This window comes from Engystomops pustulosus, chromosome 3 (assembly GCF_040894005.1).
Source record: "Engystomops pustulosus chromosome 3, aEngPut4.maternal, whole genome shotgun sequence".
Classification (NCBI taxonomy): domain Eukaryota; kingdom Metazoa; phylum Chordata; class Amphibia; order Anura; family Leptodactylidae; genus Engystomops; species Engystomops pustulosus.
Genome location: NC_092413.1, coordinates 137536447 through 137671187, shown reverse-complemented (window position 1 = coordinate 137671187; position 134741 = coordinate 137536447). Strand labels below are relative to the sequence as shown.

The 134741-nt window shown below is 41.6% G+C and overlaps 1 protein-coding gene across 1 annotated transcript; it reads left to right on the top strand.

Moving 5' to 3' along the window:
• The first annotated feature begins 21024 nt into the window (after positions 1-21024).
• TINAG (tubulointerstitial nephritis antigen) lies at positions 21025-96923 on the top strand. Its single transcript, XM_072142266.1, has 11 exons — positions 21025-21423; positions 24125-24188; positions 35635-35724; positions 44496-44610; positions 73905-74028; positions 75959-76109; positions 79025-79208; positions 82938-82983; positions 91478-91592; positions 95171-95204; positions 95683-96923. The coding sequence occupies exons 1-11, from the start codon at positions 21051-21053 to the stop codon at positions 95803-95805; spliced, it is 1419 nt and encodes a 472-aa protein (XP_071998367.1). The 5' UTR covers positions 21025-21050; the 3' UTR covers positions 95806-96923.
• Positions 96924-134741: the final 37818 nt, after the last annotated feature.

Below are 134741 nucleotides of genomic sequence, written 5' to 3'. Positions count from 1 at the left end.
GCCCACGAGGTGGAATTCAACACTGACCATGTTATCCAGAGTTTACCAGCAGCGCCGAGCGATTGTAGACTGCCAGATGTCAACTTCCACCAGAACTGGTAATCATGTCAGTCAGCTTCCTCAAGTCTACAATGAGGAGTGGACGTGGATGTCTGATATCTGTCAGGTGCTGAGTAACTTTTAGGAGTCAACACAGATGGTCAGTGGCGATGCCGCCATCATCAGCCTCACCATCCCGCTGCTTGGCCTGTTGAAAAACTCTCTGGTCAGCATGAAGTCGGAAGCTTTGCGCTCCTCACAAAAGACGGGGGAAGAAGATTCCCTTGTTGATAGCCAAAGCACCCTTAGGTCTGTTTCTCAGCGCATATCGGAGGAGGTGGAGGTGGAGGAGGATGAGGAGGAAGAGGAGGAAGAGGAGGAGAATGTTGGCGAGACACAAGAGGGGACCATTATTGAGTCCTTCACTGTTGAGCGTGTATGGGCAGAAGAAGAGGAGTTGGAGGAGTTGGAGGAGGAGGAAATGGACAGTCAGGCCAGTGAGGGGAGTGAATTCTTACGCGTTGGTACTCTGGCGCATATGGCAGATTTCATGCTAGGCTGCCTATCCCGTGACCCTCGCGTTCAAAGAATTTATTCCAGCACCGATTACTGGGTGTTCACTCTCCTGGACCCACGGTACAAGCAAAATCTTTCCACTCTCATCCCTGGAGAGGAAAGGAGTGTGAGAATGCATGAATACCAGCAGGCCCTGGTGCACAAGCTGAAATAGTATTTCCCTTCTGACAGCGCTAGCGGCAGAGTGCGTAGTTCTGCGGGACAAGTAGCGAGGGAGAGTAGGCGAGCAGGCAGCTTGTCCAGCACTGGCAAGGGTACGCTTTACAAGGCTTTTGCCAGCTTTATGTCACCCCAGCAAGACACTGTCACCTGTCCCCAGTCTCGGCAGAGTAGGGCTGATCTTTACAGAAAGATGGTGAGGGAGTACGTAGCTGACCATACCATCGTCCTAAATGATCACACAGCTCCCTACAACTTCTCGGTTTCAAAGCTGGACATGTGGCACGAACTGGCGCTGTACGCCTTGGAGGTTCTTGCCTGCCCTGCCGCTAGCGTCTTGTCCGAGCGGGTTTTCAGTGCAGCTGGTGGCATCATCACCGATAAGCGTACACGCCTGTCGACTGACAGCGCTAACAGGCTGACGCTTATCAAGATGAATAAAGCCTGGATTTCTCCTAATTTCCAATCTCCAACAGGTGAAGGAAGCTCAACCTGAATAATTTATCCACTCCTCCTCCTCCTCATTTTCCTCCTTCTCCTCCTCTTTGTACAGTAAAGCAGAGGAAACTGGCTATTTTTTGACAGGGCCCACTGGCTCTAGCTATAGTACTTTATGCATTTCATTTTTCTGGAGGGCCACCGACCCGGTCCTCTGTTTTAAACAATTTTTGGGAGTGCCACATACAGGCACTCAATCTATTCAATTTTTCTGGAGGGCCACCTACCTGCTCTTCTGGTTTGAAAACTTTTTTGGACTGCCACATACAGGCACTCAATCTATTCCATTTTTCTGGAGGGCCACCTACCTGCTCCTCTGGTTTGAAAACTTTTTTGGACTGCCACATACAGGCACTCAATCTATTCCATTTTTCTGGAGGGCCACCTACCTGCTCCTCTGGTTTGAAAACTTTTTTGGACTGCCACATACAGGCACTCAATCTATTCCATTTTTCTGGAGGGCCACCTACCTGCTCCTCTGGTTTGAAAACTTTTTTGGACTGCCACATACAGGCACTCAATCTATTCCATTTTTGTGGAGGGCCCCTACCTGCTCCTCTGGTTTGAAAACTTTTTTGGACTGCCACATACAGGCACTCAATCTATTCCATTTTTCTGGAGGGCCACCTACCTGCTCCTCTGGTTTGAAAACTTTTTTGGACTGCCACATACAGGCACTCAATCTATTCCATTTTTCTGGAGGGCCACCTACCTGCTCCTCTGGTTTGAAAACTTTTTTGGACTGCCACATACAGGCACTCAATCTATTCCATTTTTCTGGAGGGCCACCTACCTGCTCCTCTGGTTTGAAAACTTTTTTGGACTGCCACATACAGGCACTATTCAAATTGAATTGTCTCCATAGCAGCCTCCACACGTTGCCTCCATTGCTACCTCCAAAAGTCGTCCATATAGCTGCCTCCATACATCGTCCCTTTATCAAACGAGGTGTGTCAGGCCGAAATTTGGGTTGTTTTCATGGATTCCACATCAAAGTTGTTAACTTTGTCGCCACCCTGCTGTGTTATCCACAAAATACACTGGCAAACTTTTAACATTTACGGATATTATTTCAGCGCTTCTTGCGCATCTGTTTACATTCCCCTCACCCGCCATATCCTAAACTTATAAGAACGCTACTACACTTGATCTTATACAAAAGGTTCTTAGAAGTGCTGTTTGGGGAGTAGCCTAGAGACAGGGGCTTGGATTGGTGAAAGCTCGCCTGGCAGCGGAGCGCCAGCTCCATGCCAAGAACCAACTAACATAGTTTTAACTGCAGCACCTTTAATCTACTACTAGTTCACTGCCTCCATACATGGCCGCCTTATCAAACGTGCTGTGTCAGGCAGAATTTTGGGTTGTTTTCATGGCTTCCACAACAAACTTGTTAACTTTGTCGCCACCCTGCTGTGTAATCCTCAAAATATACTGGCAAACTTTTACCATTTACGGATATTATTTCAGCGCTTCTTGCGCAGATGTTTACATTCCCCTCACCCGCCATATCCCAAACTTATAAGAACGCTACTACACTTGATCTTATACAAAAGGTTCTTAGAAGTGCTGTTTGGGGAGTAGCCTAGAGACAGGGGCTTGGATTGGCGAAAGCTCGCCTGGCAGCGGAGCGCCAGCTCCATGCCAAGATCCAACTAACATAGTTTTAACTGCAGCACCTTTAATCTACTACTAGTTCACTGCCTCCATACATGGTCCCCTTATCAAGCGAGCTGTGTCTGGCAGAATTTTGGGTTGTTTTCATGGCTTCCACATCAAACTTGTTAACTTTGTCGCCACCCTGCTGTGTAATCCACAAAATATACTGGCAAACTTTTATCATGTACCGATATTATTTGAGCGCTTCTTGCTCACCTCCTTTGGTTCCTCTCTGTCACCCATTGGTTTGAAGCCTGAGTCCATTTAGGGTATGTCGCCATGCCACTCTCTAGCCTGCCGCTGCTGCCGCTGCCTCTGCATGCCGTCCCCTATAGTGTCAGGGTCAATTATTGGATGTTTTAGATGCTATCTAGCTTCATTCTGTCACTCTGTCATGGCCATGCTGTTGCCCATAATTTTGGCATAATGGTGCATTTAAGCAGCCTCAGAGGCATCCATGCATGCTGCCCCTGCAGTTTCCTGTCCATTTCCGTGGTGTTTCCATGCTTTTCTGAGGTTCCTAGGTGTTTGGCCAAGCTTCCCTGTGCAGAGCCTTGGTCCCATTGAAAAATGCTCGAGTCTCCCATTGACTTCAATGGGGCTCGTTACTCGAAACGAGCACTCGAGCATCGGGAAAAGTTCGTCTCGAATAACGAGTACCCGAGCATTTTAGTGCTCGCTCATCTCTAATTACAGGGCATCACACCGCAGATCGATCTGTGGCTGGCACCGCTGAACCTGAAACCAGGCATGGTTGTGTGTGACAACGGCCGTAACCTGGTGGTGGCTCTGCAACTCAGCAGACTGACACATGTGCCATGTCTGGCCCATGTGTTAAATCTCATAGTTCAGCAGTTCCTCAAGACATACACCAATCTGTCTGATTTGCTCACGAAGGTGTGCCACATCTGTGCACATTTCAGAAAGTCGACCACAAATGCTGCCACTCTCAGGGCAGCGCATCGCTGCCTCCAACTACCCGCTCACCGACAGTTGTGCGAAGTGCCCACGAGATGGAATTCCACATTAACCATGTTATCCAGAGTTTACCAGCAGCGCAGAGCGAATGTAGACTGCCAGATGTCAACTTACACCAGAACTGCTAGTCATGTCAGTCAGCTTCCTCAAGTCTACAATGAGGAGTGGACGTGGATGTCTGATATCTGCCAGGTGCTAAGTAACTTTGAGGAGTCAACACAGATGGTCAGTGGCGATGCTGCCATCATCAGCCTCACCATCCCGCTGCTTGGCCTGTTGAAAAACTCTCTGGTCAGCATGAAGTCGAAAGCGTTGCGCTCGTCACAAGAGATGGGAGAAGAAGATTCCCTTGCTGATAGCCAGAGCACCCTCCGGTCTGTTTCTCAGCGCATATCTGAGGAGGTGGAGGAGGATGAGGAGGAAGAGGAGGAGAATGTCGGAGAGACAGAAGAGGGGACCACTGCTCAGTCCTTATTAACTGTTCTGCGTGTATGGGCAGAAGAAGAGGAGTTGGAGGATGAGGAGGAATTGGAGAGTCAGGCCAGTGAGGGGAGTGAATTCTTGCGTGTTGGGACTCTGGCACATATGGCAGATTTCATGCTAGGCTGCCTATCCCGTGACCTTCACGTTTTTCCGGCACCGATTACTGGGTATTCACTCTCCTGGACCCACGGTACAAGCAACATTTTTCCACTCTCATCCCTGTAGAGGAAAGGAGTGTGTGAGTGCATGAATATCAGCAGGCCCTGTTGCACAAGCTGAAACAGTCTTTTCCATCTGACACCGCTAGCGGCAGAGGGCATACTTCTGCGGGACAAGTAGCGAGGGAGAGTAGGCGAGCAGGCAGCTTTTCCAGCACTGGCACTTTACAAGGCCTTTGCCAGTTTTATGTCACCCCAGCAAGACACTGTCACCTGTCCCCAGTCTCGGCAGAGTAGGGCTGATCTTTACAGAAAGATGGTGAGGGAGTACGTAGCTGACCATACCATCGTTCTAAATGATCACACAGCTCCCTACAACTACTGGGTTACAAAGCTGGACATCTGGCCCGAACTGGCGCTGTACGCCTTGGAGGTTCTTGCCTGCCCTGCCGCTAGCGTGTTGTCAGAGCAGGTTTTCAGTGCAGCTGGTGGCATTATCACCGATAAGCGTACAGCGATAAGACTGACAGCGCTGACAGGCTGACGCTTATCAAGATGAATCAAGCATGGATTTCTCATGATTTCCATTCTCCGCCAGGTGAAAGCAGCTCAACCTGAATAATTTTCATGTATGCACTCCTCCTCATTCTCCTCCTCTTTGTACACTAAATCAGAGGCAACTGGCTATTTTTTTGCCAGGGCCAATTGGCTCTAGCTATAGTACTGTATATATTACATTTTTATGGAGGGCAACATTCGCGGTCCTCTGTATTGTAAATGTTTTGGGAGTGCCACATACAAGTACTCTATGTATTTAATTTTTCTGGAGGGCCACCTATCCGGTCCTCTGTTTTAAAAATTTTTTTCGACTGCCACATCCAGGCACTATCCAAATGTAATTGTCTCCATAGCAGCCTCCACACGTCGTCTTTATAGCTGCCTCCACACGTCATCTTTATAGCTGCCTCCACACATTGGGGGTCATTTACTAAGGCCCGATTTACGTTTTTGCGACGGGTTAACAGAATTTTTGCGTTTTGCAACGATTTTCCCTGTATTGCCCCGGGATTTCGGCATACGTGATCGGATTGTGGCCCATCGGTGCCGGAATTCACCCATCGGAATCGAGGGGCGTGGCCGTACGAAAACCCAACAGATTCAGAGAAACCGCCGCATTAAAAAAAAAAAAGTGTCGCTGAACACGCGCTTACCTTCACCCAGCAATGGATTGTGAACTCCGACGTTCCTCGTCGGACTTCAGCGCAGCAGCGACACCAGGTGGACGTCGGAGGAACTGCCTTAGTGAATCGACGGAAAACCCGAATCCACCGCAGAGAACGCGCCGCTGGATCGCGACTGGACCGGGTAAGTAATTCTGCCCAATTGTCTCCATTGCTGCCTCCACACGTCTCCATTGCTGCCTCCACACATCGTCTCCAGAGCAGCCTCCAAAAGTCGTTTTCATAGCTGCCTCCACACGTCGTCCCCTTAGCAAATGAGCTGTGTTAGGCTACATTTTCGGGTGTTTAACCGGCTGTGATTTTCTGGCGTTTTATATGGGTCACTCATTTTCACAATGCATGCAAAGCTGTATGACTGAGTGCGTGTCCCCCCCACATGCCTCCACACATCGTCTCCATAGCAGCCTCCACACATCGTCTCCATAGCTACCTCCACAAGTTGTCTCCATAGCAGCCTCCACATGTCATCTCCATAGCTGCCTCCACACGTTGTTTCCATAGCTGCCACCACACGTTGTCTCCATAGCAGCCTCCATATGTCGTCCCCTTAGCAAACAAGCTGTGTCAGGATCATTTTTCGGGTGTTTCACCAGATACGTTATGGAACTTGGTCACTCTGTCACTGCCATGCTGTGTTATTGACTTAATATACCATCAACCTTTTGTTCACATAGGAAATCATTTCAGCGCTTCTTGCTCACCTCCTTTGGTTCCTCTCTGCCGCCATATCCAGGCCAAATACTGATACGTACAGTGCTACACGTTATCCTCGCCAAAAGGAATTTCTTGGTTTGAAGCCATTTGGGGTATGTCGCCATGCCACTCTCTAGCCTGCTGCTGCTGACGCTGCCTCCGCATGCCGTCCCCTATAGTGTAAGGGTAAATTATTGGGTGTTTTAGATGCTATCTCTCCTCACACAGTCACTCTGTCATCGCCATGCTGTTGCCCATAATTTTGGCATAATGATGCGATTAGGCAGCCTCCGAGGCATCCATGCATGCTGCCCCTGCTGTTTCCTGTCCATTCCTGTGGTGTTTCCATCATTTTCTGAGGTTTCCAGGTTTTTGGCCACATTCGCTGTGCAGAGCCTTGGTCCCCTTGAAAAATGCTCGAGTCTCCCATTGACTTCAATGGGGTTCGTTATTCGAAACGAGCACTCGAGCATCGGAAAAAGTTTGACTCGAATAATGAGCACTCGAGCATTTTAGTGCTCGCTCATCTCTAATTATGACATACACTCACCGGCCACTTTATTAGGTACACCATACAACGGGTTGGACCCCCTTTTGCCTTCAGAACTGCCTCAATTCTTCATGGCATAGATTCAACAAGGTGCTGGAAGCATTCCCCAGAGATTTTGGTCCATATTGACATGATGGCATCACACAGTTGCCACAGATTTGTCGGCTGCACATCCATGATGCGAATCTCCCGTTCCACCACATCCCAAAGATGCTCTATTGGATTGAGATTTGGTGACTGTGGAGGCCATTTGAGTACAGTGAACTCATTGTCATGTTCAAGAAACCAGTATGAGATGATTCCAGCTTTATGACATGGCGCATTATCCTGCTGAAAGTAGCCATCAGATGTTGGGTACATTGTGGTCATAAAGGGATGGACATGGTCAGCAACAATACTCAGGTAGGCTGTGGCATTGCAACGATGCTCAATTGGTACCAAGGTGCCCAAAGAGTGCCAAGAAAATATTCCCCACACCATGACACCACCACCACCAGCCTGAACCGTTGATACAAGGCAGGATGGATCCATGCTTCATGTTGTTGACGCCAAATTCTGACCCTACCATCCGAATGTCGCAGCAGAAATCGAGACTCATCAGACCAGGCAACGTTTTTCCAATCTTCTACTGTCCAATTTCGATGAGCTTGTGCAAATTGTAGCCTCAGTTTTCTGTTCTTAGCTGAAAGGAGTGGCACCCGGTGTGGTCTTCTGCTGCCGTAGCCCATCTGCCTCAATGTTTGACATACTGTGCGTTCAGAGATGCTCTTCTGCCTACCTTGGTTGTAACGGGTGGCGATTTGAGTCACTGTTGCCTTTTATCAGCTTGAACCAGTCTGCCCATTCTCCTCTGACCTCTGGCATCAACAAGGCATTTCCGCCCACAGACTGACGCTCACTGGATGTTTTTTCTTTTTCGGAGTAAACCCTAGAGATGGTTTTGCATGAAAATCCAAGTAGAAAAGCAGTTTCTGAAATACTCAGACCAGCCCTTCTGGCACCAACAACCATGCCACGTTCAAAGGCACTCAAATCACCTTTCTACCCCATACTGATGCTCGGTTTGAACTGCAGGAGATTGTCTTGACCATGTCTACAAGCCTAAATGCACTTAGTTCCCACCATGTGATTGGCTGATTAGAAATTAAGTGTTAACGAGCAGTTGGACAGGTGTTCTTAATAAAGTGGCCGGTGAGTGTATATTTGCACCATAATATGTTAAGGATCTATGATGAGGGATCACAAACTGAGCCCTCTTCATACATGCTGGGTGTTGGTTAAATTATTGGCCGGGTGTTGGCAGAAGACAAATGCCAGCAGCACATAGGCACCGCCATCTTGAGTTGATTTGTCGCTCAGGGAGCGACAATACGTTCTCATGAAAGCCAGGAGTCTGCATGAGACTCTAAGACCTTTCACTTGGCAGGACCTATAACAGTGTGACCTAGGCATAATAAATGTCTGTATGCTGGCATATAAAAATTTAATAGAATCAGACTAGGGCAAAACTAATCGGTATCTTTGTGATCATATTGACCCAAAGTATAAAGTTGAGGTGTAATTTGGAGCACACAGTGAAAGCCGTAAAAACTGTGTCCACAAGAATATGTGTTTTTTTTTTCTACTATTTCATCGCATTTGGAATTTTGCATTCTTGAATAGTAGCCTGTGGTCAAATGAAGGACTCAAGGGCTTCTTGTGCTACCTATCTATTCTAAAACAAATAACAAATATAAAGTTTATAAAAATTTTATAAAATTCTAATAAAACTAGAAAAAAATTCAGATTTGTGTTTTCTTTTTTATTTATACTTCACAGAAAGGTTTAAAAAAAGTTCACCAATAGGATATTTGAAACCCAAAATAGCGACAAAAATAAAAAAAGTTTTATAGCTTGTAGAAGGCATTGATGAAAAAAATAAAAAAATGGCCTGGGCATTAACATGTAAAACGGGTACTCATGGGTTAGTGGTAAATTGATATTACTCCTTATGTTGTTGACTGATAAGAATATGGGGATTTTTCATTTCTAGACATTGCACCACTCCTTCTGTTCTATTCTGGTTCAATAATGTTGCCATATTTGTAGGTCGTTATTAAGAACCTTGGGTGTTTGAAATTGAATTCTTCATATAATAACAACTACAGCAGGTTGGCAGCTGTCCAGAAATGATTAATTAACAAAAATGCAATTAGTTTTTGTACAGTCAACAGTTTGTTGATAACAAGGAAGACACTTCTTTCTTTTAAAGACATGCTATTTTTCTAATCTCACACAACTGTATCTTACTGTATTGTATTCTAGATATGATTATTTTTAAATGGCACAAAGCATGTGCAAAAAGAAAATAAAAGGCATTCACGGCGAGGAGAGCAATTATTAATCCATTTGTGCCAGAATCCTGGGTTAATTGGAGGGAATTTAATAACCTACTTTGGGAAGACATCTGACATTGTTGACATGAAAAAACTGTCTAAAATACCTTGTGACACACAGCATAGTTCTGTATAAATATGGATGATACAGTACAGAAGCTCTGGATGTTGCAATCTCTGTTGAGCCCCCTCCCCCTATTTCCAGTGAAGAGCAGTTTCTAGGCTATTTGTTTAACAGAGTAGGTTAACACAAAATTCTTACTATATTAAAACTCTACAAAACCTGCAGTAAAACATCATAATACACACCTCAGCTGCTGCAGATCCTCTTAATACATACATTATCTGCTGCAGAACTTCCTACTACACACCAAAGCTACTTTAACCCCTTATCACCGACACTAGTTTTCAGCTCAATGACCAGACTCGATTTTTCAAATCTGACATGTCTCACGATAATTGGTTATAACTTCGGAACGCTTTAACATATCCGGGTGATTTTGAGAATGTTTTCTCGTGACACATTGTACTTCATGTTAGTTATAAAATTTAAGTGATACTTTTGCGATTCGTTCTGAAAAAAAGTGAAAATTTGGCAAAAGTTTGTAAAAATTCTTCATTTTCCAAGTTTGAAATGTTCTGCTTTCCAGACAGGAAGTAAAACTACCCAAAAAGCTTGATAAATTCCATTTACGGAATGTCTGCTTTATGTTGGGATGATATTTTATGCATCCTCTCACTTTTCTAGGATGAGGTGCAGAACTTTAGGTGCCATTTTTCTCATTTTCATGAAAATCCCCAAAACTCACATTTTGAGGGACAACTCAGCTTCCAAGTGACTTTGAAAGGCCTAAATAATAGTAATAATAGTGTTTTTAACTGTGTGTTTCTTTGATGGCCGATTTAATAAAGCTATATTGGAATTTTGAAGTAGTTATGTTCAGTTACTGAGGCATCCTATATACTCCTATTGGTATTGCTTGCTAAATAATAGTAAAACCCCATAAATTACCCCACTATAGAAACTTCACCCCTCAACGTATGTAAAACAACTTCTATTAAGTCCATTAACCCTTTAAGTGTTTCACATGGGTTAAAACAATATGGACCTGCGATTTAGAAACTATGGAATTTTTTTGGAAAATACATTCATTTAGGCCAAACTGACAGTTTCAGAATAAATTAAATGATGAAACGCACTGCAACGTTTGATGCCCAATTCCTCCAGAGTGTACTGATACCTCATATGTGGTGGTAACCTGCTGTATGGGCACATGGCCGAGTATAGAATGAATTGAGGCGCCATTCACAGCAGATTTGTATTGTCACATTGTACTACCTATACATTTTTATTTTTTTTGGTAATGCCAACATATGAGGGCTTATTTTTTACGGAATGAGATACAATGTATAGATAATTCATTTAGGGGGTCTATAGCTTATTCATGAGATTTTATTAACTATTTCAAGGGGGACACAAACAAAATCATCAATTTTTATTTTGGAGTTTTAGCATTTTTTTCCCCCGCTCACCGTAATGTAAAAATAATATTTTATCTTTATTCTCTGGTTCACTACAATTGCGGTGATACCTCATTTATATAGTTTTTCTTATCTTTGCTCAATTTTCCTGAGCAAAACCAATATTGGAGAATATCACATTGTTTTTACTATTGACAACTTTTTATTGCCATAACTTCTGTATTTTTATGTTGTCAGACCTGGTTGAGGGCTTATTTTTTGCGAAAAGAGTTGTTCTTTTCAGTCGTATCATATTAGGGAACGTACCTTTTTTTGATCACTTTTTAGAACATTTTTTGTGATGGTGTTTGATGAAAAATTGTATATTACGGGAAGTTTTTTGTAGTTTTTTTTTTCATCGTTCACCGAGCGGGTTCAATATTGATTTAGATTTATTGTACAGATTAATACGGACGCGGTGATACCAAATATGTACATTTTTCGTGTGTTTTTGTGTTTTATATACTGTATTTGCATTATATGTGTAACTGGGGAGATTATGGGACTTTATTTTATTTATTTATTTAATTATTATTATAAAATGATTTAATCTTTTTTTTTTTTTACTTTCACATATTTTCCACATTTTGGCTTGAATAAGCGATCATCCGATCACTTATTCAAGCCTCTACACTGCAATACACTTGTATTGCAGTGTAAAGTGTAAGTAACTGAGCATGCCGGCAGGACCCGGCGAGAAGAGGAGCCGACAGCCTCGGGTCACTCGTCGGACCCGGGGCAGCGGCAGGAGGGATCGGATCCCCCGGTAAGCACACCTGGGGGGTTCGATCCACGGGGGACACACTTGCACGCCGCGGTCATGCTTGACCGCGGTGTGTAAGGGGTTAAACACCCGGGATCGGAGTTTTTCCGATCCCGGGTGTTAGTGCCGGGTCTGGGAAAGGCAGGACCCGGCGAGAAGAGGAGCCGACAGCCTCGGGTCACTCGTCGGGACCCGGGGAAGCGGCAGGAGGGATCAGATCCCCCGGTAAGCACACCGGGGGGGGGGCGATCCACGGGGGACACACTTGCACGCCGCGGTCATGCTTGACCGCGGCGTGTAAGGGGTTAAACACCCGGGATCGTAGTTTTTCCGATCCCGGGTGTTAGTGCCGGGTCTGGGCTGTGACACAAGCACTATACTGACCCGATGTCCCGAAATCTTCTTCTGACGCGGCGCCGTAGAAAGGCGTCGCGTCAGAAGAAGTACCCTTAATGACCGACGTAGAATCCCGATAGGGCGGTCATTAAGGGGTTAAAACATCACAACACAAACAACAGCTGTTGCAGAACCTCATAATACTCCTCTCTGCTACAAAATAAAAAACAGTCAGTATTTGATGTGACCACAATTTTTCAGAAACATTGCAACACATCTCCTTGACATGGACTGCATTCACACAAGGTGCTTGAATTACCCTTTTAAAAGTAATTTAAAGGTTGTTTGTAGGAGCTTTGCCCAATCATAGCATCATAGTTTATAATGTTGACAAAAAGATGCAGGTAGATTGCGTCCAACCTGTAAGATTAAACAAATGGTTTTTTCCCATAAGACATGATATTTTTGTCCCCAAGTGTCAGGGTTAGAGATGGGCGAATTTGTTAAAATTCATTTCGTCCCGATTCGCCAAATTTTTCGAAAAAATTTGATTAGACCCGAATCGAATCAAAACGAATCACGTTGAGGACCCCTTGAGAAAGACCAGGCGGGTTGAAACGCGCGTTGGGGGCTAGAGGCACGCCAGGTAGTATGTCCAATTACTATATCTCATGCAATGTTTAACTTTGCAACCACTAAGCAAGGCACGATGCTGCATTATGGGGTTTAATTACAGGCCGATATAGGCGATATGTTCCTAATGGTATATATGTTGCATTGCAGTTTGTTACTGTTTACATTGGTTGGTTACACTTCCTGTTAATATAATATTGTGTATGGACAGTATACTTGGTGTGCTTCATGTTTTACGTCTCTCCTGAGATGCCATTTTTTATGACATTTTAATGAACTTTGTATTCAATAAAAATTATCTTCTATTATCACATTTGGCATGTCGCATCCTCTTTTTCTGTTAGTTTAATGCTGTGTTTTAGTATGACATGCACATGACAGCCGCGGCTCTTAGAATCTCTTCACTCTTCAGTTCCAGTGCAGAGTTGGTAGTGGCGCGTGACGGCGTGATGTGAGTTTGCACGTCACTGCCGCTTCCTCGCTGACGCTCCCCCCCCCCTTCCCGGAAGCTGGAGTGCGGAATGCACGCGGGCTTGAACTGGGCACTATGCCGAGGGGTGCATGTAAGGCTGTGGTCCCCGGACGGGAAAGAGTCGGCAGACGCAGCGGTCGCCGTCAACAAAAAACTGTAACTCCAGCGTGGGGGTGGACTAACTCCCCCTTAGACGGGTTCCTCTGGTGAGAGAGGAGGATAAGGGCAAGGGGCGAGATGGCGGCAGCTGGTTCCCCGTCCGGAACAGCGAACCTGGTTCTTGGCACAAGCCTCCGGTGAGAGCTGAGGCGGTGGAGTGGACAGCAGCGTTGATTGTGGCCCTTGGTGAGAGCAGAGGCCACAGCCTGCGAAGGTGGCAGCCAGTCCCCCGTCCTGTGAGAGAGGACGGTGCGATAGGCAGCCACCACTGGATTTCTCCAGGAGCCCTACTGGGCGATAGCTGTGGTGATCCCTGAGGGCTTGACACGGGAACGCGGTACTCCAAGAGGCTTGTGGACGCAGTATCTTGACATCAGTGCGGTTTCCAAGACGAAGACGAAGAGCAAGGGCGGTGAGATGATAATACCCCTGTGACATTACGCTGTATGCATTAACACTAACTAAACAACTCATCTATTCCCCGCTTGTGAAGGTGGAAGAAAGTTTGAAAAGGAAATTTCTGTGGTTCTTTCTGGCTCTGATTTTGGTGACTCTATTGTACCCCCCACTATCATTTAGACAGGCGGTTGACTGGGGACTCTGCCCCCCCCTTCCATGTATTCTTTTTCCCCTTCTTCACCCCCTTCGGATAATTGCTCAGTTAGTATAATTGCTCACGGGATACTGACGGGGGTTTCCTTTTGTTTTTTCCCTTTTTTTTTTTTTCATTCTTCTTCTTCCTCTTACCTCTTCCCTTTCTTAAATGGGCTCCGAGATAAGGTTTTTTGCTTGAAATGTTAGGGGTCTCAGCGATAAAGTAAGGAGATGTATGATTTTCGACTGTATCCATAGGCACTTTCCTGCTATTATATGCCTGACGGAAACCCATCTGACAGCAGCACACCAGGGTACGGTAAGGAAAAAATGGGTTGGAAAAGAGTTCCACTCGTATGGAAATATATACTCACGGGGTGTTTCGATATTCATACACGCAAAAGTCGACTTTAAATTGTTGAGTAAAAAATTGACAAAGAGGGGAGATATATTTTTTTGTGCGGGATGCTGGGGGGCCAACATATCCTGCTTGCATTTGTATATATTCCCCCACCCTTCTCTCTAAATGTGTTTGGTGAATTGCTAAAATTCAGGGAAGGAAAAGAAAGCTACACAATACTTATAATAGGGGACCTGAATAAGGTCTTTGACGTGAGCCAGGATCGAATGTGTTTGGAGGGGAAAGTGGGAGAACCTGCATGTAGAAGAGAATCCAAATTGTCAACTTTATGCGAGGAACTCGGGCTAGTAGACGTATGGCGAATGAAGTTTGGCACGAAGAAGGCCTTCTCGTATTTGAGTAAAACACATAAAATTCTGACCCGTATTGATCATTGCCTGGCAAGTTATTCCTTAATGCCCAATATTCACAACATGCGCTATGAACCAATAATGATCTCGGATCACGGGCTGGTTGTGGTAGTAATGGGTCACGAAGGCAGGAAAATGTCCCCTCTCCCCCCTACTTTACGCCCTTTATATTGAACCCCTGGCCGCCCTATAGACAGGATGAGGGTATTATTGGTGGGGGGAGTGGGGATGCCACAGATAAACTCTGCCTATATGCAGACAACCTGATTTTAAATCTTCAGGACACAATGGTCACGGTTCCAAGAGTAATCTCCACCATCGAAGAATTTTGGAAATGGTCAGGGTTACAGATAAACTGGAGGAAGTCACAGTTACTGTCCCTTGATGCGGCAGTAAGGGAAGAAATGTTGAGGCAAAAAGTTCTTATGTGTAATAGCGGCTTTAGGTATCTTGGTATCCAGGTAGCAAAGGCACTGGACCGGTTTGTAGAACTCTGATTCCCCTATTGAGAGCCATTAGGGATCAAATTTATTGTTGTGATAGACTACCACTTTCAAGGGCAGACAGAATAGGCCTTATTAAAATGATTTTGTTGCCTCAAATTTTATTTGTAATATCTGCCAGTCCAGTATGGATTGAGGAAGCTCACTTCAAACTTATAGAAGCAATGTTGAATAATTTGATAAAGAGTGCGTATGAAGCTTAGCTATTTATACCGCCTAATGGAGGAGGGGGGTTGTGGTATACCTTATTTTTTTGGATATTTTATAGCCGCACAATTGACAAGATTGAGTAATTGGGAAAATAATCCGGCGTTCAAAAAGTTGATGAAGTCTACAAAGAGGGAGAGGGGTTCAATTTTGGAGCATTCTTCTACCCAGCACTTCCGGTCTGCTTACCACGTCCGGTCTTACACGGACTCAGCACTGGCGCTGGACGCCACTTTGATTAGAGGGCATATTTAGGGTGAGTGCATTACGATTCTGGCTACTTACCCCTGAGGAAGTCGTCCTAGGGACGACGATACACGTGGGGAGCCGTTCACCTCGCATCCTACCTCATTCCCATTGCTCTACCACCTTTACAAGATTTTTCCTCAATCTATGACATGTTGTAAGATCTCAACCTTGACCTTATGTTAGCACTTTCGTTCCTCTGTCTACTATCGGCACTCTGCACTTTATTTTGCAAAATAATTTTTACACAAATAAGGGGGTATTGATTGTTGTTTCGCATTGTAGCACTTGCACTTTATCGGCTTATTAGTCATCAGTGCAGCATGGTTTTTTGGGGCTAGGACAATCGCCCGCTACCTGTAATTTGTTGGTTAGGGCATCACATGCAATACAATTTGAATTTGAACACAACTTTTCATGGGTAGAGGTATTCAGACAGTAATTGTCGTGTGGATGAGAGGTTAGTTGTGGATGACCCAGACCGGGATCTCCACTTTGTTTATTTTATGTATATTATTGTTTTAGATGGTTTTAGATGTCTTTGTTTGGTATTCTTGTTTGTCCTTTAATATCAATAAAATTAGCATTTTTTTGTGTATATTTTGAGTATTTATGTATTGGCCGTTTTTGTGCATCGCTTTTGTTTCTCCATATCCCGGTGGCATCAGTACCAGCGGAAGCAGCAGGAGCGTGCAGAGTGGCACAATGATATAGAGTGAAGGTGGCATCAGAAGCAGCAGAAGCCTGCAGAGTGGCACAATTATATAGTGCGTTGGTGGCATCAGTACTAGCAGAAGCAACAGGAGCCCGCAGAGTGGCACAATGATATAGTGCGAAGGTGGCATCAGTAGCAGCAGCAGCAGGAGGAGCCCACAGAGTGGCACAATGATATAATGTGTTAGTGGCATCAGAAGCAGCAGGAGCCCGCAGAGTGACACAATGATATAGTGTGAAGGTGGCATCAGAAGCAGCAGGAGCAGCAGAGTGGCACAATGATATAGTGTGTTGCTGGCATCAAAAGCAGCAGCAGGAGCCCGCAGAGTGACAGAACGATATAGTGTGAAGGTGGCATCAGAAGCAGCAGGAGCCCGTAGAGTGGCACAATGATATAGTGTGAAGGTGGCATCAGTAGCAGCAGCAGGAGTAGCACAATGATATAGTGTGAAGGTGGCATCAGAAGCAGAAGCAGCAGGAGCCCACAGAGTGGCACAATGATATAGTGTGAAGGTGGCATCAGAAGCAGCAGGAGCCTGCAGAGTGGAAGAATGATATAGTGTGAAGGTGGCATCAGAAGCAGCAGGAGCCCGCAGATTGGCACAATGATATAGTGTGAAGGTGGCATCAGAAGCAGCAGGAGCCCGCAGATTGGCACAATGATATAGTGTGAAGGTGGCATCAGAAGCAGCAGGAGCCTGCAGAGTGGCAGAATGATATAGTGTGAAGGTGGCATCAGAAGCAGCAGGAGCCCGCAGATTGGCACAATGATATAGTGTGAAGGTGGCATCAGTAGCAGCAGCAGGAGTAGCACAATGATATAGTGTGAAGGTGGCATCAGAAGCAGAAGCAGCAGGAGCCCACAGAGTGGCACAATGATATAGTGTAAAGGTGGCATCAGAAGCAGCAGCAGCAGGAGCACGGATAGTGTCACAATGATAGAGTGTGAAGGTGGCATCAGCAGCAGCAGCAGGAGCCTGCAGAGTGGCACAATGTTATAGTTTGAAGGTGGCATCAGAAGCAGCAGGAGCCTGCAGAGTGGCACAATGATATAGTGTGAAGGTGGCATCAGAAGCAGCAGGTGCCTGCAGAGTGGCACTATGATATAGGGTGAAGGTAGCATCAGAAGCAGCAAAAGTCTGCAGAGTGGCACAATGATATAGTGCGTTGGTGGCATCAGTACCAGCAGCAGCAGCAGGAGCGCACAGAGTGGCATAATGATATAGCGTGAAGGTGGCATCAGAAGCAGCAGGAGCCTGCAGAGTGGCACAATGATATAGTGTAAAGGTGGCATCAGAAGCAGCAGCAGCAGGAGCCCGGATAGTGGCACAATGATATAGTGTGAAGGTGGCATTAGAAGCAGTAGGAGCCTGCAGAGTGGCACAATTATATAGTGCGTTGGTGGCATCAGTACCAGCAGGAGCCTGCAGAGTGGCACAATGATGTAGTGTGAAGGTGGCATCAGAAGCAGCAGGAGCCTGCAGAGTGGCACAATTATATAGTGTGTTGGTGGCATCAGTAGCAGGAGCCCACAGAGTGGCACAATGATATAGTGTGAAGGTGGCATCAGTAGCAGCAGCAGGAGGAGCCCACAGAGTGGCACAATGATATAGTGTGTTAGTGGCATCAGAAGCAGCAGGAGCCCGCAGAGTGGCACAATGATATAGTGTGACCGCATCTGACACCCGTTTCTCCCAGGCCATTGGATGGGTCGTGGTGCCAAGGTTAGCTCCCTGGCCACGCTTCACTTTCTGCCCGCAGACACTCGGCTCCTCTGGTGTCTTTACAAAAAACTGCCACACCGCTGAGGTGGTAATTTTACCGCCAACACTCTGCACTGAGCGACTACTACCGCCGTTGCCTCGTTGAGCCCCTGTGCCACTGCTTATTTGGGCCTGCAAATCGGGATTTGTACCCCGCGGACGTTTGGCTCCCGTCCTCGCACTGCTGCCACCCTGCTGACTCCCAGCCACAGTAGCGACTTGCTGCCTGCTCCGCAAGCTGACACTCTCTTCGCCCGTCGATGATAAATCCCCTGCTACACCCGGCTCCCAAGTGCAATCGGCTACATCATCCTATTCCATTTTGTCACTAAATAGAACTACTATTTGGGGTATATATCCTATTCGATTTTGTAACTAAATAGAACTACTATTTGGGGTATATAGAACCCCCTTAGAGAACAGAGAGGGATTGCAGCAAGAATCACACAGTACAATAGCAGCAGCTGGATGCTACAACATGAAGTGTGAAGTGCTGAGATAGAAAATGGCTGGGTTTTATAGGGCTGTGTGACATCACATAAGCCTGCTGGTCGCTGATTGGCTTACAGGTCTGCAGATGTCATCGGGGGTGTTCCTTTCTCCTTCCCAGAGTTCTCTGCCCCATGTAACTTGTTGTTCTCGCACCCATTTAGCAGAAACATGAGGGGAAAAAAAACAACTTCGTTCCCGCGAATCAGCATAAACTTCGGCTTCGTGATGAATCGAATTCTTCCTGAAATTCTAACTGAAGTTAGAATCATTAGAATTGATTCGCCCATCTCTAGTCAGGGTTCGTGGGCAGTGGACCCTCTGGACCACCGCAAGAGGTGGTACTAGCCGACACCTGGAATCGGAATCTAAGTGGCACCTGGTCTTCACCAGAGCCTGCCGCAAAGCAGCATGGTCTTGCTGCAGCGGGGTGCCCCCAGGTCGTTCCACAGGAGCGACTAGCCCACAGTGGCAGCCAAGGTAGAGGTACCTTTGCAGATGCCAGTTTCGTGGTCAGGCTCAAGCGGCAGCCAGGGCAGGCAGCAGAGGTGCAAGGTCAAAGTCCAATCTTGGGTCAGCAATGGGAGGTCAAGACAGATGGGAATGGGAACACAGGAACACGGGAACATGGGATCACAGGAACTCAGGAGCAGGAACACGAGAACGGGAGTCCAGGAATGGACTGGAACACGGGAATAGACTGGAATATGGGAACAGGCTGGAACACCGGAACGGAAAACAGGAACTGAAACGCAAGAAAACACAGGGGTCTTTCAATTCACACAAGGCTTGAAGATCCGGCGGGGAGAAGCAGACCGCTGACCGAGGAAATTACAAGAGGTTGCTTGAGAGAAACCACTGGAACGCGCTGCCGAGAGACCAGAGTGGGATCATCAAAGTTCCTCGCAGACCTAGAGTCCCAGAATGTGGAGACTTGCACAGGAGTGCAGGCCGGAGACCGAGGCAGCTCCGCCATGGAGAAGGGCACGGGTGTGCCTGCGATCCAAGGCATGCATCGCAGGGTATCCCGTGACACCAAGTAAGGCATGTAACATGCAGGAAATAAATAAAGAGTGGCTCAAATAAGAAACACTCTGCATAATACCAGGATGAGATGGTATGAGATAGCAGCATGAGATGGTATAAATGAAATTCAGTGGTGCTCAGCTCAAATAGAAAAGATATAATGCACAATTCATCCTAAGAAATAGAAATACAGCGCCACTCATTGATACTGCTGTTGCATTCAACCCCCTTCTCCTAAATCCCTCCTGTGATTTTTTTCATGGCTTTTTTTAATGTAGCTTCAATAAAGATGAAGTCATTTTATCGGTGAGTGTCTCTGTATTTCTGTTTCTTTGGATCCATAACAGTAACAGAACATTCTCATACAATGTAGGAATTCCTTACATGTTAGCAGAAAGGGTAAAATGCTGAAGGCTAAAATATCTGGACTTCAGTACCACCAGGGAAGTAATCTGCATTTCTTTACTTCACTGTTTTCAGAGATTGAATAAACATTAATTTATAAATATGGTCCAGTCACTTCCAGTAGGCAGTTTTTTAACACTTAAATTATTTAGAAAAAATAAAGAGAGAAGCATGATCACAGAATACACCCAGGCGAAGGAAGACAGGAGATGGAATTCCAAGTAAGAATTGCATCGGGCTTGTTATGCGACATTCAAGGACATTCATCGATTGTGGCACAGGGTCCGTGTTTTTGGCACACGAATTAGGCAGCAATTTACATGGGATGTTACATTTTAGTGCAAGGGATTAATTAATTGGCACAGAAACTAAAAGGTTCTGAACTATCTCCATATTCATGAAGGTGAAATAGAACTTGCTGGACCAGCTTTTAGCTTGTCTGTTTGTGCGCAAAAATTGCCCAGAAAAAGTGTTGGGAACCTAGAATTGTAGGAAAGAGTCAGGACTACTAAGCTGCGTGCAAATGGAGCCACCAAAAATAAAGGCTTGACTGTTAGAAAAGGGAGCAGTTTTGTGGTGCCAACACTTCATAAATATGGTGCACAAGGTGCAGCAAGGGGGAAGTAAAATCCTACAAAAAACTTTCATATGTCAAAGTTACAATGTAAACTAACAGTTTCTTAGTTATTGTACTCACAAACATAGTTCTGGGGACATTAATGGAGAATCTCCAAAATAGCGATGTCAGATAGATGTACATCATTATTTCTATGTATAAATTTAAAAAAAATTGTATTGTATAAGTTTTATGAATGATCTATACTTAAGTTATTTATTTTATAGCAACAATTAGAGGTTCAAAGTCTGTGTCATTTATTTATGTTTGCACATTTTAATAGCTTTTTCACATTTTCTAGCTGATCACTTGATAACAATAGTTAATTTTTAATCTGAATTACCTAACAAAGTTCACATTCGATACGACTGTATGTCTCCATGTAAATTCTAGTTCAGACAGTGAGCAGTAACCTCCTAAGTGAGGATGGGCCGTGTGTATTATATTTATTTACTTCTCTTAATTATTTTTTATTTTGGAGAAGTTATTTCCGAAAGACGCCTTATGGTAAATCTCTATTCTTCAGAAGAAAATAAAATATCAGAGAGTTCAAGAGCAAAAAGATCACTGGATAAAAAAAATTACTGCACCACAAATGGCTGTTGTGACAGTAGAAATGATGACTGCAACCTGTTTTACATAGGGAAAAATGCAACATGTTACTGTGACACTTTTTGTGACCAGGCACCAATAGGACATGTAGACTGCTGCCCAGATTTCTGGATCACTTGCCTTGGCCAGAATTTGGAAGACCCTTCAACAACAATTTTACCTTCCACTTCATTCCCAGCCAGCACAGGTAAGGTTAAACAGTTTATCTACTTTTCAACTGAATTAATTGAATTCCCTTTACCTTTATGTTCTGCACATTGGGTGGGAAAAATATCAGGTTTGTATGGATCAAAGAGTAAGGTTGTCTTGTTGTTGTTTTATGGTATGTAGAGAAATAAGGAAGCTGCAGTAAAAGACATAAAAATGTAGCACAAAACGTACATATTCAAAAGTGAAACATTGGGCCGATATAACATTGTTTTCTTTTGGCTGTTCTTCTTTTAGTTTTTTTCATCAAAATGTTGAATGGTTGTGATGAAATTTTGTCTCTTCAGCTCCTGCAGTGTTATGCACCTTTTAAAACTGACCACGCTGACCTAGCATGTCAGGAGTGTTGGATGTGTCTTGGATTTTAATTCAGGTTTTCTGTGGTAGGCTTTTGTGGCTTTTCAGAGACTAATCGAGATGTTGCCATTCATAAATTTCACTCCATATTGCATGACACACCATCCACAAAACAATCCAAAATCAAAAAATGATGCTTACTTCACAGGTATGCCAAAAGAATTGTTGCAGCTTTTAAATTAATCTCAGACAAAAATGTTGTAAAATTAACCAAAACATGCCAGAAAAATGAAGTATGAACATTGATAGATCTGGCCCAGTTTTTTTTAAAGTATGCATCATATGTCAAGATGAAAACACACATTGCTTGTTATGATTTACAGAAGTCATGAAACCAAATGGTCTCAAGCATTTTACAAAGTGTAAACCACATTAAAGTAACTGTGTTACGCCACGCTCCATTAGCCGCATATGTAAATTTACATATATACTGAATAAAAATTTGCTAAAGATTGCAGGGACTATCCTCACGTCCTATAGGTCCACCTACCACCCTATCTACCTTTGTAGGTATCAAAGTGAAGAGGCAGCACTCCAAGTAGTGTTGAAAGGGGGTGAACCTTTATTCCATGAACCGCGACGTTTCGGTGTGAGTTTAGACTTTTCTCAAGTGTAAACTCACACCGAAATGTCACGGTTCATGGAATAAAGGATCACCCCCTTTCAACACTTCTTGGAGTGCTCTCTCTTCACTTTGATACCTACAAAGGTAGAGCACCTGTGGAATAAACATTCACTATTTATCTTGGAGTGCTGCTTCCTTCCTTGGAGTAGCTGTTTAGTAGTATTGAAGTATGCCATAGTACCCCCTGACATGAATTTGTGGTCATGATTACATCTAGATCTTTTTACATACAAGAGTTTTCTCACTTGTATGTTTCTTTTTGCAACAGTAAAGATATACTACTGCAATAAGTAATTTTATGGGTTGCACTTAAATAAATCAGCATAATAAATTAGAAACTGCACACTTCATCATGTAGACACTATAGTACGCAAATCAAATTGAAACCCGAGGGCAAGGTCATTTTCATTTTACCATTTTATTTTTTACTTCAAAAACGAATTATTCAATTTACAGAGAAGTGTAAAGGTTTGTTTTCTGTAGGACAAATTGTACTTTCTAGAGGCACCATGTAATGTGCCATGTTATGAATTCAGCAGCAATAAAAAACATTAACTATAACCTGTGCCAGTTTGTTTAGGCGCCAGATATGAAGAGGATCTGACACATAATTTTGCTATATGGAATAAGTTAGTTCACTATGAAATTTTAACATGGTTTTTTGGGGGGGAATGTAAAAAACCGTATGAATTTACAGTGGAACATTTTAGAGCTTGTAAAATTGTGATATATACCTCTATTGGAAGGCTCTAATGTGATTATTGCATGTCTAGAATTAGAAAAACATGGCTGCTATCTTCCAAAAAATATCACCAGCCTTGTCCATAGGTTGTATACCGTATATATTCGAGTATAAGCCGAGTTTTTTTAGCAAAACTTTTGTGCTAAAAATTCAACACTCGGCTTATACTTGGGTATACATAATAAACTTACTACTCACCATTCCGACGGCCCGGACAGCTCCTCTTCATCTTCATGCCACAGGTCCGCGGCAGCTCCGTGGCCGTGCCTCTTCTGTCTTCATGCCGGCTCGCAACAGCTCCGTGCGCACGGAATGGTGAGTAGTAAGTTTATTAATTTTTTACTGGCAACATGGGACTAACAGGCTATCTACAGAAAGGGGCTGGCAGGCAATCTACAGAAAGGGGCTGGCAGGCAATCTACAGAAAGGGGCTGGCAGGCTATCTACAGAAAGGGGCTGGCAGGCTATCTACAGAAAGGGGCTGGCAGGCTATCTACAGAAAGGGGCTGGCAGGCTATCTACAGAAAGGGGCTGGCAGGCTATCTACAGAAAGGGGCTGGCAGGCTATCTACAGAAAGGGGCTGGAAGGCTATATACTGAAGGGGGCTGGCAGCTATATACTGGGAGGCTGTGACCAATGCATTTCCCACCCTCGGCTTATACTCGAGTCAATAGGTTTTTCCAGTTTTGGGTGGTAAAACTAGGTACTTCGACTTATACTCGGGTCGGCTTATACTCGAGTATATACAGTATGTTATTGCTTTTTTGTTTTTTGCTTGTTTTTCTAATCCTGCAGATCACTTACATCTTGTGTAGATGTGAAAATGCTAAAATATCAAGCTTATTTCATCCAATATTTTTTTTTCTTGTTTGAGATGCTTACTGAAGATATGCTACTTCAATATCAGGAGATCATGAAAGCAAAGCAAGGAATAAAATTATATGTTTCATTGACAGGATGCTATAAAGATGGATCATATTATCAAGATAAATCAATACAGAAAGACAACTGCAATTACTGGTAAATACCGTGCGTTTATTACATTGTCATTTGTATTTGTATGAAATACAGAGTTACTGTCATAATACTGTATTTAAACTACAGTGCTGTCACAAGTATATATAAACCTAAGTGTGTAATAACCATTTACCAAGAAGTCACCACTACTTTAATAATGCTTAGGCCTCCTGATTTATCCAGTCGGTGGCTGATGTAGTTTTTCTCAAAAACTATGCACATGTTCTTCACTCAACAGAATAGCTAAACAGACAGACCCCAGACTAAACAACTCTCCATTAACAGATGCCTGTACATAAAATGGCTATTACAGCTCAGAACATACAATAACATACAATGCACATGCCTGACAATATTTTACAAAACTGGTAAGACAACAGATCTTAATACAGTCCCTAGACCGGACAGCTTAGGATACAGACCTTGGTCTTACTAAAACGTCCATGTGTTCCATGGCTTCAAGGGTGTGGATAAAGATATGCTTGAGAACTCCACTAAATCTCTTTATTTTTACTTATTATATTTACTCGAGTATATACTCGAGTATAAGCCGAGTTTTTCAGCACAATTTATGTGCTGAAAAAGCCCTACTCGGCTTATACTCGAGTTAGTATAAAAAGCACACCTGATACAGCATGTGTGACGGAGCCGGGCAGCTATGTCAGCAGGGTGTTGGAAGCTAAATCACCAGGGATAGATCGCTGGCTGAGAGGCAGAGCGGGGGACGAAGGGACGAGCTGCTGATCACAAGGATGGAGCTCAAGCATGTGCAAGGCTGAGCCTGCAAACAGGGGAGATACAGCACCTTTTTGCCGGCCTGAGAAGCAGTGCATACGGAGCTTCAAGCAGACAGGAAGGGTCAGCAGGTCAGGTCAGCAGTGTAAACACAGGAGACTGTGTCTGCAGAGGGGAAGAGCAGTCCTAGCTACAGAAGCTGTATATGTGCAGCCTTAGGACAATTACAGCAGAGGAGCTGATTCTGCAGGTACCTGAAGTGTGTTTTAGCTGCACTTACAAACTTCACTAACTCTTGTAACAATTAGATACACTATTCCCGCTGAGTCACTAGAGTGCTCACTATCAGCAGGACTAATAAACTTACTGTGCTCAAGTAGAACAAGTGCAGTCCTGACACTCAGTCTGTCTCCTAACGTATGTGCATACAAGGACTGTTACATCTGCACATTAACATCTAAACAAACTAAACTGTGGCTTCAAGGGGTGTAGTAAACCTACATGGAAGGGTATAGAAGCTGTAAATAGGATTCTGCCTTTAATGTGTTGTGAGAAATTTAACCCCTTAACGACTTGGCCTTTTTTAGTTTTTTCACTTCCATTTTTCACTCCCCACCTTCAAAAATCTATAACTTTTTTATTTTTCCACATAAAGAGCTCTGTTATGGCTTATTTTCTGCGTAACAAATTGCACTTCGTAGTGATGGTATTTAATGTTCCATGGTGCATACTGGGAAGCAGGAAAAAAATTCCAAATGCAGTGAAAATGGTGAAAAAACACATTTGTGACGTTTTCTTGTGGGCTTGGATTTTACAGCTTTCACTGTGCGCCCCAAATGACATGTCTATTTTATTCTTTGGGTTGCTACGATTATGGAGATACCAAATTTGTATAGGTTTTATAATGTTTTCATACATTTAAAAAAATTAAAACCTCCTGTACAAAAATTTTTTTTTTTATTTTATCATCTTATGGCGGCAATAACTTTTTCATACTTTGGTGTACGGAGCTGTGGGTGGTGTCATTTTTTGCGACTTTTGATGGCGTTTTCATTGATATCATTTTTAGGACTGTGTGACCTTTTGATCACTTTTTATTAATTTTTTTATATTTTCCAAAATGGCAAAAAAATTTCATTTTTGACTTTGGACGCTATTTTCCGTTACGGAGTTAAATGCAGTGAAAAACCGTTATTATATTTTGATAGATCGGACATTTTTGGACGCGGCGATACCTAATGTGTTTATGATTTTTACTGTTTATTAATATTAATATCAGTTCTAGGGAAAGGGGGGTGATTTGAATTTTTAGGTTTTTTTATTATAATTTTTTTTTTTTTAACTTTTTTTTACTTTTACTTTTACTATTTTTCAGACTCCCTAGGGTACTTTAACCCTAGGTTGTCTGATCGATCCTACCATATACTGCCATACTGCAATATGGCAGTATATGGGGATTTTACTCCTCATTCATTACAATGTGCTGATAGCACATTGTAACGAATGTGTTAAAACAAGACATCTTCGGGCCTCCGTGAGACCCGAAGCTGTCATGGCAATGGATCACCGCTCCCCGTGACGTCATCGAGGAGCGATGATGTGCGGCAAGATGGCGGCAGCATTGCCGGCGGCCATCGCAGTGAAAGCACCCGCAATCGGTGCTAGCACCGATCGCGGGTGTTACCGGTAAGCCTTTGCTGCAATATGCAGCAAAGACTTACCGGCTATGGAGAGGGCTCGGCCCGCGAGCCCTCTCCATGCACCCGGACCCGGCGCGCGCCGTACTAGTACGGCGCGCGTCGGGAAGGGGTTAATATCACTAACATCAATACTGCATTAACTAATGCATTTCATTACTCATGGAGCCTGTGACCATTGCATTTCATACCCTCGGCTTATACTCGAGTCAAAAAGTTTTACCATTTTTTTTGTCGTAATATTAGGTGCCTTGGCTTATACTCGGGTATATACGGTACTTATTATTTAGTGACTAACTTTTTCCCTTTTCTTATTTTCTCCATTGCTTGTCTGTCATGGCAACCAAAAGATTATTTACTGTTGTCAAGAATTACTTTTAATGCTTTTCTTCAAGCTGATAAAAGATTGCACAAAAAACAAAATCACAGCAGCTAATGTGTACATTTGCAGAACATTTCTTTATGAAGTTGTTTTTTCAACATATTGGTTATTTATCACTGTGATGATAAATTTAAGTGCAGTGTAAGACTGACAAGTTAGACCTTCTTTAAGTACATGAGGGAATTTGGCCCCCAATCTTCTTCAAATCAAACAAAATTAGCGTGAAACATTTATGCTACATTTGTGCTGGTTTGTGCAGCAGAAATTTTTGTTTGTGCTCTTTTCATTTTAAGATATTAATAAAAGTTTCCAGAGTTTACATTGCCCAAATCAAACAAAACAGGTGCCAATCAGTTGTGCTATGTTTGTGCTGATTTGTGCTGCTCAAATTTATTTTGCAGAGGATAAATCAGAGGAAAGAAAAGCTGGCACTCACCGCTTCTTTAAAACTTCTTTCTTTATGAATTCATCTTAAAATGTCATGCACAAAAGAAGAGGATGGCTGGAGGAATGCATCTTTATACAGGGACGAGTTGTTTTGCGCTAGCCTAGCGCTTCTACTTGCCTGACTCTCTAGGCGTCCTCACCTGCCTTTTAAATGAGGGCGTCAGGAGAGGCTGCTATGTCATGTAGTGACACCTACAACCTCGAGGACACAGTATTGGTTAAAAACATTAGTATGCAGAGACAAACCATTCGTTTTGCCCCACACCTATAATACAGCGAGACAAAGCGACAGACTTGACAGAGAACTGATGTCAGGTTTGAGAAGGAAATCCTCTTTTCAATGCCTCCAATCAGATTGGTGCAGTGGGGGTTCTTTTCTAAGTAGCAATTTATGTCTATCCCCTCGTGTCTTGGTATCAGGACCTGCTCAATACCTGCGAAGGTGAGCAGATCAGTGTTACCTCCATGGGCTGCATTGACATGTTCTATGAGGCGTGGAGCTCCTTTGCTGCTACATACTGAGTTCTTCTGTTCCCTGAATCTGGGGATTATTGTTTTACCTATGTTAAATCGCATGGGCAGAAAATAACATATATGATCAAGCAGGACCTACAGGTAATTAATTGCCTGATTCTATGTTCCAAGCCACCAATTTTCAAGAATTTACCCTTGATCATTTGGGCGCAGTGAGTGCAGCTTCCACATTTGTGATTACCTATGGGGGCAGCTTTTCTTAACCAATTACTCTCATTGCCCACATCTGGGAGTCTGCTGCACACTTTGTGGTCCTGCAATGTTTTGCTCCGGCGTAAGGTAACCAGGGGGACGTTCTCTGCTATGGTTTTAAGTTGGGTCTAAAAGCTGTGATAAAAGTGATGAAATGCATTTTAGAAGCAAATGTCACCAGAAATCTGATGCAAGTGGATTATTTATTTTCCCCCAATGAGTCCTTTATAAAGTTCTTGACAAATACCTGAAAGGCTTCATTATTGGACACTGTAAAAAGCCTCAGTAATATAAACATTGCATGAACATTGTGGCTAACACATGATGGCATTGAATTCTATTGGTTCATGCAACTGCCCATGATACAATTATGGGATGGGCACAACTTACTAGCCAAAATATGTAAAAGAAAATAGCAATTTTCACTTTGCACCAACCATTACTGTTTGATAAATTTATAGAAGCCATCTCTAGGGACAGCCTGCCACTTGATAAAGTCCTTTGGGGATTTTATTTCTAAAGTGGGGTCACTTGTTGTAGTTTTACTTCAGAGCCTCTGCAATTGTCTGCCAATTCAGTGTAAATCACCAGCCTGAGCCTCATATGCACATAGCTTTGTCGTATTTTCATGTAAAAGAATATGGCAACTTTTAGGGTGTTTTTAAATTCAGGAACACAGTATAATAACTGAAGAGAGCATTTTTCTTAGTGGCACAAGCTGTGTCCAACATATTGGGCACTAAAATGGAAAGTATGGCAAAAATGCAGCCTTTGCACATTAATTCTTTGAAAGCAACTGTATTGTCAAAATGGCTACTATACTGCTTCATAAATAACCTGAGGGGCATAGTTTTCTACTGTTTTGCGCCTCATTGGCTCTTAAAGCGCATCATGGCAGCTGAAATCTTATCCAGCTATGTAATAAGAAAAGACAGCTCTCTTCTATGCCCTACCATGTGACCATACACTGGTTTACATGCACATGTTAGGTATTTCCTTACTTTGGAGAAATAACCTAAAACAATGGAGTGTCATTTCTAATTTAAACCCTTGCACAAATAAAAAAATGATAAGTAATTTTTCTTATTCTTTGGTCCATTTTTTATTATATTATGGTGGTGTTAAAATGATCACTTTACTCATTGATAAATTTCTTCTGGGGTTCAGTTTGCAAGATGGCGCCTTAAAAACTATTACAGCCAAATCCGGCCCATTATATGCCAATACAACAATTCACGACTACATCCTGCCTTATACTACTCAGGAGAAATTATGTAACAACCGATGGGGTACATTTATCCTTTGCGAATGTACATTTTAAGACTAAATGAAGTATTAATTAATCAAAATACTTTGTGTATATTTGATCTACACTTATTTTTAACTCCTGTGAAAATCCGAAGGGTTAACTAACATCCAAAAAGTTGTTTTGAATATTTTGAGTCTCTCTCAGCACCTGATACAATACTTGGCCGGTCAGAATCTGTTCACAGAACGGTTTTAGTGCCCCTGTAAACAAACTTGGGCACAAACTGGAGAGACAGTGGTGCGAGACACTGGGAGGGATTATTTTTTTAATCAGCCCCCGACCAGCCACATTTGTATTTTTAATTTATCTCGAATAACTCCTATAACCTATGGCCCGTGAGCCAGATATGGCTCTTTTGATGGCCGCATCTGGCTCGCAGCCGGGGCTCCTATCCAGGGTCGTAACTACAGCCGCAGCAACTGCTAATATGCCTGCCAAGACCAGGGGCCCATATTCAGCCGTATGTCCGGGGCCCCTGTTGTGACCCTGGCTGTAGTTATGCCCCTGGATGTAATTGGCAGAGCAGCGCGGGGTAAATTCAGGGGCGGCACCTCTGTCTCCCTCCTTGCAGCAGCCTCCTCCATGTGTGAGAGAGGGAGGGGAGGAGACTGTCTGCCTGCAGCCAATCCCAGCGCTGGATGTAGCAGCGCGGGAGATTCATCCAGAGGAGAGTGCTGCATACTCCGGAGCCATCCAGCACCTGAGGAGAAGGAGTCAGCAGCCAGGAATCATCCAGAGATAAGTCCTCCCTCCCCCCAGTGTCTCCTTACACTCTGCACTAACCCCTTAGTGTCCTGTGTGCAGCTATGAAGCTCTCCTGAGACCCCTCTGCATCATCCCCACATATCTTCCCCCACCACTGCATTTCTACATTAATGTGAGGTTCTGCAGCAGCTTAGACACATGTTGGCGTCTGTATAGGGATGTTCTGCAGCGGCTGGCTCGTGTATAAGGATGTTCTGCAGTGGTTGGCTCGTGTATAGGGATGTTCTGCAGTGGTTGGCTCATGTATGGTGATGTTCTGCAGCGTTTGGCATCTGTATAGGGATGTTCTGCAGCGGTTGGCGTCTGTATGGGGATATTCTGCAGCGGTTGGCTCATGTATAGATATTTTCTGCAGTGGCTGGCGTCTGTATGGGGATGTTCTGCAGCAGTTGGCGTCTGTATAGGGATGTTCTGCAGCGGTTGGCTCGTGTATGGGGATGTTCTGCAGCGGTTGCCGTCTGTATGGGGATGTTCTGCAGCGGTTGGCTCATGTATGAGATGTTCTGCAGCAGTTGGCTCATGTATGGGGATGTTCTGCAGCGGTTGGCTCATGTATGGGGATGTTCTGCAGCGGTTGGCTCATGTATGGGGATGTTCTGCAGCGGTTGGCTCATGTATAGGGATGTTAATTTATTTATGGTTGGCATATGCTGTATGGACTATCTGCTGCAAAATATAGCTTACAGACTGACAATGACTACCTGACACTTACAAACCATGACATTTCTTTATTGCACCTTTATCTCTGTGTTGAACATGCAGCCCATGAAGTAAAATCTTGCATTTGTAGGCTCAGTATTTTCCCAAGGCAGTTGCAGATTGGGAATATCCTTTATCTGCAATGCAAACAGTTTCCCCTCTGGAAACACACACTTAAATTTTTTAACCTGTGTCCTAAAGCACCAATTGAACCACAAAAGAAATGGACTGTGCCTCCATGTGCTCTTAATGACTAAGCTTATCTGTCTCTAGTTCTAATTATTCCTGTTCCTTTGGGAAAATATGGTGGAACAAAATACAATTGCTAAGGCTGAAATTCCACCAGTATTCATTGATTTATCTAAATTATATACATGGCTTCCACATGATTCTTGTTACGGCATTAGTCTAACTTTTATTAATTGATTTAAAGGGGTTGTCCGAGTTTAAAAAAAAAAATATATGTGGCTGGGAGCGGGGTTACTAAAACAATAAAGCTGTACTTACCTCCCGGTGCCCTCCCGTATCCAGCGCTGCTGTCGCTCCGGTCCGGGGGCCATGTAAACAAACATGGCCGCCGGAGCAGCGCTGGACTCAGCTTCCGGCCGGCCGTGGCCGGGTACGCCTATCCGTCCCTATACACTGCATTGTGTATGGGGACCGGAAGGTTGTCGCATCCGGCCGGAAGCTGAGTCCAGCGCTGCTCCGGCGGCCATGTTTGTTTACATGGCCCCCGGAGCGACAGCAGCGCTGGATACGGGAGGGCACCGGGAGGTAAGTACAGCTTTATTGTTTTAGTAACCCCGCTCCCGGCCACATATATTTTTTTTTTTAAACTCGGACAACCCCTTTAAAGGTGGGCACACTTGTTTCTTGGATCCTTATTCTATAGATCTGCAGTACAAGGACCATTTACTCATTTGGATGTAGAGTAACATCAGCAAAATAACTCTTGAATACATGTGGCGTGCCCCAGAACATGCTGAATTGCTTTTGAGGGAGACATTAAGCAAAAAATAAAATGGGACTGTGCTGTAAACATGAGCCTATAGGCAATTGTCTATGTTATTATGTGCTAACAAAATCCATGACTGGCTGCAAAAATATGGGTGGTCACATAGAGATGTAAATGCAGATGTAGCTACCCTTAATTTTCCTCTAATATAACTCCTTCCCGCATTAGTATGTTCCTAAAAGTTTTGTTGCGGTTGAAGGCTGTAAGAAGAGGATTCACAGGCACCGTGACACCAATCATAGGTGTTTATCATTTGAATGCAAAGATGCAGGCTAGGACAAAAAAGGAGGCAAGGACATTTACATGCTGACTACGACTGGCCGCCACCACCTTGGTCGTGAGTGTCTCGCCCAGTAACGTCATCAGGGTGTGACCCCCTATATGTTGAACATATGAAAAAAAAGTTTTAAAAAATTATATAAAAAATTCTAATAAAAAGTAATGTACAAGCAATGATAAATCCCCCCACAGTATACAATATAAAGCATAGATAGCATAGCAGCTTACACTTTGTCATAGCACATGATTAAAATAGTGCCATCTCATACCACAGATATGTAGACACCTTTGTAGTTCCAAACTGTAAATGCAGGGAGATGTATATACTACACTAGTGCTGCTTCAATCTAGAATCAAAATCAATTCTTTTCCGTGGCCTGAGGCTACAAACTCACATAAAGGCATGGTCACACACATCTCCAGGGCTGTTACCTAGCATTGTCCGCAGCCTTGTTTTATCAAATCTGCTGGCAGGTTACCTTCAAATGTTTACATATAAATATACTGTACATTCATTTTAGTGTCTTTATATCATCTTAGTATGTGAGTCATACATTTCTGGTATAGTTCTGGAACATAAAGTTATGTATTCTCAAATGATCAAAAGTGAGCTCTGCTGTTATTGATATATCCTGAGAAGAACAGACTATACAGGCAGATTACACAGATGTGCACCGCAGCAGTAATTGGTTTAGGGAGTTAGAGGCCAAAAATTCATTATTGCAATGTGTAGGAAAAGGTCAGCTTTCCTTGTCCTTTATGCCCTCTACATATATCATAAATTACTGGTGACTTTGTAGCCAAGTAAACACTTTACTCTTAATTAAACTATAAAAGACAAAATAACAATGCTATAGTGGCATGGGGCTATGCTGTGTACTAGCAGTCTAGTGTATGCTACTACTACTACATTTTATTTATAATCAAAAAATATCATGTAGTTCCAACTGACCTATTACTTTTTGAAAAACCTATTAAAAGTAATGTTGTTTAAAAGAAATAACCCTATTTTATATAATCTTACTGGTTGCTGTAGTTCACATCCTCCATATTTAGTTTGGTTGCCTGCCTTTGAACTAATCTTACCATCTACTACAGATGGCCTTTCCACTGGTGGATAAGGCTACAAATGCAGGTTTTTTTTTTTTGAGGATTGACACAATTCCGTAGAACCCATGCACTTGAAAGGGTTTTTTTCATGTGGAGGCTGTATTAGACTCAGAGCAGGTATTTTTCCTCCAAGTGTTTGCGGCCAGTGCCTTCAAAGAAGTCTAAGGGAGCGTGAAAAATATGGATGTCACATAGATGCCACACAGGAGACATATGTGTTTGATCTGTATTTGCGGCTCTGCAGCTATTTTATACAATAATGAGGGTTGGCACAAGCTAGTGGCATCATTAGCCATACTACTGTTTTTACACAGCAGGCCGTGTATCTATTTACCCCAGTAGGTCAAATGATGTGCTCTGATGTCCTGGAAACTACAATTCCCATGGGCACATTGAGACCCTATGGGTGGTGGAAAATGTGGACAATATGCAAATATTTCTTCCTGTATGGGATAAGGAAAACATTACATCTTAGCTACTTTTTAAGGCAGCACCTGAACAATGAGCATGACTTCATCAGAAATCCTAATGAAATGATGCAGCATTATAGTCTAATCGGTATATTTATTTGAAAAGGAATAGATTCCCAACTGTAAAAAGCACGGGTTCAATGTGTTCACATCTCATAATTACAGTCAAGGGAACTGGTTTAGGGAGTGAGAAGCTAGAAGTAAGATGACTTAAGGAAACTTTTCCATTAAAGGCTGCAGGTGTGTGGAGCATATTTCCCAGAATCCTCCAGTATAGTATTAGTGGCTTCAAGTCTCCCAATGTCTGCAGAGGAGCCATCTTACTGGATCTAGTATCTAACCTTTCACTCAGCTAAACCTGTTCCCTACACTGTACACACATCAAAACAGTGCTGTCTACCGTTGGTTGTCTATCCCTTATGGAATAGATATACTGGTATGGCTTTTATCCTGCCATGCATGATGTGAAGAGGGCTGTTTCTCAAGATACAATGTTATCCCATCGTGGAAAATGTATTTGCAAATTTCCCTGGAGGGAACATGCTTGGCCTGAAACAGAACTACTTTAGGTTGTAACCAGGGGATACACACCACATATATTACCCTGCAGAATCCATCTTAATTAGGCTCAGTTCTCCACAATGCGTGGAAATTGAAAATGAAATGTATTTGAAGGCATTTGTTTAATTGGATATGCTTTCATTGAATAAAGCTAAAAGTTCAGTTATGTGTCAGTTTTATCCAAGATAGTGACAAGATAGTAATGATAGCCAAAATATGCCATACTTAAAGTATCCTAATTGCCTCCAGGCCAGTAACAGGGCCACCATGCCATCCACAATGCTCCCACAGCAGATAGCATAGTATATTCTCCATGCTTACCTACAGCAGGGTTCTCTCTATGTCTTAAAGGAAACCTACCATTTCAAATGGTAGGTGTAAGCTGTAAACACCGAGCACCAGCTCAGGGTGAGCTGGTGCCGGTGCTTAGTTTCGTTAGTGTTAAAACCGCGGTATCGCGGTTTTAACACTTTTTAAACTTTATACCAGAAGCCGCTTCGGCGCTGCGCGCGACCGTGCGCGCGCAACACCTAAGCGGCTTCTGCTATAAAGTTTAAAAAGTGTTAAAACCGCGATACGCACGCAGCGCCGAAGCAGTTTATGCTATAAAGTTTAAAAAGTGTTAAAACCGCGATACCGCGGTTTTAACACTAACGAAACTAAGCACCGGCACCAGCTCACCCTGAGCTGGTGCTCGGTGTTTACAGCTTAAACCTACCATTTGAAATGGTAGGTTTCCTTTAAAGGAAATTTACCAGTAAGATGAAGGGTTGCACACCAAGCAGTGACATACTGGTGTGTGACCCCTCTGGCAGGATGCACTATTCTTTAAGCTTCCCAAGCCCATGTTTTTAAGAAGAAAAAGGCTTTGAATATATGCAAATGAGCTGGTGGGCTTTAGCTTGCATTAACACCTATGGAGCCTGGAGCCCCCCCTCCCAGGCATTTCAAAGCCTTTTTTTGGGGTAAAAGCCTAGGCATAAGAAGCACAGATAAAAGAGGAGCCGATTCTGACAGAGCTGGCACACACCAGTATGTCAGGGTGCTTGGTTCACAATCCTTTATCCTGGTGGTAGATGTGCTTTAAGTCTATCTTGCACAGCAATTGGAATTGGTGGCATTAGAAAATGTTAGCTCACCCAAGGCCTAAATAGCCTAAACGTGACACAATAGCCTATATTTAAACAATAGGTTTGTGATTTACTGCTATCCTCAGAATTATAATAATTTCAATGATTTCATTTTATTTTATAGTTATTGCCATGAAAATCATTGGAAATGTACAGACCATACCTGTCTTGTTGAGCCAGAATTGATACATTTTATCAATAAAGGGAACTTTGGGTAAGTAAATTAATTAATTATACTCATGATTCATGATCTCATGAAGCAATATTAAATGAGTTTCAACAAAGATGACCACAGGGTAAAGACATGTAATAAGTTGTAGCTTAGTTTGTGCCTGAACACTGGAACCAAGATTAATCTGTCTGGAACCCTTATACCCTCAAATCAGTGGCCATACAGATGAACTTCCATTAAACTGGATGTCACTTCTCTTCAGCAAGTCCATTCATGTTATGTGAAGCTCCAATCATTGGCTCACCCGTATTATAAGTTCTCCTGTGGATATTAAATCCCATAAAGCAGGCAGCCATCAATTTCAGTGTCTTCTACTCCAGTTGTACTCAAATGTGTACTCCAAAAAATTTACTTTTGTTAAATCCATTAAAATCCATAGCTTTGCTCGGAATCCAAACAGAAATAAATAGTAATGCTCCCTCAAAACCTTCCATTTTTGAAGGGAGGCTAATACGCCCAAATATTCAAAGTAAAACCAGTATTGTTAATGGAATGTTCTAATATATAGCTCTCTTGCTTAGAAGTCATGTTTCATTTTTAAAAAATATATATTTTTTTTATCTTTAAGCAAATTAGCTTTTTGGTGGACCAGGAGAAATGCTGTACACCAAACAACTCCTTACTGCAAGGAGAGGCAATCTTTTTGAAAAGTACTGATGGTGTTTGATACAAAAACATACTGGTAGGTTGATTAGATTGTGAGCCCCATTGGGGGCAGAGTCCAATTTGGCAAGCTCTGTGCAGTGCAGCTTAATCTGGGTGCGATATATAAATAAAGGAATTATTATTATTATTATACAGAGCAGCATGGAAAGAAGCAAACAAATGTATATCACCTGCATAAAGATAATAAATAAATTTTCTCTAAAACGGCAGATCTTAGGAAAATTATTTCTGGAAAGGATATCCATTCACAAGGCTGGTTTGTTGGGAAGCTGGTGGTTGCCCAATCCCATTACGTTGCAGCTGTCTGTTGTTGTACAGTAGTAGTCTTTGTGTATGCAATGCTTAAACCCTTTAAATATTAATATTACAATGTTAAAGTGCTAATTAGAGATGAGCGAACATACTCGTCCGAGCTTGATGCTCGATCGAGCATTAGCGTACTCGTAACTGCTCGTTGCTCGGACGAGTATTTCGCCCGCTCAAGAAAATGGCAGCTCCCGCCGTTTTGCTTTTTGGCGGCTAGAAACAGAGCCAATCACAAGCCAGGAGACTCTGCACTCCACCCAGCATGACGTGGTACCCTTACACGTAGATAGCAGTGGTTGGCTGGCCAGATCAGGTGACCCTGGGATAGACTAGCCGCTGCCCGCGCTGCTCGGATCATTCTCTGTCTGGATGCCGCTAGGGAGAGAGCTGCTGCTGGTCAGGGAAAGCGTTAGGGTGTTCTATTAGCTTACTGTTAGGCAGGAGTGATTCTAAAAGAACCCAACAGCCCTTCTTAGGGCTACAATAACGTTATAATTTTTTTTTTTTTTTATTTGCAGCTAGTACCATATTGTGAGGAATTTGCAGGGGGACTTGCTACCGTTGTGTTTAGCTCTTAGTGACACACATATCCACCTCAAACACCAAAGTAGGAAAATTTATTAGGGGTTTGAGTAGAATTAGGCACAGTCTGCCAGTTTCTTTTTATTTTACGTTTATTGTTTTAATAACTCAGTGTCATCTCATCTGGCATAGTAGTGTGCTGTAATACTTGGCTAGAAAATAGCCATAGGAGAATACAAACGGCTTAATTACGCCTACAGTAGCGTTATATATATTTGATTTCTGGTTGATCTGCTGGTGGCTGTAGTTGTTGCAGTGCATCTACTAGCAAATTGTGAGCAATTTGGAGTCAGACTTGCGACCACTGTGTTTTAGTGACGCACATATCCATCGCAAAGACCGAAGTGGGAAAATTTATTAGGGCCCGGGGTTGTATTTCAATTAGGCACAGTCTGCCATTTCCTTTTTTATTTTACGTTTATTTTTTTCATAACTCAGCGTCATCTCATCTGGCATAGTAGTGTGCTGTAATACTTGGCTAGAAAATAGCCATAGGAGAATACAAACGGCTTAATTACGCCTACAGTAGCGTTATATATATTTGATTTCTGGTTGATCTGCTGGTGGCTGTAGTTGTTGCAGTGCATCTACTAGTAAATTGTGAGCAATTTGGAGTCAGACTTGCGACCACTGTGTTTTAGTGACGCACATATCCATCGCAAAGACCGAAGTGGGAAAATTTATTAGGGCCCGGGGTTGTATTTCAATTAGGCACAGTCTGCCATTTCCTTTTTTATTTTACGTTTATTTTTTTCATAACTCAGCGTCATCTCATCTGGCATAGCAGTGTGCTTTCATACTTGGCTATAAAATAGCCATAGGAGAATACAAACGGCTTAATTACGCCTACAGTAGCGTTATATATATTTGATTTCTGGTTGATCTGCTGGTGGCTGTAGTTGTTGCAGTGCATCTACTAGTAAATTGTGAGCAATTTGGAGTCAGACTTGCGACCACTGTGTTTTAGTGACGCACATATCCATCGCAAAGACCGAAGTGGGAAAATTTATTAGGGCCCGGGGTTGTATTTCAATTAGGCACAGTCTGCCATTTCCTTTTTTATTTTACGTTTATTTTTTTCATAACTCAGCGTCATCTCATCTGGCATAGCAGTGTGCTTTCATACTTGGCTATAAAATAGCCATAGCAATAGGATAGCATCGTTTGGTTTTAAAAACTAAAAAACACAAAAAAAAAAAAAAAAAGTTAAAAAAAAAATTCAAGTTATAACTCTCATTTTCAAAATGTTTAACCCGAGGGCTAGGGGTAGAGGACGAGGGTGGGGAAATGGGCGTCCAACTACTGCAGGGGTCAGAGGCCGTGGTCCTGGGCGGGGTGAGACACCACCTGCTTATGAGGGAGCAGGGGAACGCCGCAGAGCTACACTCCCTAGGTTCATGTCTGAAGTTACTGGGACTCGTGGTAGAGCACTGTTGAGGCCAGAACAGTGCGAACAGGTGATGTCGTGGATTGCCGACAATGCTTCGAGCAATTTGTCCACCAGTCAGTCTTCCACGCAGTCCACCCATGTCACCGAAATCGGCACTCCTCCAGCTCCTGCACCTCAGCCTCCTCCCCCCCAGTCTGCCCCCTCCCAGCAAAATTTGCCATTTGAACCGGCATACTCTGAGGAACTGTTTTCTGGACCCTTCCCACAGTCACAAACCACTTGTCCGGTTGCTGATGAGCAATTTTCCGATGCCCAGGTTTTCCACCAGTCGCAGTCTGTGGGTGATGATGACCTTGTTGACGTACTGGAAGAAGTGTGTAAAGAGGTGTCCGACGATGAGGAGACACGGTTGTCAGACAGTGGGGAAGTTGTTGTCAGGGCAGGAAGTCCGAGGGGGGAGCAGACTGAGGGATCGGAGGATGATGAGGTGACAGACCAAAGCTGGGTTGAGAGGCCGGGTGAACACAGTGCTTCTGAGACGGAGGAGAGTCCTCGACCAGAACAGGTTGGAAGAGGCAGTGGTGGGGCCAGATGGAGAGGCAGGGCCAGAGCTGGTGCATCAGCGCCAAATGTGTCAACTAGTGAAGCTCCCGTGGCGAGGGCTCCTGCGGCGAGGGCTAGATTTTCAGAAGTCTGGAGGTTCTTTAAGGAAACACCGGATGACCGACGGACTGTGGTGTGCCACATTTGCCAAACCAGGATCAGCAGGGGTTCCACCACTACTAGCTTAACTACCACCAGTATGCGCAGGCATATGAATGCTAAACACCCCACTCAGTGGCAACAAGCGTGTTCACCTCCGGCCGTGCACACCACTATTCCTTCCCCTGTGTCAGCTGATAGTCAGCCCCCTGCCCAGGACCCTGCCACAAAAACCCCATCGTCGCCTCCACGATCCTCCACAGCATCCACCAGCGTTCAGCTCTCCATACCCCAGACGCTGGAGCGGAAACGCAAATATAGTGCAACCCACCCGCACGCCCAAGCCCTTAATGTGCACATCTCCAGATTGCTAAGCCTGGAGATGCTGCCCTATAGGCTAGTAGAGACCGAGGCCTTTCGCAGCCTCATGGCGGCGGCCGCCCCTCGGTATTCGGTCCCCAGCCGCCACTACTTTTCCCGATGTGCCGCCCCAGCCCTGCACCAGCACGTGTCAGACAACATAATCCGTGCCCTGACCAACGCCGTTTCTGACAAGGTCCACCTGACCACGGACACGTGGACGAGTGCTGCCGGGCAGGGCCACTATATATCTCTGACGGCACATTGGGTTAACTTGGTGGAGGCTGGGACCGAGTGTGACCCTGCGGCTGGTCATATACTGCCGACGCCGAGGATTGCGGGGCCTACCTTGGTCCAGGTGTTTGAGGCCTACTATGCCTCCTCCTCCTCCCACCCCTCCTCCACCTCCTCCTCCGAACGACCATCCGTGGGCATGGCGCCATCAGTCGGTAGCTCTAGGCACAGCAGCAGTGCCGTCGCTAAGCGACAGCAGGCGGTGCTCAAACTGCTGAGCCTAGGCGATAAAAGGCACACCGCCCAAGAACTATTACAGGGCATCACGGCGCAGACTGATCTGTGGCTGGCACCGCTGAACCTGAAGCCAGGCATGGTTGTGTGTGACAACGGCCGTAACCTGGTGGCGGCTCTGCAACTCGGCAGACTGACACATGTGCCATGCCTGGCCCATGTGTTAAATCTGATAGTTCAGCGTTTCCTCAAGACATACCCCAATCTGTCTGATTTGCTCACGAAGGTGCGCCGCATCTGTGCGCATTTCAGGAAGTCCAGCACAGATGCTGCCACTCTCAGGGCAGCGCAGCGCCGCCTCCAACTGCCCGCTCACCGACTGTTGTGCGACGTGCCCACGAGGTGGAATTCAACACTGACCGTGTTATCCAGAGTTTACCAGCAGCGCCGAGCGATTGTAGACTGCCAGATGTCAACTTCCACCAGAACTGGTAGTCAGGTCAGTCAGCTTCCTCAAGTCTACAATGAGGAGTGGACGTGGATGTCTTATATCTGTCAGGTGCTGAGTAACTATGAGGAGTCAACACAGATGGTCAGTGGCGATGCCGCCATCATCAGCCTCACCATCCCGCTGCTTGGCCTGTTGAAAAACTCTCTGGTCAGCATGAAGTCGGAAGCTTTGCGCTCCTCACAAGAGACGGGGGAAGAAGATTCCCTTGTTGATAGCCAAAGCACCCTTAGGTCTGTTTCTCAGCGCATATCGGAGGAGGTGGAGGTGGAGGAGGAAGAGGAGGAGAATGTTGGCGAGACACAAGAGGGGACCATTGTTGAGTCCTTCACTGTTGAGCGTGTATGGGCAGAAGAAGAGGAATTGGAGGAGTTGGAGGAGGAGGAAATGGACAGTCAGGCCAGTGAGGGGAGTGAATTCTTACGCGTTGGTACTCTGGCGCATATGGCAGATTTCATGCTAGGCTGCCTATCCCGTGACCCTCGCGTTCAAAGAATTTATTCCAGCACCGATTACTGGGTGTTCACTCTCCTGGACCCACGGTACAAGCAAAATCTTTCCACTCTCATCCCTGGAGAGGAAAGGAGTGTGAGAATGCATGAATACCAGCAGGCCCTGGTGCACAAGCTGAAATAGTATTTCCCTTCTGACAGCGCTAGCGGCAGAGTGCGTAGTTCTGCGGGACAAGTAGCGAGGGAGAGTAGGCGAGCAGGCAGCTTGTCCAGCACTGGCAAGGGTACGCTTTACAAGGCTTTTGCCAGCTTTATGTCACCCCAGCAAGACACTGTCACCTGTCCCCAGTCTCGGCAGAGTAGGGCTGATCTTTACAGAAAGATGGTGAGGGAGTACGTAGCTGACCATACCATCTTCCTAAATGATCACACAGCTCCCTACAACTACTGGGTTTCAAAGCTGGACATGTGGCACGAACTGGCGCTGTACGCCTTGGAGGTTCTTGCCTGCCCTGCCGCTAGCGTCTTGTCCGAGCGGGTTTTCAGTGCAGCTGGTGGCATCATCACCGATAAGCGTACACGCCTGTCGACTGACAGCGCTGACAGGCTGACGCTTATCAAGATGAATAAAGCATGGATTTCTCCTAATTTCCAATCTCCAGCAGGTGAAGGAAGCTCAACCTGAATAATTTATCCACTCCTCCTCCTCCTCCTCCTCATTTTCCTCCTTCTCCTGCTCTTTGTACAGTAAAGCAGAGGAAACTGGCTATTTTTTGACAGGGCCCACTGGCTCTACCTATAGTACTTTATGCATTTAATTTTTCTGGAGGGCCACCGACCCGGTCCTCTGTTTTAAACAATTTTTGGGAGTGCCACATACAGGCACTCAATCTATTCAATTTTTCTGGAGGGCCACCTACCTGCTCCTCTGGTTTGAAAACTTTTTTGCACTGCCACATACAGGCACTCAATCTATTCCATTTTTCTGGAGGGCCACCTACCTGCTCCTCTGGTTTGAAAACTTTTTTGGACTGCCACATACAGGCACTCAATCTATTCCATTTTTCTGGAGGGCCACCTACCTGCTCCTCTGGTTTGAAAACTTTTTTGGACTGCCACATACAGGCACTCAATCTATTCAATTTTTCTGGAGGGCCACCTACCTGCTCCTCTGGTTTGAAAACTTTTTTGCACTGCCACATACAGGCACTCAATCTATTCCATTTTTCTGGAGGGCCACCTACCTGCTCCTCTGGTTTGAAAACTTTTTTGGACTGCCACATACAGGCACTCAATCTATTCCATTTTTCTGGAGGGCCACCTACCTGCTCCTCTGGTTTGAAAACTTTTTTGGACTGCCACATACAGGCACTCAATCTATTCCATTTTTCTGGAGGGCCACCTACCTGCTCCTCTGGTTTGAAAACTTTTTTGGACTGCCACATACAGGCACTCAATCTATTCCATTTTTCTGGAGGGCCACCTACCTGCTCCTCTGGTTTGAAAACTTTTTTGGACTGCCACATACAGGCACTCAATCTATTCCATTTTTCTGGAGGGCCACCTACCTGCTCCTCTGGTTTGAAAACTTTTTTGGACTGCCACATACAGGCACTCAATCTATTCCATTTTTCTGAAGGGCCACCTACCTGCTCCTCTGGTTTGAAAACTTTTTTGGACTGCCACATACAGGCACTCAATCTATTCCATTTTTCTGGAGGGCCACCTACCCGCTCCTCTGGTTTGAAAACTTTTTTGGACTGCCACATACAGGCACTATCCAAATTAAATTGTCTCCATAGCAGCCTCCACACGTTGTCTCCATTGCTTCCTCCAAAAGTCGTCCATATAGCTGCCTCCATACATCGTCCCTTTATCAAACGAGGTGTGTCAGGCAGAAATTTGGGTTGTTTTCATGGATTCCACATCAAAGTTGTTAACTTTGTCGCCACCCAGCTGTGTTATCCACAAAATATACTGGCAAACTTTTATCATTTACCAATATTATTTCAGCGCTTCTTGCGCTTCTGTTTACATTCCCCTCACCCGCCATATCCTAAACTTATAAGAACGCTACTACACTTGATCTTATACAAAAGGTTCTTAGAAGTGCTGTTTGGGGAGTAGCCTAGAGACAGGGGCTTGGATTGGCGAAAGCTCGCCTGGCAGCGGAGCGCCAGCTCCATGCCAAGATCCAACTAACATAGTTTTAACTGCAGCACCTTTAATCTACTACTAGTTCACTGCCTCCATACATGGTCCCCTTATCAAACGAGCTGTGTCAGGCAGAATTTTGGGTTGTTTTCATGGCTTCCATGTTAACTTTGTCGCCACCCTGCTGTGTAATCCACAAAATATACTGGCAAACTTTTATCATGTACCGATATTATTTGAGCGCTTCTTGCTCACCTCCTTTGGTTCCTCTCTGCCACCCATTGGTTTGAAGCCTGAGTCCATTTAGGGTATGTCGCCATGCCACTCTCTAGCCTGCCGCTGCTGCCGCTGCCTCTGCATGAAGTCCCCTATAGTGTCAGGGTCAATTATTGGATGTTTTAGATGCTATCTAGCTTCATTCTGTCACTCTGTCATGGCCATGCTGTTGCCCATAATTTTGGCATAATGGTGCGATTAAGCAGCCTCAGAGGCATCCATGCATGCTGCCCCTGCTGTTTCCTGTCCATTTCCGTGGTGTTTCCATCCTTTTCTGAGGTTCCCAGGTGTTTGGCCAAGCTTCCCTGTGCAGAGCCTTGGTCCCCTTGAAAAATGCTCGAGTCTCCCATTGACTTCAATGGGGCTCGTTATTCGAGACGAGCACTCGAGCATCGGGAAAAGTTCGTCTCGAATAACGAGTACCCGAGCATTTTAGTGCTCGCTCATCTCTAGTGCTAATCAGTATATGGCTGCTGGGGGTGCAATTGACCCTCAAATGTTCAGCTTAAGAACTTATACAGTGGACAGAGCTAGAAGCGTAGGACTCTGTCTATTGCCTAGGAGCAGCAGAGGGGAATTGCAGCTCTTTTATTCTCTTGAATAGTAGAGTGAAATCAGTATGAAAACCTTTTCTGGCAATTATGCTGAGAGTACATCCATTGTATAAACAGCGTTTGGGATCCTGCTTTTAGATTATCATCTGTATGTTTTTACTGTAGTTTATTTCAAGCACTAACATTTGCTTTCACTTTCAAAACATACTAACAAGATAATCGCAGTATATGTCTATTGAGTCACAGTTCAGGGACAGATAAAAAAAAATGACAAATATTATGTATTAACCAAATAACAATGGTAAAGAAAATAAATACTATTTTGTTCATTGCAGATGGAAGGCAGACAACTACACTCAATTTTGGGGCATGACATTAAATGAAGGATTTGAGTATAGGTTGGGTACTAAACCTCCATCTCCCTCGCTCCTCAGCATGAATGAAATGGCTGTAAGTATAGTTAACAGTTCTGCCACAGATTGCTGAAAAATGCATCTAAAAATTGACAATAGTGAGCTAAAGAAAAATAGGGGCACTGCCTCATGTTTTATTCTCAAAACTGTGAATTGCAAGCTACAGCATTATTAAAATTAAAAAAATCTTCATTGAGATTAAGCTTGTGGGACATTTTTGAATGAATTTTTTCTGTATTTCACAATGTCATATTTTTCTCTAACTTGTATTAGATATTGATAAATGTTTAATAACCATGTAGCATCTTTAGGTCAAGAAATCCTCAGTGTGAATGCTAACATTGTGTAAGGGTCTGTATTTGGAAAGAATACTAAAGGGGCAAATTTTATATACATCTCTATGTCTAACATTTTTGCCTGTATCAATTACTCTTTATTTTAGGCCACCATCTGACTTGTATCACATTGAAGCCATACAAAATTTAAAAATGTAAAAAAAACTATCATATAATAAAATATGCATATATCAGCTTCAGAGGCTAATCCAATTCCGACCCCCCCCCCCAAAAAAAAAAGTTATTAGCACAAAAAATATGAAGCTTTGCTACAATTGTTTTACAAATAAGCCTCAAAATCACCCAGTTGCACGAGCCATAATTATCACAGAGAGTAATAAGAGCTGTGTGACATCACATGCCCATGGATGAGATATCTATCTACTGAAAGTACACTCTGAAGTTTTCTATAACATTACATCAAGCAGATATCTAGAAAAACATGAGGAATTTATACATAAAGCATATTGGAAAATTGTATATACTTTTCATTGAACAAACAATAATATTTATTTGCTGAAATGGGAAATTCTCTTTTACATTAATTAAAATCAAAGCATGTATTGAAGTTTCAACATAATGCGAACAATATTAACCTCCACCCCCCAAAATACACACATACCCACTTGTGGGAAAACATCATACCTTATGTACCTATATACAGGCCTTGTACAACAAAGTACACAAAATAAATGTATAAATACCATAATATGGAAAACACAAAATTTTATTGAACAAAATAATAATACACATATGATCACTGCAATAAAAACAACCCATAAAATCAATCCCTGGTGGACTAAAGGTACACCGCCATTCCTGTACAATCACATTGTAAACCACAGTCAGTCAATTCATTACAGGTGTAAACATAAGGTTTCAATGTAACACACAAGTCAATCGATATAATATATTACAAGTGTAAACAAGGGGTTTATAATGTAAACCTAATCTAAATAACATGGAACCTGGTAGGAGGTCATATAAACCAAACAAGACAAAATAAAGTGCATCGTGCAAAATAGCTATATATACCAACCAGGCTGCATATTGAACAGGAGATGTGGCGCTGTACCAGACAACCCCGACGCACGTTTCGCCGTCGCTACCTCAGGGGGTGTACCTTTAGTCCACCAGGGATTGATTTTATGGGTTGTTTTTATTGCAGTGATCATATGTGTATTATTATTTTGTTCAATAAAATTTTGTGTTTTCCATATTATGGTATTTATACATTTATTTTGTGTACTTTGTTGTACAAGGCCTGTATATAGGTACATATAGTTGGTGTTCATAGCAGTCCTTGCTTTCCACACATTATCTGGATAATTGGTATTGAACATCATACCTTAGTTTGTCAGATCTCTGAAATAGATTTTGGAGATGCTAAGAAATTGAAAAAATGCCTATAAAGTGTATATTTATCCACTTAAGATTAGACAAAAATGCCCATAAACCATTTTAACGCAGCAGGTAAACCAAGAAGAAACATCATTATATAATCTCAAAGATACAAAGATAATAGAGTATTGTAAATTGCAAGAATAAAACACTGGCTTGTGCTTTTGTCATACTTGATCATTAGTATCTAGCACAAATGATTCATTAAATTATGTTTTTGACAGTAATATACGCAATTTTATAGAAAGGAGTTAAGAAAAGGCTATAAACTGTATTATTATTATTAGAACATTGAACAATGAGTCACAAAGCTATTTCCGAAGGACACGTGAGTCTTCTTGAAAAAGGTTATGAACTCTCACTCAATAACAAATTGCTAACGAATTCTTTATTATATTTCATGACTTAAAGGTCACACAACAAAATAATAAAATACTACATCTAACATGGGAATGCCATTTGAAAAATTATAGAATTCGTACATGTCTTTTTTTAGTTGAGTAACATCTAAATGGAAATCTGGTACACAGAGCAAGTAACACAATGGGGCACATTTACTTACCCGGCCCATTCGCGATCCAGCGGCGCGTTCTCTGCACAGGATTCGGGTCCGGCTGGGATTTAAGATGGTAGTTCCTCCGCCGTCCACCAGGTGGCGCTGCAGCGCCGAAAATAATCTTAACGCCCCGGAATGCACCATCCCATAGAAGGTGAAGGTGAGCGCTCCCCAAGCGACACGTTTTCGGTTTTTAAATACGTCGGGTTTTCGTTCGGCCACGCCCCCCCGATTTCTGTCGCGCGCATGCCGGCCCCGATGCGCCACAATCCGATCGCGTGCGCCAAAAACCCGGGGCAATTCATGTACAAGCGGCGCAAATCGGAAATATTCGGGTAACACGTCGGGAAAACGCGAATCGGGCCCTTAGTAAATGACCCCCAGTATCTTTTATCTGTATTTAAAAGCATTACAACCAAGACTTTCCTGCATACTTCTATTTCCATGGGTATTGATATAAGGATTTACAAGGGTAGGATGACATTTCAATCAATTTATATAATCTTGACTGATTTAGTCAAATACTTTAGAGCAAATGATCAAGCGCTTGCTTGAGTTCATGGCCAGAGGTGCTGATGTGGAGCCTCCGCTTTGATGTGTAGTCAGAGCAGAAAATCTACGTCTCTGGAGTTGGTGCGATAGACCCATGAGTCTTTCTTGAGGGCGCTGACGAGCAGAGGCAAGGACTAGATGATTACCGAAACAGGGATGGATGACACCTCTGAAGGTGGAGAATTTATGATTGAGCAGTGCTGATGCCCTTTTTTGGCTTTTGTTGATGAAAGAGGAATCTTCTGGAGTCTCAAGAAGATGAAATGGACACTGGACGGCTAATAGAGGTCTGCTAGAGTGAGGGTGGGTTATACGCTTACAGCATAGGTAGTAAAAGTTATACTGTGTTCCGGGATAATTAACTTCTTGGTAAGTTACTACTAGTTAGCTGCTAAACTAGCATGTTGGTTTTGCCCAGTGATTTCCCTGTACTCCAGTTATGAGGGGGTGGGGGTTGTTACAGTTGGCATATAGGGTAGCAGGACTTACTGTTGAAGCATGTTCAAAAAGAAAAAAGGAAGGGGTGTACTCACATACCCTGGCTGGTCCGTAGTTTGGGTTCCTCTGTAGTTTTAGTGCTGCAACGGTGTCCGGCATAAAGGTAAATCCAAGGAAAATTTGAAGGAAAAAACCGGAGCACTTTGTAGATAAAAAATCACGAGTTACTTTATTCAATATCCATTAAAAAACGCACATGGCTTGTGCATAGAGGTGTAGGTTACAGTGGCAGAGACCTACGCGTTTCAGCTCACTGCGGAGCCTTAATCATGGTATAACACACCAAACATAAAAACAACACTTATAAACCCTGTTGCACACCTGAACGATACCTGTGGATTACGTCATTTCCTGGTAACACACCTGCAGTTAAATTCTACTTCTGTATGTTGGCGAACAAGACGTAAAATAGAATATAAAGGAGGCCTTTTCGTATGTTTGTTATAAACCATTTTGTGTGTGTATATTGTATGTTAGTATATAAAGGCTAAATCATTTTTCGAATTCATCCCACGGGGATATCTGGCATTTAAAGACAGAATCCAGAACGCCTCCCTTCTTAGGAGGAGTTTTCTCCAATTACCGCCTCTGGAAGGTTTGTTAACCTGTTCAATGCCAAAAAAGCGGAAACTGGAGAGATTTTTATTATGAGTGTCAATAAAGTGTTTGGCGGCTCCTGAAGCATTGGAGTCACCATTCCTAATACTGTTCAAATGTTGTGCGATTCTGGTCTTTAATTTCTGTATTGTGCAGCCAACATAGATCATTGAACAGCATGTGCATTGGATAATATAGACAACATATTGTGTGTCACAATTGATGAACGTTTTTATTTTTCCATTTGCTTTATTGTCAATTTCAAATTCTAATGTCCTGTTGGCTGCAAATGTACAAACACCACATCTTTTACCACCACATTTATAAAAGCCCTTCACGGACAACCAGTTGGCATTATTCGTCTTAGGATTAAATGTACTTGGTGAAAGGATGTTGCCCAAAGTTTTGCCTCGCTTCGCTACGCTTCTGTGACCATTTCTCATTATTTCACATAATATTGTATCCTGGTTTAAAACCGGAATGTATTTCTGAATGATGTTCTTAACCTTGTTGAACTGTGCACTGTACGGGGTGCTAAACGTGGGGACATAATTTATAGTTTCATCAGTTCTGGAGGTCTTCTTTCTTTTTAAAAGTTCCTCCCTATTAACTCTTGTGGCTCTCCTTTTGGCGTCCTTCAGTATTGGGGTGGGATAGCCCCTATTTTTCAACCTATCCTCAATGGCCACAGATTGTGTTTGAAACTCAGTGTCATTAGAACAAATACGCTTTGCACGCAAAAATTCTCCATATGGGATTGCATTAACAGTGTGTATGGGATGACAGCTGGATGCAGATAAAATGGAGTTCCCTGCCAGGGGTTTTGAAAACATGGTTGTTATGACTGATTTGCATTCAGATGCAACTTTTAGATTGATATCCAAAAAATGTATACTGGTGGACGGTTGTTCTGACGTGAAACTCAAATTAATATCATTATCATTGATGTATAAAACGAACATTTGGAAATCTTTTGCATCACCCTGCCAAACCATCAGGATATCGTCCACATATCTTCCATAAAAAATAATATTATGCAAAAAAGGATTGCAGGACGAAAAGATATTGGTTTCCTCCCACCACGCCATAAATAATATGGCCAATGATGGGGAAAATTTTGAACCCATCGGGGCACCGCAAATTTGTAAAAAATATTCTTTATTAAACATAAAAAAGTTATTGTTTAGAAGATATTCAATACAAGCTATTAAATACATTTTTAGGTCAATATCAAATTTGCTGTATTTATCCAGATGGTATTGGACAGCAGTGATGGCTAAGGTGTGGGGGATGCAAGAATAGAGACCAACTACATCGCATGTACCAAAAAGAAAGGAACTGTCCCATTCAAAATTTTCAAAGAAGCGCAGTACATCTGAACTATCCCTAAGGAAGCCCGGAGTTCTGGCGACTAATGGTTGGAGGTGCGAATCAACCCAGGCACTGAGCCGCTCATTGAGAGACCCAATGCCTGAGATGATCGGACGAAGTGGAGGAGGAAATGTATTTTTATGAGTTTTTGGGAGTCCGTGGAATATAGGCATATTAGGATTCTCCACATTCAAAAAATTGGCTGTTTTTTTGTCTAAGACCCCCAGGGATGTACCATCATTAATTAATTGATTTAAAATTTGTTTGGCAGAGGATGTAGGGTCTGCTGGAAGTCTGATATAGGTATTAGGGTCATCTAGGATATTCCTAGCTAGATGCACGTATAGACCTGTGTCCATAACTACCACTGAACCCCCTTTATCTGATTTGCGAATTATCAGATGGGGATTTCTTTTAATAGTTTGTATGGCTTGGAATTGTTTATTACTCAAATTGTGTCGTGGAGAATGGTATGCAGACCGGATTGAATTATTGAGTTGATGTAACTCTTTCTCAACAAGAGTTTGAAAGAGATCTAATGCAGGTACTCTAGATTTTATTGGATAGAAATCCTTGTTAGTTGTGGCATGTTTAACATCTGAGGCATCTACAAGTGGGAGGTCCCTGAATTCACTGAGCTCATGTAAATTCATTAGAGCATTTTGTTCATGGAACATCAGATCAGTGAATTCATTGACTACATCGGTAGCTACAGGAGAATGGCTGGATTCATTAACTGTATCGGTGGCTACAGGAGAATGGCTAAATGGAGAAAGACTGTCACTGTCATGAGATACATTATCGAAAAAATGTCTTTTTACAGTAATAGTTCTAACAAAACGGTTTACATCCAGTAACGTTTGAAAAATGTCAAAATTTTGGGATGGAACGAAATTAAGTCCTTTGGCTAATACTGCCAACTGATCTCTTGACAAAATTGTAGGTGAAAGAACTATAACGTTCTCCTGTGAAAATGGTTTGTCCATGTCATTCATTTCTTCTTCTTGCGAGTTGAGTATCTTTTCTCCATGCTTTCTTCTTCTGTTTCGGACGCCCCGTTTTTTGATGGATTCTCACTAGACGCTTTGCTTTTAGAATATCTTTTTTTGTAGGTGCTGTTTCCAGACGTATTTGTCCCTCTGTAGTCATTCATGTTGGATTGGGTGTCCGAGGTATCTCCTTCTGATGACGTGAAGTTGACCTTTCTCTGATAGTCAGATGTATCTGATGCCTGTGAGTCATATCTTTTTTTTAAAATGGATCTAATATTTCCATAATTCCTGGGACGATATATTTTCCAATCATAGATTTGGTTTTTAGTAAAGTCCTCCACATCTCTATCATATTTCCTCTTTTTTATTTTCGTTATATCCTCCTCCGTGGTGTCCAGGTCCTTTTGTATCTTAGATCGTAGTTTCACATATTCCGCATCCTCTGAAAAGGAGGTAAGGTTTTCCTCGATAACTGAAATTTGCTGTTTTAGATCTATCAATTTTTTCTCCTCATAGGAGACAATAAGCTGCATTAAGTCATTTGAACATTTAGAGAGCACGTTGTTCCATTTTTGTTGGAATTCTTCGCAGAATACTGTGGTAGGAGATTTGTAAATTCTTAAACCTCTAGGGATTAATTCCTTCTCAAGGTATGTTTTCAGGGTGTTGTGGTCCCACCACACCCGAAGCTCCTGCTTGGACAATTTCTCCCACTGGTGAAGCTGATCTTTATAATTCGTTGTGGAAACCGACACAGTGTCTGAATTTTGACCAAAGATTGATGCTAGTCTTTGAAGTCTTTGTTCGTGAGTCATAGTTGCGATTATTGCGTTGTAGTGACCAGTACGACGTATAAATAGTCCAAAAATGTAAAATGGATATGATTTAACCAAAAATATTAAATAGAGGACCCATATTATGTGCTTTTTAGATTCACAAAGATTCATAAAATTTCTTCAATATCAATTAGCACTGTCCATTTATCCATACGTGAAGACGTTAGACATATGATAATATTTATATCATCTTGCGGACCGCCACATTGTTGTATAGGGTAGTGAGAAAAACACCACAATAAGAAGCTGCCAGATGCTTCAACAATACATATTCAAAAAGAAAAAAGGAAGGGGTGTACTCACATACCCTGGCTGGTCCGTAGTTTGGGTTCCTCTGTAGTTTTAGTGCTGCAACGGTGTCCGGCATAAAGGTAAATCCAAGGAAAATTTGAAGGAAAAAACCGGAGCACTTTGTAGATAAAAAATCACGAGTTACTTTATTCAATATCCATTAAAAAACGCACATGGCTTGTGCATAGAGGTGTAGGTTACAGTGGCAGAGACCTACGCGTTTCAGCTCACTGCGGAGCCTTAATCATGGTATAACACACCAAACATAAAAACAACACTTATAAACCCTGTTGCACACCTGAACGATACCTGTGGATTACGTCATTTCCTGGTAACACACCTGCAGTTAAATTCTACTTCTGTATGTTGGCGAACAAGACGTAAAATAGAATATAAAGGAGGCCTTTTCGTATGTTTGTTATAAACCATTTTGTGTGTGTATATTGTATGTTAGTATATAAAGGCTAAATCATTTTTCGAATTCATCCCACGGGGATATCTGGCATTTAAAGACAGAATCCAGAACGCCTCCCTTCTTAGGAGGAGTTTTCTCCAATTACCGCCTCTGGAAGGTTTGTTAACCTGTTCAATGCCAAAAAAGCGGAAACTGGAGAGATTTTTATTATGAGTGTCAATAAAGTGTTTGGCGGCTCCTAAAGCATTGGAGTCACCATTCCTAATACTGTTCAAATGTTGTGCGATTCTGGTCTTTAATTTCTGTATTGTGCAGCCAACATAGATCATTGAACAGCATGTGCATTGGATAATATAGACAACATATTGTGTGTCACAATTGATGAACGTTTTTATTTTTCCATTTGCTTTATTGTCAATTTCAAATTCTAATGTCCTGTTGGCTGCAAATGTACAAACACCACATCTTTTACCACCACATTTATAAAAGCCCTTCACGGACAACCAGTTGGCATTATTCGTCTTAGGATTAAATGTACTTGGTGAAAGGATGTTGCCCAAAGTTTTGCCTCGCTTCGCTACGCTTCTGTGACCATTTCTCATTATTTCACATAATATTGTATCCTGGTTTAAAACCGGAATGTATTTCTGAATGATGTTCTTAACCTTGTTGAACTGTGCACTGTACGGGGTGCTAAACGTGGGGACATAATTTATAGTTTCATCAGTTCTGGAGGTCTTCTTTCTTTTTAAAAGTTCCTCCCTATTAACTCTTGTGGCTCTCCTTTTGGCGTCCTTCAGTATTGGGGTGGGATAGCCCCTATTTTTCAACCTATCCTCAATGGCCACAGATTGTGTTTGAAACTCAGTGTCATTAGAACAAATACGCTTTGCACGCAAAAATTCTCCATATGGGATTGCATTAACAGTGTGTATGGGATGACAGCTGGATGCAGATAAAATGGAGTTCCCTGCCAGGGGTTTTGAAAACATGGTTGTTATGACTGATTTGCATTCAGATGCAACTTTTAGATTGATATCCAAAAAATGTATACTGGTGGACGGTTGTTCTGACGTGAAACTCAAATTAATATCATTATCATTGATGTATAAAACGAACATTTGGAAATCTTTTGCATCACCCTGCCAAACCATCAGGATATCGTCCACATATCTTCCATAAAAAATAATATTATGCAAAAAAGGATTGCAGGACGAAAAGATATTGGTTTCCTCCCACCACGCCATAAATAATATGGCCAATGATGGGGAAAATTTTGAACCCATCGGGGCACCGCAAATTTGTAAAAAATATTCTTTATTAAACATAAAAAAGTTATTGTTTAGAAGATATTCAATACAAGCTATTAAATACATTTTTAGGTCAATATCAAATTTGCTGTATTTATCCAGATGGTATTGGACAGCAGTGATGGCTAAGGTGTGGGGGATGCAAGAATAGAGACCAACTACATCGCATGTACCAAAAAGAAAGGAACTGTCCCATTCAAAATTTTCAAAGAAGCGCAGTACATCTGAACTATCCCTAAGGAAGCCCGGAGTTCTGGCGACTAATGGTTGGAGGTGCGAATCAACCCAGGCACTGAGCCGCTCATTGAGAGACCCAATGCCTGAGATGATCGGACGAAGTGGAGGAGGAAATGTATTTTTATGAGTTTTTGGGAGTCCGTGGAATATAGGCATATTAGGATTCTCCACATTCAAAAAATTGGCTGTTTTTTTGTCTAAGACCCCCAGGGATGTACCATCATTAATTAATTGATTTAAAATTTGTTTGGCAGAGGATGTAGGGTCTGCTGGAAGTCTGATATAGGTATTAGGGTCATCTAGGATATTCCTAGCTAGATGCACGTATAGACCTGTGTCCATAACTACCACTGAACCCCCTTTATCTGATTTGCGAATTATCAGATGGGGATTTCTTTTAATAGTTTGTATGGCTTGGAATTGTTTATTACTCAAATTGTGTCGTGGAGAATGGTATGCAGACCGGATTGAATTATTGAGTTGATGTAACTCTTTCTCAACAAGAGTTTGAAAGAGATCTAATGCAGGTACTCTAGATTTTATTGGATAGAAATCCTTGTTAGTTGTGGCATGTTTAACATCTGAGGCATCTACAAGTGGGAGGTCCCTGAATTCACTGAGCTCATGTAAATTCATTAGAGCATTTTGTTCATGGAACATCAGATCAGTGAATTCATTGACTACATCGGTAGCTACAGGAGAATGGCTGGATTCATTAACTGTATCGGTGGCTACAGGAGAATGGCTAAATGGAGAAAGACTGTCACTGTCATGAGATACATTATCGAAAAAATGTCTTTTTACAGTAATAGTTCTAACAAAACGGTTTACATCCAGTAACGTTTGAAAAATGTCAAAATTTTGGGATGGAACGAAATTAAGTCCTTTGGCTAATACTGCCAACTGATCTCTTGACAAAATTGTAGGTGAAAGAACTATAACGTTCTCCTGTGAAAATGGTTTGTCCATGTCATTCATTTCTTCTTCTTGCGAGTTGAGTATCTTTTCTCCATGCTTTCTTCTTCTGTTTCGGACGCCCCGTTTTTTGATGGATTCTCACTAGACGCTTTGCTTTTAGAATATCTTTTTTTGTAGGTGCTGTTTCCAGACGTATTTGTCCCTCTGTAGTCATTCATGTTGGATTGGGTGTCCGAGGTATCTCCTTCTGATGACGTGAAGTTGACCTTTCTCTGATAGTCAGATGTATCTGATGCCTGTGAGTCATATCTTTTTTTTAAAATGGATCTAATATTTCCATAATTCCTGGGACGATATATTTTCCAATCATAGATTTGGTTTTTAGTAAAGTCCTCCACATCTCTATCATATTTCCTCTTTTTTATTTTCGTTATATCCTCCTCCGTGGTGTCCAGGTCCTTTTGTATCTTAGATCGTAGTTTCACATATTCCGCATCCTCTGAAAAGGAGGTAAGGTTTTCCTCGATAACTGAAATTTGCTGTTTTAGATCTATCAATTTTTTCTCCTCATAGGAGACAATAAGCTGCATTAAGTCATTTGAACATTTAGAGAGCACGTTGTTCCATTTTTGTTGGAATTCTTCGCAGAATACTGTGGTAGGAGATTTGTAAATTCTTAAACCTCTAGGGATTAATTCCTTCTCAAGGTATGTTTTCAGGGTGTTGTGGTCCCACCACACCCGAAGCTCCTGCTTGGACAATTTCTCCCACTGGTGAAGCTGATCTTTATAATTCGTTGTGGAAACCGACACAGTGTCTGAATTTTGACCAAAGATTGATGCTAGTCTTTGAAGTCTTTGTTCGTGAGTCATAGTTGCGATTATTGCGTTGTAGTGACCAGTACGACGTATAAATAGTCCAAAAATGTAAAATGGATATGATTTAACCAAAAATATTAAATAGAGGACCCATATTATGTGCTTTTTAGATTCACAAAGATTCATAAAATTTCTTCAATATCAATTAGCACTGTCCATTTATCCATACGTGAAGACGTTAGACATATGATAATATTTATATCATCTTGCGGACCGCCACATTGTTGTATAGGGTAGTGAGAAAAACACCACAATAAGAAGCTGCCAGATGCTTCAACAATACATATTCAAAAAGAAAAAAGGAAGGGGTGTACTCACATACCCTGGCTGGTCCGTAGTTTGGGTTCCTCTGTAGTTTTAGTGCTGCAACGGTGTCCGGCATAAAGGTAAATCCAAGGAAAATTTGAAGGAAAAAACCGGAGCACTTTGTAGATAAAAAATCACGAGTTACTTTATTCAATATCCATTAAAAAACGCACATGGCTTGTGCATAGAGGTGTAGGTTACAGTGGCAGAGACCTACGCGTTTCAGCTCACTGCGGAGCCTTAATCATGGTATAACACACCAAACATAAAAACAACACTTATAAACCCTGTTGCACACCTGAACGATACCTGTGGATTACGTCATTTCCTGGTAACACACCTGCAGTTAAATTCTACTTCTGTATGTTGGCGAACAAGACGTAAAATAGAATATAAAGGAGGCCTTTTCGTATGTTTGTTATAAACCATTTTGTGTGTGTATATTGTATGTTAGTATATAAAGGCTAAATCATTTTTCGAATTCATCCCACGGGGATATCTGGCATTTAAAGACAGAATCCAGAACGCCTCCCTTCTTAGGAGGAGTTTTCTCCAATTACCGCCTCTGGAAGGTTTGTTAACCTGTTCAATGCCAAAAAAGCGGAAACTGGAGAGATTTTTATTATGAGTGTCAATAAAGTGTTTGGCGGCTCCTGAAGCATTGGAGTCACCATTCCTAATACTGTTCAAATGTTGTGCGATTCTGGTCTTTAATTTCTGTATTGTGCAGCCAACATAGATCATTGAACAGCATGTGCATTGGATAATATAGACAACATATTGTGTGTCACAATTGATGAACGTTTTTATTTTTCCATTTGCTTTATTGTCAATTTCAAATTCTAATGTCCTGTTGGCTGCAAATGTACAAACACCACATCTTTTACCACCACATTTATAAAAGCCCTTCACGGACAACCAGTTGGCATTATTCGTCTTAGGATTAAATGTACTTGGTGAAAGGATGTTGCCCAAAGTTTTGCCTCGCTTCGCTACGCTTCTGTGACCATTTCTCATTATTTCACATAATATTGTATCCTGGTTTAAAACCGGAATGTATTTCTGAATGATGTTCTTAACCTTGTTGAACTGTGCACTGTACGGGGTGCTAAACGTGGGGACATAATTTATAGTTTCATCAGTTCTGGAGGTCTTCTTTCTTTTTAAAAGTTCCTCCCTATTAACTCTTGTGGCTCTCCTTTTGGCGTCCTTCAGTATTGGGGTGGGATAGCCCCTATTTTTCAACCTATCCTCAATGGCCACAGATTGTGTTTGAAACTCAGTGTCATTAGAACAAATACGCTTTGCACGCAAAAATTCTCCATATGGGATTGCATTAACAGTGTGTATGGGATGACAGCTGGATGCAGATAAAATGGAGTTCCCTGCCAGGGGTTTTGAAAACATGGTTGTTATGACTGATTTGCATTCAGATGCAACTTTTAGATTGATATCCAAAAAATGTATACTGGTGGACGGTTGTTCTGACGTGAAACTCAAATTAATATCATTATCATTGATGTATAAAACGAACATTTGGAAATCTTTTGCATCACCCTGCCAAACCATCAGGATATCGTCCACATATCTTCCATAAAAAATAATATTATGCAAAAAAGGATTGCAGGACGAAAAGATATTGGTTTCCTCCCACCACGCCATAAATAATATGGCCAATGATGGGGAAAATTTTGAACCCATCGGGGCACCGCAAATTTGTAAAAAATATTCTTTATTAAACATAAAAAAGTTATTGTTTAGAAGATATTCAATACAAGCTATTAAATACATTTTTAGGTCAATATCAAATTTGCTGTATTTATCCAGATGGTATTGGACAGCAGTGATGGCTAAGGTGTGGGGGATGCAAGAATAGAGACCAACTACATCGCATGTACCAAAAAGAAAGGAACTGTCCCATTCAAAATTTTCAAAGAAGCGCAGTACATCTGAACTATCCCTAAGGAAGCCCGGAGTTCTGGCGACTAATGGTTGGAGGTGCGAATCAACCCAGGCACTGAGCCGCTCATTGAGAGACCCAATGCCTGAGATGATCGGACGAAGTGGAGGAGGAAATGTATTTTTATGAGTTTTTGGGAGTCCGTGGAATATAGGCATATTAGGATTCTCCACATTCAAAAAATTGGCTGTTTTTTTGTCTAAGACCCCCAGGGATGTACCATCATTAATTAATTGATTTAAAATTTGTTTGGCAGAGGATGTAGGGTCTGCTGGAAGTCTGATATAGGTATTAGGGTCATCTAGGATATTCCTAGCTAGATGCACGTATAGACCTGTGTCCATAACTACCACTGAACCCCCTTTATCTGATTTGCGAATTATCAGATGGGGATTTCTTTTAATAGTTTGTATGGCTTGGAATTGTTTATTACTCAAATTGTGTCGTGGAGAATGGTATGCAGACCGGATTGAATTATTGAGTTGATGTAACTCTTTCTCAACAAGAGTTTGAAAGAGATCTAATGCAGGTACTCTAGATTTTATTGGATAGAAATCCTTGTTAGTTGTGGCATGTTTAACATCTGAGGCATCTACAAGTGGGAGGTCCCTGAATTCACTGAGCTCATGTAAACTCCTTTATATTCTATTTTACGTCTTGTTCGCCAACATACAGAAGTAGAATTTAACTGCAGGTGTGTTACCAGGAAATGACGTAATCCACAGGTATCGTTCAGGTGTGCAACAGGGTTTATAAGTGTTGTTTTTATGTTTGGTGTGTTATACCATGATTAAGGCTCCGCAGTGAGCTGAAACGCGTAGGTCTCTGCCACTGTAACCTACACCTCTATGCACAAGCCATGTGCGTTTTTTAATGGATATTGAATAAAGTAACTCGTGATTTTTTATCTACAAAGTGCTCCGGTTTTTTCCTTCAAATTTTCCTTGGATTTACCTTTATGCCGGACACCGTTGCAGCACTAAAACTACAGAGGAACCCAAACTACGGACCAGCCAGGGTATGTGAGTACACCCCTTCCTTTTTTCTTTTTGAATATGTATTGTTGAAGCATCTGGCAGCTTCTTATTGTGGTGTTTTTCTCACTACCCTATACAACAATGTGGCGGTCCGCAAGATGATATAAATATTATCATATGTCTAACGTCTTCACGTATGGATAAATGGACAGTGCTAATTGATATTGAAGAAATTTTATGAATCTTTGTGAATCTAAAAAGCACATAATATGGGTCCTCTATTTAATATTTTTGGTTAAATCATATCCATTTTACATTTTTGGACTATTTATACGTCGTACTGGTCACTACAACGCAATAATCGCAACTATGACTCACGAACAAAGACTTCAAAGACTAGCATCAATCTTTGGTCAAAATTCAGACACTGTGTCGGTTTCCACAACGAATTATAAAGATCAGCTTCACCAGTGGGAGAAATTGTCCAAGCAGGAGCTTCGGGTGTGGTGGGACCACAACACCCTGAAAACATACCTTGAGAAGGAATTAATCCCTAGAGGTTTAAGAATTTACAAATCTCCTACCACAGTATTCTGCGAAGAATTCCAACAAAAATGGAACAACGTGCTCTCTAAATGTTCAAATGACTTAATGCAGCTTATTGTCTCCTATGAGGAGAAAAAATTGATAGATCTAAAACAGCAAATTTCAGTTATCGAGGAAAACCTTACCTCCTTTTCAGAGGATGCGGAATATGTGAAACTACGATCTAAGATACAAAAGGACCTGGACACCACGGAGGAGGATATAACGAAAATAAAAAAGAGGAAATATGATAGAGATGTGGAGGACTTTACTAAAAACCAAATCTATGATTGGAAAATATATCGTCCCAGGAATTATGGAAATATTAGATCCATTTTAAAAAAAAGATATGACTCACAGGCATCAGATACATCTGACTATCAGAGAAAGGTCAACTTCACGTCATCAGAAGGAGATACCTCGGACACCCAATCCAACATGAATGACTACAGAGGGACAAATACGTCTGGAAACAGCACCTACAAAAAAAGATATTCTAAAAGCAAAGCGTCTAGTGAGAATCCATCAAAAAACGGGGCGTCCGAAACAGAAGAAGAAAGCATGGAGAAAAGATACTCAACTCGCAAGAAGAAGAAATGAATGACATGGACAAACCATTTTCACAGGAGAACGTTATAGTTCTTTCACCTACAATTTTGTCAAGAGATCAGTTGGCAGTATTAGCCAAAGGACTTAATTTCGTTCCATCCCAAAATTTTGACATTTTTCAAACGTTACTGGATGTAAACCGTTTTGTTAGAACTATTACTGTAAAAAGACATTTTTTCGATAATGTATCTCATGACAGTGACAGTCTTTCTCCATTTAGCCATTCTCCTGTAGCCACCGATACAGTTAATGAATCCAGCCATTCTCCTGTAGCTACCGATGTAGTCAATGAATTCACTGATCTGATGTTCCATGAACAAAATGCTCTAATGAATTTACATGAGCTCAGTGAATTCAGGGACCTCCCACTTGTAGATGCCTCAGATGTTAAACATGCCACAACTAACAAGGATTTCTATCCAATAAAATCTAGAGTACCTGCATTAGATCTCTTTCAAACTCTTGTTGAGAAAGAGTTACATCAACTCAATAATTCAATCCGGTCTGCATACCATTCTCCACGACACAATTTGAGTAATAAACAATTCCAAGCCATACAAACTATTAAAAGAAATCCCCATCTGATAATTCGCAAATCAGATAAAGGGGGTTCAGTGGTAGTTATGGACACAGGTCTATACGTGCATCTAGCTAGGAATATCCTAGATGACCCTAATACCTATATCAGACTTCCAGCAGACCCTACATCCTCTGCCAAACAAATTTTAAATCAATTAATTAATGATGGTACATCCCTGGGGGTCTTAGACAAAAAAACAGCCAATTTTTTGAATGTGGAGAATCCTAATATGCCTATATTCCACGGACTCCCAAAAACTCATAAAAATACATTTCCTCCTCCACTTCGTCCGATCATCTCAGGCATTGGGTCTCTCAATGAGCGGCTCAGTGCCTGGGTTGATTCGCACCTCCAACCATTAGTCGCCAGAACTCCGGGCTTCCTTAGGGATAGTTCAGATGTACTGCGCTTCTTTGAAAATTTTGAATGGGACAGTTCCTTTCTTTTTGGTACATGCGATGTAGTTGGTCTCTATTCTTGCATCCCCCACACCTTAGCCATCACTGCTGTCCAATACCATCTGGATAAATACAGCAAATTTGATATTGACCTAAAAATGTATTTAATAGCTTGTATTGAATATCTTCTAAACAATAACTTTTTTATGTTTAATAAAGAATATTTTTTACAAATTTGCGGTGCCCCGATGGGTTCAAAATTTTCCCCATCATTGGCCATATTATTTATGGCGTGGTGGGAGGAAACCAATATCTTTTCGTCCTGCAATCCTTTTTTGCATAATATTATTTTTTATGGAAGATATGTGGACGATATCCTGATGGTTTGGCAGGGTGATGCAAAAGATTTCCAAATGTTCGTTTTATACATCAATGATAATGATATTAATTTGAGTTTCACGTCAGAACAACCGTCCACCAGTATACATTTTTTGGATATCAATCTAAAAGTTGCATCTGAATGCAAATCAGTCATAACAACCATGTTTTCAAAACCCCTGGCAGGGAACTCCATTTTATCTGCATCCAGCTGTCATCCCATACACACTGTTAATGCAATCCCATATGGAGAATTTTTGCGTGCAAAGCGTATTTGTTCTAATGACACTGAGTTTCAAACACAATCTGTGGCCATTGAGGATAGGTTGAAAAATAGGGGCTATCCCACCCCAATACTGAAGGACGCCAAAAGGAGAGCCACAAGAGTTAATAGGGAGGAACTTTTAAAAAGAAAGAAGACCTCCAGAACTGATGAAACTATAAATTATGTCCCCACGTTTAGCACCCCGTACAGTGCACAGTTCAACAAGGTTAAGAACATCATTCAGAAATACATTCCGGTTTTAAACCAGGATACAATATTATGTGAAATAATGAGAAATGGTCACAGAAGCGTAGCGAAGCGAGGCAAAACTTTGGGCAACATCCTTTCACCAAGTACATTTAATCCTAAGACGAATAATGCCAACTGGTTGTCCGTGAAGGGCTTTTATAAATGTGGTGGTAAAAGATGTGGTGTTTGTACATTTGCAGCCAACAGGACATTAGAATTTGAAATTGACAATAAAGCAAATGGAAAAATAAAAACGTTCATCAATTGTGACACACAATATGTTGTCTATATTATCCAATGCACATGCTGTTCAATGATCTATGTTGGCTGCACAATACAGAAATTAAAGACCAGAATCGCACAACATTTGAACAGTATTAGGAATGGTGACTCCAATGCTTCAGGAGCCGCCAAACACTTTATTGACACTCATAATAAAAATCTCTCCAGTTTCCGCTTTTTTGGCATTGAACAGGTTAACAAACCTTCCAGAGGCGGTAATTGGAGAAAACTCCTCCTAAGAAGGGAGGCGTTCTGGATTCTGTCTTTAAATGCCAGATATCCCCGTGGGATGAATTCGAAAAATGATTTAGCCTTTATATACTAACATACAATATACACACACAAAATGGTTTATAACAAACATACGAAAAGGCCTCCTTTATATTCTATTTTACGTCTTGTTCGCCAACATACAGAAGTAGAATTTAACTGCAGGTGTGTTACCAGGAAATGACGTAATCCACAGGTATCGTTCAGGTGTGCAACAGGGTTTATAAGTGTTGTTTTTATGTTTGGTGTGTTATACCATGATTAAGGCTCCGCAGTGAGCTGAAACGCGTAGGTCTCTGCCACTGTAACCTACACCTCTATGCACAAGCCATGTGCGTTTTTTAATGGATATTGAATAAAGTAACTCGTGATTTTTTATCTACAAAGTGCTCCGGTTTTTTCCTTCAAATTTTCCTTGGATTTACCTTTATGCCGGACACCGTTGCAGCACTAAAACTACAGAGGAACCCAAACTACGGACCAGCCAGGGTATGTGAGTACACCCCTTCCTTTTTTCTTTTTGAATATGTATTGTTGAAGCATCTGGCAGCTTCTTATTGTGGTGTTTTTCTCACTACCCTATACAACAATGTGGCGGTCCGCAAGATGATATAAATATTATCATATGTCTAACGTCTTCACGTATGGATAAATGGACAGTGCTAATTGATATTGAAGAAATTTTATGAATCTTTGTGAATCTAAAAAGCACATAATATGGGTCCTCTATTTAATATTTTTGGTTAAATCATATCCATTTTACATTTTTGGACTATTTATACGTCGTACTGGTCACTACAACGCAATAATCGCAACTATGACTCACGAACAAAGACTTCAAAGACTAGCATCAATCTTTGGTCAAAATTCAGACACTGTGTCGGTTTCCACAACGAATTATAAAGATCAGCTTCACCAGTGGGAGAAATTGTCCAAGCAGGAGCTTCGGGTGTGGTGGGACCACAACACCCTGAAAACATACCTTGAGAAGGAATTAATCCCTAGAGGTTTAAGAATTTACAAATCTCCTACCACAGTATTCTGCGAAGAATTCCAACAAAAATGGAACAACGTGCTCTCTAAATGTTCAAATGACTTAATGCAGCTTATTGTCTCCTATGAGGAGAAAAAATTGATAGATCTAAAACAGCAAATTTCAGTTATCGAGGAAAACCTTACCTCCTTTTCAGAGGATGCGGAATATGTGAAACTACGATCTAAGATACAAAAGGACCTGGACACCACGGAGGAGGATATAACGAAAATAAAAAAGAGGAAATATGATAGAGATGTGGAGGACTTTACTAAAAACCAAATCTATGATTGGAAAATATATCGTCCCAGGAATTATGGAAATATTAGATCCATTTTAAAAAAAAGATATGACTCACAGGCATCAGATACATCTGACTATCAGAGAAAGGTCAACTTCACGTCATCAGAAGGAGATACCTCGGACACCCAATCCAACATGAATGACTACAGAGGGACAAATACGTCTGGAAACAGCACCTACAAAAAAAGATATTCTAAAAGCAAAGCGTCTAGTGAGAATCCATCAAAAAACGGGGCGTCCGAAACAGAAGAAGAAAGCATGGAGAAAAGATACTCAACTCGCAAGAAGAAGAAATGAATGACATGGACAAACCATTTTCACAGGAGAACGTTATAGTTCTTTCACCTACAATTTTGTCAAGAGATCAGTTGGCAGTATTAGCCAAAGGACTTAATTTCGTTCCATCCCAAAATTTTGACATTTTTCAAACGTTACTGGATGTAAACCGTTTTGTTAGAACTATTACTGTAAAAAGACATTTTTTCGATAATGTATCTCATGACAGTGACAGTCTTTCTCCATTTAGCCATTCTCCTGTAGCCACCGATACAGTTAATGAATCCAGCCATTCTCCTGTAGCTACCGATGTAGTCAATGAATTCACTGATCTGATGTTCCATGAACAAAATGCTCTAATGAATTTACATGAGCTCAGTGAATTCAGGGACCTCCCACTTGTAGATGCCTCAGATGTTAAACATGCCACAACTAACAAGGATTTCTATCCAATAAAATCTAGAGTACCTGCATTAGATCTCTTTCAAACTCTTGTTGAGAAAGAGTTACATCAACTCAATAATTCAATCCGGTCTGCATACCATTCTCCACGACACAATTTGAGTAATAAACAATTCCAAGCCATACAAACTATTAAAAGAAATCCCCATCTGATAATTCGCAAATCAGATAAAGGGGGTTCAGTGGTAGTTATGGACACAGGTCTATACGTGCATCTAGCTAGGAATATCCTAGATGACCCTAATACCTATATCAGACTTCCAGCAGACCCTACATCCTCTGCCAAACAAATTTTAAATCAATTAATTAATGATGGTACATCCCTGGGGGTCTTAGACAAAAAAACAGCCAATTTTTTGAATGTGGAGAATCCTAATATGCCTATATTCCACGGACTCCCAAAAACTCATAAAAATACATTTCCTCCTCCACTTCGTCCGATCATCTCAGGCATTGGGTCTCTCAATGAGCGGCTCAGTGCCTGGGTTGATTCGCACCTCCAACCATTAGTCGCCAGAACTCCGGGCTTCCTTAGGGATAGTTCAGATGTACTGCGCTTCTTTGAAAATTTTGAATGGGACAGTTCCTTTCTTTTTGGTACATGCGATGTAGTTGGTCTCTATTCTTGCATCCCCCACACCTTAGCCATCACTGCTGTCCAATACCATCTGGATAAATACAGCAAATTTGATATTGACCTAAAAATGTATTTAATAGCTTGTATTGAATATCTTCTAAACAATAACTTTTTTATGTTTAATAAAGAATATTTTTTACAAATTTGCGGTGCCCCGATGGGTTCAAAATTTTCCCCATCATTGGCCATATTATTTATGGCGTGGTGGGAGGAAACCAATATCTTTTCGTCCTGCAATCCTTTTTTGCATAATATTATTTTTTATGGAAGATATGTGGACGATATCCTGATGGTTTGGCAGGGTGATGCAAAAGATTTCCAAATGTTCGTTTTATACATCAATGATAATGATATTAATTTGAGTTTCACGTCAGAACAACCGTCCACCAGTATACATTTTTTGGATATCAATCTAAAAGTTGCATCTGAATGCAAATCAGTCATAACAACCATGTTTTCAAAACCCCTGGCAGGGAACTCCATTTTATCTGCATCCAGCTGTCATCCCATACACACTGTTAATGCAATCCCATATGGAGAATTTTTGCGTGCAAAGCGTATTTGTTCTAATGACACTGAGTTTCAAACACAATCTGTGGCCATTGAGGATAGGTTGAAAAATAGGGGCTATCCCACCCCAATACTGAAGGACGCCAAAAGGAGAGCCACAAGAGTTAATAGGGAGGAACTTTTAAAAAGAAAGAAGACCTCCAGAACTGATGAAACTATAAATTATGTCCCCACGTTTAGCACCCCGTACAGTGCACAGTTCAACAAGGTTAAGAACATCATTCAGAAATACATTCCGGTTTTAAACCAGGATACAATATTATGTGAAATAATGAGAAATGGTCACAGAAGCGTAGCGAAGCGAGGCAAAACTTTGGGCAACATCCTTTCACCAAGTACATTTAATCCTAAGACGAATAATGCCAACTGGTTGTCCGTGAAGGGCTTTTATAAATGTGGTGGTAAAAGATGTGGTGTTTGTACATTTGCAGCCAACAGGACATTAGAATTTGAAATTGACAATAAAGCAAATGGAAAAATAAAAACGTTCATCAATTGTGACACACAATATGTTGTCTATATTATCCAATGCACATGCTGTTCAATGATCTATGTTGGCTGCACAATACAGAAATTAAAGACCAGAATCGCACAACATTTGAACAGTATTAGGAATGGTGACTCCAATGCTTCAGGAGCCGCCAAACACTTTATTGACACTCATAATAAAAATCTCTCCAGTTTCCGCTTTTTTGGCATTGAACAGGTTAACAAACCTTCCAGAGGCGGTAATTGGAGAAAACTCCTCCTAAGAAGGGAGGCGTTCTGGATTCTGTCTTTAAATGCCAGATATCCCCGTGGGATGAATTCGAAAAATGATTTAGCCTTTATATACTAACATACAATATACACACACAAAATGGTTTATAACAAACATACGAAAAGGCCTCCTTTATATTCTATTTTACGTCTTGTTCGCCAACATACAGAAGTAGAATTTAACTGCAGGTGTGTTACCAGGAAATGACGTAATCCACAGGTATCGTTCAGGTGTGCAACAGGGTTTATAAGTGTTGCTTTTATGTTTGGTGTGTTATACCATGATTAAGGCTCCGCAGTGAGCTGAAACGCGTAGGTCTCTGCCACTGTAACCTACACCTCTATGCACAAGCCATGTGCGTTTTTTAATGGATATTGAATAAAGTAACTCGTGATTTTTTATCTACAAAGTGCTCCGGTTTTTTCCTTCAAATTTTCCCTGTTGAAGCATGTTATTTGTTCTCTTTGATTATATGTCGACTAGTTGGATTAAGGACGGGATCTACAGTCGGCATCTATAGTGTACCTCCTTTGGTGCAGTCATATTAATCAAGCTTGTTTACATGCTGGATTCAATGCACACTTGTCATCAGGTCTGTGTCACTTGTCCTGTCACCTCCACCTGTTGGAGCAGCTCACAAGGATCCCAGCCTCATTATTATGTAAATGAGGCTGGTCACATGGTCAGAGGCAGTGATGTCACCCCTGTTACCCCTCCCCTCTCCTCCCCCTGCTCATGTCTGTGTGTAATGTATAGTAAAGCATGGCTAGTGTGTGTGCTGCATCCTCCTAATATACAGGTGAGAGACACAGACATCAGCTACACAAGTACCTGATGTGTTCTGCTATAACATGGCTGCCTGGAGCTGCTGTATCTCTCTTATACACACACACAGGCTGCAGGGGGCGTGGCCTCCAGCACCAGGAAGCACATCATTATACAGCCTCACATCATTATACAGGCTGTCAGTCATGCACTGGGGGTGTGGCTGTACCTCCCACTCATGAATAAGGTGGACAGCTTGAATATGCTAATGCTTCATTGGACATTTCACAGGTCATTTGCATGCAGCTTTAGGACCTCATTGCTTAAGTTTACAGGCATGTAGAGGGACAATGAAGGGATAGAGGCAATGCTCTCTAATGGCAGTTTATGAAAATATATTTAGTTTAGGGGGGTTATTTTGCATGATGGGTTCTCTTTAAGGAGTTGCTGCATGTTTGTGGGCAGTTGTTTTTTTTGGTTGATCTAAAACTGGAAACGTGGACTGTTATTTAATCCCTTAACTAACCTCTCCGCTCCAGCATAAGGAAGAACTATATATTAACTCTTTCAGATATTGCTAGATATTGTTGGATATTGTTTAGTGTATCTGGATTAATGTAATTGATAAGTAAACTTCCCTGCTATAGGTGGACTGTCCCAACTTCCAATTGGATAAGTAGACATTTATGCTGTTTTAAAGGACATCTACCACCATCTGATCTTCTTTTAGCTTCTGATGAACTGGTTTTTACAAATGAGTCTGAGAGCTAGATTTACTGATGGTAGATGTCATTTAACCCCTTCCCGACATTTGACGTAATAGTATGTCACGGGAAGCAGGGACTTACCGCATTGTGATGTATTATTAAGTAAAACTTCTGCACTGGCTTCAGAAGAGATATTACAGTTTACAACCACCTGTAACACCCACGATTGGAGACTCGCCTGATCGCAGGTTTTATTCCCTTACATGCTGCAGATACACAACGTGTCAGGGACTTGTGAAGTGGCTTGTTCCCCCCACTACGATTACTAGAGGGGTCCGATCCTCTGATGCCCTGATGCCTAATGGCTGGACACGGCTGTAATCCACTGAGAATGTGCAGCACGCAATTCATCTGTTAGCTCTATATGAGCTTGAACAAGTAATTAGAGGGTCGCTGTTTCAAGCTAACCTTTAAGAAAAAAGTTTAAAAATTTTTTTAAAACATTTAATAAAGATTATTTAATAAAAATAATTAATTAAATAAAGTAAAAGTCCCCTAAACACCAACATTCCCTATACATATCTAATAAAGTACAAGGATCACAAAAAAACATATTTTTGGCATTGTCGCATCCATAACAATCTGTACAATAAATCAAAAACATCATTGGCACCTTTTGGTGAACACTGTAAAAAAATGTAAAATTTGGCAACAATGTACATTTTTCATAAAATCCCTCCAAAAAATAGTTCTAAAAAGTGATCAAAAAAAGTTATGTGTACCAAAATGGTACCACTGAAAAATGGTACGTAAACACGTAAAAAAATAAGCCCTATCCGAAAAGCTGGTGACATGAAAACGAAAGAGATTTTCTCTATATTAGTTTCTCTATTGTAGTTCCACAGTAAAATTGGAAAATATATAAATCACTACAATCATAGTGATCTATAGAATAAGGATAAAATATCATTTTTAAGGTGCAAAAAAATACCGAACTAGAATTGACGATTTTCTATTCCTTCATACATTCAAGAGTTGATAAAATCTCATCAATAAGCTGAGGACCCACAAAAATGAAGTATTTGTAAAGTGTGTCTAATCTCACACAAAATAATCCCTTATATGTCCTAATTGCAAAAAAAAAAAGATTATATAGCCTTAACAAAGTGACAATGCAAATCTGCTCTGAATGGCACACCTTCTCTTCAATGCCCTGGCGTGTGCCCATACAGCAGGTTTCCACCACATATGGGGTATTGTTATACTTGGGAGACATTGGGTATAACATTTTGTGTAACATTTTGATATTTTATCCACTGAGAATGTGTAAATTTTTTGAAAAATGTGTAAATTTTAATTTCAAAATTGCAACTGATTTTGTTTTAACCCCTGTAAAGCAATTAAAGGGTTAACAAACTTCTGAAAGTTGTTTTACATACGTTGAGGGGTGTAGTTTCTTAAATGGTATGATTTATGGAGTTTTACTATAATTTAGGCCTCTGAAAGTGACCTAAAATATGAGCAGTTCCCTCAAAGGTATAATTTAGCATTTTTATGCAAGTGTGAAAAATCTCACCTAAAGTTCTAAGCCTCAATTAGAGGATGCATAAAAAAGCCCACATCAACATAAGGCAGACATTTGGTGAATGTTAGTTATTAAGTTATTTTGCTGTTATGACTATGTGTGGAAAAAGTAGAAAATTTAGAATTTTGAAACTCAAGAATTTTTTCAAATATTCGACAAACATAGTTTTTTTCATAAATGAATGCCAAACATATAGCCCAAATTTTCAACTAACATGAAGTACAATGTGTCACGAGAAAACAGTCTCAAAATGACCAAGATAAGTTAAAGCATTCCGAAGTTATAACCACTTATAGTGACACAGGACAGATTTGAAAAAATGGGTTGTGTCAGGAAGGTGAAAAGCTGCTTCGGCGGCAAGGGGATAAGGTCAGTGAAAAACAAACAGGTGGGATGGAGGAATACTTAAAACTTTTGAAGTGAGTGAGGATTACGAACATTTTAAGGAGAAATTGACAGACTTGAAAAATTGATCTAGGAGATTGAAAATTGAATGCTTTGGCTTCCTTGGAAGGAAGAGAAGACAAGGGTATAAGCTTCCTTGGAGAATTGGTTTAAGAAATAGCTGGGAGAGGATTTTTTCTTAGCTAAGCAGTTCATAGGCATGGAGTATACCATTTAAGAAGAGCAAAACATATTTTTTGACCAGCGCTGAGGATACCTATAATCAGATGGATGCGGTATTCAAATCTAAAAACAGCAAGTAGCAATTGTATAGATCAGTGGTGTTGAACCAAAGGTTGGTTGTCCAAGACCGGGCTCTGGAACACCCAGACAAAAAGTTTCTCCTATTCTTTGGGGCACTGCTGGGGACATTTCAATGGCAGGGATCTACTGCGGGCATTTAATTTGGGGGCTCTGCTGGGGACATTTCATTAAGGGTGCTCTACTGTGAACATTTCATTAATTATGGGCCTCTGCTATATTCAATTAATTAATGAGGCAAGGCTGCTGCTGGAAATTTTATTAATTGGGTGACAGCTCTGCTGTGGACGTTTCATTAAAGGGTGGACGCTGCTGGGCATTTCATTAGTGGAGGGAGGCTGCTATGGACATTTAATTAATGAGTGGAGGCTGCTGAGGACATTTTATTAAATGGTAGAGGCTGCATTTCCCACCCTAGGCTTATACTAGAGTCTACATTTTCACAGTTTTTTTGTAGTATAATTAGGTGGCTCTGCTTTTACTCAGGTTGGCTTACACTCAAGTATGCGCGGTGTGTATTTTTTTATCCTCTCAGTGAAAAGGCCAATGACAAAAGAATGTTATAGGTGTTGTGGGGTGTTATAGAAAAAGGCCATCATATGGTCCTCTTTTCTGTAGCCCTCTTCTTTTCAAGACATTAAAAGGGGGGTAGAGAAAAAATAGGGGGACACTATAAAGGGGGGCCACAGCAAAGGGGGCGGATTCGGGAAATTGGACGTTATATGGGTTGGGGTTAGATATCAAGGTGACATAGTTATGAAAAAAAGATTAACTTCAATAATTGCAGAAATTAAGACCAGCTACTGGATAATGTAGATACTATATTGCACTACAGGCAGCACTATTTCAGTAAACTATAGAGAATAGAAAAGAATAGAAACTTTTTAGCATCAACGGAAGTGATGATATTGTCGGAAGAGAGTAGAAGCAAGCTAGAAGGACAGTTTACTGTACAGGAAATAATGGTAATTAAAGATCTACCAAATTATAAATATCCTGGACAGGACAGGGGAAGTGTATGGCGATCTTTTAGCAGGGGTGCTTTCAAAATTGCTGTTACTCTGTTATGCTAATGTTAATTGGAAATATTGTATATTGTCTTAATATATTCACCACAAGGTCTCTGCAATCTTTCTTGAGCTGCAGTCTGTTCCAAGGGACCAAGATGGATTCGCTATCATTTTCCAAATAAATGTCAAGAAAAAAGTCTGATAAAAGCAGAAAGAAACATTTTTTTCTGTTAACATAGAGTGGATCAATTACACAGTAATAACTCTATAATATGGGTTGTTATGAACAATTAAGAAGGAAGATCCTTATAGTTCTGCAAATACAGACAATTCACAGTGCTACCATTCATACCTTACATTTGGTTATCGCACACTACTACTAATATTCTGCACATATTACCACTGCACAGTACTTTCCCAGTCCTGTGTTTAATTCCCACTACGACAAAGTATCTTTATCTTTTCATTATCTTTTGTATAATGAAAAATTGTGAGATTTTCCTATATACTTACTATATACTTTCTGTATCCATTCCTCACGGTTTTCTAGATCTCTGCTTGCTGTCATTCTATAGGACGCTTCTATGTTTACTTCCAACAGACAAAAATATGACCATGGTCACAAAGGTGCATGGCTCGTTATTTCACAGAGAGTATAACAAGCTGTGCACCTGTGTGACCATGGGCAGATTTCTGTCCATTGAAAGTAAACATAGAAGCTTTCTATTGAGGGGCAGCAAGCAGAGATCTAGAAAACTGTGAGGAATTGATACAGAAAATATATTGGAGATGAGTATAATTTTTCATTATTCAAACTATATTAACTACTATGTGATCGAGCACCCCTTTAATTTAAGGACGCAGGGTATTTTCGCTAATTTCTCGCTCTCCATCTTCAAAAATCCATAACTTTTTCATTTTTCCGTGTATAGAGCTGTGTGAGGGCTTATTTTGTGCATAACAAATTTTACTTTCCCATGATGTTATTTATTATTCCATGCCATGTAGTAGGAAGCCGCAAAAAAATTCCAAATGTGGAAAAATTGAAAAAAACTGCATGTGCATCATGTTCTTGTGGGCTCAGTTTTTACGACTTTCACTCTGCGCTCCAAATAACACCTCTACTTTATTCTTTGGTTTGGTACGATCGCGGTGATACCAAATTTATACAGGTTTTATTGCGTTTTAATACATTTTAAAAAATTAAACGAATGTGTACAAAAAAGAAAAAAAATTTTTTGCCATCTTCTGACGCGAATAACTTTTTCATACTTTGGCGCATGGAGTTGTGTGAGGTGTCATTTTTTGCGAAATGAGCCGACGTTCTCATTGCTACTGTTTTGAGGACTGTGTGACATTTTGATCATTTTTTATTACTTTTTTTATGTCATCTAAAAAGGTGTAAAAGTCGTGTTTTGGACACTTGGGCGCCATTTGCAGTTCCGGAGGTCACCGCCATCAATAACCGTTTTTATATTTTGATAGATCGGCATTTTGGGACGCGGCAATACCTAATGTGTCTGTGATTTTTACTATTTATTATATTTTATATCAGTTCTAGGGAAAGGGGGTTGATTTGAACTTTTAATATTTTATTATTTTTTTACATTTTTTAAACTTTTTTTTTTCTTTTTTTCCGCACTATTTCTTAGACCCTCTAGGTTACATTAACCCTAGATGGTCTGATCACTCCTGCCATATACTGCAATACTACTGTATCGCAGTATATGGCATTTCTGCTCACTATACATTACAATGAGCCACAGGCTCATTGTAAAGCATATGCAGAAGCCATGTATCCTCGGGTCAAACGAAGACCCGATGCTACCATGGCAACCGATCGCCGCCCCCCCGATGACGTTCGGGGGAGCGGCGATCGGAGGTAAGATGGCGGCGCCCATGCGCCGGCAAATTTAAAGTGCCGCCGGCGACTTTGCCGGCGGCAAAGAAAAGGTTAACGCCCGCGATCAGTGCAAGCACCGACCACGGGTGATAGCGATGGGTCTTTGCTGCGATATACAGCAAAGCCCATCTCTGGATGAAGAAGGCTCAGCCCGTGAGCCTTCTTCATACAACCTTCACAGCTCCATGGCGGATATATCCGTCACGGAGCGTGAAGGGGTTAAGGACATTGTAAAGAACAACCAATTCTCTCTTCCATATACTGAACAATATTACATTCTTGTATATATGGATACTACACAGCACTACTAATACTTTGTGTTTATTGGTACTGCAATCTACCCCTACTCTTATGCTGCATTGTGTATTCAGTGTGTATTCTGCACAGTAACATTTTTATTGTTGTATGCAAAAAAACTGTATAAACCATTCTAAATTTTGTTGGGGCACACACTATTTACATCGTGACTTCGCTCTATTAAGGCAAGGCAAATTTGCAAGATAACATACATTTCCAGCATATACAGATTTTTTCTTTTTATCATTTATCATTTTTTTGTTTACGTTTAGCATCGTGTTTCTCCAGATGAAGAATTTCCACTGTTTTTCATAGCTTCCTACAAATGGCCTGACTATATTCATAGACCTTTGGATCAAAGGAATTGTGCTGCATCATGGGCATTTTCTACTGCAAGTAATATAACTATAATTTATTATTTATTTATATGTTTTTACATTAATGTTTTCATATTTCAAGGACTGTCAGATTACCTGATGGTAGATGACTAGTACATACCTCCCTGTCCCATCTCTGTGTGTCCCAAGCTTCATTTCTTATATCTTTGCATGATCGTATTTCTGTAAAAAATTATTTTATAAGATATGCAAATTATCCTGTGGTGCTCTGCAGAGCACCATCAGACTCCACCGTAATACAATTTATGCACGCCCCGGGGCTGTGCCTGCCACATTCTGACGGCCGGCATTATATTACAGTAGAGCCTGATGGTGCTCTGCAGAGAATTACAGGCTAATCTGCATATCTTATAAACTTATTTTTTACAGAAATTCCGCCATGCAAAACATAAGAAATGAAGCTTGGGACACCAGGGAAACGGACAGGGAGGCACGTAATAGGTAATCTGATGCTAGATGTCCTTTAAGTTCTTTAAAGAGGACCTGTCACCTCAATTTTCGGCACTAGGAGCTGCCTACTAAACGCTGCAGTGTTATAGTGATAGCGTTACTGGAAACCTCCGGTAACGCTATCTAACACTGTGGCGGGGTACAGTGTAATCATCGGACAGCTTGCAAAGCTGTCCGATGTATTCATGAGGGGGCGGTCCGAGGCGCTGACTCTTCCCCGGACCTCCCCGCTAGCTCCATAGGCTGGCAGTGACTGCCGCGCGCTAGGCGGCAGTCACCGCCCCTAGCCACGCCCCAACCCCACCCCCTCATGAATACGTCGGACAGCTTTGCGATAAATTGGGTGACAGGTCCTCTTTAAGTTTGTCTGTATTATATTCTTGTAAGAACAGTGCACTTTAAATGAGGTCCTGGCTATATTAATGGGAAGATGTGATAATTATATATTCCATTGAATTAACTTTTTATGTTTTTTTTAAGAATTGTTGTTAACGTTAACTTTCCATGGTGTAAACTATCAGTAAAATATAATAATAAAATCCTGACGTTTGACACAAAACTAAATAGTCTGACAGTGTACAGTTTTGTACACTGTACTTTATTATGTTCACTTTTCAAGGAAAAAGAACAACCCTCTTATAGGTGCAACCCAAAAAAAAACCCAGTATTTTTGCTCTTAGATGCCGAAATACACCATTTATTGACGTGGCTCAGTGATTAGATACCATACATCACTTAAATTATAAATGTTACTCTTGTAATTTGAAGTACTTATTTGGACTGGAGAATTCCTTCGTCACACTGCCGTATGGGGGACGTATATAGGGCTGACATATATACTGCCGATATATGTCCCCCATAGATGTCAATGGGCACATGGCGCCCAACATGAGCAGTACGGTGCCACACACGTGTCCTATCTTTCTCCAGAATACGTTGCACGGGGCAAGATATTCCTATGGAGAGGGGTGGGGTGAGTGGGACATTTCCCCTCCTCCTCTCCCCTACACTGCCGTGTGCCAGCCGTGCTGCGGCACCGCATGCAACGGCAATGTGAATGTAGCCTAAGGCTGCAATCACACACATGTATGGGGAATGTATATACGGCCGGCGTATATACGGCCGATATACGTCCCCCATACACTTCTATGGGCTGACGGCATCGTACGGGAGCGGTACAGTGCAGCACACGTGCGGCACCGTACCGCTCCGTAGCATGTCCTATCTTTTCCCGTATTATCGCGCCGTGGCCCATATGTTCCTATGGAGAGGGTCGGGGGTGAGCGGCGCTCACCTGGTCCTCCTCTCCCCGCGCTGCCGCGTGCCCGCCGTACTACTGTGCAGAGGGCACACAGCAGTGTGCATGTAGCCTTAGACTTTAGCTGCATAGACTACTGCAAGGGAAATACAGTGATTTACTACATTTTAGGCACCTTGCACACATACGTATTTTTTTACGTTTATTTTCTGAATCCCAGGTGTTGCAGCTGATCGAGTCGCAATACATTCCGAAGGTCGTCACACTTCCAATCTGTCTCCTCAGGATTTAATCTCTTGTAATGTTCACAACCAAAATGGATGTAGAGGAGGCCACGTAGATGGTGCTTGGTGGTTCCTGCGAAAACGTGGGTAAATATTAGGGTTTTTTAATTAGATTTTTCTCATAACTAAAGTACATTATATTGGTGGTGCTGTAGACTACACACTAAATTAAAATCTATTCTTGAAAGTGTAACTAAACTTTAAACCAATAAACCTCTAGCTCTATGAACTATATCAGATTTTTTTGCATTTTACATTTAAATTCCATCCCCTGTTATATTTCAAGCATAGATCTATATGGCTAGTGGCCATGTCCATTATTTCATTTGATTTTACGGCTTTTGCGTCCTGCTCTATTCTATTCTAGGCCTTTACCTGAATAATAGTCTGTGAGCATGACTGTTACAGTAGGTCTGTAAGAAATTAAGATTCCATGATCACTATGGTAGGAAGTCATGTAATTTAACAAATGTTACCTCTTTTAGAGCAGAAAGGAGTATCACTTGGAGATTGACTAAAATACAGTGCTTGTTTAAACATTTTATATTGTTTTATCGAAGAATGTGATTGTTTTAATAATTGCTACTATTGTGCATAAAACGTGTACAGGCAGTCCCCGGGTTACAAACAAGATAGGGTCTGTAGGTTTGTTCTTAAGTTGAATTTGTATGTAAGTCGGAACTGTATATTTTATCATTGTAATCCCAGTCAGAACTTTTTTGGTCTCTGTGACAATTGGATTTTAAAAATTTTGGGTTGTCATAAGAATCAAGATTAACAATAAAGCTTCATTACAGACGCCTTTAATAACTGTTATAGATATTTATTGTAGTCTAGGACTAAAGTACAATAAATTACCAATATCCAGTGGTCCGTTTGTAACTAGGGGTCGTGTGTAAGTCGAGTGTTCTTAAATAGGGGACCGCCTGTATTCATTTCTCTTTTTTTCTGTTATAAGTTCCCATAAGTTTAAATTCCATTGCATGTTTCTTACTAGATGAATGCTGCAGCCTATGACAGGCCTCATATAGTAGCTAACAATTGGCACATAACTGACTGGCATCAACTTCTTATGCCCCTTTCAAATAAACCAAGAAAGAGCTTCAGAGCCAGTTAAAAGACTAGCTACATGAATCCTCATTCCATAAATATATGCTAGAAGATTCCCACTGAGTGTAATTTCTAGACTCAGGCAATGTACATAATAGGTGCTACATTCAATAGATATTACACTCCTGTGATGATCAGGAAGCCTTCAGCTAAAAGCACAAAAAACAAAGGTAGTAACATTATTTTTTGGACATTTATCTTTTATAACAAGCTATAATGTTGAGAGCGGCACATCTGTGTGATCTCACACCAAGATGATAAGGAACTTCTACAGTATATACCTATAATAAGAAACAATTGCAGACATTACAGCATATTTATGAAGCTCCACTTGTTTTCTCAATTATATAGACGCTGGGGGAAGAATATTTTACAATACACAACCACATACTGTATAAAACTGTTATAAAAATACATAATCTTCACAATAAATGTTATCTTTATGATATTTTGATCTTTTGACCCAGCCTAGATACATATTCAAGAATAAAGAAAGGCAACTGATGAACATGCAAGTGTTAGGACTGACATTGACTAATATCTATACTTTCTAGTAGCTTGTTTTTTTTTGACTGTGGTGAGAGATTCTGTGAAATTTGTATATTGTCTTGTATTCTCTCACCATTTTCCTGTCTGTTACCCTTTGTTTGTGTTTATTTAATAGTGAGTGCTTTGTGGACCTGCCCTGTTGTTACCCGTTATTCCTGTTCTCACTATTGTTCTCCTTCCTGTATTCAGTCTCGGTGTTAGGTTCGCAGGGGGGAATGCTGGGACTTCTGGTCCTTCCTCCGATGCTTCTGGTGGTGCTAGCAGCGTTCTCTGACCTCCACGCAGACTCCACCTCTCATCCGCTATCAGCGGTCTCTGGCGCGCGCTCTGGGCAGCGGCTGCTAAGACCTTGCGCTGTTTAGGGGTTGTGTTCTGGACTGCTGGGAGTTGTGGTACCTCTGCATGGTCTGCATTTGTGCTTGATTATTCTGCACCATGAGGGGTTAATTCCCAGAAGTGCCCAGCTCCAATCAGGTTCTGGAGGTGGGGTTCTGGCTGCATAAATTGCAGCTTCACTAGTCACTTGTGCCAGTGTTTGAAATCCCTTCAACACTTGCTCTCTGCTTTAGGTTCCTAGGGCGCGCCTGAGGTGGACGTCTGATATTTAAAGGGCTAGTGCACCGCTAATTGTGTGCTGGCCATCTGACTCCTATAAATGTCCTGCCTCTTCCTGTCACCCCTGCTGGATCTTTGTGCTTCCATGCCAAACAGAATGCTATATTCCAAGCCCTCTGCGATTATCCTGATTTCCTGTTGTGACCTCAATTCTGTTCCCGACTCTGATCCCGTCCTGCCTGTCCTGACCTATTGCTACGTCCAGTCTCTGATCCAGTGCTTCCTGTCTTGACTTCCTGCCTGTTCCTGACCACGAATTTGCCTTACGATTCTGCACTACGGCCTGGTCGCCACTGTGGAAAAGTAGCACCTGTGGAACGACCTGGTGGTACCACGCCACAACAAGGCTAACCTGCTTTGCGGCTGGCTCTGGTGAATACCGGGTACCACTTAGACCCAGGTGTCGGCTTACATCATCGTCCGCAGTGGTACAGAGGATCCACTACCTCTGATCCTGACATATAGCTTACCTTACAGAGATGAATGTGATACATTTTCATCAAAGTTTAGTCATTTTATTCTATCCTGTATTTGTTTTAATTTTATTTTCATAGAAACAAACATTCTTAATGCTAAAATAGAATCAGATCATATAAAAACATTAGTTTGTAATATACACTGCATGAGAAAAACCCTTGATAGGAGATGGTAAACCATTATGCATTCATGTAACATATTTTTCCATAACAATATCAATGCTTTTAATATTTATTTTGCATCTTCTCCAGGCTGGTATCTCATCAATGTTCTCCCTATGAGATGAATGATTATACTAATAGATACAACATTTGCAACATCTCAAGTATAACTGATAAACATGGGAAAAGCCATGCAACAAAGCCATGTCCAAACCGGCTAGAAGATTCCAACTACCTGTACCAATGCAGCCCCCCTTACAGAATACCCTCAACTGTAAGTCAGTATCACTTTACAAGTTATTCAGCTAGATTTTTTTTTAATTTTGTGGTATATAACATACTATGCAAATTAATCAACAATCATTTAAGTACACCAGGGGCTTTGTTAGGGTGAAAAAAGATCTAGGGTAGGGGCCCAAATGAATTCCGAATTATATGTTTTATCCACCTCTGTACATAACCTCACTTTATAATCTCCCCCGGCACACCAATATACTCCACATTCTATGTTCTACATTTACAAAGTCCGAGTTGTGGTACAAACTCTTTGCAATATACTCCTTTTTACTCATTTTACAAGTAAACCCCAATTACGGCCCCAAAGATGCTTTACATCAGACCCCTCTCTAACGGCCCTTATACTTAGTAATGCCTGACATGTTCTCAGTTATAACCCCAACACTCACTAATAGCCTCTCACATTCACAAATAGCACCCAGATTTTATTATAGGCCCCCATATTCAGTAATAGCCCCCATACTCAGTATTAGTCCTGAAACTCAATATTAGCCACCCACTCTTACTAATAGGCCCCCACACACTCAGTAAGAACCTTACCACACTCATTAATGTCCCACTGTACTCAGTTATATCCCCCCACATTCAGTAATATCCCTCCACATTCAGTAATAGCCCCCTCACATTCAATAATAGCCCTTGCACATTCAATAATAGCTTCCTCAGATTCACTTATTTAGTTACTTAATTAGTAATAGCCCCGACACTCAGTAATAACACATTCACTAACAGCCCCCACATTCATTAATAGCCCCCACATTTTTTAATAGCCCCATCACACTCAGTAATGACCCCCTCACACGCTCTTATAGCCTCCACATTTAGTAAGAGGGCTCACTCTCAGTATTGGACACTGAATCTTATTATTAGCTCCTGAAACTCACTATTAGCCTCCACACTCACTTATTGCTCCCACTTTCACTTATAGCCCCAAACACCCATATTACCCCTGATAGCCCCTCAATACTGACTTATAATCCCTCATATTCAGTAACAACCACTTCACCCTCACTAATAGCCCCCACTTTTTTTAATAGGCCCCCACATTCACTAATAGCTATCCACTCACTAATAGCCCCAAACACACAGTAATGCCCCCAAATCCAATGCATATACTGTATAATAAAAAAAACACTGATATTCACCCCCTTAGCTCGTGATTGTCCTCTTCCCCGTCTGCAAAAAGAGTTGCTGTGACCTCACTACAAAGTGTCTCCTGCTCCAGGCTGCTGTAGTGAGCTGCTTGAAACAGGAGACACAATGCTATCACCTCCTGCACAGCTCACTACTCCACAGTACTGTTGTGGGCTTAGTAGTGGAGAAGAATGCTGAAGGCACCCAGCTCAACTACAGTAATCATCTCAATATGCATCTAGAGCAGCGATGGCGAATCTTTTAGCGACTGAGCGCCCAAACTGTGACCCCAAACCCCCCTCTATCGCGAGGTGCCCACCAAAAATTATAGCAGTAACTTATTGCTCTCTGTTCTTCAACAACCTTCAATCATACTGGCCTCATGAGCACAGCAACACAGTAGAAACAAGGAAGGAAAATTTGCATCATTTCCAGTGCCCCTCTGTACACAAAGAATCATGGGGCCAGTAGGAGGTCCTCCAAAGATAATTAGGCCCTGTCTACACATTCTCCCTATTTCTATAGTCCCAAGTAGCCAAGTAGCTATCACTTTAAAATATGACTGAAAGCAGCATCTTTTAAGTTGCTTGAAACTGCAGGAAAATTCTTTGAGTCCTGTCTGGTGTGCTGGGGTGATTGCCCGGGTGCCCGCAGAAAGGGCATGGAGTGCCATAGGTTCTCCACCGCTGATCTAGAGGATGAAAATAGAGATGATAGTGGAGAAAACTGAAGACATCTGGGACTCCAACCAAAAGAACCGAAGCCCGTGCCCCAGATATTTCGACCTACATTCTTTTGGATAGGGTAAAGAGTGAGTAATGATTAGGCATTTATCACTGCTTTATGGAGATGAATGAAACATTTATCCCCACATACAGCATTTTTTAGCAGAAAAATGTTCCAAGTACAGAAGACTTTGTCATTGACAGACAATGATAGCATAATAAAGATGGAATAAATTGCTGACACATCTATATATGAGTTGCATATCCCAATTATTATACCTATAATGGGCTCATGTAAAATGATCTTTAATATAAATTTACTTAAGCATTATGCAGGGTAATCTAAAATTCTGACAAAATGTGCGCCAGCACATGATTGTAACCCTGTCCCATGCATGCTTTGGCTCTTCTGATATATCTGTCATCCGGCGTGCAGGCAGGCCATTCTATTCCAGGTCCCATCTGCTGCGGTTATACGAGGGCGGTTCAATAAGTAGCGTGATTGACGGCAGAGGGCGTTCCTCAGGGAAGTTGGTGTTATCATTGTGTGCTGCCATCTATCAAACAACAGCAAAACACATTGCAGAATTATGGATTGGTTAGTTTGGATTTGGCAGCCATTTGAGCAAGACGTTTTTCGTGATTTTCGCTAAGATGGAAAAAGAGCAGTATCGTTCGGTAATTCGCTTTTTATTTTTGGAGGAGAAAAAATGAGAGGAGATAAAAGCAAAATTGGATGCTGTTTATGGGGACACTTTGCCATCTAAGACCATAGTCAGATATTGGTTCAAGGAATTTAAACGTGGGCGAACATCCATTTTTGATGAGGACTGACCAGGACGCCCGGCAGACGTGGTTACCAAGGAAATCATTCAAAAAGTCCACAACATGATACTTGCTGATCACCGAACGAAAGTGCGTGAAGTAGAAGAGGCCTTAGGTGTGTCGACCTGAATGGCAATTCATCATTACACAACAGAAACTAAGCAACAATCAAAACAATGGATTTCTCCCAGTGAATCTGCTCCAAAGAAGGTCCCATTAGCTGGATTTTTTGGGATGTGAATGGCGTCTTCATCTTCATGGATTTTTTTAGAAAAAGGAAGAACGATCACTGAACAATACTACAGTGAGTTAATGGACCACTTCAACATAAAATTGAAGGAGACATGGTCGCATTTGGCGAAAAAGAAGGTGATGTTTCACCACAATATCACACCAAAACATTCATCCGGAGTTGTCGCCGCCAAACTGCATGAATTGCTGCCGCACCCCCCGTATTCACCCGATCTGGCTTCCTGCAACATGAAGAAATGGCTTGCAGGAAAAAAAATTTGCTCAAACAAGGAAGTATTTTGTAGAGTTCGACAAATCCTATTTTTGGAGTGTTTAATAAAATGGGAGAATTGTATCTTTCTAAAAGGGACTATGTTGAAAAAATGGTGTCTTCATTTCTAACAGAGGTACTTATTGAACCACCCTCGTATATATATCTAAAATGCCTGCTTCATTTCTTGCCGGCTTAATTTCAATACGTTTTGTAAAATATGCTTTACTTAAATAATAATATGACTTGTTTAAAAAATACATTTTTAAAGTGTTGCATAATGTGATTCAGAGTGACATAGAGCATAGTTAGCTAGAAATTATTCTGAAAGGATAGTCTCACAATTTTCATTTAGTAGTTTCGAGATATTAAAACAATAGACAGCTAACCAGCCAGTAACACATGTAAGCTATCCATACCACATAATTCATACTGTTCAGCTGGTTTTCAATGAAACTTTATTGAAACTTTGAAGATGAAACTAAGGCGTACCCTTACCAAGATTTCTCCTCTCATACAGGAAAGAGAGATAATGAAAGAAATAATGGAAAATGGACCAGTGCAAGGTATAGTGTCCTCATAGTTTTGTAATCCTACAGTATGTTGCTTAATCCTAGAATAAGAATTAGGCCCCCATGCTTCCTTTTTTGCTTTTATCTGCAAAATTACTTTAGTTAGAATTGTGGAACTCTAGGTATTCCTCAAGTATTTTGTTGTTAATATCCAGTTGTTCATGTAGTTCTTTTGGTGAAAACCAGACCTGTACCGAACGGGGGCTTTTTATTCCCCGCCTATTTTTATCATTTACAGTGTTTGTGTTTTAAATTGCTTTATTTGCAGTCAGGGCTGCTGGTGGAGGGGCCAGGGGATGGAACATGCTATGTGCGGATGTCATATGATTTTTGGAGGGAGTGATAAAGCCATGACATCATCACAGATCTTTCTGAGGACAGTATACACCAGGGTTCCCCAAACTACGGCCCACAGACCGTTTTGATCCGGCCCCGACGCTTGCCAGGCCCACGCGGCCTTCGACAGTCGGGCAGGAGCCTCCCCGGCGCACATCGCTCTTTGAACTTGGATGCGCGGCCGCGCGATGACGTCATCATGCGGCCACACACCCTTTCCTGCCCGGATGCGACAAAAAATTAGAAAACGCACCGCGGGAGGCTTAGGTGAGTACAGGGTTTTAATTTTTTTATTAAAAAGGGCAGTAAAAAGATTGTGGTGGCCGGGGGCCAATAGTTAGTTATGAGGGGCAGTATAGGAAGTAATTAACGATTAGGGGCAGTAAGAAAATGATTAATGGTGAGGGGCAGTATAGAAAATGATTAATGGTGAGGGGCAGTATAGGAAATAATTAATTATGAGGGGAGACATAGGAAATAATTAATTATGAGGGGCAGTATAAGAAATAATTAATTATGAGGGGCAGTATAGGAAATAATTAATTATGAGGGGCAGTATAGGAAATAATTATGAGGGGCAGCATAGGAAATAATTAATTATGAGGGGAAGTATAGGAAATAATTAATTATGAGGGGCAGCTTAGGAAATAATTAATTATTAGGGGCATTATAAGAAATAATTAATGGTGGGGGGCAGTATAGGAAATTAATGGTGGGGGCAGTATAGGAAATAATTAATTATGAGGGGCAGTATAGGAAATAATTAATGGTGGGGGGCAGTATAGGAAATAATTAATTATGAGGGGCAGCATAGGAAATAATTAATGGTGGAGGGCAGTATAGGAAATAATTAATTATGAGGGGCAGCATAGGAAATAATTAATGGTGGGGGCAGCATAGGAAATAAGTTGGGGCAGCATAGGAAATAATTAATGGTGGGGGTATAGGAAATAATTAATTATGAGGGGCAGTCTAGTAATTAAAGGGGGGGCATATTCAATAATTATTGGAGAGAAGTCACAGTATATTTAATAATTAATTGTCCCAATTAATTCATTAATTGGGCCGATATTTAAAATAGTTCTTAAGGGGGTGCAGTATATTAAATAATTAATTGAGGGGGGGGGTGCCAGTGTATTATGGATGCGGTCACATGTACTGATATTTATTTTTAAACTTTAGTCCGGCCCTCCAATGGTCTGAGAGGGACAGTGAACGGCCCCCTATGTAAAAAAGTTTGGGGACCCCTGGTATACACTATGAGATAATTGCTGAAGCCAATGATGAAGCCAAATATGAAGCCAAACTGACAAGAAATTCCTCATCCAATGAAATACTATAGGTTTTAACAACAAAGCGACACCGGTATCTTACAAAGCGAAGAAGGAGAAAGGAGCAAATAAGGAAAAATATAGTCAACAGCATCCATCATGATTCCAGTATTGACAGCAATGCTAGGAAATCCAAACCAGAAATCTACACAAGAGGAGTAGACAAAATGGATGAAATGGTGATAGAATATTCATGCAAGAGGCTTCTAGAGAAGACGGCATGCGCATGCCCTAGGGGTCAGGAACATGCGCGCACGGCAGAGGAAGACGAGACAGGAGCCGGGATGCGTAAGGCATGCTGGCGATGCGCTAGCGGGGGCAGGGGTGCCTGATATGGGTCGTGGGACCACCCGTGACAGTACCTCCTCCTTCGTTCTCCCCCTCTTCTTGGCTGGTGGAATTTCTGAAGGAGATCATGGTCCAGGATATTGTCCTTGGGTCCCCAAGATATCTCCTCCGGCCCATACCCCTTCCAGTCAACCAAGAAGAACTGCTTACACCTCACCGTCTTCATATCAAGTATCTCCTTTACCGCATAGATGTCGGAGGAGTCGGCCACAGGAGCAGGAGGGGGTACTTGCCGGAGAAGCCGTTCATGATGACAGGCTTGAGCAGGGAGACATGGAAGGAGTTTGTGATGCGCATGGTGGGACGAAGGCGCAGCTTGTAGGACACAAGATTGATGCGACTCAGCACCTCGAAGTAACCAAGGAAACGGGGACCAAGCTTGTAGCCAGGGATCTTTGGCCTGACAACCAGACTTTGTCACTAGGAGAGAAGACAGTAGGAGGCCTGAATTTTTTTATCAGCCTGGAGCTTGGTTCGGGCAGAAGCCTGTAATAAGGAAAGCCGAGTCTGCTCCCAGAAGGTTTTCAGGTCCCGTACCAATTCCTCAACAGCAGGAACATCCAGTGACACAGGCAGAGGAAGAGGAGGACGTGGATGCAGTTCATAATTGATAAAAAATGGAGCAAAGTTGTAAGAAAATTCTGCCCATGGCAACAGAGTGGACCAATCGTCCTGACAGGCAGAAATAAAATGGCGTACATAGCAGCCCAGGGTCTTATTTACTCTTTCCACCTGCCCATTAGACTGGGGATGATAGGCGGAAGAAAAGTCTAATTTCACTTGAAGTTGGTTGCAGAGGGAACGCCAGAATTTTGAGACGAACGAAACCCCTCGGTCAGAGACTATGTGTTGGGAAAGTTCATGGAGTCGGAAGATGTGACTGAAGAACTGGCTGGCAAGACGTGGAGCAGATGACAGACTTGGCAGAGGAACAAAATGCAACATTTGCTAAAAACTGTCAGTTACCACCCAGATGACGGTATTGCCAGATGAAGGCGGGAGGTCTGTGATAAGGTCCATAGCCACATGAGTCCACGGGCCGCTGGGTATCAGCAACGGCAAAAGAAGACCAGTGGGCTTAAGACTTGATGGCTTATTCTGGGCACAGGAATCATGGAAACCCACAAAGTCCCGAATATCTTTGGCTAGATCTGGCCACTAGTAGAATCGGGAAATGAGGGCGACAGAGTGCTGCACCCCAGGGTGCCCAGTCACACGCGAGCAATGTCCCCAAGTTAGAATTTTCCTCCGGAGAGCAGGTGGTACGCAGGTCTTGCCAGGAGGTCGTTGTCAAAGATCCACAGGCGCAGCCCATAACAGTCGCTCAGAAGCGATGACATGCTAAGGAATTGGTTCTTCCCCAATGACATCCGAGGCACGAGAGAGGACATAAATGGATAAGGAAATTAAAACTGGAAAAGAAAAGTGACCAACGGGCTTGACGTGGATTGAGCTGCTGTGCAGTCTGGAGATAGAGGAGGTTCTTATGATCTGTGTAGATGCAGACCAGAAAATGAGCTCCTTCCAGAAGGTAATGATACTCCTCTAAAGCAAGTTTTATCGCCAAAAGTTCCCGTTCTCCTATGGAGTAATTCCTTTCTGCAGAGGAGAAGGTCTTGGAAAAAAAAACACATGTGAGAGTGCGACCTTTAGGACCTTTCTGGGTAAGCACCACTTCTGCTCCTACAGAGGAGGCATCACCCTCTAGGTGGAAGGGCTTCCCTGTATCTGGCCGAGTAAGTACTGCCGCAAAGCCAAAGGCAGTCTTTCATTTAGAGTAGGCCTCTTCAGCAGCCTGTGGCCAGAGTTGGGGGTTGGTGCCCTACTTGATGCGTGCCAAGATGGGAGATACCAGCGAGGAGAAATGCAGAATAAACTGGCAGTAGTAGTTTGCGAAGCCCAGAAACCTCTGACATGCACGTAGTCCTATTGGATGAGGCCGCTGAAGAACTGCAGACAACTTCTGTCAGAGATGATATAGCCAAGAAATGGAAGACTCCTCTGGTGGAATTGTCACTTCTCAAGTTTGATATAAAGGCGATTGGCTCTTAAACGACTAAGGACTTGCCGTACGTGGAACTGGTGGGACTCAAGGTCCAGAGAGAATATCAGAATATCGTCCAGAGAAACCATAACACCGGCATAAAGCAAGTCTCTAAATATGTCATTAACTAATTCATGGAAGACGGCTGGTGCATTACCGAGTCCAAATGGCATCACCAGGTACTCAAAATGTCCATCACGGGTATTAAAAGCGGTCTTCAACTAATCTCCCTGGTGGATACAAATGAGGTTATAGGCCCCTCGAAGATCCAATTTGGAGAAGATCTTGGCTCCACGAAGATGGTCAAACAGCTCTGTGATCAATGGCAAGGATAGCAGTTCTAGTGGTTCAACAGCACAAAGATCTGGCAGGGTGTGCAGGAAGAGGCAGGTTTATATGCGTTTAATGGCCAGCTCCAATTAATGGCCCACTGGTTCTTTAACTTTAGAGAAGTGGGCACAGCTCGCCCTAGTAGTCTGGAACACGCGCACAGTGGAGAAAGACGAGACAGGAGTCAGGACGAGTAAGGTGCGCGGGGGATGCGCTAGCGGAGGCAGAGGGGCATGGATGAGACCGCAACCCGTGATATGGTTGACAGGACCACCCGTGACACCTTATCAGCTGAATCCAGCAGCTCCTCCCTATATCCTATGTCTCTTCTCAGCATTCAGCTCTTAATGTCATGTGAATGGGTGATATCATCTACAGTGCTTTTACCCCATAGCATTTGCAAATTTTACCTCATGCACATCTGATCAAACAGCATACCTCCATGGACTTTTACTGCTCTCCATGCTTCCATGGAGGCATTCTGTTATTTCATATGATCAGATACATGCATGGGGTACAGTTGGCAAATGTTAAGGGGTAAAAGGACCCCTGTCACACAACATTAAGTGACAAGTCATCCTTGTCATAAGACATTAAGTGCTGCATGCTGAAAAGGCATGGGAAGGTGCTTCTGGATTCAGATGAGGATGTCACACCCCCTTTGACATGCTCTAGATCTGAATGCATGCCAGGTAAGATTACAAAGTTGATTTTATTGAGAGAAGCGAATTTTAGATAAAGGAAGGGTGTCATTTAAGGACTAGGGCTCTATGGGAATCTGCATTTGTGAAAAATGTGGTGGCTGGTTTCCTTTAAGTATATAAAATGACTCATGTGGGCTTAGAATACAGTACTTCCCATAAATCTTAACTCCTGTGAAAGTAAAAGAAAACCATAACAGTAAATGTTTGTAAATCACAGGATTAGTGAATTTGCTCTTTAATAAATTTCTCAGAATTGATTTGCAGTTTTCAGACCTTAGCTAAATATATGTAGCTAGAGGTTTCCAATAAGTAATATCTGAAAAACATAATTTATTAATACACATAAGCTGTGAATATTTCTTTTCTGCAACATAATAATTCTTAGCAGTGATCACCAAAATGTATCTCTGGGGAATCAGTTTGTAACTTTTATATTAGAAATGTTTAGTTCTACATAAACTCAATTATATTCATGCTGAACAAAAGCAGATGTTTCCTAAATTAGGAAGTTTCAGCGCTTTAATGATTTTTGGCCACCAACAGCAATATCTGAATGGTGCTTATCTGTTTAAAACAGCAGTATAACTGGATTAAAGATTCCAGGAGGAAGTTCTTAAGTCAGGGAGTATCGTGCACTAGTCGAGTTAATCCGCCCTGATATACTACTATTAGAGAATCTTGGTGCAAATTATCTGTAGTCTTCTTTAGTCTGGCAATTTTTGCCCGTCTTAAATTAGTTAAATTTGGCTTATAAGTATGTTGTGGCTTGCAACTTTAAAAAACAAGTAAATTCATCCATTATAATCCATTTTAATTCCAATCCATTTTAATTTTTTCTGTGTTTGCACAAAAATATGAGACTTTTTGCAACCTTTTTAAAACATCAACATCTGGATTCCAAAAACTACACACTGATAAAATCAGCCACTGGGCAAGTGAAATGTTGCACAAAAAGTGCAAATATACCAATGTGCCCAAAAAAGTTGGTAAAAGTACAAAGAGAGAAAATAATGTGATTTATTCCCTACATAATTCATAAAATGCTTAAAATAAAGAAGTACCAATTTGCTTGCATTTATAATACAACAATACCATCAAAATAAAACAAACATGATAAACCAAGGACACACTCATAGATCCAGACACATAACTGGATCTTCTTATATTTGTTTTTCATGGCCTCCTTCTTTCTTGTTCAGTGGCATCATTTTAAAGTTGATTATGGAATTTATTGGAAATATTGTCGGAACCTTTCCATACTCTGACTTCATAGGCTGTTACACTAATATGGCAGAGGAGCAGGTGGGAGAGGAAGATGTGCTCCTACACCGTGTAATAGCCTGTGAAGCTTCAGCACAGAGTTGTATTATTAATGTAGCTTAGAGGCCTTCTGAGAGAGCATAATTTTAAAAGTGGCAGTTTAAAAGAAGGATGCAATGGAAAACAAATATATGAAGTTTACCACAGTCACAGTGTCTGGACCTATAAGTAAGTGTTGATGCTTGAGTAACATGCTTGATTCTGATGGTAGATTTCATTTAAATTAGACATTTGCACATGGAAGAAATAAATAGCAAAATATGCGATGAAGCTCTAAATTGATGTATAATGTGACTGTTGTATACAATATAGGCACATAGATATATGATGACATAATATATTATATATTTTTGTAACATGTTGTATACCTACAGACTACTTAAATAGACCTATGTGTTTTTTATTCACCACAATTTAAAAACTGCCCTTTAGTCAGATATGATGTATTCCACGTTATAACATCATATAGCTGTTCTGCTATAAATGTTGATTAAAAGTCTTTACTTAACATGTGATTTTCACATCCAATATTAATTATAAATTCTTAATCTAAAGTATTAGACGTGAAGTGTTATAAAATATTAAGATAATCACTTTGAAGTGATTTGAGAAACAGTGAGCCAAATTAGTTAATAATTACTTCATAATTAAGACACAAAAATAGATACATTAAATAAGCATAAGTATTCACCTCTTTGAGGTAATGGGAGGATTTTTTAGCACACATTTTTTGGCATATTGGTGAAGAATCACACATTTTTGTACAAAGAATCCCCTGGATTGGATTCTCAAATTTCTGGTATCGAGGAGGAAACAGATGTCCTTCAAGAAACCCCTATGCCATCCAATTTTTCTCAATTTTTGATAGCTTTATAGTATCTGCTAATAAAAACATCCTCAGTGCACATTACTGCATCCACCAAGTTTCCATGTGGGAAAAGGGTTCCATTAGGGATGGTAAGGCCTGGGTTTGGAATACATCTGTGACATCTTTGCTATGTGTTTGAAGAGTCTTTCCAAACTTGATTGACAAATTTTAAAAAGCAAGCAATTCTTCAAATCTATTCTAGTTGTTTTCTAGTTGTTGGAAATATATAGGGATGTATGCACTACCACATTCTGTTATGAAATATATATCATGTATTTTATGGGTTTATAGCACACCTCCAGTATTGGGGTCTATCAAAAACTTCAGTGTGGTCTATTTACATTCTTTCACTATACTGGGAATTCCTATAACAGCTTAACAATAAATGATATAAAAGTGTGTTACAGCTATTACGTTAAACTGATGGACCACAGGTTGAGTCCTATCCATACAAGGCTAGTGACTTACTGTATTTTTAAGACAGATGTAGACACCCACCATTAACCCCTTGTTCTAGAAAATTCGCAAAAAACTAAGTTCAATTCACCCCCCCCCTTTCCAAAAACTGCTATAAATATATACACTTTCCCTGCATCCCAAAATGCTACCTATAAAAAAATAATACAAATAATTATCCTATCTGTTGAAACCTTTAACCGAAGAAATGTCTAAAATCTCCACTTGTTCTCCATTAAGCTACCATTATAACAGAAACAAAAAGCTCTGTAAATGGAAAAGCTTTAAAAAATGTCTTAGTTTTGTGAGGAGAGGAGTAAAATCTGGAAATCAATACAGGCAGTCCCGGGTTACACTATTGGTTCTGTAGGTTTGTTCTTAAGTTGAATTTGTATGGAATTGGAACTGTATAATTTATAATTGTAACCCAAGCCAAATTTTTTTTGGTCTCTGTCACCAATAAAGCAATAAAGCTTAATTGCAGACACCTTTGATAACTGTTATAACTGTTTATTGTAGCCTAAGGCTAAAGTACAGTAAATTACCAACATCTGGGGTCTGTTTGTAACTAGGGGTCGTCTGTAAGTCAGGTGTTCTTAAGCAGGGGACAAGCTTTAAATAGAAAAAGGGCTCTGGCAGCATTGGATTAAAAGTCAGGATGGTAAAATACCTTTGAGTTATAAAATATGCTTTGTGATTGCCATTGCTTACTAAAAACAACAATTTTATAAGCGTTTTCACTTTTTTCTAGCTGTAATGACAGTTTACAAAGACTTTTTCCTTTATAAAACTGGAATATACAAATATACAGGCAGGAGTGAAAATAATCCTGGATCAGATGGCACACATTCAGTTAAGATTGTAGGGTAAGTAATAGCATTTTAACAAAAATTTACTGACGTTGCACTTTCACTTAGTTTTTATTATACAGTACAACTTGTGAGATACTAAAATTATCCAGCTTTGCACAGGTCTGTTGTTGTTTTATTAATGTGTGTGGCTGAGAAATTTCTTTGCTAATGATATTGTGACAAGCAGCGGGTTGTGAACCCGCTGTGGTATCTAACTGGTTTGACTTTGGGCCACACACTAAGGGCGTTAACCCTGGACCTCTCTGGTATTCACACCTCTACCGCTCTACAGGGATCTAGACTTTGCTGCAGAGAGATTCCAAGGCCCCTCTTGTGGTGGTCCCAGTGTGGATAGCAGCTAGTTCACCGGGCACAGAGCAGGAGGTCAGAGTCACTCTGGAGTTGAGGCAGGCAGTGTACAATCAGAAAAGTATACAAGCAGAGGGTCGTGGCAGGCAGCGCAGGTTCAGAATACTTAATGGGATCAGATACTAGGGAACACGGAGCAGAAACAGAGTTAGAGGACAAGCCGGGGTCACACGGGAAGACAAGCAGAAACAAACACCATACAGCAAGTTTAGACCGAAGTAACAACCTTGCTCGGGTGCGTAGCAAAGGGCATGCCGGAGTATATGGCTGGAGGCGCACACTGATAGGCTGAAACAGTCTAGCTGGGAAACATCCCTTTTCTTTAAGAAGTAGAGAGAACCGCTGCTCGCACCCTAAGAGAGCTGAAGCATGGCAGGACATGCGGCTGAAGGTAAGCTGGCGACAGGGAATGCAACAAGGAGCAGAACCCATCACCAGCATTACATATATGAAGCCAATATTTTTAATAAAGAAACCCATTTGGTGCGTGAGGAGGTTTCAGCAGCATATACAGCAGCCATACCCTTTGTCTCAGGAGGTTTTGGGCTCAGAGCTCCGCTTTTATTCCAAGAAAATTAAATGTTCTGGTTACTGTAGGTCAAAGTTTTATTGAATACAATCACAGGTTGGATTTAATTCCTTAACTATTCTAGTGAAATGAGAGGTATGGCTGTAGTAGTTGCCATAAAGCCACTGTAGTCAATGAGAAAAGCAGCAAATAACCGTTAGCAAAGCCTGCAGGTATTTATTTGGACACTGATGTCCAATAAGGTGTGTGGGTTTGATCAGGAATTTCTATGGAGCAATAGTGTGGGACACTACGGAACTCCATGGGAATCTTAGAACACATGTTGGCGGAAGTAGGTGGGTTATAACTTATTACAATCTTGAGTTGTATGTGTAGCATCTGTGTCAGCATTGTCCTCAGTCTGTGGTCTTACAGGTCACAAATCTAGTATCAGGTTACAGATACCATGAAAATTCTGTATCCACAATTTGTTCCTCAAATCTATGTTTAGTAAATATGTTCCTTCCATCTTGCCACCATCTAATACACCAACTCCAGGAGTTAATAAAAAGGAATTAGAATGTGAGTTGGACAAAATACTTGATTCTGGGGAAAGTTCAGGTCTTTGTACAATATCTGGTGAATCACGAGCGATATGGCCCTGAGGAGAGAAAATAGGTATATAGCAAAGATCTTAATGTTCCATGACTCCTCAGGTTATATTATCACCCCTCTTTTGAGGGTCCACTAGCCCCTTCTAAGAGGGGAGGTATTGTAACATCTGTGTTAGCATCATCCTCAGTGTTCTGCGACTCAAGAAACCGGACTTAGGTTGCTGATTGTTTGGAGTTTATTGCACCTCACCCTTCTCCCCTTACAGCCTGCTCTAGACCAGCAACAGTTAACAGTTTTGACTGACAGATCTCTGCTCCCTTTATCTAGGGCAGTACCTCTGGTGTTTAGTTAAAACTCAGACCTCCTATTCAGACTCCCCTTTGTCATCTGCAATTTGGTACTGTTTGCTATTTCTTTTGTGAACTGACTTGTCAACTATTCTTTCTTGTTTGTCTTGTTGCATTTTTACATTTTTGCACTTTGGTGTAGGGAGGGACAGTTGCACAGTTAATGGCCTCTGTTTAGTTTGGATTGAGCAAGTAAATAGGGCCTTTTGGGGGGCTTGAGTTTAAAACATAGTCCCTCATTATAGTATTCTTTTGAAACTGTACTGATTTATCAGTGCAACATTTTAAGCATGATGATCAAATTCTCTACTGGCATGCTGCAGGATAATCCAGGGTGTGCCGTTTTAAACATCTTTCCTACAACAAGGCATGCTCGGCTAGTTCTTGTCACCAATCTGGGCTACTTCTTGTCAGAAGATTTGTTATGGCTACCAAGCTCCTATCATACCATAAAATAAAATGGTAGGTACATTGATGACATTCACTTGCAATGTCAGCACTAGCAAGTAACTGTTCCTGATTTTGTTCAGTCTTTAAACACAAACTTTTTTGCTAATAACTTGAGGGGAAATGATGAAACTTGTCTGTGCCATTCTGCAAGCTGCCATCCTCATGAAACTTACACATTAAAGAATACTTGTAATACTTGTATTCCACTATTAATTCCACTTTTAGAAAGTGCAAAACTTTAAAAAAAAAAATTGCAATCCAGTATATATCCTAATTTTTTCCTCTGTATATACATAACGGTATATATTTGTTAATTGATATTAATAAGGAATGTTTTACATCCACAAGACATCAGGAATTCATGTATCAGTACAAAGAACCCCAAAAGGTATAAATAAAAAGACACCGAAAAATGACAGTAAAATGTAATCCTGTGTTCCAGGAATTGCATGTTTTGTATACAAGAAACCTGGAATACAAGGCATGCTAAATTCCCCATAAGAATTTGAAAAACATAAAATGCTATACCAAAAAAGCTCACAATTAAAAGTTAGATGTTTAGTTTTGTTAGGCTCATTTAAAGTAATAAAAAAAAACATTGATGTGTTTTTCAGTTGTCAGAAAGAAAACAAAAGGAACAGAGAATGCAAACTGTTCCAATAGAGGTTGGCACTATCTCTGCTATCAAATAATCTTTGGCAACTGCATGAATGGAAACACAGACAAATGATGAAGAGATACGGTTGTGCTCAGCGAAAAGGAACAATAGTAATCAGAAATGCAATGAAAGAGACAAAAAGTCAGTGGCACTCACCGATAAAATCTTCATTTATTTTATGTCAGCAAAGGGGCAGGGAGGTGTACAGCAGGTGCTCAATTACAGCAACGGACCATTTTGCGCCCTCCTGCGTTTCGTCTAGCCGTTTCAGGAGTGTGCAAAATGGTCCATTGCTGTAATTGTGCACCTGCTATACAACTCTGGGCTGAAATGAAATAAAAGAAGATTATATCGGTGAGTGGTGCAGACTTTTTGTCTCTTTCATTGAATGTTCTTCAGTTGTGATGAGCAAACCCGAAGAGCACAATTAGGGTCCGAACTGAATTTGATGAGTTTGGAACCTACAGAACCAGAGACTGAATGAGTGCTTCTGTTCATGCTCCTGGTCCATGTCCTGAAAAAACACCAAGCTGCTTGATTGACTGCTGAATAATCTCTACTATTCAAACTTAGCTACTGAAGAAAATCAAACATTAAATTCTTGTCAGATTAAATGCTTAATTTACAATCATTTTTATTTTATCAGATGGGGATCTTTACAAAATATGGAAAGATTTTGGGTAAGTTTATTAATTTATTTCTATTATATAATAAATTATTATTATTATTTATATAAGATTAATGCTAAATAATAATAATAGCAACAACATTAATTAGATTTGTTTAAGCTCCTTATCACTGCTCATTGAGATGAAGCATAGAATGTGTTACTTTTTTTTCAATTTGTTTTTTAAATTTCTCTGGTTATAATAAAACAATAATGTTCATCGGTCACAATGATTCAATATTAAAAAATTGCGTTGTACCTGCTTGCCTAACATTATAAACCCTTCTGCTCTGCCCAGTGGATTTATTATTTTTGATGCTTTTCTACCCCCCTTTTTTGTGGCAATCTGGAGTAGAGCATACCATAATCCTTTTGCCTCCTAACTGCTTCGTGCATGTATGATTCCAGCCATTAATTGATGAATCCTATTTAAATGTTCATGGTGAATATTTTCAACAAATATAAACTACTTCCTATAATTTGTATTTCAGATTGTTGCAAATTCATGGGGAAACACATGGGGCGAACATGGATACTTCAGAATTGCTCGAGGGAAAAATGAGTGTGGCATTGAAAGATTGATAATAGGAGCTTGGTGTCATATTTTGGCATAATACCATGTTTTGCATGTCATGTTTACTGTAATGTTTCATTTAGCTAGTTTGATTCAAGTGTTGTCCTAAGACTTAAAGGGAGTATTTCAGCGGGTCTGACCATGCAGAATTGCTGATAGACTGAAACATTAATCACATCTACTGTTTTGTGTCCGCATTTAATAGGAACAGAACTGAAAAATGAACTCCAGCTCTGCAAGTGTTTTTACAGAATGTGCTTTATCTTGTAAAGTTGTGTGCTCTCTACATTCAGCTGCTCGAAAGCCCTTCCGTTCTGCTTTGATTAAAGGCTGTAGTATTGAACCTGATTGCAACAGCTCCAACTCAGGGCAAATGGAAGGGAAAGCAGCTCAGTGTAAAGTAAATACCTCATCAGGATAATTCACCTACCTCCTTATGTAGCAGAACTGAAACCTTGCATAAATAGTTTGTGTTCTAAAGTTTTGCGGCTATAAACAGCATATACAAAGGTAGAATTTAAAAACTTTCTAGGGCTGCATAACATTGTCTGCAGTGCTATATGGTCAAACCTGCTGGCACATTCTCTTCACTACCTCTATATTTACAGGAAAGGTGATACAAAGCTCATTCAGTGGTGGACATATCATTGGTTAAGCCTCTGCAGCTGCAAAGGGGCCTAGTAGGTAATGGGGCTAGAGTCACTGTGAACCACTTCCAATTGTCTATTGGCGATTATTCACACAAATGGGGACCCCTAACCGGCCGTACCATTTGCCGATGGCCCCTATTGACGCCAATGGCGCCAAGTCATGATGCAGTGAGCACACAATGTCTCACCGCACTGTGACCGTTCACGGAGAAATATAGGTCATGTGTTATATTTCGCTGTGTTCGCCTACCCTGTGCTGCGCTATAATTGTACCCTTAGATTGTATGTACATGATTTAACTGGCTTAAAGTTACTAATACATTGTGAAAGAGCAAGTGGTCTTCTATGATAAGCTTTCTCATTTGTTATAGTTACCAGAAATATTACATGGCATTGCATTTTTTTTATAATATTGATGAAGTAAATTAACGCAATTTGATAATTACCATTAATTATATATATATATAAAAGCTAAATATGAAATGATTAAACATAACATTTATTTAAAAGTTACCTCTCTAGTAAAAATGCCTTTCCAAAATTTCATTGGTTTGTGTAAATATTATTACATTTAACAGAACAGAGAATATTTATGACATCAATCAATCCAGTTTATGATATGACAGATTTTTCGCACATATATTTTAAAGTTTCCTCATTATTTTTTATTTCTTTCAGTGAAAAGGAGTTATGCAAAAGAAATATTACAAAACCTGCATTATTATACTTTTATTTCTTACATTTTATAAAGAAAAGAGCAGTAAAACTTTTTTTGTTCATTTCAATTATAATGTGCAGATTCTTCTCCACTTTACGTCATTGACATATTTAACCATATGAAAGTATGAAAAGAAAATATTGAAAAAAATCAGACAAAGTAGAAGTGGTTATTCTTCTAAATATAATTATGAATTTTAAGTTTTTCTGCATAGAAGAACAAAATAATGTCAGTGGCGATAAGGGATTGATAATTGTTCATCTATTAATGCAGAGAAACAGATTAAGTTGAAACTAAGAAAATGAATTAGAGTACAAACAATAGACATTGATTGGCTTTACATATCTGTACAACATAAAGGGTGAAAATTGGAGATTTAGATTTTGTCATATTGCCAGAAAATAATTGTTACATGGTAAATTCTGTGATAGAGTGAATGTTTTTTTTTCTCTACCTAATGCTGTTATCTTGTAAAATATCTTTTCATAGTCAATATGAGGCAGGAAAGGTGAGTATCTACAACAGGCAATGTATTCTAATTATAGATGAGCGAACATACTCGTCTGAGCTTGATGCTTGGTCGAGCATTAGCGCACTCGCAACTGCTCGGGGCTCGAACGAGTATTTCGCCCGCTCGGGAAAATGTCATCTTGCGGCATTTAGGTTTTTTTTGCGGACAGAAACAGAGTCAATCACAAGCCAGGAGACTCTGCACTACACCCAGCATCACGTGGTACACTTACATGTTGATAGCAGTGGTTGGCTGGCCTGATCAGGTGACCCTGGAATAGACTAGCCCCTGCCCGCGCTGCTCGGATCATTCTCTGTCTGGATGACGTTAGGGATAGAGCTGCTGCTGGTCAGGAATAGGGTTAGGGTGTTCTAATAGATTACTGTTAAGCAGGAGTGATTCTAAAAGAACCTTACTGTTAGGCAGGAGTGATTCTCCAAGGACCCAACAGCCCTACATTAGCGTTTTTCAAAAGTTAAAGTGACAGACTCAGTCACAGCACGAAATCCTTTTGTGTGCTGTCAGTGTAGGTTAGAACCTAGCCATAGCAATCATCTTCTGTCGTTGCTGTCTGATTTTTTCTGCATGTTTTGTTCTATAGATTTCCTTTCTCCACCAAGTGAAAGCAGCTCAACCTGAATAATTCTCATGTATGCACTCCTCCTCCTCATTCTCCTCCTTCTCCTCCTCTTTGTACACTAAAGCAGAGGCAACTGGCTCTATATCTATTTAATATTTCTGGAGGGCCATCTACCCGGTCCTCTGTTTTAAACAATTTTTGAGAGTTCCACATACAGGCACTCTATCTATTTAATTTTTCTGGAGGCCCACCTACCCGCTCCTCTGTTTTGAAAACTTTTTTGGACTGCCATATACAGGCACTATCCAAATGTAATTGTCTCCATAGCAGCCTCCACACGTCGTCTTTATAGCAGCCTCCACACGTCGTCTTCATAGCAGCCTCCACACGTCGTCTTTATAGCTGCCTCCACACGTCGTCTGTATAGCTGCCTCCACACGTTGTCTCCATTGCTGCCTCCACACGTTGTCTCCATTGCTGCCTCCACACGTTGTCTCCATTGCTACCTCCACACGTCATCTCCATAGCTGCCTCCAAAAGTCGTCCATATAGCTGCCTCCATACATCGTCCCGTTAGCAAATGAGCTGTGTCCGGCAAAATTTTGTGTTGTTTTAACGGCTTCCACATCAAACTTGTTAACTTTGTCGCCAATCCACAAAATATACTGCCAAACTTTTATCATTGACCGATATTATTTCAGCGCTACTTGCAAATCTGTTTACGTTCCCCTCCCCCGTCATAGCTAGGCCAATTACTTATAAGAACAGTACTACACTTGATCTTATAGAAAAGGTTTTAAGAAATGCTGTTTGTAGCCCCCGTCTGCTTTGGAAATGATAATTGTTTCAAAGTAAACGCTTCTGGCCCTCAGGTCCATTTTCGGTGGGGAGGAGCCGAGAGGCAGGGGCTTGGACAAGCGAAAGCTCGCCTGGCAGCGGACCGCCAGCTCCATCCCAAGATCCAACTAACATCGTTTGAATTGCAGCAACCTACAACCTTTAAACTTTTACCTCTAAAGTCTATCTTTTTACTCCTCCTTACGTTCACCTGGGGTGAACCGTCCCCATTGCCTCCACACATCGTCTACATAGCAGCCTCCACACACCATCTCCATGGCTGCCTCCACACGGTGTCTCTATAGCAGCCTCCCCATGTCATGTCTATAGCTGCCTCCAAAAGTTGTCTCCATAGCTGCCTCCACATGTCATCCCCTTAGCAAACGAGCTGTGTCAGGCTCATTTTTGGGTGTTTCACCAGATACGTTATGGAACTTGGTCACTCTGTCGCCGCCATGCTGTGTTATCGACTAAATATACCATCAACCTTTTATTCACATAGGAAATCAGTTTAGCGCTTCTTGCTCACCTCCTTTGGTTCCTCTCTGCCGCCATAACCAGGCCAAATACTGATATGTACAGTGCTACACTTTATCCATGCCAAAAGGAATTTTTTTAATTGGTTTGAAGCCCGTGTCCATTTGAGGTATGTCGCCATGCCACTCTGTAGCCTGCCGCTGCCTCCGCATGCCATCCCCTATAGTGTCAGGATGAATTATTGGGTGTTTAAGATGCTACCTTGCCTCACTCAGTCACTCTGTCATCGCCATGCTGTTGCCCATAATTTTGGCATAATGGTGCGATAAGGCAGCCTCATAGGCATCCATGCATGCTGTCCCTGCTGTTTCCTGTCCATTTCCGTGGTGTTTCCATAATTTTCTGAGGTCTCCAGGTTTTGGCCAAGCTTCCCTGTGCAGAGCCTTGGTCCCCTTGAAAAATGCTCGAGTCTCCCATTGACTTCAATGGGGTTCGTTATTTGAAACGAGCACTCGAGCATCGGAAAAAGTTTGACTCAAGCATTTTAGTGCTCACTCAACTTTAATTCTAAAGGAAGCCAGGGCAGGAAATCCATTCTTTTACATTTACGATAGATTCCCAGTATCACCTTTTTGATATTTTTTTTATCTGCAGAAAGTGTTTTTACCAAGATACATATTGGTGGACATGCATCTTTATTTCTACATGTTCTTTTCTCTATTATTTGCAACTTTTGCTGTTGTTTCTCAAGTACACCTTGGCTTATGTATCTTTATTTTCCAGATGTTCAGATTCACTTATGTATCACTTTTTATGCTTAAAAGGGGTATTCCGGGAATATGAAAATCTGATACAAAAACTCAATGTCACAAAATGGAGCTTAACGAGTTTGATTTTATGATTCACAAAATGTTATGGGCTTTCCTAAGTAGATAGAGTTATCACCAAGATGGCCGCCACTGGAAACTACAAGTCCCATGATCCTTTAGTTCTCAGTCTTTAAAATAGATCGAGAAGACCGAGCATGTATAATCCAAAATCTTTATATTTTTCATCATGACAAAGGCATAAAGGCAAAAGTACATCACCAAACTTCAGAGTGTGTTGCCAAAGTCCATGGAGTGATTCACTCCCCTATAAAGCCCCTGCACAACTTAGGATCTCCTTCATACTTGCCAGGCATAGAGAGTCGTAGCCTAGGCTCAGCGTCAGGTAGACGAGCCGGGGTAGCAGGAGCCGCGGGAGCAGCCTCAGGAACCTGTTGAGTGGCTGGCATGGCAGTGACCTGTCCCAGCTGTTCACGTTGTGTTGGGTTTGCTAGGCTATGAGGGTGGCAAGATCGGGCCGACCGGGAAACGATACCTCGGCGAGATCCATGGCCGGATCTACTGTCAGGGTTCGGGATCAGTGGATCCTCTGGACCACCGCGGGAGGTGGTACTAGCCGACACATGGGACCAGTGTCTAAGTTGCACATGGTCTTCACCAGAGCCAGCCGCAAAGCGGGATGAACTTGCTGCGGCAGGGTACCACTAGTTTGTTCCACAGGTGCGACTATCTCGTGGTGGCAGCCAAAGTTGAGTTACCTTAGCAGGAGACAGTCTCGTGGTCAGGTTCAGGCACAGGGTCAGGGCAGGGGGCAGAGATGCAAAGTCCAATGCCCAATCCGGGGTCAGCAACAGGAGGTCCAGGCAGATGGGGACGGGAACAGGGGACACAGGAACGCAGGAACACACAGGAGCAGGTACACACAGTGCACTGGCCCTTTCAATTGGCGCGTGCAAGCCAGCGAGTGCAGCAGGGCACACAGAGGAACATGAGTGCACCTGCAACCCGTGACAGGGGTCGTAGGGGCACCAGTGACACAATGACAGGTTTATGTTAAATCACCTTTGTGTGCTAATCTGCCACTAATAGCTGTGAGCTTGATAACAAAATAAACTTTTTTATTTATTTTATTAAACAGCTTTTTTTTCAGGAACTTCTTTCTATCACAATAATTTCGATTCCTCCACTTGTTTCTTTTTACGCAATTATGGAAAGTTATGGAAATGCCTTTGTTGCCATGGGAACCGAGGAACATTCATGATGCTACCAGCTTTACACGGAATAATTAACCTGTCTACATAATTTCCATTATAGTCACATTATTATGGTATATGCTATATAAATATAGTACCATAGCTATGGAAATTGTAGTTGCAATGATAAATACAAATTTCTGTAACCATTTTGGTAACATACACCCCATATTTACCAAGCAATCATATATGTTCATGTTAACAAAGTTATCTTAACATCAAAACAGGCAGATAAAACTACTGGTGCAGGAACCCGATACAGATCACTAGCAATCACATACTGATGACCTATCTCAAGAATAGGTCAATGATATAAAAAATAAGTGAAGACTAGAAAACCTGTCAACTCAATAGCATACATAAAAAGTAAATGTGTAGAGTTTATAGAGTATGACATCAATTAAAATCTGTCGGTAAACTAAAGAATTTGGAAAATCTATGATTGGTATTGATTTTGTTAATTATGTGAATTGATTAAAGCTACATGAAGGTACACTAACAGCTTTTACAGCAGTAAATTGACAGTTACCTCAAGTTAGTTATGTATAATGCTTTGCAGCTTTCCCTATTTTATGTTACAACTCTTCAGTTTATTTACATAAAATTTGTGTTAAGAAGGGTCACTTTTTGCTGGAGATGAGTAACTTTTAGAGACTCAAGTGGACATGTCACTTTAGATGCTGCTACCTTGGGGTCTCTAGCAGCAAGAGCCATGGTAATGGTTAATTATAGAGAGGCGGGGTATTCAAATTTTTAACAACATACTCCCTACATTGCAAGCAAGACAAAATAATACCTACTTTAATCTATTACAATATTGAAAATTATCATAATATTAAAATAATATTTAAATCAAAAATCTACAATTTAAAATACACATTTGGCTAATACCTGGGTACACCAACTAGTTAAAGATCTATAATCTCTAATTTATAGAAATATACAGTCCCTTTAATTTCCCATAATTAAAAAAAAACCTACCTAGTTTTACCACCAAAAACTGGAAAAACCTATTGACTCGAGTATAAGCCGAGGGTGGGAAATGCATTGGTCACAGCCTCCCAGTATATAGCTGCCAGCCCCCTTCAGTATATAGCCTGCCAGCCCCTTTGTCTATGTAGCCTGCCAGCCCCTTTGTTTTTAATGCCTGCCAGCCCCTTTGTTTTTAATGCCTGCCAGCCCCTTCCTCTATATAGCCTGCCAGCCCCTTCCTCTAGATAGCCTGCCAGCCCCTTTATTTTTAATGCCTGCCAGCCCCTTCCTCTATATAGCCTGCCAGCCCCTTCCTCTATATAGTCTGCCAGCCCCTTCCTTTATATATAGCCTGCCAGCCCCTTTATTTTTAATGCCTGCCAGACCCTTTTTTTTAAATGCCTGCCAGACCTTTTTTTTTAAATGCCTGCCAGCCCCTTTTTTTAAATGCCTGCCAGCCCCTTTGTTTTTAATGCCTGCCAGCCCCTTTGTTTTTAATGCCTGCCAGCCCCCTGTTGCCGGTAAAAAAAATAATAAACTTACTACTCACCATTCCGACGGCCCGGACAGCTCCTCTCCATCTTCATCTTCATGCCGCAGCTTCGCGGCAGCTCCGCGGCAGCTCCGTGGCTGCGCCTCTTCTGTCTACATGCCGGCTCGGTGCCGCGACAGCTCCGTGCGCACAGACCGCCCGGCGCACTCTGTGACGTCAACAGCGGCTGTCATCACAGTTGAGTGCCAGACGGGCCGTGGGCATGGAGCTGTCGCGGCCCGAGCCGGCATGAAGACAGAATAGGCGCGGCCACGGAGCTCCCGCGGAGCTGCGGCATGAACATGAAGATGGAGAGGAGCTGTCCGGGCCGTCGGAATGGTGAGTAGTAACTTTATTATTTTTGTATACCCGAGTATAAGCCGAGTGTTGAATTTTTAGCACAAAAGTTGTGCTAAAAAACTCGGCTTATACTCGAGTATATACGGTAATACCAGTGATTACTGTAAATCCATCTTTGATTGATGGAGTTTTATTTTATTTTCTTCTTCTACGTGGATTCTTCCATAAACAGTGCCTCACAGTAGCCAATTTAATAACACTGCCCACCTCTTATGTCCCAACAGTACCCAATTTACTAACAGTGCCCTACATAGCCAATATAATAACCGTGGTCACTTACTGTAGCATTTATAGTAATAGTGCCCCAACAGTAGCTAATATAGTAACACTTTCCTTCTACTGTAGACAATATAAATGGTTCCCCTCCATTAGCCAATATAGTAATAGTGCAATCAAAGTTGTTAATATAGTTACTGTGTCTCCAAACAGTCAATAGAAAATAGTTAAATTGCCTCCACAATACCCAATAGTGCCAGTGTCCTCACACAGTGTCACTTTGCCCCATAGTCAATAGTAATGGTACCTGCCCTAAAGTAAGCAACAGTCACAGCATCTTCCCCACAGTTGCAAACAATCACCATTCCCCCACAAAGTGACTTATAATCACATGTTCCCCATAGCTCATAGTCATTTTGCTTTCCTCCTGCAGCCAAATATCACAATGCCTGCCTCTAGCAACCTGTAATCACAGTGCCTGTCCCCAGTAGCCAATAGTCATAGTACTTCTTTCTAGTGCCCAACAGTCACAGCGCTTGCCCACAGTAACTAATATTAAAAATATTTAAAAAAAACTTCCCTAATTCCAATCTGAGCCTTCTTATGGCGACCTTTTTCTCTCTAATGCAATGGATGTGATGCAGAGACACATTGGGGGTCATTTATTAAGGGCCCGATTCGCGTTTTCCCGACGTGTTACCCGAATATTTCCGTTTTGCGCCGCTTGTACTTAAATTGCCCCGGGATTTTGGCGCACGCGATCGGATTGTGGCGCATCGGCGCTGGCATGCGCGCGACGGAAATCGGGGGGCGTGGCCGAACGAAAACCCGACGTATTCGGAAAAACCGCCGCATTTAAAAACCGAAAATGTGTCGCATAAGGACCGCTTACCTTCACCTGGTCCAGCTCGGTGCATTCCGGCGCGATGAGTTTACTTTCAGCGCAGCAGCGCCACCTGGTGGACGGCGGAAGAACTACCTTATTAAATCCCGGCCGGACCCGAATCCAGAGCGGAGAAGCCGCCGCTGGAACGCGAATGGACCGGGTAAGTAAATTTGCCCCATTATGATTCATCAGATGTCAATCTGTGCTGCATCCCCTGCATTTCATTGGTAATAAACCAGTGGCTTGCAAGATAGAGAGCAGTAGAGCAGGGATTGAAAAGCTCCCAGCCACTGGTGCAACAAGGCTGAGGTGGGAGCTGGCACTCGCCCCTATTTCTCCCTAGCTCAGTGACCTGCCTATAATTTTAAAAACCATATTGCCCCTGCCAGCCATTATCTACTCCTTTATACACTTACACTTATATACACAAACACACTTATACATATGCATTTATATTCGTATGCTTAGTACATTCCAGCACATTCCAGGAGCATGTCAGCTCTGCAGCAGAGACATGATCACCCTCCCTCTCCCACTTCTCTGATACAACACTCTTGCTTAGGAAACAGGCTGAGAAAACTCCTGGCTTCCTCATGTTTGCCCAAGCTACCAATACCAGCCTATGGATAGGCAGGTTTGTTGATGATCTGATGAGGGTGTAGAGGGGTGTCGAGAGAAAGTTCAAAGGCATGATGGAATACTATAATTGTAACGACATGAATCTAAAATTTCCCTAAGTGTTTGGTTGATCCAAGATCGATCTGTTTTTCTAGATGTTGGGTTGCAAGTAGAGATGGGCGAATCAATCTGAATGAAGTGGAATTCAATAAAAATTTCACAGAAATTTCGATTCGTCACGAACTCGAAGTTTACGCTGAGTTTAGCTAAATGGGCACGAGCACAAAGTGTTGCATGGGGCAGAGAACTCTGGGAAGGAGAAAGAAACACCCTCGATGACATGTGCAGACCTGTAAGACAATCAGCGTCCGGCAGGCTTATGTGATGTCACATAGCCCTATAAAAAAACAGCCATTTTTAATCTCGGCATTTCACACTGAATGTGCTGTCTGTAGGGTCTTGCTGTGGTTAGTAGACTGTGCTGTAGCGATTTCTGCTCCAATCCCAGGGTGAGCATTTAGGGGTATCTGTATAACGCAAATTCCAATACTTTTTGTTGCTAAAGTTTAGAGGGATTCATCATCGTCGGGCGAAGAGAGTGTCAGCTTGCGCATCAGGCAGCAAGTCGCTACTGTAGGTGTGAGTCAGCAGGGTGGCAGCAGTGCGAAGATGGGAGCCAAATGGCCGCATGGTACAAATCTTGTTTCACAGGTCCAAGTAAGCAGTGGCTCAGTGAGGCAGCGGCAGTAGCAGTCACTCAGTGCAGAGTGTTGGCGTTAAAATCACCATCTCGGTGGTGTGGCAGATTTTTATGAAGACACCAGAGGAGCCGAGCATGTGTATATGTCAAATCTGTGGGCAGAAAGTGAAGCGGGGCCATGGAGCTAACGGCACCACAGCCCTGCATCAGCACATGCAGTGTCACCATTAAATTCCCGTCCAGCCACACCAACAACTTGAACAGGAGACGGCACTTTCTCCTCTTTGTTGTCAAACTGCTCCTCCTTCTCCACCACCACCTCAGCCTCCCCATGTGTAAGTGCTGCTCCATCATACCACATGTTCAGGGCACAGCGGTGTCCCGCTGTTCTACACCTAGTTTGCCTGGGCGAACAAAGTCACACAGGAGAGGAACTGCTCCACATCATGCAACAAGAAATCAATATGTGGCTTTCTCCGCGACTGCAAATCGGAACTATGGTGACAGATAATGGGAGGAACATGGTGTCCATGCAGCACCGAGGAGGGATGGTCCATCCACCCTGCATGGCGCAAGAGTTCAATCTGGTTCTCAACAGGTTCCTGTAGTCTTCCACCCATCTGCAAGACATTCTAATAATGGCCAGGATGCTGTGCATGCACTTCAGCCATTCTTACAAAGTCAAGCACACCCTCCTCCAGTTGTAGCGACAGAACGGCCTTCCCTAGCATAGTCTGATATGCGATGTTTCCAACCGTTGGAATTCCAGCCTCCATATGTTAGGCCGTCTGTATTAACAGATAAAAGCCATTAATGATATTTTGATGATGCAAGCGGACAGTAGTATTCCCCTGTGTAACTTTGATGTCAGCCACTGGCAGCTCATGCGTGACACCTGCCGTTTGCTAAGGCCCTTTGAACAGGCCACATTATTAGTCAGTCGCCAGGACGGGGGATGAGTAACGTCATTCCACTGCATGTCCTGGACTACTTGGACAGCACTCTACCACCTCAGGTAGAGGATCCCCTGGACTCCTGCGCAGCCAAACTTGATGTGTGGCCGCAACTTGCAGAGTTTGCATTAGAGAAGCTGTCCTGCTCGGCCAGTAGTGTGGCATCAGAGAGGGTGTTCAGTATGGCAGGGGTCATCATTACCCTGAGGAGAACCCACTTGTCCACCCGTAGTGTGGAGAGACTGACCTTTGTCAAGATGGATCAGGTGTGGATCGGCCAGGATTTCAACACACCAATGCCTTATGCATCAGGTTAGATCAGCCATGACGCCTCCCCTAAATGTTGAGATTCTGGATTCTAACTACCTGCCTCAGCCACTGTTCTGATGCAGCCACCCGCCTGATGCCACACATCTGCTGCCAGTTGCTCCATCTGCCTCCCACCATCTTTAGCAGGGACTGGAATTGTCACCCACCTCCACACTGTGCCACTTTCTGACCTCCTGCTGCTGCCACCACTGCCACCTACACGCTCTAACATTGTTACCGTGTTGCTGCATCCTCCAGAATTTCCCATTGTGCCACTCTCTGACCTGCGGCTGCTGCCACCACTGCTGCCTCGACGCTCTAACATTGTGCCACTCTGTGGCCTACCATGTTGCTGCCACCTCCAGAATTTCTCATTGTGCCTCTCTCTGACCTGCTGCTGCCACCACTGCTGCCTCCAGGCTCTAACATTGTGCAACACTCTGGCCCACCATGTTGCTTCCACCTCCAGAATTTCTCATTGTCCTATTCTCTGACCTGCTGCTGCCACCACTGCCGCCTCCACGCTCTAGCATTGTGCCACACTCTGGCCCCCCATGTTTTTGCCACCTCCAGAACTTCTCTTTGTCCTACTCTCTGACCTACTGCTGCTGTTGCCACTGCCACCTTTGAAGTTCTTTTTTGGCAAAGACATCATAATTTCAGGGAAACTGTAATGAATAATGGCGTCTCTAATTTCACATTTAAATTAAAAAAATTTGACTTTGAGTTCATTGTGCCACTCTGTGGCCTACCATGTTGCTGCCTACTCCATAATTTCTCATTGTCCTATTCTCTGACCTGCTGCTGCTGCCACTGCCCCCTTCACACTCTATGATTGTGCCACACTGTGGCCTACTATGTTGTTGTGATCTCCAGAATTTCTCATCGTCCCACTCCCTGATCTGCTGCTGCCACCACTGCCGCCTCCATGCTCTAACATTGTGCCAACCTCTGGCCCACCATGTTGCTGCCACCTCCAGAATTTCTCGTTGTCCTACTCTCTGACCTACTGCTGGTGCTACCACTGCCACCTTTGAAGTTCTTTTTTGGCAAAGACATCATAAGTTCAGGGAAACTGTAATGAATAATGGATGTGGTGTCTCTAATCTTCACATTTAAATAAAAAAATTTCGACTTTGGGTTCATTGTGCCACTCTGTGGCCTACCATGTTGATGCCACCTCCAGAATTTCTCATTGTCCTATTCTCTGACCTGCTGCTGCTGCCACTGCCCCCTTCACACTCTATGATTGTGCCACACTGTAGCCTACCATGTTGCTGCCACCTCCAGAATTTGTCACTGTGCCACTCTCTGACCTCCTGCTGCTGCCACCACTACCGCTTCCACGCTCTAACATTGTGTTACTCTGCCTTCATGCCGCTGCTACTGCCACCTTTGAAGTTCTTTTTTAGCAAAAACATCATATTTTCGGTAAACTGTAATGAATAATGGCGGGGCGTCTCTAATTTTCAAATTTGAATTAAAAACTTCAACTTCTAACTCATTGTGCCACTCTGTGGCCTACCATGTTGCTTCCACTTCCAGAATTTCTCATTGTCTTACTCTCTGACCTGCTGCTGCTTCCACTGCCACCTCCACGCTCTAACATTGTGCCACACTGTTGCCTACCATGTTGCTGCAAGCTCCAGAATTTCTCATTGTACCACTCTGTGGTCTACTATGTTGCTGCCACGTCCATAATTTGTCAATGTGATTCTCTACGGCCTTTTCATGCTGCTGCCAACTGACCGCTGTGATTTTCATAATGCTGTTTTCAACCTCACTATGTCCCTATGTTTGGTTTTCCCCTTCATTTCATCTGTCAGAAGGAATGAAAAACTTCTGCATTGATAGCCAAAAGCAGGAGTGGATACAGAACACATGCAGAGGACATGCAAATATCCCATTTACTGGTCATCTCTGTTTTGGATCAACTCCTGTTTGCTTTTGGCTTTAGCAATATTGATGGATTTTTGCCAAATTGACACTGACGGATGAAAAGAAAGGCAAAATGATCAGTGAAATGAGCTGGCACAGACGTTACCTGGTCAGGCTGTGTTCCCGAATCACATATTTGGTGAAGCTGGCCTTTGTAAGTGCACATGGAATTGAAGAGTGAAGCGATTCTAAGAGCGGCCGCTGTCACGTGCGTGTCATACTAAAACACAGCATTGTTTGAAGACCAAACCACGCTCCCTATGCATATTTGAGCATGGCACAACGTTCTACAACACCCTTAGGCTCTATGCAGCCAGGAAACTCCTTTTTTGTAACGCGTTTCATCATGATTCGATTCGGGTCGAATGAAATTTAAAAAAAAAAATCGGCGAAGCGGCTCAAATCGAATTTTAACAAATTCGCCCATCTCTTTTTGCAAGGGAGCGACAATAGAATTGATGTGCTTCTGGAAATTCAATCGTGTCAGCCACATCATTCCATCCACAACATGTAATTCACAACCTCCATTAAGGAGAGATGGTGAGGACTCGTAGAAACTGCACCAGTAAGGAAGAATTGAAGTAAGCTTCATTGATGTAAGAAAAATAAATGGGAAGACGTTATAATAAGGATGTGATAGAACAGGCTATCAGTAGAGTTGTTAAAACACCTAGATCACTTCTCTTACAAGATAGAAAGAAAACTAAGGATATGAATACAATTAAGGGTAATAAGAGCTTTACTCCAGTGACTTGTCACAGTGTTTAGTAATTTTCTGACATAAAATGGATTGTAAAGAAACACTTAACAATTCTATTACAGGATGTGAGTTGTACAATTCAATGGCTCATGGAGTTAAGATTTATTTCAAGAAGAGGGACCATAGTGTCTCAACCATCCCCTAGCATGTTTTCGAGTCATGAATATGAGAATAAAACATGGTTTAATTATATTGGAAGTTGTAAGTGTGTACATACACGATGCATGGAATGTTCTTATATTAACTGTACTAATAAATCTTATCATAAGACTCCATGGAGTCTTATTCCACGGAGATGAGCTACCACAAGACTTCTTATATGAATTGTAACATCTAATGGTGTATTTGGCTATGTATTTCATGTCACAAACAATACGTGGCCTGCGGTATGTGTCTGATTAAATTAAGAATTAGAAGACATTTGTCTGATGTGATATGCATGCCCCAAATGTCTCTTGTCACTTAGGGCTTTCCACCAAGGAAATACAGATGACTTTATATGGCTAGGGATATAAAGAGTTACAAGGTCAACAAGGGGAGGTGACTTAAGGAAAAAAATCTGAATTACAATTTATACTGGACATTTCATCTTTTGAAAATGTCTTTGTGTTACAATATTTTACAATATTAATTGCAATAGTGCCAACCCACTGACGTCACGTGAAGTAGGGAGCAGGTGTTTTCATTTGTTGTAGTTTTTTACATGAGTCAGATTTTGACTAAGCCTCTATGTAGATTCATTTTCATGTTGGATTTCAACATGCTACAATAAAGTATTGGATTTTATTTGCCTCAATAAAGTGCTGGGTACTTGTTTTATATGAGTATTTGGCAGTGTTCCTGGGATTTTCTATGCACTCTGAAACTCACTTATAGTTGAGTGGAAAGATAATATGGAACTGAAGATACATACAGTTAAAAAAAATAATTGGCAATGCAAGCTTTAGATAAAAAATCTCTACTACCAGGGACGTAGCTACAGTGATAACAGCCATAGCAGCTGATTTGGGGCCCACTGTGTCAGGGGAATATTCCACCGACCTGCCAAAATAAGGTATGTAGCATTTGCACCATTATATACACATTGTACAGCAAAATATGTACAGTATATAACTGGGGGAGGGGCGTCAGGACAGGAAGCTCCATAGGAGCCTCCTAGTGATGATGTCCTAGTTAACCCCTTCTAATTTTTCAAGCACCAGCCATTGCAGTACTACTGCTCTTCTTTCTGGACATAAATTTGGTTCTACCTCTGACAATACTTTTCTTACTTACTGTCTCTAATGTACTGCCTTGGTTTGAAAAAACTTTCTTGCCTTGGCTTCCCCTTGTTTCTCACTTTTCTCTATCCCTACATTTTCTGGGGGTGGAAACCAGACTGCCTAGTTGACATCTCTCATCTATGGTGGTCCTCAAGTAGGCAGCAATAGATGAGTAAGGGCTTATCATTAGGCTCTTTCATCATTTCCCCCACGTCTGACTAAACAGTTACATCCCCCATTTCCTGCAGACTGCAAGGGATGATTTCCAACAGTTGAGTGTTCAACTATTTTATAGGTAGGTGAGATATGTTTATTGCCAAGGGACAGGAAATATTATAGGATTTTATATTTTCTTACATTTGAGGTAGAATTATGAAACCATTATTATAGTTATAGTTTTTAAACTTTATTACTGCATAAAATTTCATTTTTAACCCTTCTTGCTTACAGAACACATGATATTCATTTAGTAAACTTCTGACCCCCGAATAATAAAACTTGCCTACTGTATGATAATATCTCAAAGCTCCTACGAGTCATAAAATTTGCCATCTACTTTAATTATCTTAATGTGTTTCCCAGCAGCTCTGCAGAATTTAGCTGTACCAGAATTTATCTGTCCTGTTGCTAGAGGACATCCCCAGTGTCATTGAACCAAAAACTGTGCTGATGCCAACATAAAACAGATGGTGTAATCACATCATCTTGTTTGGACCATCTAAGTACAAATGTGGAATAGGTGAATAATACAAAAATAAGATGTGCCAGATGAACTTGCGTCTGCAAAATCTTTATGTCCAATAGATGAATTGAATTTCATAATTACTATTTCAACTGGTTTGTGTGAAATTTTGTATTGGCCAGCTTATTTGACCTGATATGTAAACAATATAAATATACATGTCACGGATGCTCCTGCAACTCATGTTTTAGGTTGTAGATGCACCCGTGTGCTCCTGTGTGCCCCCTCTCCCCTGTGCCGGCAGTCTTGCTCACTCTCCTGGTCTCCTCGCTTCAGTGCGCGCATCCCCGGCTCCTAGGGTGGGGTGGCCGCCTGTGATTTAAAGGGCCAATGCACCGCTACTTGGGCGCTGGCCATCTGCCTCCTATAAATGTCCCACCTCTTCCTGTGACCCCTGCCGGACCTTTCTGCTTCCATGCTTAAGAGAACGCTATATTTCAAGCCCTGTGTGATTATCCTGATTTCCCGTTGTGACCACGATTCCGTTCCTGACTCCGATCCCGTGCTGCCTGTCCTGACCTATTGCTATGTCCCCGACTCTGATCCCGCGCTGCCTGTCTTGACCTCTTGCCTGTTCCTGACCACGATTTTGCCTTACGATTCTGCACTACGCCTTGGCTGCCACCGGACAAAGTTGCGCCTGTGGATTGACCTGGTGGTACCACGCCGCAACAAGTCCAGGCTGCTTTGCGGCAGGCTCTGGGGAAAACCGGGAACCACTTAGACTCCGGTCATTATAAAAATTCAAAGCGATGGAAGATAGGCAGAGCGCCATTAAGCTTACTGGTCCTGTTTTTCAGAATCATGTTTATAAAACCCTTAATGCATTAAGGAGTTAAAAAACAGAAATGCAATAAAAGAAAACAATGTGATCTATAATAAACTTAAAATGATACAAGAATAAATAGCATTCACTTCTTTAATATCCATGGAAATTATTGATTATGATGGCGCTCACACTGGAATCCTTGTACCTCATGGTCCTGTTAATATATTCTGGTGTTTTAATTATATATTTTAGTTCTGCCACTGTACTTTGTTTGTTGATTGCAGATGTTTTATTTACATACTGAGCTTTGTGTTGTTTCACTATTTGGTTCTGGTGCTGTATTTACACTATTTAATTATAAAATCATTATTGGACAGCATATAAATTCATCATGTGGACTCAAGAGGGATTTATCAGAATTGTTTTAGTAGAGCAATTCTTGTTGTTCATGGCAACCAATCAAGGCTCGGCTTTAATTTTATAAACAGCTGTGGGAAATGAAAGCTGAGCTCTCATTGGTTGGCATGAGCAACTAGAACAGCTCTGCTCTCAGACATTTTTGATAACCTTTAATGTACCGTATATAATTGTGTATAAGCCGAGTTTTTCAGCACAAAAAATGTGCTGAAAAACCTCACCTCGGCTTATACACGAGTCAATTAAAAAAAAACTTACATTCTCACCCTCTGGCATCCCCGATGCTCGGTTGGCTACGGATCCTCATCGCGGCCCCCGGTGCTGACTCCTGGTGGCTCCTCTTCTTTCTTCTCTGTGCTATAATTAGCCAGCAGAGTCGCATCCATGCGATCTGCCGGCATACAGTGTTGCGCCGCTGATGACTTGTGTGCGCAAGTCGGCAGATCACGTAGACGTGTCTCTGCCAGCTGTTACAAAGAGAAGAAAGAAGAGGAACCGTAGAGCCGTAACATTGGGGAGCTGCACTGGGCATCGGGACCGGTGGTTATGTAAGTTTTTAAAACATTTTTATGTCCTCGGCTGGCTGTATAGTACATGGGGCTGCCTGTATAGTACATGGGGCGGGTTGTATAATATATGGGGTGGGCTGTCTGTATACTCCATGGAGCTGGCTGGCTTTGCACTACTTGGACACTGGCTGGCTGTGTACTACTGGGGGCTGGCTGGGTATATACTACTGGGGGCTGGCTGTCTGTATAATACTGGGGGCTGGCTGTCTGTATACTACTGGGGCTGGCTATATACTACAAGGGCTGGCTGGCTATATACTACAGGAGTTGGCAGCCTATATACTAAAGGGGCTGGCTAGTTATATACTGGGGGAGGGGGGTGACCAATGCATCTCCCCTTATACTCGGGTCAGCTTATACTCGAGTATATATGGTATACATATATTATTTCTTTATAGGCGCACTGTATAACATGTGAATCCATTATTGGAAACTGTATATGTAAGTTATGTGTATGGAGCTATGGAGCTATGTGTGTGTATGAAATATTTATTGGGGGCACTGAATATACAAGCTTGTATTTCTATACAGTTCTTGAATCTGGTGTTGTATTTCTAGATGCCAGAGTTTGCATATGGTTCTTTATTACTAAGCTGAGCTACTTTCTGATGTTTTATTTCTGTACTTAACTTTGTGCTGTTTGTATTGGCTCTTGATCAAATGTATATAGGTGTTATTATGTTGTAATAGATTTAAAAAAATAATGTATAAAAAAGTAATAAAGTAAAAAGCGTCCTTGTTTCGACAATAACTTTTTTATACTTTAGTGAAGCAAACTGTGTATGCTGTAATTTGTTAATTTGGGGACAGTACAACCTTTTGACTGTCACGGGTGTTACCGTGACCCATATCGCGGGTCACGGGCTCTCCTGTGCTTCTGTCCACCCCCCACCCCCTTGCAGGCTAGGCACCCACGCTGCTTACTTTTCCCGGCTTCTGCTCCGACTTTCTTGGCTGTGCACGCACATCCCTGTGCTTTCGCCGGCTTCAAAAGATTTAAAGGACAAGCGCGCCTCTAATCGACTAGATGGCTTGGTCCTTAAGGGCTTAATATATGTTTCTAATATGTCTTTATGTGTGCATGTTTTTTTTATTTTACAGATAATTAGGTTTCTGTATTTCCACAGTCATGCTCCTTGACCCTTTTTATCTTTATTTATTTTGTTATTTTTTATTTGTGTATAACTTAACATGGAAGGCAAGTTTAGTATTTTCTTAATGTGGAAAGGATGGCTCAAGCTTTGGCACACCAAAAACCATGACACGATAAGGATCGTAAAAATGAATAAAATATATGAATGATAATTTAAAAGCAACATTATGGGGATTTTTATCTTTATTCTTCTCACTTTCTTTTTTGAGACTTTTTTTGGCAAATTGCAATTTTTGCACCTTTTTGGGACTTTTTGAAATGTATACTGAAGTCTGCCAGATATTAGGTGAAAGACACTTTTCTATTCCAGATGCGCTAAATGTCGCAAGTGCCATGTTTTATCTTATCTTTCAGATTGTCTAAAATTTGCAACATTTTTTGCTGCAAAAAACTGCAGCCAAACCCATACTTAAGGAAAACTTAGAAAATGGAAAGAAGGGAGTTGAGACATTTATGCAACAATTTTGAGACAGTTCATAAAAAGTTGCATAAAAACCCTAAACTAAATAGACAAATTTAACACAAGCTAAAACAAAAAATAAATGAGAAGGCACTCAGAGGTGATAAACTAGAGGCAAAAACTAGCAATACAACACAAAAAAGATAAATGACCCCCTACAAATGCTATAAATATTGCTTTTTAGTTTATCAAGATTTACCTTTGTGAATAAATTTGGCTTCTCAATTTTTTTTTTGTCTCTGCATCACATCCACTGCAATTTATCCAATAGTCATGTGATAAAAAGTCAGTACACAATAATGAATGTGGACTAGCCATTGTTTCGAGACTTGGTTGGCTCAATGAGAATGTAGTGGTTGTTCAGAGTGTTTTGATGAGCTTTCTCTAGTGGAGTCTGTATTGTTGGAACTTAATCGTATTTTCTTTGCTATCAGTAAAACTTGTAATAAAGTTGTTTGTGTCAGATAACATATGTACACTATATAAAAAAAGGATCATAGTTGAAGAAGTGTAGATCAATTTGTGTTTATGAATAAAAACTCTATAATGCAATGAATATATTTCATGTACAGTACTAAAATACTGCACATCAAGTCTATATAAATAAAGGAGCTGAATAAAAACAAATGTATCAATGCCTCTGTATGTTCTATTATGTTTGTGTCACTTGTTTATACAAGTATTATGTCATCTGTCATGTACTAGAATAAACATCTGCTAGGATATCTACATATTCCGCAAATATCATGGAAACTGTTATTGCCAATTTTTCAGATTGCAATGTGTTATAATAATGCAAATGAGGCATAGTATTAGGTGAAACTATTTTACCACTGCCTAGACTTCACATGTGGGCAACTTGTATATTTTGCCAGTTAAACATCTGCAGAAGAACAAATACAACTGTATTCTTGAAGTACTAAAGAGATAAGGTTTATAGCTGTAATACAATAATAATCATAACATTTACAGTTACAATCAAATGTATTTTGAGCTAATTAAAAGTATTTTGTGGTTGTTTTTTAAATAAATATTCTGCATGTCAATTATTTAAGAGAAGCCATAGAAAAAAGGAAGGCATCAGTGTACAGTATGCAGGTAAAATAAGGAAATAGACTCTGCCTTTCAATCCACAGTATACTATAGTTAAGTGCTACCTCTGACTTTTACCTCTGAATTTTAACAATTACAATTTGTTCATGTGAGTTTAAAACCTCCCAACACTAGTAAAAGCAGCAATGTGTAGGGCACTTTATGAACTCTTAAAGAATAATGCTTTGTGTTCCTAAATTTTTAGGAGGAGCAGCCTATCCGAACCTGCTGCGATATCACGATGCTATATGTATAGAACCAATTAAACATTTCTGGAAAGACATTAAGCATAAAAAGTGGATATCCATAGAAGAAGAGGTGCTAAGGAAAACTTCTCTGAAAAGTTTGATAGGTGGAGAGTGGCTATGGGGTTTAATTAACACGACTCTATTAGATACCACTAGAACAATGTTAACGACATGGCATTTTTACCACTAACAGAGAAAAAAGATGTCTCTGGGGAAACAGGAGGTCAGTTTAGACGTTCTAAGTTTATGCATCCAGATTTGTCATTGGCCAAGTGGAACCATGAGAATATCCATTTAATAGATATTTTCAAAGAGGATGTTTTAATGTCCTTTAACCCCTTAACGACTTGGCCTTTTTTAGTTTTTTCACTTCCATTTTTCACTCAACAACTTCAAAAATCTATAACTTTTTTATTTTTCCACATAAAGAGTTGTGTTATGGCTTATTTTCTGCGTAACAAATTGCACTTCATAGTGACGGTATTTAATATTCTATGGCGTGTACTGGGAAGCGGGAAAAAAATTCCAAATGCAGTGAAAATGGTGAAAAACCACATTTGTGACGTTTTCTTGTGGGCTTGGATTTTACAGCTTTCACGCTGCGTCACAAATGACATGTCTACTTTATTCTTTGGGTCGGTACGATCATGTGGATACCAAATTTGTATAGGTTTTATAATGTTTTCATACATTTAAAAAAATTAAAACCTCCTGTACAAAATATTTTTTTTTATTTTGCCATCTTCTGGGGCCAATAACTTTTTCATACTTTGGTGTACGGAGCTGTGGATAGTGTCATTTTTATGCGAATTTTGATGGTGTTTTCATTACTATAATTTTTGGGACTGGGCGACCTTTTGATCACTTTTTATGAATTTTTTGATATTTTTCAAAATGGCAAAAAAATGCCATTTTCGACTTTGGACGCTATTTTCCGTTACGGGGTTAAACGTAGTGAAAAAACATTATCATATTTTGATAGATCGGGCATTTTCGGACGCGGCGATACCTAATGTGTTTATGATTTTTATTGTTTATTTATTTTTATATCAGTTCTAGGGAAAGGGGGGTGATTTGAATTTTTAGGTTTTTTTATTATAATTTTTTTTATTTTTACTTTTACTATTTTTCAGACTCCCTAGGGTACTCTAACCCTAGGTAGTCTGATCGATCTTATCATATACTGCCATACTACAGTATGGCAGTATATGTGGATTTTACTCCCCATGCATTACAATGTGCAATTAGCACATTGTAATGCATGGGTTAAAACGAAGTAGCCTCGGGTATTCGGAACACCCGAGGTTACCATGGCGACGGATCGCCGCTCCCCGTGACGTCATCGGGGAGCAGCGATCCACGACAAGATGGTGGCGCCCATGCGGCGCCATCTCTTTGAAGCCGCCGGCAGCATTGCCGGCGGCGATCGAGGTGAAAACACCCGAGATCGGTGCTAGCACCAATCGCGGGTGTTACCGGTAAGCCTTTGCTGCAATATGCAGCAAAGACTTACCGGCTATGGAGAGGGCTCGGCCCGCGAGCCCTCTCCATGCACCGGGACCCGTCGCGCGCCGTACTAGTACGGCGCGCGTCGGGAAGGGTTTAAGGAGATTCACCAAAAGTACAACATCCCTACGAGCGAATTCCTCAGCTATAAAAAAAGAATCATTTTTAAGAACAGATACAGTACGAGGAAAACTATATATGGATCATACAAATTTGCCGAATTTCATAAAATATCTGAATGCAGACAATAAATACAAAAGTGGAATCTTAAGGGGGGCGTGTCCTGCTGCGCATGGAGACAGACGTGTGAGACTCTGGCTCCGTTGCACGGTGGTTAACAGCGGCACTCAGCATTCAGCCCGTGGGCAGATTTTTCACCCGAACACTCCCTATACCTTGGGGACAGCAGAGGTTATGGCTAAAGGGCGGAAAAAGAAAAGTCCACTGAAGCTCACCAAGTTTTTCTCAGCGGCCGAGTCGTTCCAAGATGGCGCCGGCAGCGTGCTCTCTTGAAGCGTTTTTTCTGCTATCGGAGCCGCTGCTAACGGTGGACTCCTCAGCCAGCAGCCCAGCTTCACCTGTTTTGTGTGCAGAGATACCGGTAACCCCGATTCAGCCACTATGCGCCACCCCGCAGCTGGACTTAGCAGAAAAGCCTCATCACCAGGCAGGTATGTGGGAAACCGCAGCTACACACAGCCCTGCTTACCAGCCTGTCCTAGAAGGGGTCTCAGATCAAGCAGCTTTAACTATGCAATCTATGAAACTTTTATTAGCAGATCTGCAAGCCAACATCACCAAGGAGCTCCATCTTTCTATACAGACTCTCAGGTCAGAAGTTAATTCACTGGGAGACCGCACATCTCATATAGAAACGAAAATGGCGGAATTGACATCAGCCCACAATGAAGTTGTGGATGTGACTACTTCAATGGAGGAAGAGTTGGATGCCCTGAAAGCAAAGCTTGCTGATATCGAAGATCGCTCACGCAGGAATAACCTGCGGTTTAGGGGTATTCCTGAGAGTGTTAAGCCGGAGGAGCTTACAGAATATCTCATTGACTACTTTACCTGCTTAATTCCTAATGCCAACCAATTGGACCTCACTATAGACAGAGCGCATAGGCTCCCGAAGCCAAAATAGCTTCCATCTACAACTCCAAGAGATGTAATAGCTCGGATCCACTTCTTCCACATCAAAGAAAAGATTGCATTAGCAGCAAGATCCCCTCCGAGTCTTCCGTCTCGCTTTGTGGACATATCCGTATACACAGACCTATCGGCGGCAACACTGTCGAGGAGGAGAGCTTTCTCAAGCTGCACGAATACCCTGCTTGCGCACAACATCCCGTACCGCTGGGGATTCCCAGTGAAGTTGATTATATCCAGGAATGGCTCCAAATCCATAGCGGGTACCCCAGAAGAAGGGATTCACCTTTGCAAGCAGTGGAACTTGACTGTTGCCATATCAGTTAGGAAGGGTCATCCACCTGCTACAATTATGGAAGAATGGTCCACAGTGCACAACAACAAGAGGCGCACTACTTAAGCACCTTTCCTATTTTGTGCCCGTTCATTTTGTTTGGGCGCTAATGGCCATTGGGCTGAGCCACTATTCAGCATAGCCCCGTAGGCTGTGCTCGTCCTGCCACTACCACCGGGAGGACTCCTACATGGTCGTTCACAGGCCAGTTCCCAGTATGGCAAGTCACTTCTTGTGTTATTTCTGTTTTGATGTTATAGTTGCCTTATCACAATGTTATGTTATTCAATGTTTACCCCCTTTACCGATCAGACAAATCCTATAATGTACATTTAATTGGTGGCTTGAGACCGTTGTATTTCATATGGTGTGGTGCTCTAGTCCGGGGGGGCACCCCACCTCTTGTCAGCCATAGCGCGAGTATGCCTCTTATCTAAACCATCTAAATGGTGTTTAAAATCTTATCTATTAATGTTAAGGGGCTTAATTCACCCTGCAAAAGAACATCTGTTTGGAGAGAAGCCCGTAAGGCCCAGGCTGATATTGTTTGCCTACAAGAAACTAGGCTGAACCAAGTTGATAGGCATAGACTAAAGAATAAAAAATTCCCTTTTATCATTCCTGCGCATGCGACAGACAAGAGGTGTGGAGTCACCATTGCCTTCAAGGATACTTTATCCTTTGTTCAACATGACATAATAGCAGACGCAAAGGGTCGTAACCTTATGGTTTCGTTTTCCATTAACAATGCTCCCTATACAATTGTCTCAGTATATGGACCTAACTCTAAACAACATAGCTTTCTGAAAAAAGCGCTAGCAAAAATTTTTAAATTCACCAATGGTCCTTTAATTTTAACAGGGGACTTCAACCAGGTGTTGTGGCCGTCTATGGACTCAACTTCAGGGACCACCCACCACGAGCCCACCCTGTACGCTAGTACCCTATTCAAGTATGGCCTATTTGATATTTGGCGTATATGCCACCCAACAGAAAGAGATTTCACTTTCTTCTCTAACTCTCATAAGGTCTATACTAGAATAGATTACTTTCTAATCAATAAACAATTATTAGACTTAGTAGCGGAAGTTTCCATAGGGACAATCTCGTGGTCAGACCTTGCTCCCATCACCCTGGTTCTTAGAGAAGAGTACAATTGTGTTCCTAAGTCGGTCTGGCGGATTAACAATTATGTATTACACCACACTGAGTACCCCCCTGATACCTCCCGCATTAATGATAACAATAGAGCCAATTTTGTGGTGTGCCCACAAAGCTACACTTCAAGGTCATTTTATTAAACAAGCGTCACATGCCAAAAAGGTGCACACAGCTAAAGAAAACTCTCTGTTAGAGTCCCTGGCTACCCTGCATAGGCTAAATAAACAGAACTTTTCCTCAGACAGGGCAAAAGAAATTGCAGCTATAACATCCCAGCTTCATTTACTAAACGCACACAAGCATGATTTCGCTCTCCAAAAACTGAAACTGTCTCATTATTGGTTAGGGAATAAACCAGGAGCTGTATTGGCCAGGTGCCTTAAAAATAGAGAATCTAAATCCCGCATTCCTTATACAGGCAGTCCCCGGGTTACGTACAAGATAGGGTCTGGAGGTTTGTTCTTAAGTTGAAATTGTATGTAAGTCGAAACTGTATATTTTATAATTGTAGATCCAGACAAAAAAAAATTTGGCCCCAGTGCCAATTGCAATTTAAACATTTTTTGCTGTAATGGGACCAAGGATTATCAATAAAGCTTCATTACAGACACCTTACAGCTGTTTATTGCAGTCTGGGACTAAAGTAAAGCATTCATAGAGCTTCACCAGAGGTCAGAGGGGTCTGTCTGTAACTATGAGTTGTCTGTAAGTCGGGTGTCCTTAAGTAGGGGACCGCCTGTATAATCAACCAGAATAATGTGAAAGTTATGGACCCACAAGGTATTGCAGATACATTCACAGATTACTATAGCTCCCCTTATAATCTTCATAAGGATGAAACTACTGCTCAACCCGAGATGGTGAATATTCAAGCATTTTTAGACACTATTCATTTACCAAAAATTGATTCAACCTCTCGGTCCCCTTCTCATCCCAAGAAGTGGAGAAGGCTATCGCATCTCTTAAGAGGAATAAAGCCCCCGGACCAGATGGTTATTCTAACGACTACCTTAAACTACACAAAAATATTCTGGTCCCATACCTGACTAGATTGTAAACTCGCCAACACAAATTTTAATAGCCTTAACCAAAACAATACTAAGGACCTACAGGCATATGATAAACTACCTATTTCATTGGTAGGAAGAATATCAGCCCTTAAAATGATGGTAATGCCTAAAATCCTTTATTTCTTCCGTAACCTCCCGATAATATGGCCAAAGTCGTATCTAATACTCCTACAGAAAGCTTTAACTTCATTTGTATGGAAGGGTCAGAAGGCAAGAACCCCACTAACTACCTTAATTATGCCAGTTAACGAAGGGGGGCTGGGCTGCCCATCAGTGGAAGCATACTATCAAGCTGCCATAACGGATCAATTGAAAGATTGGTGGTTAGATGACCGGGATAAATTATGGGTAGATATTGAAAGGTATATTGCGAAAACCTCTTCACTTCAAGCATCCTTATGGGCTTCTCGCTTCTCGGTATTCACTCCCGCAGAGCTATCTCCGACAATGAAGGCAGCATTTAAAACCTTTAAAACAACATTTAACCGCCCTGACATACTGCCCCTCAATGTAAAAAACGTACCTATCGCCCACTTACAGGCTGTGATCTCTGACATTCATTACGAGCAATGGGAACGCAAGGGAATAGTATGGGTCAAAGACCTATTTAAAGATTCTATCCTTCTCCCCTTTGACGAGATAGCACGTAAGTACTCACTGCCCAATTCAGACTTCTTTAAATATTTGCAACTCTGCCATTTCATTAATAGCGCCAGGCCGGTTAGTAACCAAACTCCCTCTAAATATGCACTCTTCTTCTTATCCAAAGATAAAAGAAAGCGGGGGATATCACTGGCTTACTCTGCCATCATAAAACCACCTTCAAGTAGCTCCTTTCTACCCAGAGAAAAATGGGAAAAGGAACTGCACCAACACTTCACAGATGATCAGTGGCACGAGGCCCTTGAATTATGCTCTAAAGCATCTAGATGCACAAATCACTTGGAATCCTCCCGTAAATTACTATACAGGTGGTACCTAATCCCATACAGGCTTTCTAAAATGTACCCCAACTCCTATCCGAGGTGCTGGAGGTGTAACTCAGAAATCGGATCGCTTCTTCACGTTTGATGGTCTTGTAAGGCACTAGCACCTCTATGGGTATCGGTGTTCTCCTTGATCAAAAAAGCCCTGAGATTCCCTCCTCCGTGGGGGCCTCATGTAGCCTTACTTAACCTTGAATTAGAAACTCTCAAGAAAGAAGATAGGTTCATGGTCTTTCACATACTCACAGCAACTAGACTTAACATAGCTAGAAAGTGGAAATCGGTTGAGATACCAAACATAAGTGTTATTATCCAAGAAATCAATATGTGCAAGGAACTAGAAGGTTTGGTTAGCGCCAGACAAGGTACTTCTTCTCGCCACACCAGAATCTGGGCCAAATGGCTTGAACTGGAGAATTAAATAATAATCATAACAGATTTAAGGGTGTAGAAACCTAGTATTTATAATATGGGTATTTTGAACAATTCTTAAGTCCAAGCCATGTTGTATGAATATGTCAGAAGATTGAGTAAAGGACTGTGTTGATGTTGACCTACTTTGTCAACCTTTGTCAACCTTTTGTTATCTCCAGGTTTATTTCCCTGCACTGTTTGACAATTTTACATGTATTTGTATCATTGTATCGCAGGAACAGCATCCCATGCTTTGGCTTGCTGATCCCACTCATGTGTTACTTTACTTGTTTTTAAAACTTAAAATTTGTAATAAAAAAGTGGAATCTTAATAGCATACAGGGACATAATCACTGCTAGCCATTCAAATAACAAACTAACCTACATGCTAAAGTGGGAATCGGATATAGGGGAGATTTTTCCACTAAAAGTTTGGTTTCTTCAATAAATGAGGCTCACAGGGCTTTAAATTGCCTTAATTATAGTGAAGGCTTCTATAAGATTATTTCAAAAGGGTATCTGCCCCCTAATAGGTTAGCGAATATTTATGATAACTATCCTAACCTATGCTGGAGAGGGTGTGTAGAATCAGCTGATTTTCTCCACTTACTATGGAGCTGTCCACTTATTAAAGACTTCTGGAGGCAGATAGTCAGCTTGTTTGAAGGGCTCTGTGAAAAGAAGCTGCCTACCACTCCCGAGATGTTCCTCCTTAACCCCTTAACGCTCTGCGCCGTAGCTCTACGGCGCAGAGGTATAAGGGATGTATGAAGAGGGCTCACAGGCTGAGTCCTCTTCATACAAAGGTGGGGGTTTTTGCATTTTGCACAAAACCCCCACCGCTAATAACCGCGGTCGGTGCTTGCACCGATTGCGGCTATTAACACCTTCTTTGCCGCCGGCAAAGTCGCCGGCGGCGTTTAAAAGACGGCGGCGCGCGGGCGCCGCCATCTTTTTTTCGATCGCCACGCCCCCGAACGTCATCGGGGGGCGGCGATCGGTTGCCATGGTAGCCTCGTGTCTTCTCTTGACACGAGGCTACATGGCAGCTGCAGATTCGTTACAATGAGCCAGTGGCTCATTGTAATGAATGTGCTGCAAAAATGCCATATATTGCAATACAGAAGTATTGCAGTATATGGTAGCAGCGATCTGACCATCTAGGGTTAATGTACCCTAGATGGTCTAAAAGATAGTGAAAAAAAAAAGAAAAAAAAAAGTTTAAAAAATAAAAAAAATTAATAAAATATTAAAAATTCAAATCACCCCCCTTTCCCTAGAACTGATATAAAACATAATAAACAGTAAAAATCACAAACATATTAGGTATCGGCGCGTCCCAAAATGTCCGATCTATCAAAATATAAAAACGGTTATGGGCGGCGGTGACCTCCGAGGCGGGAAATGGCGCCCAAATGTCCGAAATGCGACTTTTACACCTTTTTACATAACATAAAAAATGAAATAAAAAATGATCAAAATGTCGCACAGACCTCAAATTGGTAGCAATGAAAACGTCGCTTCATTTCGCAAAAAATTACCCCTCACACATCTCCGTGCGCCAAATTATGAAAAAGTTATTAGCGTCAGAAGATGGCAAAATTTTTTTTTCTTTTTTGTACACATTCGTTTTATTTTTGAAAATGTATTAAAACGCAATAAAACCTGTATAAATTTGGTATCACCGCGATCGCACCAAACCAAAGAATAAAGTAGGCGTGTTATTTGAAGCGAAGAGTGAAAGTCGTAAAAACTGAGCCCACAAGAACATGACGCACGTGCGTTTTTTTTTCAATTTTTCCACGTTTGGAATTTTTTTTCAGCTTCGCAGTACACGGCATGTTAAAATAAATAACATTACGGGAAAGTAAAATTTGTTACGCACAAAATAAGCCCTCACACAGGTCTGTACATGGAAAAATGAAAAAGTTATGGATTTTTGAAGTTGGAGAGCGAGAAATGAGGCGAAAAACCCTCCGTCCTTAAGGGGTTAATATTCTGGAGAAATATATTTTAACAGACAAGAAACACAGAGAAATCTTCTTTAGCTGTGTCCAACAGCCCGGATGGAAATTTTAAGGAAATGGAAAAGCGATTCCATACCCTTGATTGGAGATGTTATTCTAAGGATGAATAAATTGAGACATTGCAAACTGTATATGTTCAAAGGTGATGCAATAGGTAAAAAGAAGTCACTAAAATGCTGGGACCTATGGTCTAGTCATCCGTGACAAGCTAGTTTTAAAACAGGAGGAACACTTTATATATTCCTTTTCTTTTTTTTTGTTTTTTTTTTTGTTTTTTTCTCTTCAGTTATTTCTGTATTGCAATCTAAGGGTATTGATTGACTTGCATGAAAAATGGATTTTCTTTTTATGTGTTCTTTTTCTATGTAAAAACAAAGTAAATTTAAAAAATGTAAATAAAAAAAATGAATAACTGGGTTATTCAAAGGGTTTTTTCCCCCCACAAATCAATACCTCTTGAGATGTAAAACTTTGCCTATTATCTTTGTTACCTATATTCAGCAGTTTCCTTGCTATCCTTAGATTACCTCAGTGCTGCAATGTGTGCCTCCTCCAATGTGCTGAAAAGCCCTGTGAATCTGTACTTTGTTTACACTTTGTTTCTGGGTTGGTTTCACATGAGGGAAGGAGCTGCTGCTCCCTGCTTACAGGGAAGGAGGTCATGTGCAGGATCATGGTCAAGAGCATGAAGCAGAACTGGATATGTGAATTCAGACCTCCTGCACAGAAAAGTGAGATACAAGATCTCCCTGCTCCGTGTACTTCCCTCCATCCCAGTCTGGGAATCTACAGAACTTTATCTGTCTCTTTCATCTCCTTATGCTGCTCCCTTTCTCCACCTTGTCATCAGCAGTATCACTCTGAGTAGATAAGCTATTAACCCTTAGTGCTCACACAGCACAGGCATAGACTTCATGTACTAATGATTCCTTCCACTTATTACATGTTTCCTGCTCCTCCATGTGATGGAAGCTGTCAGGCTAGCCACCAAATACATCCTGTATGTGCACTGTGCAGTGTTCAGTGTATTCACTTGTGGGAAACTAAATGGATTTAATGGTAAATTACTTTGAGAGAGAACAAAAGGCATCATGGGATCTGTGGGCAAGCTAACTAGCCTCAGCTTGAGGGCATAGACTGACAGATATTAGTCTCCGCCCACTTCACCTCTGATAAGAAAGTTTTTTGTCAAACACTTTCAGAACAGAAAATGCCATAACTTTGGAAAGATATGGACGAGCAGTTATCTTTCTGTTTGTTTTTAACCCCTTAACGCCGCAGCCCTGTTTCGTTTTTTGCGTTTTCATTTTTCACTCCCCACCTTCAAAAATCTGTAACTTTTTTATTTTTCCATGTACAGAGCTGTGTGATGGCTTAACAAATTACACTTCAAAATGTTCCATGCCGTGTACTGGTAAGCGGGAAAAAAAATCCAAATGCAGTGAAATTGGTATAAAAATGCATTTGTGCCATATTCTTGTGGGCTTGGATTTTAAGGATTTTACTGTACGCCCCAAATGGCAGGTCTACTTTATTCTTTGGGTTGGTCCGATTATGGGGATAACAAATTTATATAGGTTTTATAATGTTTTCATATATTTAAAAAAATTGAAACCTCCTGTACAAAGATTTTTTGGGGGATTTTGCCATCTTCTGGCGCTAACAACTTTTTTATACTTTGGTGTATGGAGCTGTGGGTGGTGTCCTTTTTTGCAGATTTTGATGACGGTTTACAATGTTATCAATTTTAGGACTGTGCGACCTTTTGATCACTTTTTATAGAATTTTTTCTTTTTTTTTAAATGGCAAAAAAGTGCCATTTTCTACTTTGGGCGCAATTTTCCATTACTGGGTTAAACGCAGTAAAAACCGATATCATAATTTGATATATACCTAATGTGTTTATGATTTTTACTGTTTATTTATATCAGTTCTGGGGAAATGGGGTGATTTGAGTTTTTAGGTTTTTTTATGATACATTTTTTTTAAGTTTTTTTTTATTTAAATTTTTACTATATTTCAGACTCCCTAGGGTACATTAACCCTAGGTTGTCTGTAAAATCCTATCATATACTGCCATACTAGAGTATGGCAGTATATGGGGATTTTACTCCTCATACATTACAATGTGCTGATAGCACATTGTAATGCATGGGTTAACACAAAGTATCCTTGGGTCTTCTTGAGACCCGAGGCTACCATGGCGATGGATCGCCGCTCCCCAATGACGTCATGGGGAGTGACGATCCTTGGAAACTTTGCCGGCAGCGATCAGCCCAAAAACACACTTGATCGGTGCTGGCACCGATCGTGGGTGTTACCGGTAAGCCTTAGCTGCAATATGCAGCAAAGACTTACCGGCTATGGAGAGGGCTCGGCCCGTGAGCCGTCTTCATGCACCGGGACCCGGCATGTGACCTAATACTACGTCACATGTCGGTAAGGGGTTAAAGGGGGAATCACATATAATAATTTGGTAAAATCACTATAGCTTAACCTTAAGATATACCTAGCTTGATTCCAATTGATCCAATTAGAGAAAACTCATTTATGAAAATTAAATGCCTTGCAAAAAGAAGGGTGCATAAATTAGAAAACCGTTGCTCCAGCATTCATGTCCCTAATCTGGTATACTGAGAAACTAGAAAGTTATATCTGGAATGGTTTTAAAGCAAACTTGTCACCCCCTAAGCTCACAGACAGTATCTTCTTCTGTAAGAGGTGTTTTTAGCATATTTCCTTGTTGAAGAATGAATGTGAAATCATCTTTTATACTTTTGTAGGATGTAGTAAGACAGTCAAGCAACCCCGCCTCCTACTGTCAGTTAACCCCACCTCCTGCAGTCAGGTAACCTGCCTCCTGCAGTCAGTTTGCTCTGCCCACTTCATGCATCTGGCCCTGCCTCCATGATCTCCATAGAATGTCATCACAATTAAGAGGTTGGGAAGTCAGATGCATGGAGTAGGCAGAGGAGTCTGACTGGAGGAGGCTGTGTTATCTGAAATATGCTAAAAACACTTCCAGGGGATGTACATATTGCAAAAGAAGGTACTGTTTGTAGGCTTGGGGGGGTTAGTGTGGGGAACTTTTAAATTTACTTGTTTAGTGCTGTACAATTAGGCAACACTTATCTGGAGTATCCTGTAATATACATTAACTATATATACCTTTGCACACCCATATGACTAATAGTATATGAATTACTTCAGTCTCCTGTATACAAATACCAGGTGCTTTACACCCTGGGGCAAACAAACAAAGTACAATATAACCTGTTTACCATGAGGTTTAACAGGAACATCCTTCATTAGAAAGGTCAATACTTTGTTAAAATAAATACCATAAAATTCATAAAATAAATTAATTGTAGAATATAATTTAGCATTTTGATGTAAAAAGCATATGGTGAAAGGCAAAGGCCAATCTGGAAGCATATAAGCAGGACTCATTCAATTATTAAAAATATGTTGTGCTAACCAGAGATGAGCGAGTATACTCGTCTGAGCTTGATGCTCGTTCGCGTATTAGGGTACTCGAAACGGCTCGTTGCTTGGACGAGTATTTCCCCGGCTCGAGATCGAGCATTTAACACAAAAACACAGTGAAGAACAGTGAAAAATAGAATAAAAACAGTGAACACAGTGAACACAGGGTCATTTAACCCCTTCCCGACATTGGACGTAATACTACTGCATGTCGGGAGGTGAGTTCCCGCAATATGCAGTACTATTACGTCATGCATTCAAATGATCATTGTGTCTACAGACACAATGATCAAGAGGAGATGGCTGCTGTCCCTGACAGTAGACCATCTCCGCTCACGGACCGGGGGGGTCACTCCCCCCCCCCATGCATACGATCGCTGCAATCAGCTGGTCAATTCAGACCAGCCGATTGCAGCAATGCAAGGGTTAAAAATAGTATTCGGCGCGTCGGCGCCTCAAATCAGGAGGTGATCGGTGCAGTCCTAATAAGCACCGATCACCTCCTTCTGTTTGATGTTGGAGGTGGCACTCTGCCAACCTCCTAAATGATCCGATCTGTCTGTCTGACAGATCGGATCAAAGCTGTCACTGCCGGGGTTCCACTTACCAGCTCCGCTGGTAGGCTGGGCTGCCGGGTGAAGGGAGGAAATGATGACACATGTCATCATTGAGGAGTGACAGCCTCCTCTGTCACTCCTCCCTCCCGGTCCGCCCCCCTCCCACTCTGCCCGCCCCGATACTATACAGTATGTATGTAATGCAGGGACAGCGCACCGAGCGCTCAGTCCCTGCATAGTGTGCCCACAGTATAAATGGTGATCGGGGCTGTACTAGACAGCACCCGATCACCAGTACTTGCATACATGGAGACCGATAGGGATCCGATCGGTCGGTCAGTAGTGACCGACCGATCGGATCAATGGAGATCGGTCAAGATGGCTGACAGCAAGATGGCTGCCAGCTATCTTTCCACGTGGTCCTCATCACCCCCCCCCCAACCTCCTCCACCCCTCCCCTTTCCTGATGACAAGGTGGCATCATGCCACTTCCCTAATTGATCTGATTGGTTGGTCTGTCCTGACCAACCAATCAGATCTGTGGAGGGAGGTTCAAACTACTGCACACAGATCTGCACGTTTCATTCTAGTCCTGAACAGCGTGCAGATCAGTGTGTGATACCAGTCTGTGCTCCGTCTGGCTAGAAATTGCTGCAGTTGGCATCTTTGGTGGCATCTGTTGCGTTTGTGAGTGCGTTCAATAGCTATTGCTGAGCTGCTGTTTGTGATTTTTTTTGCATACAGCAGTCGCAGCGTCTTGATCCCTGTCCCAATCCCTGTTCCAGACCCTTCCCTCCCCTCCCTGTGTCCGTGCGGCGGCTTTGAGCCTCTGTGCTCATTTTTTTTGTCGCTTTTTTTTTGCTGATCAGTGACATTTTGCTGATCAGTATCTGCTAATTTTTTTGTTGTATCTTTTTTGGTATTTTTTTTTACTGCAGTAACTTTTTATACTGCAATTTTTTTGTAGGAGCTGCGACATCTGAGCGCTGATCAGTAACCTTTTGCTGATCAGGTCTGCGCTCATTTTTTGTCATAGTTCATTTTGCTATAATAGAATAAGAGTTACTTTTTTTTACTGCAGTAACTTTTTATACTGCAATTTTTTTGTAGGAGCTGCGACATCTGAGCGCTGATCAGTAACCTTTTGCTGATCAGGTCTGCGCTCATTTTTTGTCATAGTTCATTTTGCTATAATAGAATAAGAGTTACTTTTTTTTTACTGCAGTAACTTTTTATACTGCAGTTTTTTTGTAGGAGCTGCGACATCTGAGCGCTGATCAGTAACCTTTTGCTGATCAGGTCTGCGCTCATTTTTTGTCATAGTTCATTTTGCTATAATAGAATAAGAGTTACTTTTTTTTACTGCAGTAACTTTTTATACTGCAATTTTTTTGTAGGAGCTGCGACATCTGAGCGCTGATCAGTAACCTTTTGCTGATCAGGTCTGCGCTCATTTTTTGTCATAGTTCATTTTGCTATAATAGAATAAGAGTTACTTTTTTTTACTGCAGTAACTTTTTATACTGCAATTTTTTTGTAGGAGCTGCGACATCTGAGCGCTGATCAGTAACCTTTTGCTGATCAGGTCTGCGCTCATTTTTTGTCATAGTTCATTTTGCTATAATAGAATAAGAGTTACTTTTTTTTACTGCAGTAACTTTTTATACTGCAATTTTTTTGTAGGAGCTGCGACATCTGAGCGCTGATCAGTAACCTTTTGCTGATCAGGTCTGCGCTCATTTTTTGTCATAGTTCATTTTGCTATACAGGCGGTCCCCTACTTAAGAACACTCGACTTACATACGACCCCTAGTTACAAACGGACCTCTGGATATTAGTAATTTACTGTACTTTATCCTTAGGCTACATTGATCAGCTGTAACAGTTATCAAAGGTGTCTGAAATGAAGCTTTAGTGTTAATCCTGATTCTTATGACAATCCAACATTTTTAAAATCCAATTGTCACAGAGACCAAAAAAGTTCTGGATGGGATTACAATGATAAAATATACAGTTCCGACTTACATACAAATTCAACTTAAGAACAAACCTACAGACCCTATCTTGTATGTAACCCGGGGACTGCCTGTAATAGAATAAGAGTTACTTTTTTTTACTGCAGTAACTTTTTATACTGCAATTTTTTTGTAGGAGCTGCGACATCTGAGCGCTGATCAGTAACCTTTTGCTGATCAGGTCTGTGCTCATTTTTTGTCATATTACAGTTTTTTTTTTTGGTATAATTTAAAAACTATAGTGTAATTCGCTCCCATACACGTGTTGAATCACAACATACACACTCCCTTGAATAAAGTTTATACACAACATATACACTACCCCTCCCAATAAAATATGGCCCATTCATCCCAAAGATCATATTCAGCAGAGGAGGCATATGCCTTCCTTGCTTCCGACACTGACTCAGAAGGAGAGGATGCCACGTTTCTTTATTTCTCATCCTCCTCTTCCTCCTCATCCAGTGATGAGGGGCCCTCCAGAAGGCGCCCCAGGAGAACGGTTGAGGATGCCCCCCAGCCCCCAAGTGACCCTGAATGGATCCCACCCCCTGATAATTATGAGCCTCAAATTCCTGAATTTGTGGGAAGTTCAGGAATTAATTTTGAGACAGAAGGTCTCACAGAAATTGATTTTTTCAAAATCTTTTTCTCTGAGGATCTTGTGAATTTGATGGTGGTGCAAACAAATTTGTATGCCCAACAGTTTTTGGCACAAAACCCAAGATCATCATTTTCTAGGTGGACCCCTGTAGATGCGGTAGAAATGATGAAGTTTTGGGGTCTTGTGCTACATATGGGCATTGTAAAAAAACCTGAGATAAGGCAGTATTGGAGTTCTGATATTTTCTACAGTACTCCTATATACCGCACAGTAATGACTCGCCCGCGCTTTGAGGCCATTCTAAAATTTTTACACTACAGCGACAATTCGCAGTGCCCTCCTCAAAGCGACCCGTCATTTGACCGTCTTCACAAAATTAGGCCAGTTATTGATCACTTTAGCACCAAGTTTTTTGAGGCCTATACCCCTGAAAAATTCATTTGTGTAGACGAGTCACTTGTACATTTTAAAGGAAGACTAAGAATACGCCAGTACCTGCCCAGCAAGAGGGCAAGGTATGGAATTAAAATGTACAAGTTGTGCGAGAGTACCACAGGGTACACCCACAGATTTAGGGTTTATGAGGGAAAAGATAAACAAATTAGCCCCCCAGAATGCCCCCCTGTCCTAGGAGTCACTGGGAAGCTTGTCTGGGATTTGATACACCCGCTGCTGGATAAGGGTTACCACTTGTATGTGGATAACTTTTATACCAGCATTCCACTCTTCAAGTCCCTCATTTCCAGGGGTACTGTAGCATGCGGCACTGTACGCAAAAACCAGAGAGGCCTCCCTAGGACCTTGATAACTCAACCACTAAGAAAGGGAGACATCAAGGCTCTCTGTTGCGAGAACATGCTGTTGGTCAAATATAAGGACAAGAGGGATGTCCTTATTTTGACCACAATTCATAAAGACACCAGCACCCCCACTCATGTACGAGGTACCACTACCACTGCCCCCAAGCCAGACTGCATCCTGGCTTATAATAAGTACATGGGTGGGGTAGATCTTTCAGATCAGGTGCTGAAGCCATACACCGCCACCAGAAAAACAAAAATATGGTACAAAAAGCTGGCCGTGCACATTGTACAGATGGCACTGTATAATTCCTATGTGCTATACCAATCTGCAGGTCATGCTGTATCATTTCTTAACTTTCAAGAGGTGGTGATCAAGGCCCTCTTATTTGGTCATCAAGAAGGACCCAGTACCTCTGATGTACCCCGCATTGTCCCAGGTCAACATTTCCCTGGCGAGGTACCCCAAACTGGAGGACGAGGAAGGACTCAAAAAAGATGCAGAGTCTGTTACAAAATGGGGAAAAGGAAGGACACAACTTATCAATGTGACACCTGTCCTGAAAAACCTGGCCTCTGCATGAAAGATTGCTTTAGAATCTATCATTCACCTGGATTTCTGTTATAATTTCTTTACCGTGGTTACCATCTCCTTATACCCATCTGCCCTGGTGCATATCACCATTCCTCCCTTCCAAGTCCTGCTGTGTATCCCCACAGATGTTTATATCCACATGTGGGGTATTACCGCGTTCAGGAGAAATTGCTGAACAATTTCTGTGCAGCAATTTTTCCCTTTGTCCCTTGTGGATAACAGAAAAATGGGGAAAAAGTGAATTTTTGAGGAAAAAATATTCATTTTTCAGGTTTCAGCCCAAATTTCTGTACACCTGTGGGGTCCAAATACTCATTTTACACCTTGACAAAATCTGTGAAGGGTGTAGTTTCCAAAATGGGGTCCTTTATGGGGTTTTTCACTGCTATGGTACTTCAGGGGTTCTCCAAATGTATCATGGCGACTGAAAACTTTTTCTGTCCAAATTAGCTTCAAAAAGCCAAACGGCGCTTCTTCCCTTCCACGTCCTGCTGTGTGTCCCCACAGAAGTTTATATCCACATGTGGGGTATTACCGCGTTCAGGAGAAATTGCTGAACAATTTCTGTGCAGCAATTTTTCCCTTTGCCCCTTGTGGATAACAGAAAAATTGGGAAAAAGTGAATTTTTGAGGAAAAAATGTTCATTTTTTCAGGTTTCAGCCCAAATTTCTGTACACCTGTGGGGTCCAAATACTCATTTTACACCTTGACAAAATCTGTGAAGGGTGTAGTTTCCAAAATGGGGTCCTTTATGGGGTTTTTCACTGCTATGGTACTTCAGGGGTTCTCCAAATGTATCATGGCGACTGAAAACTTTTTCTGTCCAAATTAGCTTCAAAAAGCCAAACGGCGCTTCTTCCCTTCCACGTCCTGCTGTGTGTCCCCACAGAAGTTTATATCCACATGTGGGGTATTACCGCGTTCAGGAGAAATTGCTGAACAATTTCTGTGCAGCAATTTTTCCCTTTGCCCCTTGTGGATAACAGAAAAATGGGGAAAAAGTGAATTTTTGAGGAAAAAATGTTCATTTTTTCAGGTTTCAGCCCAAATTTCTGTACACCTGTGGGGTCCAAATACTCATTTTACACCTTGACAAAATCTGTGAAGGGTGTAGTTTCCGAAATGGGGTCCTTTATGGGGTTTTTCACTGCTATGGTACTTCAGGGGTTCTCCAAATGTATCATGGCGACTGAAAACTTTTTCTGTCCAAATTAGCTTCAAAAAGCCAAACGGCACTTCTTCCCTTCCACGTCCTGCTGTGTGTCCCCACAGAAGTTTATATCCACATGTGGGGTATTACCGCGTTCAGGAGAAATTGCTGAACAATTTCTGTGCAGCAATTTTTCCCTTTGCCCCTTGTGGATAACAGAAAAATGGGTAAAAAGTGAATTTTTGAGGAAAAAATATTCATTTTTTCAGGTTTCAGCCCAAATTTCTGTACACCTGTGGGGTCCAAATACTC

What these genes read in the sequence shown, in the direction of transcription:
- TINAG (XM_072142266.1), top strand. Translation starts at nt 21,051, where the DNA reads ATGGGCCGTGTGTATTATATTTATTTACTTCTCTTAATTATTTTTTAT. An exon ending in TCAGCATGAATGAAATGGCT is followed by an intron (nt 44,611 to 73,904) that starts GTAAGTATAGTT and finishes GTTTACGTTTAG; the next exon opens with CATCGTGTTTCTCCAGATGA. An exon ending in TGGTTCCTGCGAAAACGTGG is followed by an intron (nt 76,110 to 79,024) that starts GTAAATATTAGG and finishes CATCTTCTCCAG; the next exon opens with GCTGGTATCTCATCAATGTT.